This window comes from Anser cygnoides, chromosome 1, assembly GCF_040182565.1.
Source record: "Anser cygnoides isolate HZ-2024a breed goose chromosome 1, Taihu_goose_T2T_genome, whole genome shotgun sequence".
Lineage (NCBI taxonomy): Eukaryota > Metazoa > Chordata > Aves > Anseriformes > Anatidae > Anser > Anser cygnoides.
Genome location: NC_089873.1, coordinates 49,907,647 through 50,028,325, shown reverse-complemented (window position 1 = coordinate 50,028,325; position 120,679 = coordinate 49,907,647). Strand labels below are relative to the sequence as shown.

General features: G+C 35.8%; 2 protein-coding genes and 1 long non-coding RNA gene across 5 annotated transcripts; all 3 read right to left on the bottom strand.

The window, feature by feature from the left end:
• Positions 1-10,905: 10,905 nt before the first annotated feature.
• LOC136790565 (uncharacterized) lies at positions 10,906-11,466 on the bottom strand. Its single transcript, XR_010830712.1, has 2 exons — positions 11,327-11,466; positions 10,906-11,126 (listed from the first exon to the last, which is right to left on the bottom strand). It is a non-coding gene; the product is annotated as an uncharacterized lncRNA (long non-coding RNA).
• Positions 11,467-20,293: 8,827 nt separating this feature from the next.
• Positions 20,294-68,510, bottom strand: EPYC (epiphycan). 3 transcript variants are annotated; one of them, XM_066995179.1, is made up of 7 exons: positions 66,698-68,510; positions 42,358-42,538; positions 29,525-29,678; positions 25,762-25,920; positions 24,379-24,581; positions 22,735-22,830; positions 20,294-21,276 (listed from the first exon to the last, which is right to left on the bottom strand). In XM_066995179.1, the coding sequence occupies exons 1-7, from the start codon at positions 66,730-66,732 to the stop codon at positions 21,106-21,108; spliced, it is 999 nt and encodes a 332-aa protein (XP_066851280.1). In that variant the 5' UTR covers positions 66,733-68,510; the 3' UTR covers positions 20,294-21,105. The 3 variants fall into 3 exon arrangements, with proteins under 3 accessions (XP_066851280.1, XP_013038009.1, XP_066851286.1); XM_013182555.3 differs by lacking the exon at positions 66,698-68,510 and adding an exon at positions 55,162-55,318; XM_066995185.1 differs by lacking the exon at positions 66,698-68,510 and adding an exon at positions 44,582-44,682.
• Positions 68,511-68,663: 153 nt separating this feature from the next.
• Positions 68,664-102,379, bottom strand: LOC106036881 (keratocan). The gene is made up of 5 exons (XM_066979053.1): positions 102,024-102,379; positions 98,028-98,924; positions 91,384-91,534; positions 75,140-76,032; positions 68,664-70,737 (listed from the first exon to the last, which is right to left on the bottom strand). Exons 2-5 carry the CDS (start codon positions 98,902-98,904, stop codon positions 70,565-70,567), a joined length of 2,094 nt encoding a protein of 697 aa, XP_066835154.1. The 5' UTR covers positions 98,905-98,924; positions 102,024-102,379; the 3' UTR covers positions 68,664-70,564.
• Positions 102,380-120,679: the final 18,300 nt, after the last annotated feature.

The following is a 120,679-nucleotide window of genomic DNA, read 5'->3' as shown; positions in this document are numbered from 1 at the left end:
TGAAAACAAGTTTAAGAAGAATCTCCCTGGATTTCAAATAACATGGGTGAGATATACATTTTTTATGAAGTGATAAAGCCCAGTGGATTTAAATGACTCACTTACTAATACAGCCTGAGAATTAGGTTTGACATGTGTGGGGTTAATATAATTTATCTAACAAACAATTTACCTACCTGCTATCTAGAATGAGAAGCTGCAATACAAATAGCTGGGCAGTTTAGTACCCAGGCATTTAGAGGATCTCCCAATGGAGCCACTGAAACAGTCGTAGGAGAATAATTTTGTTGCACCTTCCATTGTGCTGGAAATTGACAGCAGACTGGATAATTTGCTAGTCTTTAAAAAGTCTGTGTGAGCCTGGTTACTCAGAAAAGAAACAAATTTATGAAGAGAAAAACTTCCAAGGAGGACAGGTAGGTTTATTTGGTTCTGCATTCCACCAGTCAGTGCATGAAAACCTCATTCATCTTTTGTAACCTTGTGAGTTTTCTGACTGGACACCACAAAACACCATTTACAATAATATCTCAGAATACCTCTGTCTCCTCAGACAACTGATGAGAAGAAGGTCTTCTCCTTCTACCTTTAAGAGCAGAGACCACCCTAACCTGGATTTTACTGTGGCTAGAGGGGAGAAGATTCAGCCTTAGAGTGGTAACAAGTTATTTATTTATTTATTTTTTGCATGCAGCTTTGGTAAACTCAGTGTCATATTGCGTCAACAGTAGGGGCCCTCCATAAACATATTCCAATGTTTTTTGTTTATTTGTTTTGTTTCAGACTCTGGATGTAAAATAATCACTGTACTTCATATTCAGGATGGTTTTGTGCCTTCAAATTCTATTCTGTACAGGCAGTAACATCCAAAAAAATAAAAAAATCTGTACGGAGATTTTTATGTCTTATTAAAACATTTCTAAATTATTTTTTTATGCACACTTTGTGGTATCTCCGGAAGACATAGCAGTGGGATATAATGTACTTTTTGAGCAGTCTTCTGGTCCATAAGATGCCATTTGATCCAAGTCTTATCATGTATTGACAATTCAGTTTCACCAAATTCACACTAATAGAAATTAAAATATATATATATTTGGAAACAAAAATGTTCCATTTTGTTTTTTAGCAGAATCTCCCTTCTGCCACCATTGTTATTTTTAAAAATGATGACAGTTTGAAATTGTGACCCTGAACTGTTTCAATTTTGACAAACTGTGTTGTCAAGCAGGGAACTGCTCTGTTGGACTTTTTCCCTAGCTCTACATATTAGGGCTGAGCAGATGGAAAACTACTTCTAGTACTCCCACCAGCAGTGAGATTCAGGGGGTTGATGCTTTTTACTTACCAGGAATTTTTACTGTCTCTTTCCTTGTTTTTTTTATTTGTTTGTTTGTTTGTTTTTGTTTGTTTGTTTTGTTTTGTTTTTTGTTGTTGTTTGTTTGTTTGTTTGTTTGTTTTATTCTTTCTCCTCTTCCTTTCAACCCTTAAGACTCTTTGGGACTACAACCAGATTTTTTTTTTATTTTTTTTTTCCTGTTCTTGCTTCTTAGTAACAGTTAAAAATACATCCTATCCCAAATAAGAGCTGGGATGACCCCAAGATACAGAAACGCGTATTTCTTGTGCAGAGTGCAACCAGATCTTTCTAAGCAATTTATGAATGGATTAAGTGCACATCTAGTAATATCAAGTAAAAGATCAGTGTCAGTATCAGCTGCCTATCAGGCAGCTAAATAATCATTCAGAATGCCAGGACTTGAGTGGAGATGAAAGCTCAGGTTTTTACATGGCTGTTAGCACATTATTCATGCTTTCCTGAACTATTTAGTCTCTTAAGTAGCAAACTATTGAGGCTCTTCAACTACATAGGACTCATCCTAAGAGGACTATCCCTTAAGTGCCAAAACAAGTAGCGCTTTAGTGCTCAGATGTCATTCGTTAGTGAAACTGGAAAGATATCTTGAAGTTGTAACCTGATTGTTTCAGACTACTCTCACTTCGTCCAAAAAGCTCTGCTAGATGGAGAAGGGGTTCAGTGCGAGTAACGAAAGCGTGGGTCTGGTGCAAAGGTGCAATCCAAAATAAATCCTATTTCTGCAAAAGGCCCGCCACTGCGGGCAAAACACCAGTTAAGCCCTCTGACTGGAAACATTTTAACTCTTGGGTTTCTGTTGTTTGTTCTCTGGGCTTGTTCTTACCTACATGACCAAAATTTTCCATGAGCATCTTAAGGAGTGGATATGTGAGGACTGTATACTGCTCAGATCTCCAAATACATGTCTGCAAAAATGTTGCACCAAACTGAACTGCGTAATGTCTCAGAAATCATCTTTTGCTCTCAGGGCCATATCTGGCCAGGTTGTGACTGAGGTAAGGAGTTGAGCTCAGTGTAAGCATCTTGTACTTGGCTGGGCTGAGGTTCATTTTTCTTTCCTTTTATGTTGGAGCCCCGTCATAGAGTCTCTGTAGGGGACAACTGACTGTGCAGGTGTCTGAAGGATGATTCCTGTCTAATCTATAGGTATGAAAGCTTTGTCACAGACCAAAGTTTCTCAATTCGTCTGATACACTGTTTTGTTCCTCCGAATGTGCCTTTATTCAGGTATAAGTTAACGGGGGAACAGTTGCTTTTTGTGCCTTTGGGGGGAAAAGAGGGGGTCTGGAAGGAGAGTTCACCATTTTTTTGGTGTATTTCAAAGCACACCTAGTAACACTGCCTGTTAGTAATGGTAATTCTCATTATAATACCTGGTCTTCAGGTGTTTGTAACTTCCAGATTTTAAGCATGGAACTGAAATTTTCTGTTGGATGTATTCTTCAGGTTTAACCTGAAAGATTAACCAAATTTGTTTTAGCTGTTTCTAAGAAGAAAAATATGAAAAAGAGTCATTTTCCTGTTAAAAATCATTATGATCCTTTTTCAACCGCCCCTGCTTTAAAGCAGGAACTGTTTAGTTGTTTAACTAAAATGTGACTTGGTTTTAGGGCATACTTCTTCTGTTGTGAATGAAAAAAAAAAAAGAAGTCTTCTGAATGAAAAAAAAAAGAAAAAAAAACAACTTCTAAAAGTTTGCAGTTTGATTATCTCAGGATTCCAGCTGCTCTGAGCTTATGTGCCCTCCAAGCTATTCACCTGTGCACACACATAAGAGCAGATATTCCAATGTGAGGTTAGATCCTCCTAAGGGTTCAAAAGGATTTGGGTACCTCTGAACCATTTCAGGCTTGTTGGGGCTGAGGTCTAAGGAGATCTTATTCTTTCCTCTGAAGGAGAAAATATTTCATTTGAATCTAGAGGAGAGAAAAGATGTTATCAAAGAAGAAGGAAGGATCTACAGATTGAAACAGACTCAGAAACTTCATTTATGTTAATAGATAAAAAGGGGCTTGGATTGTTCTCTGGCCTTGCGACCAACTGACATGGCATGGTTTATATTTATCTAGTTCAAATTCCTTTCCACCCAAAATAGGTTGGCCACATCCAGACTGTTTTCTGTTTGTTTTGAGTGGTCTCCAGACCATGCTAACTCTGGTTATTGCTTGGAAGAGCATTAGTTGCTTCAGCCCTAAATGGTGCCAGGCTCAGTGTTAATGGTATGGACAGTTGTACAATAGTCCCCTGAGCACTTTAGTTTTCTCTTTTAGATGAAGTTTTATGGAGGGATTGAGGTGGGAACAGGGAAAATGTTCAGTTTCAGTCTGGGAACATTGGAGGGAATACAGAGAGAGATGGCTTTAGACAAAGTGCTTACCATGAATGAAGAGCTTCTGGATGGGGAAAGCTGGAATCACAAAGTAATTCAATTGCAGTATTTGTAAACAGCTATATCATTTTCAAACACTGTATTCTCATCTCCCAAACATCTGTCAGAGCAAGGTGCCCAAATCTCTCTTCAAGTGCAGCAATAACAGCAGACAGCAAGCACAGAATTATAATCAGCCTAGTGCTTGCAGTCCCAGATTAGATTTCACAGACTTTGAAGGATGTTGCATTTTTGTATTTTTGTAATGATATCAATATATATGGGAACATAAATCATTTGGTTGTCTCATTTGACAACTAATTTTATTACTTTTTTATTATTATTTCTTTTAAGCAAATTCCCAACCCTAAAATTTCTTAGATTTATGTGTCTTAATTTGAAACAATTACAAGAATTGTCCAATGTTTACATTTCAGATGTATATATTTTTAGCCCAACCTCCCATTTAAACTGTAACTAATGTAGGAACTTTCTTGATTTTCAGAAAGTTTATTTATCATCACTAGGCTGGTAAATGCAAAGCAGCATTGTTATGCAAATCATTAAAGGTATGGAACTGTGTTTTCAGTAGAATCACTTTTTCATCAAAGTAGTGGTTCACAACAACATTGTGTTGCCTGAGAAGAATAAAACAGCCAAGGTAAACTGCTTACAGAATAACACAATGTCTGAGTTTGGAAAGCACCTTTGGAGGTTGTTAAGTCAAACCCTCCTGCTCAGAAGAGGGTCAGCTAGAGCAGGTTGCTCAGTACCATGTCCAGTCAGATTTTGAAGATCCAAAGATGGAGACTTCACACAGCCTCCCTGGGCAACATAGCCTTATTTAAGAACTAGCTAACTATCTCTCTGAACCTGTCAATAGCTTATATGGTCATAGCAATTGAAGAAAACAGCTATCAGTCTAGATTTATTATGAATCAATTTGAGTATATAGCACAAAAAATATTCCAGTATCTTTTCTAGGTATATGGAGTATTTTATGAACCTTTTTCCATTACTGAGATTGTTCAGAGAAAATCTGACAGGTTTCCTTCATTTCAAAATCCTTCATTTTCAAAATCCTTCATTTCCTTCATTTCAAATCCTTCATTTGTTAGGATAACCCAGTTTAAAAGGTATTTTAACTAGCATGTGCTCTTTGAAGAAGAAAAGGACTTTTGCTCAAAGTGGAAGATCTGCATCTTTGGAGACCATATATTTTTGAAAGAAAAAGCAAAGATGATGAATCTTGGTGGTCAGTATAAATAAAATTTAATGTTAGCTTTGGTAATTTGGCATGCACTGTCAGAGGCTGCAACTGGTTTCCAGTACATATGTGCAAGTAAGTTAGGCCTATTAACTGGTGACAAACTTTTAATGTAGATTTTTGTCCTTTCAGAATTGACTAACTGTCTAGACAATTATGTTCATCTCACAACAAAATCATGTTTCTCCATAAATCTCAAAACCATGCCTTTTTAGTTCAGGAAACCTTGGGATGCCAACAATGAGCAGAAAATTTTATTGTCTAATTCTTCCTCTATTTTGTAGGTATGAAATTTCATAGAAATTCAGAAATTTGCTGTAGTCATAAATTTCAACAATGCAACATTTTTTAAGAATAATGAAAATACCAAGTATATGGTGACTGAATTTTTGTATGATCAACAATAAAATCAAAGGTATTTTACATTAATACATCTGTTGCCAACCCTGTCCTATATATGGTATACACTCTGTTTCTAATATGGTTATGCTACAAAAATTCAAAGAGGAGATTCTCAAAGTTTCTAAAGGTGAGGATGATGCTGTTTCTTCACCATTTAACAGCTCAGTGATTTAAATACTTAGGATTCATGACACCTGAGTGTTCATTCTTCCTTTACTTAAATAAGTCTGAATTTCTATTTTCAACCATCTAGAAAATCAGCTCAAAAGGATTTGGAGACCAGACAGTGTGGCCTTAATCTGTTCTCTTGAGTCTATACGAATTTGTAGTAACATAAATTGCACGCTGGAGTGGGGACAGGAATCCAAATATCTTATCTCCCAGGGTAATACTCTAAACTAGCAGCTGCGAGGTTGTTCTCAGATTATTTTGGTCTCTGTTTGCATAAAATACCTAAAATGAAACATAGATCTCTTGTCCCTGGCACATGAGAACATGCGACAGAGGCTGAATGGCTGTGCTGCTTTAATGATACATTCCCAGGGAGAAGAAACAGAAGGTCATAATTAGTTCTGTGAATCTCATAGTTCTGTGAATCTCATATTCAGGAAATGAAGAATGGGATTTTTTCTTCTAGCTCTGCTATCAGAAAATAAGAAATAGTAAAAATTGCTTTGCTGCTTCATTAAACTACAATAAAGATATTGGCAGGTCTGTGTTGTGCTATTAATGGCGTTCATAACAATACCCTGTTGTCCTCATTTACCAAGCTGAGTATGTACTTAATTATACCCTGTAAAAATATTAGTGATTTAGAATTTTACATAATGAGTTTTTTTATGTAAATGATACATACAAAAGCAGCCCCTAGAGAGCACTGAGCAGCCAGGAGCAGGGCAGCCAGGGCATGGCTCTGCAGTTTGCACAGCAGTTTGTGCAGGAGGGCAGCAGGAAGGCTGTTTTTTTTCTATTCTTGGAGCAACAAGAAGCAGCTTTCTGCTGAAAGAAAAACGGTGTCCATCGCAACTGCTGGGCTGAGGCTGAAACCTAGGCAGAGGGGCCACAACCTCCCCAGGCAGATGCCTACACTCAAACAGACCTCCTGAGGAAAAAAAAAAATAAATAAAAAAAAAAATGCCCAGACCCTCAGTTGCAGGAAACGCCAGAATCTGGAAGTCCCTCTACGACCTGAAGGCAGAGGTGGGTGTTGTGGGTACAAGTGTGCCCAGCTAGGCAAATGTTCGACCAAGTTGCCATGTTGTGAGAGAAGCTCACTAGGCAGTGTAGTGTCCAGGAATCTGAGCGAGAGATTGATGTATGGTATTGATTGTGGACTGACTGGGCTGAGCGACAGCCCTGCCTTATGTCCTTGGAAGGGGAAGGTCAGATGGCTTCACAAGACAAGGAAGACTGGACCCTTGTCTCTGCTGGAGCAAAGTGCTGCACCTGGGTCAGGGCAAACCCAGACGTGTACAGACTGGGAGAAGATATGGTTGAGAGCAGCCCTGCAGAGAAGGACTTGGGGGTTCTGGTGGATGAAAAGATCAACAAGAGCCAGCAGTGTGCGTTTGCAGCCAAGAAGGCCAACTGTGTCCCGGGCTGCAACAACAGAGGAATGGCCAGCAGGTCAAGGGAGGTGATTGTCCCCCGCTGCTCTGCTCTCGTGACCTTTAACAAGGGGAAATACCGATAGGACAAGGGGGAACAGTTCTAAAGTAAAAGAGGGGAGATTTAGATGAGATGTTAAGGAGAAATTCTTCACTCAGAGGGTGGTGAGGCACCGAACAGCCCAGAGAAGCTGTGGATGTCCCTGGAGGTGTTTATGACCAGTCTGGATAAGGCCTTGGGCAACCTGATCTGGTGGGTGGCATCCCTGCCTATGGGAGGGGGGTTGGAACTAGATGGTCTTTAAGGTCACTTCCAACCCAAGCCTTTCTGTGATTCCAAGATGACATCTGGAGGTACATGAAAATCAGCTTGGCATTGACATCAGAAATGCTTATTACGGTATCTCATATTTTAGAAAATGTGTATTTCAGAAGGCTTTCTTTAATCACTTAAAAATACTAGTAGATGTTTCATATCCTCATTCTGTTGATATACTTCACATATTTGAAAGCATGTACATCAGCTTCAAATTATTAGATACTGCTTGTCTAGAGAACTTGTAGTTCGACAAGCAAGATCAAATCCAAATGTTGCCATAAAGTTAGTGTTGCTTCCTTTTTACCTGTGAGAGCACTTGAGAGAAAAATATCTTGCTACATTACCCCTCTTTAAACAAACAAACAAACAAAAAACCTACCGCTAACTGTGAGTTCCCTATGTCTGGCTCTTAAATTCTTGAGACAACGTGCAGTTAAAGCCCTTTAGCAAAAACTTACCAAGGCTCTTTACTGTTGTAAGAACAGCTTCCATATTCTATTTTTTTTTCTTTCTCCCATGCAATAAATTCAAAATGAAATTTTTCCTTCTGCTCTTGAATTAAATGATATTCATTTCATGGACAGCACTCTTCTACGTGTTGGCAGTGTGTGCAACTAAGTTGTAGTATCTTTTGTCAAAAGATGAAACTGCTAAAAAAATGCTTTTTTTCCCCCCCAGAAGCACTTAAAACAGAAATTCAATATTTAAACTATGTTTTTGCATCTTATTGGAGTACCACAGAGTTCTTTTTCTCAATTATATCACAAAAACAGATGAAGTAGACAAAACTATCAGATATTCAAGACTTATGTGTTAAAATTGTTATTGCCAGATTACACTTACTATAGATTACAAAAATGTTATTGACAGATTACAGTTCTGAAATATTATTTTTTCATATATATAATGGCAGAAGTAATTCTGAAGAAAGACATTTCAACTTGATAAATGAGCTCATATTCAGGATTTTTTAAAGCACTGTGTTCCCTACATGACAACACCTGAGCAACAAACACTATGTTGATGGTCCATCATTGACCTCATGAAGACACAACTTGTAGGTAGACTGCCAATAGCATATGGGAAAAATATGTTGTAATGAATTCAAAGTAGTTTGAATATGTAGCAAAATTATAAATATTTTTACTAACTGTGGAGTATTGTATTCTGATCTTTTCTAGTTCTATAACAAAACAGAGAAGAAAAAACACAGGTAATTCCAGCATCAGAGGCACTGATATTTTAATGACAAATATTAAGTAAAGAATTATTAAAATATTTTTTGTGAATTTTGAATTACAATTCATGTTGCAGACAATATATATTCCACCATTCTATGAAAGCATCATGAGATGTTTGCAATTCTGTGATCATGTAATACTACTAGTCTGTGTAAGTAGAAATAAATGCATACATACAGAGTGTAAAAGAAGGAAATCTGAACTTCTTGCTAATTTTCAAAATGAAGTCAGTGAAGACATAAGTAATAAAATCATGACTGTGCTACATCACTAGTCATCATTTTAGCAGTACCCTGCTGCTAATATGCTTATTCCAAAATTCATATTGGCTTCTGTATCTTCTAACATACTAAAAGCCTTAATATTCTCTTTTCTGCTGTCAAAATAAACACTTTCTTCTGCCATTTTCTACAAACCAAATATTTTTCAGCACATTAGAACTGATTGGTTCATCAAGATAAATACTCCAAGAGTGCAGCACAGATTAGGTTACTATAATGTTAATTCAGTTTGACCAAAATGTCATTTTTTGAGTGATTGCTAGCATCATGTTAATTGTAATTTGTCAAAGTATTTCTCCAGACATATTCTTACACCCAACTAAAAATTAGGAGTAGGGAAGAAGAAAACCATTTTTCTCTTCAAATTTCAGACAGTTTTAGAAATCATCTTCATAGGGAAAATGTGCTTTTCTTTTTCTTTTTTTTTTTTTTTAATAATCAGAGAAAATTAATCCACAAGAAAAAAAAAAAAAGATTTATATAGAAACTTTCTCAATGAGAACTGAAAATACTTAAGAACTAAATCTGATTTTTTTTTGTTTGTTTTTGTGTCAAGCTCTTATTGTCTTTCAAAGTCAGAAATACACCAGAAAGGTATACTAACAGTGAGGCTACAAACCTTACACTTATTCAAACAGTTTTCTTCATGGTTAGCACTGCTTCAACTCATTTTTATAGACAGTAAAAAAATGAAAATTACATTTACTTGGGAAGAATTTTATAGTTTTCAAATAAGTCAAGGTTTGAGAAGTCTACTATGAAGTAGCAATTTCTGTCAGTTCATTTATGACATACCAAATTTTTCCTTCTAGCTTTATTCCCTCTACATCATCCTTGCCCATTAGAGTCCATAATAGCATATTAGCCATCTCAAGTTATGGAGCTAAAAATGAAGATTTTTTTTTGCCATATGAGTGATTTGCATACAGTTAGCCATCCAAGTTCTAACATTATTGAGAGTATATAGCTACTTTGCCACTTAATTCTACATTAAAAATAAAAAAAAAAAGCATATTTATATATACAGCTCTATACATATACATAGTTGTTTTACACAGAAAAAAATATTGTCATATATAGGAAAATTCTGATTAATATTGATTTTATTTCTCTCGTTGGTTGTTAGGGGGCTGGTTTGCTAGAAATACAAAAAAATGAGTACTTCAACAACCAGCTGCATTTTAGACCTTGTCTCAGTTCAGACCAAAGTTAGAAAAGGCTTATGTCACTTTATTCTATCTTTGTCTGTCCACAAATATCACAAGATATTTGTTCTCACCTTGTTAAATACCCAACCCACATAAGCATCATTCTCTCTTAAGCAGCAGCAGTGAACCAAAAGAAGTTTTTGAATACTGCTTTTCTCTTTTGAATATATTTTTTTTTTCTCCTAATAGCAAGTGGACATATGACTATTGTCTCTTTCACCTTGATACAAAAATACTAGTATGTTTGTGATGGTTCCCATGACTACACTTTCAGGCAGCTTAAAAAATGAAGTGAATATATATAACCAAACCTCATTCTCTTCCTGACCTTTGGCAACATTAAAATTATATGAGCACTCATGACAGGTCAAGGTGTGTGCACTGACTGGACTGTTGTACCCCCAATTTTTTTAATTTTTATCTTTATTTTGTTCTTTTTGTCCTAATTTTGAGCTGCATTTATTTTGCATTATTATACAATGTATTTATGTATATATGCAAATACACATTTTAGCCATGGTTAAGCAGGCTTTAGTGTCTGTTTTCTGCTTTTTAATGTCCAAATTAAGCCTCCATTCTAATCTGTGTTTACATATATGCATTTTTTTAATCATATGTGTAAGGCCCTCTTATTTCAGTAGAACATAATAATGTACTTAAAAGCCTGAATGGGATATATGCACCTGAGGGGAACAGAGTCTCTAAAAGATAAATCTACATGACAGCTGTTTTGACCGCTTTGTCATATACAATACTGGCCTTTTTGTTTTTGTGGCTCTTATTTTGCCAGCCCTATCTTGGTGTATGTGAATCACTGGGCAGTAGGCAGCAAGATTAGAAGTGAATATATACGTTTATTTAGGGAGCTGAATGTCAAAAGCTTATTGGCTCTTAATAGCTCATGATGTTATAAGTTAGATGCTTTCCTTGCAATGTCACTCCAGTTTAGGTTTCATGGTGGATATCAGCTTTGCACTTCTAGTCTTCATGGGTGAGCTGCATGCTCTCCTCCTCCTCGTTCTCTTCCTCAGTAGAAATATCTCCTTCATTCTGGGCTATGGAAGGGAGAGGGGCTGTGAGAGAGATGTTCTCATCCATGATGCTGTCAATACTGTTCTCTCTGGACATTGCCACTGCTTCTTCCTGCTCATTTTTCCATGTGTCCAGATGCTGATCCATAATGTACTGGCTGGTGTTGTGGGGTGCGCACATCCCCGGCAGGCAGTACCCCGCCATGTTCATGGGGCAGAAGTACCTGGTAATCTCTTGCAGCAGCTCAGGAGGCACATGGGACCTGTCTGCCCAGCAGTGCTTCTTCACATTCCAGAGTGGCGGACTGCACGAGACTCTACCATTGCTGCCCGTCGCTGGCTCACAGGGCTGCTGCAGTCCCAAGGAGAAACTGTGGTAGCACTTGTGGGCAATATGGATGGTCTGAGGCTGCTGATTTCTTGGGGGAGGCCTGTGCTTCAGGGCCTCTCTGGGGCTGCTCTGCCCACCTGCCCTGGCTTGGTGGAGAGGCTTCATGCAGCGGTGGCGTCTCCTCCTCCTCCTGCTGTCGTGCCACCAGCGTGCCCCCTCAGACCTCTTGTGCCACAGTCCCTGTGTGGGAGACCTGTGTGGACCCTCCTGTACCCAGCTACCATTTGAAGAAGGTGCAGAGTGGTCCTGCTCCCTGTGGCACTTTCCTCTCCCTGGATTCCTTCTCTTTGTCTCTCGGTTAAAAAAACGTTTCCTTCTGTGCCTCTGCCGCCATCTTCTGCCTCTACCAGCCTTCCTGCACAGCCAGAACAAGCCCCACGTGTCCTTCTGCTCCCACACCTGCCCTCGCCTGTTACCACCACCCTTGCCTTGCTTGGCCTCATGGTGCTGCTGCCAGTTGGCTGTGGCCAGCAGCATGGTGCAGCTGGGCAAGAGGTGTGAGGGGCAGCCTCCTCTCCCACCAGGGCCCTGCCCTGTAATGAGGATGGTGTCCCAGGCCCTAGGGGTGGTCTTTGGCTGGCAGGCCCACGAGGGAGCCCTGTGCCTCTTCTGCCCCACCCTGGCACCCCGCACTCCCACTGCACTGTGCCCAGAGGTTCTCATCTGGGGTGGCCTGGGGTAAAAATGACAGACCACCATGCCATCCCTCCTGGTGCACTGCTGAGGTGTGGCTGTGTCGCTAGGGTGACACCAATGACAGGAGTGTCTCCCTCTGTGACTTCACATCTGGTCAGTTTGGGGAGGGCAGGGCGCATCTCCACATCCCTCCCATGCATGCCAAGACAGAAAACCAGGTCTAGTTTTAATGTTACTCCTAATTTTTCCTTCCTTCAAAGCACCTCATAAAGTGAATGAACTTGCCAAGTGGCAGAGGAAGACGCAGAGGGACTAAATAACTTTCACAAGCTCTAACAGAAGTCTGCCAAAACATCATTCTTGCTCTCTTGGCTGCAAATCCTTCATGCAGTCCTTCACAACACCTGCTGAAATTATTTCCTCTCCTTTCATAGTGAAAGGAAGCAAGATGCATAGCAGGCCTATCTCAAGATTCATTCCCTGTACATATTATATTTACAACACACCAGGCACTCCTTGTAATATTCCTTTTGTTGGCTTCACTGAGTGCAGAGGACATAAACAAATAAAGGTCTCTGTTATGGTGAGAGACAAAGCCTTATAAAAGCTAGGTTGAAGACAGGTGTTAGACAATACATTTATTTCTGGGAAAACAAGTATTGTGTCCTTATTCTCACCACACAAAGATAAGGCTTTTTGTTTGCTTGGCTGTTTCTTTTTATTTTTTTTCCTGTGTTTGTCTCTGTGAAAGTTTTCAAGGCTCATGCAGCTGGGAAGAAATGGGTATTTATTGCTTTAGCCCCCTTCTCTACCCACTAATAGTGACAGGTCAGACTCATGGTTTTGTATTATGAGACGCAAAGGCACATTTACATAAGGTTCTGTGTCCATCTTTTGCTGGAAGATGTTGTCAAAGACTCGAGATGATTTTAATTTTAATATTTAATGATTGCAATATCTGTACAATATATCCTGAGACAAATTTTTCTGATGACATTTATATTCTATTTATTTAAATACAAAATAAGAAAAATAATAGCATATTTTTAATATGTAAAATATTTTTATGTAATATTCCAGAGGAAAAGATTTTTTTCTTCCTTTTTTCCTAGTCTGATTTAAAAAAAAAAAAAAGCACTTCCCCCCTCCCCCCCCCCCCCCCCCTTGGAAGAGATTCCCCTTCCTTCAACACTTATTAAAGATGTAAGGGAAAAAAGTGCATAGCATCAACCTTATGAAACATAAACAAAGATGAGGTACACCTATCCTTAAGGTTAGGCATTGGTATGACATCCAGTGTTATCATTTATCAACGCATGATGGCAGTAGTAGTCCATGAGATGATTAACTGATAATGTATTTTACTAAACAATCCCTCATGCATTTTTTCTACAGATAGCTACAACTTTAGTTTATGAGTCTTGACTGTTACTGAGCTCAGCTCCATGGAAGACTGAAAAAGAAAATGAAGGTTCATAGGTTTTGTTTAATCAAGGTGTCTCTGTTACTCCAGATATAGTTTGTGATCTCAGTCTCACTGTATATAGTTGCAGTCTGATGATGTCATTAACCACAGTGACCTTTTTGAAATCTTTCTCTGTCTTACTGTGTTAACTATAGAAGGTTCTGAATATTCTGTTATTCTCTATCTCTGGGTCTGATTTCAGCAGTTAGGGGGCCTTCTCAAATCAAAAGGAAGATTTACTTGGCAGCTAAGCCAGTTAATAATGTTCTCTTATCTGTAATCAGTTTTGAGAAAGGGATCAAAGGTGCTAGCAGTGCAGAGGTAGAGATGTCCTATATTGACTGAGCAAATACAACTTTTCCAAGCTCTGTTGTCACTTCACCTCCAATATGCCAAGGAAAAGTCTTTTAGACATGCAAAAGTAATTTAATACTCACAGTGATTGATTTAATTTGATTTGATGTCATTAGTTATCTCTTTTATGAACACTGACAGCTTCAGCCTTTCTGAAGAATGTGTCTACATGGATTCCCTTTGGATGAGCTCTTCAGTAGAAACCAGACTTTTAACGCGAGCTCCCTGTAACTTGAAGTAGTTGCACGGTGTTGAACAGTTGAGATTCCCATGGGTCTGCCAAACTGAGTAAGATTGGTCCTGTGGCTTAAAGCACATATATTCTCATCAGTGGGTTGTTACTGAGACAAGTGTGTGTCATTCCACTTCCAGAATTTAGCATCAGAAATAGCTACATCACTGCAAAAAACTCAAGTTAACAGGATTTACTGAGAAGGGCACAAGAGTAGTGTAGCTACACTGTTTCAGACACCTGAACTTCCCCCAGCACAGTTCCTTCCCCCAGGCAAAGACAAGATTCACAAGTTATGCATTCCTCTCGCGGCAGTGCCGGCAGATGTTCTGAGAAGATGTCAAACACACAACTACTGCACTGAACAGTCTATAAAATGTCTCTCATTATATATATATATATATATTTTTTTTTTTTTTCTGAGAACATGGACCTCCTAGCACTGAGGGACTTGTGGCAATTAGCCTTGAAGAGAAATGGTTCTATCCACTTGCAGGAGTGGTGGAAAACAGCAACAGATCAGACTGTGCACACAACTCAAACTCATAGCCTTGGCACTATTAGTGCAAATCTCTGAACTGTTTTCTCAAGTGGGAATAATATCAGCTCCTTTACCTCTGAGAGTAAGGGTCGTATAACGCCTAGTCAGTTCAGGAATTCTGAGTGGAATATCGGTTTTCAGACTGTGAATGCAGAATGAGTGGAAATACCATCCTACAACCTGGAAAACAGGATGAGGCAGGTCTGAAGGCTGGCTGCCATGCTCCTGGTCTTGTTAACTGTCTGTCGGGAGCTGCAGCTGTTTTACGTTCCCTGGCAATAAGGTCCTGCAGTGTAGAAGGAATGATACCTCGTTTGGTGTCCTGCCCTGCAGCCAGCAGCTCAGACACTGCAGGTGTTATCTGCAGGCGCCCAAATTTTGTGTTTTTTAGAGAAAAATTGTGCACAGAAGGCCAATGGAAATAGGTAAGAAACTGAATTCAGTGAAGCACAGCCAATTTCTTTAACTACAGGATGGCTGCAGAAAAGCTGGGAATCACTGTTTTTTGGATTCACTTCTTCATTCTTAATAGACTTTCCAGGCTCTTGTCACAAGATTGAGTATTTGGCAAAGAGAACCTAACATCTTCCATTCAATTCTCAAGTACTTAGGCTCTGCATACAAATAACGTATACGCTTTTCAGTCTGAGGTGGCAGAGAATTTAAATGTTATTGTTGTTTTGCTCTGAAAGCAGTACACCTTTCTTCCTGTGTTGAAAATATACCCCTTTGTATTCCATGAATTCATTTTGAAGCAATTATTTGATGCTAGGGTGGTCTAGGTCTGTGTCTGTGCCTTAAAATTTTGTCTGATTCAGATGCTGACAGAAGTGTCTGAATTTTCAACTTCAGAGAAATAAGATTCTCTCCTGTTATTCTGTCCCTCCTGATTCCTTACTTTTTCAAATCCACCCACCTGGGAACACAGCCTGATGTCTCTATTCCCCTACATTGACTTGCTGTGATCTTTTATTTTAAAGATTGCATAAATTTACTGTTAAAACAATCTTTTGTATAGTGCAGGTGTAAGGATTATACTGCAGATTATACTGTGGATTAAAGAAAGAAATCTATTTCTGTAATACCTGCATGATTCTCGGGCCGTACATTTAGTTCCCCATCCTGGTAATTACTTTCAAAGGATGATTTGTTCTTTTGTTTAAAACTGGGAAAAGCAATGAAAAAAGACATTTTGGAGAAATATGTTTTCTGACCTTTTCTGTGGTGACTCTGAAGTAAGGCTCAGATCTTGTTGGTTTGGACAATTCAACAAGTCTTAAAATCATACTTGAACTCAGTTTTCTCTTTTTCTTCTTATTAACCAAACAGTTTTTCAGGACCTGGAAACTTGGGTTACTGAATGTTGGTGTCTCAACCCTTCCTCCACTTAGGAGAGGACATCTCTTTGGAGAGAGAATTCAATGTGACAGTGTTGTATTGCCACCATTTTGGGGATCATTGCAGGAGATTTTGCCATCTTGTAGAGCAAGACAAAAGGAAAGCTGTTTTCTACTATAACATTTTGTTTGGCAGACTTGAGCATCAGTATACCTGCTGAGTATCAATTTTAATCTATTGGTTTATTCTATTTGTTACATTCATAGTTGAAAAAGAATCCTAAATTAAAGTCTGAGACTTTTCTTTTTACCTGCTACTTTTTCCATTTTATTGCTTGAAATTCAGATTCGCCTTCCTTTCTTTTTAATAAATGAGAACCCCAGATCTCATATATGTTGTTCTTGAAATAATTACAGAAATTCATGCAAACATGGTTTTTAAATGCCACCAAATCAGAATGCAGATAATTTTTTTGCAGGTGTCAGTAACATAAAAGGTGAAAGGTAGTAGATTCAGTGGCAGAAAGCAGAAAACATTACTATTTTTGTGTTAATGTATCCATTCACAACAATAAAGGAGATCACAAGAGGCATTCTGTATATGTAATGAATAAAGTGTAGCTTGTGATAGGTATGCTTGTCCTGGTGGAATTGCACCAGACTATTGTTGTTGTAAATATTTGTAGTTTTTTGTTTGTTTGTTTTTGTTGTTGTTGTTGTTTCCACACCCTAGAAAGCATAACTTGATAGTATGAGCACAGCACCGAAGGCAGAAAATTTCTAAGGCGGAATCCTTACCTTTCTTGGATTCAGCAGGCATTTTGCCATTAATATTTTTACAACTGGGATTTTATCCTGTGTCTAACGCTGAGTTTTACATTACACAGTTTTTTGAAGACTCTTAGTTTTTCTGTTTTTATCTATCTTTTGCTGAAATCAGTTAGGTTCATGCACATTCACTTTGTGAAGGCAGGGTGAAGATATCTCGAGTAGAAATTTTCTAAAAACTTTTCTCTTACAAAAGTCAGTGGAAAATAGTAGCTGTGGTGCTACTCATGACTTTGATCATATTCCCTGTGAGTCTTCACAGTCATTGGAAAAATCAGTTGACATGAATAGAGTTGTCTACTTTCTGCACCTTCAGCACTATCTTTTTATTACTGGTGGATGCCAAGCATCACATTTCTGACCAAAGGACACATTATAGAGTTTTGTCTGCTTTTCTTTTGGTGCAGTTCTGATACAACTTCTTCTTTTGGTGAAAAATCACATTGATTTTTTGCCTGCATCACATGTTCACGATTGCAGAAATCAGAACATTTCCCTGATGCAGGCATATGTATGGCATATACTTGAATGGAGAAGTTGCAAGACTATTTGAAAGACAAGCACAGACTTTATGTTTGGCAGTGCTGTTGTGGGATACTGAACTTCAGAGGAAGAGAAGCCAAGGTGGCACATGCACTCAGCATGCTGAGCACTTCTCCCGGACCTCTGAAGAGTGAAACTTGGTAGTGAGCTTCAGAAGATCTGTTCATATGAAGTGGGTCTTGGTCTGAGTGTCACAGTTGAGCTCCATTAGGCTCAGTCTGATTTATAAAGTGAGAAAAAGACTGAAGTTCAGAGAAACCCCACAAAAAGAGAAATATATACACAGAAATTGTGAACTCCCTGGCTAGATTTCTGCAACTGGTTAAGGTCTGCATTCAATTAGTAGTATACCTGACCACTATACAAGGGCTAGAGCTCTGCTCTGTGGTTTTTGAGGTTTCTTCCAAGACAGAGTATAAAGAGATTATGTTCTACGTAGTATTTCTTGACTTCTGGAAGTACAATAGTTGATTTTTATCTACCACAGCAATTTCTGCTCTTTTTTTTTCTTTTTTTTTCTTTTTTTTTCCCCAACATACCTTTCCCTCTCTGTACTTGATTTGAGAACAGCTTGCAAAAACATCATCACACTGCAGGTACAAGCTATAAAATATTTTTTGGGGAAGGTAACTGAACACCCACATCCTCCATTCTTTTGTATAAATGGGGTACATCACGCTCATTATGATTAGCAAGGGTTTTCCTCACCAACTGATACGTATCTTCCCCAAGAGAGACTTGCTGTGATCAATGGGTGTGGGCAGCAAAGTGGGTGCTTAACCTCTGCACTAGAGCTCAGGGGGCAGATACAACCTATTGCAGCAACTGTGAAAGGGACTTTAGTACTTTCCTTCACTTCACCACCAGCCTTTGAATTTTCATCTTTTACTGGAGCACTTGCTCCGCTGGGAATGTGAAGAGCCACTGATGGCATGAGGATGGATGGCCTACATTTTGAATGACATGAATGGCTAGAGTATCTTTAGCATAAAAATAGATGGAGCTAAGACTTCTGGGGGTTAGCTGTTCACTCTCCACCTTTCAGCAAGACAAGAAAGAACCAGAATAAGCTCTCTCTGTTCTCAACTCTGCTTTCTCCCCCTCTGGCTTCATCATGTCACTCCGTATCCTGTCCTTGGCTTACCTCACCACCTTCCTCCCAGCTCCATCCCCTGCTCCATCCCTTATTTGTGTAGCTGATTTGTATTTGTGTCTAAGTCATCTCAGTTGATATAAATTTAATATTTTATTTTATTAGAAAAATAAAACAGGAAGAAAATAAATCACAAGATATGGTGGTGTGTTCAATGAGGAAAAAAAGGCAATGTCTCATGTTCTTAGGACCTGGTACTGACTTCAGACCTCATGTTCTATTACTCAAAACTTTTGCTTTTTTCCACTTTTCCACTGTTCTGCTGGACTCTGCTTTTTGGGCAGCAAAACACACGTTTTCTTTCAGAACTACAGTTAACAAGAATAACAGCATGCTACAGAGATTTTAAACAAGAGTGTTACAAAACTTATTATACCATTCCAGTGTAGCTTAATCTCTAACATTAATGTATCACTCCCTGTAGTCAGTGTCCAATAGAACAAACAACGTTTTTCCTCCCCAATTTTAGTTTTCATTTGATTCACAAAACTATCTTAAAGTGGTCTTTATTTACATACAGATTGACAAGACAGGGAAGCTGAGTCCCAAAGACAAGAAGAAATACCTACAGAACAAACCAATATAGTTTCTGAATATTTAAATAATGTATTCTATGTTGTACTTTTGAACAATAAACATAGGTCAGATTTTAGGCCTGAAGCAAAGTCTGTAGCTGAGATTTCAATTAATTAATGAATTAACTAATTAATTAATTTATTTATAATCATTCATTTTTCAGCTACTTTTAAAGAAGAGGACTGAGAGGTGGAAAAAGAAATATTGCTTCAACTCTAAGAGCAAGTATCTAATAACAACTCATGTCTTTGGAAGGAATACTAACATGAAGAGAGCTGTTCTACAATTTGTTCTGTGTCAGAAAACAAAGAAAAAATGTTTTAAACTGAAGTGAAGCATCCAGCTGTTACCTTTTTTGGTTGATTTGTTTGTTTGTTTGGTAGTTTTGCTGCTTATTGGATTTCAAATAAGACTGCCAAATTGTTAGAGTCATAGTCATAAAGTCACAGTCATTGTAGCCTGCTGTATTTCTTCAACTCTGATTTTAGCTTGTCTGAATTTGTTGTCTACATTCCCAAAATGTAAGGGTGAGGGTGAAGAATGTGGTCCCTGTGCACAGACTTTCCATTGCCTGGCCCAACAGAAATATAACATGTCAGTTGCACTTGTGTTTTAAATGAGTGTATATGTTCACTTAGATGAAAGGAAAGTTTGATATTAAACAAATGTCAGCTTGTGTAAGTGGAAAGGTTTGTTTTGTTTTATTGAGATTTTTTTGTCTGAAATCTTTTATCAAACATTTATCATCAAAGATGTGCAGGTAATATTTGTAGCTCTTCAAAGTAGAATGGAATAATCAAGCACTTATGCTGTACCCTGTGAATCATTTCTGGGGACTTTTTATCTAGAAAAATGTGTTAAAGTTTTGTGTTGTTCCCCCCTACCCTACCAACAGGAGAATAGTTGTTCAGACTATCCAAAGGAAGAGAATTTCCTAATCTTTAACTAGTAGTGCTCTCAAACAGCAAAGCAGAGAAGCTCAGTAATAATTGGAAACCAATCCATGGCTCTTCAAGTGTATTTGTTTCCATTATGACTTGTGTTTCTGAATTCTGGTCCTTAATACATTAAGCTGCAATATTTTGTGTGACTGTAGAATACATCAAGGGCCATTTTTTTTTTTTTTTTCATGCAGAATAAAGCTCAGTATTTCTCAAATAAGCCATTTAGTGTGAGATTTTTATTTGCTAGATAAACTGATAGGTCAGTTTATCAAAGATAAAGAAGACAGCGTCAGACCTTGTCAGCGTTATAAAGACAAATTATTTCTGCAGACAATAACTATTTAATATACTTTTTTTTCTGTAATCTGACACAAACTTAATATCTACATTTCATTACTAATTGAAAGAAAGGTTGTGTTTTCTAAAGAAAACATGCCTTTTGGAATACTGTTTGTACTCTTCCAAAATGAAGGGATGTTTCAGGTAAGAAAGCAGAAAAATGTGGGTGTCTCTATTGCAGGACATTTATTCAAAGCTTTCTAGAATGTATGGTGTAATAAAGAAAGGAGAAAAATATGGGCGTCTCTATGGGAGAAAATATTACATGAAATGAAAAGGGGATAAATATTCAATTGTGTACATATATTTTCTTTTTAATTCTTTGTTTTCTATGTTACAGCTTTAACATGTAAAATTATTTAACTTTAAAATTCAGCATAAAATTTTGCATTTATATTGATCATTTATTGCTTTCAGCACACTTTTTTACTAAAATACTTTTCTTGATATTACTATACAAATTGCAGTTAAGTAGATAATGGATTTGTCTTTTAGCATTCCATATTATCCTTTGTACCTTATTAATCAGTTTCATTATTATTAGAAATATTTCCAAAATTAATGAGGTTTGGAAAAAAAAAAAAAGTATCTTAGTGTAGCAGTGAGTTAATCACTTGTCTTAAAAAGTCTTGTAACATATGACAGTATTTGCTTCTGTCACAGTTTAGATGAGGTTACCAACTGGCAAACGGGGTAGACACATATATGCATAAGGTGTTTTGCTCAGGTTGATGGGATTACCATCTAGTCTGATGTCTTCAAGAGCCCTACGTACATAAGTAGAATCTTTCATTTTGCAGAAAGTATCTTCATGCATCTCTTGAATGTTGTTGTTCTAAAAAAGAAAACCCAAATATCTATCAGAATAGTTGCTTGAAAATATACTTTTAATCTTTGAAGAAAAAGTTATAGATGTATTTGCAGTGCCCAGAGAGAGATTTGAGTCCAGAATTGTGGCTACAACTCCTCAGCTGAGAAATCTCACAAGAGATGGTAAAATTCCTTGGCCAGTGCAAAGCTTCAAAACTCATAACTCAAACCATGCAGCAGAGACAGTTTTTGCATGGTAGAATAGAACATTTTCATTTGAAGAATCATAATAAACCACCTTATTAATGCAACTTGGAACCAGCACAGGACAGTCCAAAAATCACAGAACCATAATTACCATCTTGACATCTTGATGTGCCTCTGATTGTAAAGGCACAAATATGGAGTTTGATCTGTGACAATTTACTTTCCCCCAGGCCCTCTCACATTAGCTTAACCTACATACAGGGAAAAAATGAATCCTTTAGGTTTTATTCCTTTGATGTGAATTCCTCTTATATACCTTATCTTCACTGAACATTTTCTCTTCAAGTGAACCGTTTTCAACAACAAATTGCTAGAATCCAAGATTTTCTGGAAATAGGGACTAAAAAAGTCACCTCTTAGAATGAGGACAAGCTGAAAATTCTTCCTTTCTATATTACTTTTCTAGTCAGAAACTGGTGTGAAAAGAATGCAGCTCACTATCTTTGAACTGTAGCACATAGCTACAGAATATTTAATTTACTCAGAATATTTAATTTACTGGCATGTGCAGGTGAAAACAATAGTCAGCTAGCAGGCAGAATATTTCTTCAGATCTACTTATTGAAATATAGAAGTCAAATTACTTATGGTAAAGCAGGACATTTATTCAAAGCTTTCTAGAATGTATGGTGTAATAAAGAAATATATCTGATAATCAAAATTGGTCATTGGTACAAGAGGAAATAAAGAGAAAGAAGTAGAGATGAAAGTGTTAAAAGGAAGAAGTCAGAAACAAAGGTACAGATAATATCAAATACAAAAATTAAAAATACAGAAGGATGGTGAATGGGATATTCCAATATAGTCAAATGAAAGAGTTTGGAAAATGAAGGATTGAAAAAATGATATCATCTGTGAATGACCTTTATTAAGAGAATGAAATATACCGTGTATACATATAACCAGTATGTAAAGTAACTTCCTTTAGGAATAAAAAGCATTCCATTCTTACAAAAAGATATCTAAGAGCAGTCTGAGGGATTTCTGTCTCTTTTACTAGTATAGACCAATTTTTCTCTTGACTGCTGTAAACCTAACTTTTATCAAGTTATTAATTTTATGTTTCCAAAAGTTTGTTTAGTTCAAGTACATAGACATTTGGGTAAACAAAATAAAAACCACACAAACCATAAAATAAATAAATAAAAATTGCACTCTCCAATTTTACTTACTAACATGATGCATGGAACCACTACATTTGACTTTTGTAGCCTACCTGAAGATGAAGTGCTTGGAGACTTTCAGGAAGTGGCAATGGAATATGATCCAAACTATTGTCAGTGATGTAAAGATGCTGCAGTTCATGCAGATCCTGGAAGATGAAGAATAAAGGCAGAGGAAAATGTTAGACACTTCTGAAAATCATCAGCCTGTAAATTTTAAGTCTATCACCACAATTAGCACCATTAGATATGAACTCCTTTCGTTTCAGCGTGATATGGATGAAAAGAGAGAAATTCAAAGACAGTCAAGGACTTCCTTTTGCACAGGCTGAGAGCTATTACTGTTAAAGATAAGTTGTTTGGATAAAAATAAAGGAAAAATGTCTTTGAAATGTCTTTAATTAGAGACTTCATTTCAGTGATGTTCTTCTAGAGTCAAAATACCACTTCTCCCAGTCATTATGCAGAAAGGCTTCCTATTCTTTTTTCTTTTGTGATAAGCTTATTCAATTTTGCAGAAGCTTATTGGTGTTGAAGCAAATTATAACTGCATAAGAAATGCTTAAGCTAAAAATAAAATTCTTATTCCACTTGATTTTTTTTCTTTTTTTTCTTTTTTTTTCTTTTTTCCTTTTTTTATTTTTTTCCCCACAGCTTAGTGGAAGAAGCAGCTTTATCTGGTAACTATCATAGTAAGATATAAACTTGTCTTAGTAGCCAATAAAGCTCAATAGAATGCTCTCATTTTGCCCCATTTTGCACACAAGTTACAGTACCTAACTACTTCTTTGAGTTCAGTATTGTAGTTTAATTCCTTTTGACAGAGTTCTTTAAGATATCGGGGTAAAGGTACTTGGTAAATGTGAAAGATAAATGCTCAGAACCCCTCATGCAGAGTGAGAAGAAAATGTGCTAGGCCAGTGTCTCAATTCCAGGGGCTAATTTTTGCTCATCATTCCCATTCCCAATACCTTCCTTATGTTGGGCTAGGAGAAAACATTTGATTCAGTAACTGCTCTTGGTTGCTACATTAAGAAGCTATCCTCCAAAGGAGGCACTGAGATGTCTGGTTACAACTAGATTCTTAGAGACAAATGAATATTCCACAAGTAGGTTTCTGGCATATGAAGCTAGTCTGTATTATATTTGGTATTTCCAACACAGACTAACAACTTCAGATTTCACATGCAAGTAGGGGCACTACATCAGCCCACCAAAATTCTTGTCAAAGGATGATCATTCCAAGGTTCCAATTTCCCTGGTTTTCAAGGTGCGAAGAAAGTATGTACATTTACTAAATACTCTAACAAGTTACTGTGTAGATACAAGATAGAGTAAGTTTGGAGCAGTGGCATCCATAGCTTTGCCCTTCCCTCTTGCCTGCTTGTAAGAGGAGATAAAACAGCATTCCAGAGTCTGTTCTCCCTGAGTATTAGTAATGTGGGTAGATAACAAACATAGCATGCCATCACGTCTTGTGTGGATCTTTGTAAAAAAAGAAGAAATAAGGTTTTCATGTCCAGCTGATAAGGCTCATTCACCTTGTTCCATCTTTATTGCTTTCCTGACAACCAGCAGGGTCATGAGGCCTATAATCTTAACAGATTTACCACTGTAAAAGGAACACTTGGGCTGCTTTTTGGACTACATCCTATTTTAGTTTGGAGAGAGGAAGAAAAGATTTTCCCTAGACTTACTTTAAATGCCTCATTACGTATTCCATTGTGGCCAAGCCTGTTGTTACTAACATCAATGAATGTCAGGGTAGCTGGTAACTCAGGAAGTTGCCTTATCTTGTTGTCACGGAGCACCAGTTCCTCAAGTTGGGGAAGTCTCCGGAAAGCATCTTCATGGATCTCTGATATAAAGTTTGCAGTCAAATCAATCCTCTTTAAATTGTCTGGTAGAGAAATAAGATGCATCAAGAATGTCAAAATGTATTTCTTGAAAGTTTCGAAAAAAGAAAAGGCAAACAGGTTACTTAAATTACAGGTGAAGAGTCTTGAATCGGACTAATTCCTGACTGACTATGTGGTAGCTTTTTCTCTTTATATAATGCAATGATCCACATTCAAATGGTTCTCTGAAGGAAGGGGATCAGCATCTCCCTCTCAACTTGTTTAAAATTTTCTGTCATTTTTTGTACATCTTTCAGTGAAAGATTTTGAAATTATTAATTTTAAAATTTATGTGTGTTCTGGACAACTTTTAAATGGTTATCCTTTGGAAAAAAATAACTTTTAAAGGGAAATGAACATATTCTCTACCATCTAGTTCCGCATGCTTTCTAATTTCAACATTTTCCTACTGGAATGTAAAGTAAGAAATTGTACACATTGACTGTTTTCTGAAATACACTCACACTTAAATTTTTTTTCCAATGGAAAAAATACTAGAAAATGAAACTTACTTTCGGTAAAACAGAAAAACATATATAAATAAATATATATATATCAATGCATTAATATAAATTATTTTTAAGGCCATTAATCTGTGGCTTAACTGTGATTTCCATCCAGAACATTTTTAATCATTTTTAATTATTTTTAATTACAAATATAAAATATCCCTTAATCACTAATTTTGGACAGTTTAGGCCACAAAGAATTTTCTATTAGCAAGTTTCTTCATTTACTGAAGAATTTTCTAGATAGTGATGGAGGGAACCTATGAATATATATTTATTTAAAGATAAAATCCCTTTCACACAGATACTTTGCTAATATTTGAATGTACATCTATGTGGGAGTACATATATCTATTTTATTTAGAAAAAAATATACTTTCTAATATAGTGCAAATATCCCATAAGGGTTGTTTTTTCTGCCCATCCAAAGTTAACAACTAATAGCAAAAACATTGATGAACTTTATTATTTCTAGTAATTCAAAATTTTGACAGAGAATCTGTATTTGAAATATTGATCTCTAGGCAAAGCAAAGCACTTTTCCAAATGTTCATTTATGTGTGTAGTCTTACTAGCACCAAACATAATGTAAAATGAATCATTATGTTTTAGATCTGTATGAGCAAAAAATAATAGAAATTAAGGCTAATTGGAACATTATTGTTATCCATACTTAAGTTAGCAAAGTCATTTTTGTTGATCTTCTTGATTCGATTGTAGCGTGAGTAGAAATACATGGTTTTCTTAGGCAACGGTGGAACAGCATGAAGCTCGTGATCATCACAATAGACTGTTGTCCCTAAACATGTACACAAAAGGCATGTGGGAAGGCCTATGAAAGAATTTAGAAAAAAACAGTTTGTTACAAGAAAATGTACAAAAATGATATGTAAATTAATGCAATGAAATGTTCGCCTAAGCACTTAAAGGATTTTATCGACGATAAATTCCTATTCTGTTCTGATCACCACAACATATAATTGCAACAAAGTGTTTAAATTCTGTCTTAAAAGTAATCACTTTATTATTATTATTATTATAATTTATTGCCTATTAGAAGGTCTTTTAGGTCTTTTAGCTTTCTTATTCTGATGCTGTGTTTCTCAGACTATAATAATAGAATATTAGGTCACAGCAGCCAGCCAAACTTCAATTTCTCCCGAATACGGCAAGAGTTTACTTCCATCTAGATGGAGAAATAACAGCTATTGACTGAAACCTGAACTGATCTGCTAGGTTTGGTTCTGTAAATAGTACTTATAAGTAATTTGTATGGAAATTAATATTTTCCTACAGAACTATGGAGAAGAACTTCAGTTTCTTTTGCATGCTTTTTATTTATGTTTTCTGATTCAGAAATTTAACATTAGGAAGAAATATCTTTCTATCAGTCTGAGTTAAGGTAGCTTGAAGACTGTGTTAACAAAACATTTTGTTACCACCAGACATTCATGAAAATGAAAAAAGCAGATCATTTCATCTTAATTATAGACCTGTATGAAGGCACTGAAGTCAGAACTTTCTCCTGATAATACTGTTCAGATGTAGTGAGAATTGTAACATTGACTGGATTGTCTGAAAGCCATTATGAGTAGAAAAAGTTGCTAGTTGAAATGAGCGTTGCATTTTTAATACAATTTTCTTTGATTATGGTATAAATCAGTGTATCTGTTTCTCATCTTTTACTGCCATGGAAATACTCCTCTGTTTAAAGTTTGTCCCCTCCTTGTAGCAGATGGATGTTTGTTCTGATTAGTTATAAAATAGTAGCATAATTAATGAGTATGAAAATGTTTTTCTTTCAGAAGAGTTTTTTTCTCCAGCTCAGTTGTGGCTACATAGAAGATTTGACTTAATAATCTGTGCCATTTGCTAACAATAAGCAGTAACTAGCTGAAAAGCAGGCTATATATGTGGTGTCTTTTAAGGCAAGATTAAAGAATTTATGACCAGAATACTCTTTTGTTTGAGAATCTTTACTTGGGCATCCAGGAAAAACATTTCTGGAAAGATGAGACTCTGTACTTTCCCTAACTGCCTCCACAGGACAATTTAAATTGGCTACAGGAATAAACCTCACACAGGGAGAAAATAAATTCTCACACCTTGAACCATTCCAACAACAATAAATATAAAGTTTAGTATGGCTGATTTTTTTTTTTTTTCTTTTAAACATAACAGAGTACAGGAAGAGAATTCCTTCTTGTGTCCCCTTTTTTATCCTGAAGGGTTGATACTTGTCACTGGATGATGTAAGCTGAAAAAGGACAGGGATATGGGGAAGATTCAAAATTATGTCAAAAAGAAAAATTAAATTGTCTTGATGTTCCTGAGCACTGTAGTCTTCTATCCAGAATGAAGCCAAGAACAGCAGCAACATCTGGTAGGAAAATAGGTTGCTAAAAAAAGTAAAGACAAAAAATAATCTGATTTGATATGTTACAGCCTCTAGCCTCCCATGCATAGCTTCAGTTGACGCACTAGTTGGTTTGCATTCACTGCTCAAAAAGGTTGACTCATAATATGCAATATTTACTTGAAATGTTTTGTAACATCCTACAGTTTTGAAATTTGAAGGAAATTGTGGGGGTTTTTCAGTACCCTCCTGGGAAATTCTCATTTCCATTTTTATTTGTTTTGACATCAGTATAATTTTGTTTGTCTGGTCAGTGCTCACTAGTAAAACATATAAAAAACAGACTAGGAATGATTCATATTTCCTCACTGAACACACAATTATTTTGGAAGCATGAATTCCATTTTTTTTTTCTTTTTTTTTCTCATTTATCTTCTATGGTACGCAGTTATACTTTAAACATAGTAAAAGTGTATAGGATTTATGTGTTGTCTGTATTGTTTTTGTGTTGATTACCGTGCAATACAGACTTATCACAGGAGTGAATAACTCTAGTGCTCATCAACTGAGTTTAGAGTAGCTCCTAACAAATCCCAATTATTAGCATCACAATGCATGTGTGGGAGAGGGACAGATTGTTTTACAATTTAAATTCCTCAGTGAGATGTGGAAAGCTCTTCTTTGTCTAGATCTAATCAGAAGATCAGAAAATTAGCTTCACTGGAAATTTCTAAACTGTTCTCTTAAGTTTCTAGTTTTCATGGTCAAAAATTCTTTAACTTTTAAATTATATTTTGTATGAAAACATATGCCACTAAATTGTGAGTAGCTGTTGACTCCCTGGAGAGTGGAGAGGCCTTGCAGGGAGATGTTGAGAAATTAGAGAGCTGGGCAATCACCAACAATATGAAGTTTTACAACAGCAAGTGCCAGATTCTGCACCTGGGACAGAGCAACCCTGGCTGTATGTACAGACTGGGGGATGAGAGGCTGGAGAGCAGCCCTGTGGAAAGGGATCTGGGGGTTTTGGTTGACAGCAAGTTGAATATGAGTCAACAGTGTGTCCTGGCAGCCAAAAGGGACAACCATATCCTGGGGTATATCAATCGCGACATTGCTAGCCGGTTGAGGGAAATGATTATCCTGCTCTGCTTTGTGCAGAGCACCTCAAGTGCTGTGTGCAGTTTTGGGTGCCACAATGTAAGAAATGTATAAAACTATTGTAATGTAAGAAATGTATAAAACTATTAGGGAGTGTCCAAAGGAGGGCTTCAAAAATGGTGAAGGGTCTAGAGGGCAAGACATATGAGGAGTGGCTGAAGTCACTTGGTTCGTTAGCCTAGAGAGGAGGACACTGAGGGTAGGCCTCATGGCGGCCTGCAGCTTCCTCACAAAGGGAGTGGAGGGGCAGGTGCTGAGCTCTGCTCTCTGGGGACAGCAACAGGACCCGAGGGAACGTCATGGAGCTGGGACAGAGGAAGCTCAGTCTGGGTGTCAGGAAAAGGTTATTCACCCAGAAGGTGGTTGGGCACTGTAACAGGATCCCCAGGGAAGTGGTCACGGCACCAAGCCTGCCGGAGTTCAAGAAGTGTTTGGACTATGCTCTCGGAGATGTGGTCTGATTTTTGTGTGGTTCTGCGTGGAGCCAAGAGTTGGACTCAATGATCCTTGTGGGTCCCTTCCAACAGAAGATATTCTATGATTCCTTGATTTATCAAAAGTGTGTAACAAGTCATTATAAAATGAGCATAGTTGGTAATTATGTTGAAATCCAAGTCAATAAATAAGTACTGGTAACATCTGCCAATTCACTTTTTTTTTTTTTTTTAAATGAAAAATGTATTTGAAAAAAATCTTAATTGATGCACAGTCATTTTCATAGTGAAATAGTGTGGTAACATTTTGACTAGGCACATATCTGACTTCAAGATAGGCCATGATATACCTCTCTTTAGTAACAGAGGTACAGAAATGATTTATCTCCCTTTCAATAAGAGAGGTAGACATCCATAAGCAGGTAAAGTGCGCACACTCAAAAGCAAAGCTGTGCATGCAATGTTTGTTTCTCTTTCTGACTAACCATCTTGAGTTTGGGGCCCAAGAACCCCAGACCCTTGTGCTGAAGACACATCAATTAATTTTGGCATTGATGCTTCTTCCTCAGGTTCTTCTGTCAATGGTGCAGAAGAATAACTCTCCTGATTTATAGAAGGTAATGCTGTCCCAATCTCTGCCTAGGAAAAAATTAAGAGAGAAATGTTACTGTTTACCTTCACTGACAGCTGTCTTCCAGTTATTCATAAACTGCCACTAGAGGTCATATAAGTTCTGAAGTTTAGTACTCAAACTGCATTTTATCCGTCAGCCACAGTGAATTCTGGCGTTGTGTAAACAGTACATGAAACTCTAACACGCTTATGATTTTTGTCATTATTTTTATCTCAATTGTTAAATGTTTTGTTGTATACACACATGAATGCAAACTGCATATAGTTCATTAATAAGAACATATACTAACATTTTTTCCCACTTTTACTTAAATCATTTTTAAATAAAACTGGATATGTCCTGTGTGATGACAAGTGAAAATTTGCAGTGCAGCATAAAAAAAAAAAAAAAAAAAAAAAAAAAGCCAGTCATTTGGCCATAAAATTGTAAATTGTACCAGCATAAATCCAAATGCAATGTAGTTGTACAGGATCTGCACAACAAACAAACAAACAAACAACAACAACAACAAAAAAACCCAACACTAACGTACTTTTAAAATGTTATCCAAGAATTCACAAAGTGCACACAGTAGTTGCTAGTACGTTGTCAGTATTTTGTCTTTTCTCAATCTGAATAACTGAAGTCCGTGGTTATCTTCATTCATTTGTTGATGCATTAGGTAGGAGGAAGAATTAAGAATATATATAAAAATGTTGGATAAAATCTTGATTTGGAAAAATTCTATAAAATTTGGCAGATCCCTTCATGGGACAAGAAACTTTATTTTTTCCTCTTTAAATCATTCATTCTATTAGTGTAATTAGTTAGGTTTATTGTGTTAATTCTAATTCTGAAGCCACGTTCTGTTGATTTTGCTTTATGATGACTTCAGGATAAAAATGTAGCAATTTTCTTGTGTTATATCAACTCTAATAAAAAGAGCATTGCAGACTTGGCAGGCTTGTTGCAGAGGGGCCTACATTTGCAAAGAAAAAGAGCCGTTTCCTGTTAGGACCCAGCCACTTGAAATGCACCACTGTTGTGCAACCTTTGCACATTACTGTACTGCTATATCTTGATTTCTCTAGGCTTTCCATTGAGAATTTTAAAATCTAGGACAATTAATTAATGTTCTTATAGTGCTTTGTACATCTGAGGTGTTGTTTAAAAGTTAATTAATGCATCCACTCCTGTGAGTGTTGCACCCCTCTGCTGCAGTTTTAGGATTTTTATCGCAACACCTTTGTCTGATGTGCAAAAGCATTGAGGCATAAAATTAATTTTTATAAAAGATTTTTCTTCAATGCAGCTTTCTAGCACAACAGTGCCATAAAGCTATTGAAACCTAAGTTTTTCACCTGACCAAACCTCTCAGTTTTCTAGACCAGCTCCTGCTTACTGCTGGCTTTGCTGTCCAGTGGGGAACTGGTTGTTAAGTCGCTCACACTAGTGCTCGTAAATTCTAGTTGTAAAGACAGATAAAAGATGTAGATTGCTTCCAAACTTGGCAGCTCCTTAAGATTTTTTTAATTAGGCTTTCTATGTAGACTGTACAAGTTAAAGGAACTAACACACGAGATACTAGGTCTGGGCCACAAGCATGAACAAAGCTTTTGCTATGTTATACCTATATCAGTTAGATTTGGACTGAACAAACTTCAGTGTCTCTGTAAATTCTTTAGTTATATTCCAATAAGTGATATTTACAGATAAGTATGCCCTAATATAGATATTTGGATCATAATTTTGTAAAATACATGGTCATCAAGTGAGCAAGATGAACTTCAGCTGAACTATGGCTGAGTAACCTGTCAGTGTAAATAAGAGTATGGTTGTACCTTGTTGCTTTGCACAGACAAAATGTTCCCATCTGTATCACTGACAGTAAGACAGCTTAACCAGGAATGGACTTGGGGACAAATCAAAAGAAGACTTTGGGAACAAAGGAAATGGGGCAGATGGTCTCTGAATGGAGAAAGCCTAGAGGGAGAGATACATTCCAGACTTTTATTGACCCAGGCTCGTACTGCACTAAAGTGCTTGCATATGCTGTCTACTTCTTCACCGGTTCTGGGGAAATCAGTTAAGACTCTCTGCCCTGAATACAATCCATACATTTTGAGAAGTACTAAACAGCTTTGTATACATCTTTTGTGGCAGTTCTACTAAAAACACCGTTCTGGACAACAAGCATTTCAAAAAAGAATTTGCAAATAGCCTATAGATGTAAAAAATGTTCCTTTCACTTGTCATGGGATTTGGATCATCTACACTGACTGACACTTCTCTAAATATGCAAGGGTTTACTTTATGGAACATACTAGCTTAGAATTTGTAATTTACTTTATGCTTTCTCTGACTTTTGCTGCTCAGGTATTCTTAGTAGGTTAGTCACTGTAGCTGTTGGGTAGACAGAGATATTAACTTCTAGTAATTCTATTTCTGGATTGTTCTCTCTCACTCTTTCCTTATAGGACATTATCTCATTTTGGGGATGCACAGATGAAAGTCTCACCATACTTCTAGATAAACTATTCTGAGCAGTTAACATTAATATCTATTCAGTCTCCTGCATCTGTTGTGACTGTCATAAAAATACCAACTATTACAGGGAATTTAATGATGTTGCCATTTTTACACTGGTAATAGAACAGGAGCTTGCTAGTATATATATGTTAACCAGTCCCAGCACATGAGCAGTGTTTGCTTGGTGTATATAGGTTGAACTTGAACCAGTAACCTAGAGCTAAAAGTCTGTTTCCCATTATTGGTCATCTGATTCATGCATTTTTCTCTTTTACATATTTGATAAATCACGCAAGATTGTAACAGGACAAAGATGTTTCGTCAACTATATATTGTACAGAATGGTCCTTTGTCTTCCAGATGTTTGTTTGTTTTTGGCAACATGCACTTTATGAAAAAAATTAGAAAGAGAAATGTTTATAGAGCATTTAATGGAATTATTCTCCTTTTGTTTTGTTTTGTATTTCCTTTGCTACTCTAAATAATATATCTTTTGAAGAATCACAAAGCAGGAAGAATATTCTAGAGAAATAAAGGATGTTTCTCTTTGTCAGTACGTGAAAGCCTTCAAATCATAATTGTCCTTCTAAGATAGATATAACACATGCCATGAGAAAACTGAAAACAATCACATCACCTACTTTTAGCCATCTAACTATGTGGTATATTTTTATCCTGCACTGCCTTTGGAATCAATCAAGAGATTTAGTGGATTTAGTGAATACCAGTACAGAATATTAGTTATAATGTATGCTGTAAGCAGAGTTATATCTTTACTAAGATATCATAGAATACTTTTTCCTCCTATATATATTGAATGTGACTACATTTGCAAATGAAACTGCTTAAAGTGGATGGCCAATTTATAGGCACTTTCAGATCAGGAAGTTATGACAAAGCAAAAGCAAAAAAGGATCTGAACATACCAATCAGTAATAAAATACGATTGGTAAAACTTAACTCATGTAACCAGTCATCCATGAGCTAGGTATCTTGTCTAAGCTAGCTTCCTTTCACAGTCTGCAGAGAAAAAAACGCTTGAAGAGCAGCTACAGCCACCAACCACAGACACTTATTTTGGGACAGGTTCTGTAGGTATCTGTCTCTCATCTTTGTCTAAGGAGGAGGTGAGAAAAAATGTAAAGCTTTAAAGATTAGAAAAGGCTCAGAAGGATGAATTATATGATGGGGGCGGGGGGGGGGGAGGGGGTAGTAGTCTGTGTGGTAGTAGCCAGAAGGGGTGGAACAGAGTGGAAATGTAGATGAGTAACCTATATGAGGACCGTGGATCCACATAATCCATACAAAGTACCAAGATAAAGATTATAGAGATTTAATGAGGCAGACAGCAAGGCTGTAAGCCATCAGTTACCACATTTTACTTCTGAAGTTTTGTTTATTGTTTTATGCCTATGAAAGGTTTTGATAGTTTTAAGATCAAAGTTGATGTATTGCATGTAATAAGCTTAAATCCACTGGAGAATCTGAAGTTTGTCCTGTTTCAGTGCTTTATTTTTAACTGCAGAAAATATGCTTAAAAGCACAAATTGAAGTTCATAGCTCAAAAAGACATTATAAACTTGAAGGGAATGTTGTACCACACATTGGTCCACCAAAAGGAACTAGTTCCCCCCACAGCTGTTCTGAAACTACCAAAAACTTACAAGAAAATGCCTTAATTATGGAAGAGGTTATTGGTTTGTTTTTCTTTCCAAAAGTAGCTCATAATTGTTTCTTTTTGAATTTTGCATTTAAGGCCTTCTTTTCTATTGTTGTTCTATCTTAAAGATAAATCTGTGAGATTTTTCATAGTAATGTGATAACTATTTAGATTGCAAATTCTGCAGCTCAGATAAATTGTCATTTTCTTTTACAGAACTGCAGAAATAACAGTTAGGTTGGGGAAATTATTGTAACTAAACTCTGTGTGAGATCCAGGGAAGGGGAAGGTGACATTTGTTTGCAAAATTTCTAAGTAAACGAATTTTACTTGCTCACATTCATTCTCTCAGATTTTAATCACTTGCATGATTACACTGAGTTGTCTGGCCATGGTCACTTTGTTCCACACAGAAGACAAGGGACACACAATCGTCATCATGCCTATGTTCTTCTTGACCAGCACTGAAAACTAACCTTTGTGACTCCTTTAAGGGTCATCAACTGTTATGGGGCAGTCTTTTACCTGATCATTTTGGATGTGAGACCACCAATGAATCTTATGCCAGGTTGCTGCAGACTGCCTGTTTTCCTCATTTGGAATGTGTTTTCATGGTGGCTAACATGGAAAGGAATAGTATGTTATATTCTAAAATGTTATTTCCTGCCTGCTGCTGGTATGATGCAGGGTCTTCACTGGGAGCTCATCTGTACTGCAGTGTTATCAGAGTGCAGGACCTTCAGTCTTGCTATAAACAACACATTCCCAGTTTTGCTGCTCGTAACAGGGTTCTGGAACTGGTATAGTCTGGTACAACATCTTTCATTGTCAATGCAGGCCATTCTTTTAAACCCTTAAGCCTCTTTTTATTTTATTTTATTTTATTTTTTTATTTTATTTTATTTTATTTTATTTTATTTTATTTTATTTTATTTTATTTTATTTTATTTTATTTTATTTTATTTTATTTTATTTTATTTATTATTGTATTTTATTTATTTTATTTTATTAAAGTAATTTTGTTGTCTGGTGGGGTTTACACCCACATACACACGTGCATTTCTATTCATACTTTGGTCAGACAAGTCAATACCTAAGTTATAGAGCTCTGCACTTGTAACCCAGTTATAAAGAAATTAATACCTATGGCTTCTGCCTTGGACAATGTAGGTAGTCTCTGAGGCTCTTTTAATTAATCTTAGAAAGAAAAGTAGCCTTATTATCATTTTAACTACAGAGTATCCTAAAACTTCTTGTATCAATAGCAAGCGTAGCTATGCTATGTCTGATTTTAGGTGAGTAAAATATTCATGCTGCACAGCATTAGTACAGGGATTTTACTTACCAATTCTGTTGTCTAAGAAGACAGAAATTTATAAATGGTATTTTAGTATGAATTGTCTTTAGTCATTAGTATGAATTGTCAAACTTTCTTTCCAACACTGTTTGAAATTAGATTTTATTTTTACCTTTCTGGTTTGAAAGCTATGAAATTCCTAAGCTAACCAGCTAAGCAGACAATATTCTTTGGAACCGTGCTGAAATTTTGCAAGACAAATAAAAATAGAGGGAAATATTATGCCAGTTTTAGAAATCAGAACAGGGCTCATTGCACTATTAAAAGGCACAAAAGATCTGAAAACTAGTCCCAGCTGCTTAATGAAGACTTCCATAGGAGTTTCTGCTGACCCAAACCACATACAAACAAAGTTGGAGGTCACTCAGACAGTCAAAGTTTCTACTAGAAATGTTGTCAACTCTTGGACCTGTGGTGAGAAGCTACCTCAGCCTGACTTCCAGAGCTGCCTGTAGTGGAGAGGGTTCAGCATCTCAAGCATATTTCCTCATGCATTTCAGGCAGATCAGGCACTGCTGGAGCTGAGCATGCTTTTGTTCAACTCACCAACCTGGCTTTTCCTAAATGTGCTGTAATTGCTTTTATTAACAAGGATTGTATTCTCTCCACTTAACTTCAGACATAGAATTAAAACATCTAATTTAGCTGATTAGTCTCCTTAAACTCCCTGTGTAGACAGTGAAGGAAGAATCACAACCCAAGTGTGGTTCAGCCCACATGTGTCATGGACCAACTTCCTAAAGTGCCTGTCCATCTTCCTTTAGCTGCACAGGAGACCATATAGAGGCAGCCATACTGTTTAGCAGATATCAGAGCCAAAGTCTGGTGTCAGATCAGTTCTTCTTCTCATTCCTACAGCTTACAATGCTAAGACATTTAATCTGATTATCTCCAAACTGGTACTTGCATGTAGCCCACCCACAGTGATACAGATACAATGCTCACAAGCTGCTGCATCTTCAGATCTATAAAAGTTTCTATTGTTCAGGTGCATCTATATAGAAATGTCCTGTTATATGTAAAATCAGCTGACAATCAATTAGTGAGATGTCTAGAACAAGAATATGCTGTAAAGAAGAAAGTGCTGAGGAGAAAGACACAGCTGTGATGCATTCCCTGCCATTCAGAGGGACATTCCGCATGACAGCAAGTCATTGCTACACAACTCTGAAAATAAGGGACACCAATGTCAAAAAGGGAATAGTAGTGAAAGAAGTTTTTTTCTTTCTTTCTTTCTTTCTTTCTTTCTTTCTTTCTTTCTTTCTTTCTTTCTTTCTTTCTTTCTTTCTTTCTTTCTTTCTTTCTTTCTTTTTCTGCACATTTTAAAAAATATATATTTCCTACTTCTGCTTGAACATGTGGTCTGAGCATTATGTCCAGCATCAATTGCTGCCACTGTTTTTACCCACAGCTACTATTTCCCCTTTTATTAATAAAAATTAGTTTGGGACCAGAAGTTGAAAAGCAGCAACTAGAAGTTGGTTCAAGCTGTATGGAAAGCCAGAGCCAAAATCACTCTTCAGAAATAACATTCAAAGTAAGTTGTCAGTCACCAGATTTCTGTGACATCACAATGGGGATTGTGCTTTTTTGAAATATATATGAATATTGCAATACCATTTCTGTACTATTTTTTTTCTTTAAACAAAACAAAACAAAAAATATGTCCAAGTCATTACTACAGCTATGCTGATACTGGAGGACAGTCCACTGAGCTTTTATGCTTCTAACGAGCTATTAGGTTTCATTGAGGCATCTAAGGACAAAAATTCAGTGAAGCTTTATTTGGCTATCTCAACTAGCTGAAAAGTATTGTGCAACTAAGGATTCAGGCAGAAACTTCATTAGAGCCTTCAAGTTCATGTTCAGAAGAATTTACAGAGCTACCTGTCACACACCCCAAGCCTATTAGTGATTAGGAATGAGGCATTCTTTACACCTAAATAGTTGAGAGAACCCATCTGCTAAATATGCACACCTGTTTTACTCCTTTTGCATTCAGATGCGAAGAAAGGTGCTGGATCTCCATTCAACCGAGAAACAAGAAATCTAATATATGTTGTTACCTGCAGGTGCTGGCACCCCAAAAACCTCTGTTCTAGGAGACTTCCTAGCCACCATATGAGGACTCGAGGAGAGTTTGGATGAGATATTGAAAAAATGCCAGAGGCCATCAAAAGAGAAAATTCACAACAGAAGCCAAAGGAAACATGAGTATGTAGCCTAGTATGAAAGGAACTGAGATCCAAGACCTTTTCAAAGGATTTTTTTTTTTTTGTGTCCCATGCATTAGACAATCACTAAAATGAACCAAGATAGAAATGACTCAGAGCAGACTCAGAGCAAAACCACAGCACTCTCCCCTCTGAACTGTATACCAAACCATGCTTTGGACTTTAAGCACAAGGAGTTTTAACTTTTCGTTGAAGTCTGAATCCTGTTTTGACTGACTCTACGATGGTTCTTATCATTATTATTATTATTATTATTTTAAATGGGTTAGTGCACATGTTAAAATCTCGCCAGTATTCAGAATAAAATGTACAGCCATGTATATAATTTAGACATATGTGGTAATTTTATAAAATATCTGTATCCTTATGTCATAAACCATGTCAGTAGGGATGTTGCACATTAATTATTTCTGGCAGAAGCCATGAGGCTGGATGTCTGGGGGAAAATGTTTAAGTGATCAAAGATATCAAGGTAGCAAACATCTATTGTAAAAGGTATAATCTCACTGTAAACTTTCAGCTGACACCTCTCACACAGAAATTTCAAATGTGGTGATAGTTATGTTTAAGTAATGACTCCAAGTTGGCTAAGTTAGGCGTCTTCAGACCAGGACAACTACTTTGAGAATCTCACCCAGTCTAAGGCAAGAGAAGGGATGCAGTTTTTCAGTTTAGCTATGGTAGTGGTAACTAATAGCATGCCCATTATTAAAATTTTAGGTACTTAATATTTTAGCTAGTATACCAGATCTTTATAACTTTTCATGTAGCTAACTGGATGAGACTAGGTCTTTGTGGGCTGTTGTGGTAGAACTTAGGAACTAATACAATATTTCAAATCCTTCCTTCTTGTCTTGTGATATTTTTGCTCTTTGCTTTTGCTATATGGCAAAATACTTGGAACATCACTCAGGTATTTCATTATTTTTAATCCACAGAAAATTTTATCTGTTGTGGAGATATCTCCACAGAAGTGTATGTAATCTGTTATAAACAGCTGAGTAAAAGTAAGAGCTGTATTCAAAACTTTTCAGAAAGCAGACAATTTTCTACATTTGGATAAAGCTTCAAATGGTAAATTTAATTCCCTTACAAGCTTTGCTACTATCTTATTGTACCTTAATTTTACAAATTTGTAATTCTTTAAAAAGACTATATGGTGTGTTCCCCAAAGGTATTGCATGTACTTTATAAAAGTGGATACTTTTAAGTCTCTTATTTAATCAAATACCTGGATCCAATCATAATATAAATATTCATTGATAATAATAAAAATATGAAGGAAAAGGGCAAAACAGAAACTGATATTTATGCAGTTGTAACTGTCAGTTTCAGAAGATAAATCCAACATAAAACTTGTACATAAACTTACAGTGACTTGCCTTTGCAGTCCCTTTATCCTTCAGGACCTTGGTAACAGATCTATTTATTTATTTATTGTACTTTTTTTTTTTTTTTAGTCATTATCTGTCGCTGATACTGTTCTTCTTAGTCTTTATACAAATTTTCTTTCCAAGTGATGTGTTTCTAAGGTTTTCTCGGTAACAAATGCTCTTTGGCTGCAAAGTGTTGGCTAGGACTTCCATATCTCACTAACCTAGAAACTTGGAAACCGTAGATTTTATAGCCTAAATCTGATATATCTAATACATATCAATACATAACTTTGATTCAGGATTCAATACAATTCTTCTAATTCCCATCTGCAAGCACTTTCCCCTTGCAAACTCTGTGCACTAAAAATGTGTTCCATGTATATATATTGTATATAATGAGAAGACTGAAAGAAATTAAATAGACATGCTGATGTTGACAGACAGTGCTAGAGAACCTCTGATTTCCATTGTTAAGTATAACTTTTCCAAACCCTAAAGCTGATCTAAAATTTATGAGAAAAAGAGTCACGGGCAGGTTTCATGTGGAAAAAATGCAAACAATCATTATCTCAATAAAATACGCTCAGATACCTGTTCACAAGCCAATGAAGTCTGTGTGTATATACATACACATAGACTTTATTTTTGTCATATATATTCCATAAGAAAAAACTTTCAGAGTGTCAGAAATATAAAAAGTCATGAATCCAAAATCACTCTCACCTAACTTTATTAACTTAAATCTTCAGAGCTCAACCTGAGACAGGTACCTAGTATTCATCTAAAGTTAGATGACCACGATAGATATCCTGAAAATATTATTCATCCGTGTCTTGAGGGGTGGTGTTGGGTTGCAACACCTAATTTTAACCAGACAGAATGAGTGAGAGGAATCCTTCCCTAGGTCTTTCATTTTGCTGGTTGAACATCTTGTATGGATTACAGGACCCACTGGGTAATATTCTGGGAAGGACATGACTGACATCACTTTAGTTCAATTCTTTGAGATACATAGGGGCCTCACTCCTCTGAAATAAACAGGAGCAACTCACAGAACTCATTTGAAGTCCTAACACTGGTATGTCTCCTAGACACTCTGAAAATCAGTTGGACATATGAGCTTGGTTAGTTTGCAATTCTGTTATGAGTTTAAAAATGTGTTAGGAAAAGTTTGCACTTCTGTGAGTCTAAAAATCTGTTATACAGAATGATTTATGTTTGCATGTCTTCAATTTAAAATCTTAAAATTTAGTTAGCAATGACAGAAAATGTTATTTCAGTCTTTCTCCATTATTTTGGAAAGCTAAAGACATGATTCAGAGATCTCTAAAACAAAATGCAAATCAGATGCTAAAGAGTTACTACATAGCAGTTAGAGCAAATGAAGGCTTGCTATTTTTCTGGGTCTCCATGGTATTGCTCATCATTTAAACTATGCATAATAAAAAACTAAACTTTGACCTTGCATAAATACTGATTTTTTTACATAGAGCTACACACAGGGACAAGACTTTTGCATCTTTATAGTAACAGGATCGTAGGGAGAAAAGTTGTAACAGTGATCGAGAAATCAAATGTATTGTGTTTAAAATATGAGTGACAGCAATAATGTTTAGTGTCTGAAAGATCACTTTAAACACTGGCATGCAAGTTTATAAAAGCTGCCTGATCTGTACAACACTGACCACTCTGAATTCTCCTTTGGGTTTTGGGAAATTATGAATGCTTGGGCTTCTTTTGGGTGGTACATGGTAAAAGGAATGTAAGCAAAGAAAGATTTTGGCTAAAGATCTGGGAAAAAAAGGGCTCTCACAGGGAGGTCCATTCATCTGGAAAGTAACATTCCTTCCAACTGCTATGATGGATGACCTCCACTTGAAGAATTTTAAGAAGGCTGGCTAAAAATCTCAGCAATGGGAGAAAATCCTCCTCTGGAAAAGAAATTTACAAGACAAAATAAATACTTTTGTTCTCTTGTTCCGACTGTGTATTTCCCTAAATAAAGCAACCTGAGATAGGACCTGATGTATCTTGTTGGGTGTAATATTGATCATCTTGAATTTCCTTTCAGCTAGAAGAGAACCACAGAAAACTTGCCTTGTCTCTATCCTTCTCTAAGAAACTTAGGCCATACCATCCCTCAAGAAACTTGGGCCATACCATCCCTCAGTGTCAGAATGTCACAGTGAGAGCACAGGATAGTAACACCTAGCATTCAATATATTACTGAGAAATCCATAGGATAGGGTTAATTTTCAAGAGGAAAGAAAAGCATAGGAACTCTTAGTTAATCACTGTCTCTAAAACAAAGAAAGCAGAAGCATTGACTAAAGGTGAAATTTTCAATGAGGAAAGCCCAGATGCATTAATATGTTTGATTCTGCATGTCACTGGGAAGCAGACCAAAGGCGAAATCATTCCTCTAGGCTGGAGTTCTTCATAGTCTTTCGAAGATTAGAAAATATATTTCCCCTGAACTGTGAGGTTCTGATCTTAATGCAGATTTTGAGGTGATTTTTATCTTTCCAGTTCTTTTGGGACATATTCATTCTCAAGTGTTCTCTTTGTACTTTGATTTCAAGGCTACTACATAATGTTGATCTCACCTTGATGAAACGCTCACCTTGATGAATCACTCAGAGGAACACATTTTCACGAATTATGTACTGTGAGTGACTATTAAAATACCGTTTGTAAAAACAAAACAAACAACCCCCCCCCCAATTTATTTTTATTATTAAAATGAAATATTTTTCACTCTATTATGAATGTCCTTTTCCCACTCAGCCCTGAATCACACAGCGCATAAATCACTTTCTCGGACGTTTTGCGCATGTTTAAGAAGCAGAGTGAGATTGGCATTTATTAAGCTTTTTAATAATGTAGAGAAATACAAGAATCTGGGAGGGGAAAAGAGCATTAAACTCAACAACTTGAGTCATTTCCTTGTAGAGGCTCCACCGTCTCATAGTGCAACAGAATTTCAATAGTTTTTCTTCAGTAATCTCTCTTCTATTCTTGTTTTTCAATTCAAGTTCTTTCCCTTTTCCTTTCCTACTTTCTTTTGCCCACTTTCCTAATAGAAATAGAAATCACTGGTATTTATAGACTGAAATAAACATGTGTTTAATATATTTATTATTATGAGAAATAACCTCAGGAAACAGCATTTCACACCTCATTTCATGGGGATTCCTGGATGTCCTATGTCAGCTGCCTCAGTCCTTCAGCCAGACAAATAAATCACAGGGACAGTCTCAAACACAATTTGTGGCAAAACAAGGAGATCAGGGGGAAGCTTTTCCTGCTCTCTTAAAGGTTACCACACACACAAATAAACCAGCAAATAATTTGTTCACATTTGTAGGCTGGAGAAACTATGAATGGACTACAGTGTGTTATTTGTACGGAGAACTGTTGATTAACAAATGGCAATAGCAACCTGATGAGTAGATTTGTCTGGTAAATGTTTTCAAGGACAACAAAAGTCATCAGAAGCCACTGCATTTATGCACTTTGGAAGAATAAAAAAAAAAAAATTATGATTACCTCTAATTGATCAGACTGCTCATTTTCAACATAGACAAATGGGTGAGGCAGCTCTCCAAGTGACACGTCATAGAACTCAGAATCATAAATTATAGTGTCAGTGATAGGTGCAGCTCCAACAGCCTCAAAGATAAAAAATCCCAGAAAAATATTTACAAAGGTTTTCATTCTGCTTTCTTTTCTGAAAGAGAAGAAAATGGACAAAATGTGGGTAAAGTGGTAATTGCAAGGAATCTATGAAAATTTATTCTTACACTTGCAGTGCTTCTATGCATGCAACAATGATTTTGATGTTCGTATTTATTCATGATAACTCAAATGTTTATTCTAGTTTGTTTCATGAAGAGTCCCTGGATAAGAGAATTTCTGCATTTTGATAACTGAGGAAGGACCTGTAGAATTTTGCTATATCAGAACAGTATAAAAATAAACTGGTCTTCGTGAGAAAGGATCTGAAAAGGTAAAAGGGTTATATATTGATCTTTTTCCCCTTTTATCTATCTTCAACTATTTCATATGCATGACTAGAAAAGACCTTTTGATAACCTAGCCAAAGTTTAGCTAGACATATTTTTTTTTTCTCCCTGTCACAATAAACCATCCTTTGAAATGTCCAATGTAATTTTGTCTTTCTCCTCTACCAAAATGTTAGAAGACATTAGGACGTCTTTCCTTGCTGCCTCTGGATGAGCATAATCAAAGTACGTTTTCACCCAATAGCTGTTCTGCCAGAATATCATTTTATGTGTTGAAAAGATGTGGCATATTTGGAACATGACCTCTGCAAAGGTTTGGGAAACAAAATCAAAACTAGTCTCTGTTCTTCCCAGCCCTATAATTGACAGTAGCCTTCCTTCTTTCATTGAATCAACATAGTACAGTCACCTGTTCTCCTTGGAGGATAGAACTACAGAAATGAATTGTCACCCATTAAGATGTTCTGTATTTTAGTAAAATAGCAAAAATAAATAAATAAATAAATAAATCACACTAGGCTTGAATATTAGTGTTCATGCATTCCCTCTTCCATATAAGTGATGTATATCATATAAGCTGCCTGACACAAGGGTCTATTCAACATTCTTTACTTACACCTTGATTTATCCATTGCTTCCACTAATTTCACCAAAAGTGCAGACAATGATAATAAGCAGTGCATGTCTCATAAACTGTAGTCCTGTTGTGATGCCATTATACACATACTTAAATATTTCATTTTAAAACTCTAGCAACTTAAAAGAGATTAAGAAATGCATGAGACATTTTTTTTGGAATGCGTGCTGAGCAAGAACCTGAATTTTAGCTTTGTGAAAAGAGGTCTTTATGAATCTGGTTTAGGCATGAGGATATGAAATTCCTCTGGGGATGGTCAGCAACACAAGACGTTCATTTTTCCCTCATTTGCTTTATTCAAAAAGACTTTTCAGTTGCTGCTGGGAGTAGCTAGAATCACATTGGCTTGTCTTTGAGCAGACTTAGTTGAATTGCACCTTTCAGTATTAACTTCCAAGATTATTAAAGGTTTTCTGTTTCCTTACAATAAAATAAAATAAAATACATCCAATCTCTGAAACATACTGAAGTATATATATATATATATATACTTCTCTAACTTTATATTTTCTTCTGCCTATTTTTGACAGGAACGTCTTGTTTCTTTTTTACGTGTCATTTAACCCAAACGATCCAACTATAAATTATATTAATTCCAAAATATAACAATAATGTATTCAGTGTGATTTTTCTCTGAACAAACCCCAAATATAAAATTATTCATTATTCGAAATTGTTTACATTTTACATTTCCTTGGAATAAAAGATTTTAAAGGGCACAGGGCTTTATAAGTATATAATTTTATAAATATAGACAAAATCAGCAAACATAATATTAATCTCTGTGAAAAATATTGTTATGTATGTACACCTGTAGTATCAGCATTAACTTGAACAGTTTTAGTATCTCTCTACTTCCTTTATGTGTAATATATTGGAACATACTGTAATGATATTGGCATCTGCAGTAGCTGTAAGATCAAATATTTTGAAGAAGATTGTGTTCCTTCCTCACAGGAAGGAACTAAGACATATCCAGGGAAAAACAAATAGTCTCCTCAGTCTGCAGCATTTGAATCTTTTACATGATAAAATCAAACAAATACTATAAAATTATTTCCAAACTTAAAAATCCAATTAACTGTTCTAAGAAAGAAGTACCAAAACTTACCTTTTGCTTCCAATCTCTCAAATGACATGGAGTTACTCAGAATGCAGAGCCAGAGGTATTAGACCCTGACCAATAACAGTGGCATTCTGGGGTTGTGGGAGGTGGTACAGCTTCTACCCTCAACTGGGGACCTCAGCCCAGATAGTTTCTCAGGCTTTAAACACCTTTCTATTTAATTCTGCAGAATTGAATTTTAGCGAGGTCAAACAAAGATTTATTGTATGCAAATAACATTTATTTCACATCATAGATTTTTACCTTTTCCACTAAAATTTCTCACTGCTCCTACCAGTATCTTCATAAACCTGACTAAAAAGAATAAATATTTTTTGTTTGTTTGTTTGTTTTTATTTCGTCCATTTTCATCCATTATAGGTTCTGTAATAACAGGAAGGATGAAGAACATATGTGCAATGTATGATCAGCGCTCAGAATAGATGGATGTTTTAATACATTAACAAGTTTGCAATAAAATGCTTAGACAAAGAAGAACTGTAGATATTTACAGTTAGTTTCTTTATTGCAGTCTCAGTATGCAGAGGTAAACAATAAGCACAGGATAAAACTGGCAGTAAAAAGGAATGTAACCAAGTGGTAAGAAAATCAATACAGAACTTTGAGACTTTGAGACAATTCCCAAATTAATTTTCATGAATATATGGTAGTTTCATCAAGGCTGACATTTAGCCTTTTGTTAACTAGCAGAAAAACACACTGTTACTTAAAATAGTAAAAATAACACTCTTAATTGCATTCCAGAAACAATCTTTTGGGTGTCCTGATCATCTAAAAATATACATTTTCCAACTTCCAAAATTAAGACTTGAACAAACTGAATCAAGCATGAAATATATATATATATTTATGACAGTTTTTTAAATATGATAGTTTAATGTATTTCCATATGCTGCTGGTAATATGTATTTAGAGGTACTTTTTTCTTTCTTTCTTTCTTTTTTTTTCTTTCTTTCTTTTCTAAGTACTTCTGAGGCAATACTTACATGATCTACTCTTTCCAGTACGTTTTTTATTCTGAAGGGAAAATAACACTTCCTTAATTGGTATGAACAGCTATAATATACTGCAAATAATAAGTATGTGTTGTAGTAGCATGCACTTTATTACACCAGGGTAGGCCTTACAATGTTAGCAGAAGTCAAGCTATCTATCTTTTCTATATTGCTTGTATTTTATATATTATCTCTTACTGCTTGATTCTGTGCTTTCTTTTGTATCACTGTTAATTTGTACAACATACAACCATTCATCTGAAGTTTTTCATCATACCTCCATTTCTTCTTTTAAATGTACCCCCTAATGCTATCAATATCCTATACTAGCAGTTCAGAAAAGCCAGAAGACATTGCTTATCTATGGAGGAATGTAATGGTAATGTAGAAGATTCCAATGTACTAAGGAAACCTGATCGCCTTTGCTTTATATAATTTTCCCCATATATACATATATATTTTTCAAATAAGAAGACCAACCTGAAAGCCCAAATTTGTGTGAGGCACAGAAAACATGATTAAAATTTTAAGCCATTTCTCAATAATTTGAATGTCCAACATCAAACTTCTAATGCTAGTCTAGGCAATCTGAGACATGTGAATGGTTTAGCAGATAGGTCAAAGAATCTGTAGAAGAGTAACACTTCTGTAAGCAGATAATTACAGAGGTTGTGATATTTTAGGCCATGTGAAATGGCACTAGGTATTCATTTGTTGTTTTGTCAATTGAGCCAAGTCTGCAGTACCTTATAATACTATGATTACTCCTGGATGACAGAAAGATTCATCATTACATGATTCTATAAAAAGTTGGGCTTCAAGTCATTAAATCAGATATTTTTCATTTCCTTCTTCACAATCTTTCCTGTAATAAGTATTGCAGGAGCATCACACTACTGTGTCCTGTTGTTATTTTTCTTCATGTCAATAGCCTTGAACTAAAGGTACTGTAGTTTACTCCTGAAGTTAATGACCAAGTTGCTTTCAAAGCTGATGTATATTCCTTCCTGGCAACAAAGTAAATAGTTATACCTTCTGCAGTAAAATGCATCATTTCATCTTCTTATGACTGGCAATTTTTATGCTTCTGCACATAGACAGGATGTATTTTGTAAATGAAAAAGACATATTGAGATCCAGCATTTAGAAAGTAAATCTTTTAAATGATGAAGTACAGCAACAAATAAAACGCTAAAAGTATAAAAAAGATTTACTTTTTAAATGCTCACTTTCAATTTGTCTTTTTCATTTGCAAAATATATTAACTGTATAGGCTGAGTGTTCATTGATTGCTCTTGTACAAAAGACTCCAATCTTACATTTTTTGCTGAAGAAAAATTACCTTACCTAAAGCAAATTCAGGTCTATATTAATGTTTTTTTCTCCAACCCTTACACAGCAAAGTAGATTTTGACATAGGTTTCCCGGGCCCGAAACTTTTACATCTTTTGGTCTATAGCTTTATTATTATTATTATTATTATTAATTATTATTATTATTATTAATAATAATAATTATTATTATTATTATTATTAATAGTAGTAGTAGTAGTAGTAGTAATAATAATAATAATAAAAACAATAAAGTTCAAACCACTTTGGCTCTGGATCTTAATCTTGATTTTCATGTCTTACTGTATTCCTATCACACTTCAATATGTTTTGCTGGTCTTGTTTTTTCTAGAAACGAGGATTCAAATAAGGAAATAAAATGAATTAAAGGTAAATGTTAACTTATAAATACTGTTATTACTATTACTTTTTGTTATAGTAATAGAAACACTTTAAAAGGGTGACATTTTATACAAACCATATGCAAAGTTCTGAGCATGATGTCTTATGTGGCTAATAAATGTTGTAAATTGATATTTTGCAAATTTTTGTTTTTTTTTTTTTTCAAATTTGGCAAATTAAAATAAAAGGATCAAAGAAAAAAAAGTTTTATTCTGTTTTTCAGGAGGAACACATTTTAAGATTTAAAGAACCAATATTTGGAGACTGAGTGGCATATCTATTGATTCAGATCACTGCCTGGTGATTTCTGATTCCTGTTGTCACAGAAGATAATGAAATTCCTGAGTCTAACTAAAGGACATTTGGGATTGATCTTCACATGTCCTTTAATTAGTTGCTTCAGAGACATTTGTTTTTTCTCCAGATCCTCTGACCTCATTGTGCAGTTTAAGTTACTGTCTTGCAAACTTACCCAATTGTCTCTAAATCTTTCTGTCTGACTTAGTAACTTGGGCTTAATTAAAAGCTCACTAAAGTTAATGGAGAGTTCCATTCCATTCAGTGGTTTTTGAAGCATGACTTGAGCTAGAAGCATATCCAGCTGTGGTCATTGCCTAACACATTCCTAGCTAAAATGCATTCCCATTGTATAATTGCTGGCAATGCTAAATGAATTAATTTATTCCATTGTTTTTTTGAGACCTACTTTGTTTCCATTTCATTTCTCCCAGCTCTTGGAGGTGCAATGACTTCTAACTGTGTTCTTGAACTCAGTGCCAAAGCCTCAGGGTTGTCCTACTCTTGTTTTTCCAAAACCTTGATTATAAAGCACTGAGCCTTTGATTCAGACTGTCAGCATCCATTTAATAGATATGCATTTTTTTTTCTTTGTTTTGCTTTAGGCCTCACAGATTCATCCCCAGAAACTTGTGATAATGAAGAATGTGTGGGAAAAAATAATAGCTTTTCCATGGAATGAAAAATCCTATCTGTCCCTCTGAAATAGATTTTATCTATGGTACTAAGATTCCCTATCATCATGTTTTCAGTCTGCCAGCCTAGACAAAAGTACAGATCTTTAGTCTGTTACTTCAATTCTGACAAAATCTTTTGCTGATTTTAAACAAGGAGGGAAAGATATTGTCCAGCTTTGGAAAGAGAGACACAAGAGTCCCAGAATGAGTCATTCGATTGCTTCTACTTAGTACCTGACTAAAAGATACTTCTGGTATGAAACAATAGAGTAAGAGCAGTCAACGAAGATGTTTATGTACCTTCATATAAAACAATTGTATTAAATTGAAAGGCCACCTTATTTTGGGCCAGGGACTAGTCTACATACAGGAGGGGAATTACATGAGTGCTCACAATGACAGTAACTTCAACTGCATAGGATACACAGTCTCTCAAAAAGACATATTGGTTTTCCCTCGCCTCTTCCATGATCATCTTCTGTGATCAGAAGTGCATCAGCCACATGAACAAATCTGGGTCACTTGCATTATGTGGTAAGTACATGCTTGGTTATGTCAAGGGAGACATTTGTGTTTTACTCATGTGTGGAAGGTCCATAGACATTAATTTCACAGAATACGCTATGTCAAGTGACCAAAAGGCAGGTAACATTAGCATGTTAACATTAGCACTAGATTGCTAACATTAACATTAGTATAAGGAAGGGACCGTATGGCCCTTACAAAAGAAAGCAGAAAAAAAAAAAAGAAAAAAGAAAAAAAAAATCAGGTTGAATTGATGTTAAGCACTGGGTCTATGACAAAGTCTATAGGGTAGCCAAGCAAAGGCAAGAGCCATCTTTTCTGAATAAAGTTACAAGTATGTCACCTCAGTGGATATGGAAAACATTAGTCTTAAACTTTAAAATTGATCTCTTTGGCAGATTCTTTGTATATTTAAACCTATACAGTTTCTTCTTAAAAACAAAAACAAAAACAAAAACACCACAAATTTGCATTATTTCCCTAAAAGTTCTGTCTAATATGTAGCTTATTTTTCATATACTAGAAGAGAAGTAATGATTGAAGTAATAAAATATTACACAGTGTATCACTTTAGTTACTGATTTATATATTAAATTTTATTTTTGAACTTCTCATTCTTTTTAAAAAGGCTGTAAACTGTTACATATTTATGTCAGGTTTCAGATTATTTGGTAGCACATAAAGGGTACCCTTTATTAATAAAATGCCCCCAGTGATTGCTTGTTCTCTTTAATTTCTTTATAGAGAAGAGACCATAAAGTTGGTGTAATTCCTTCTACATACACTCCAGATTATTTGGAAAGACAGCTATTATTGTGAACTTAAAAAAATATATTTTAAAATTTATAATATGATTTCTCAACCAACGCCCTCTAACCTGCTTATATATACCTCAACAAAATCCAATTGGACAGGTTTTAATTTTCTAAATGAAAGTAGTATTTGGCACTACATTTTGTTTCCACTGAGTGTTCATGAAGAATTTTACTAAGGTGCATACTGTACTAGACAGTCTGCTTCATGTCCAAACAAATGTTTTCCTCAGCTTGTTCTTGGTATATGACATTTTTATTTGCTGAATATTTGTTTGTTGTTTATATCCCAATTCTAAATATGTGGTCAGAATTATATATATCAAAGGGAGACCACAGCATGAAATCCTGGAATCATTGAAGCTAGCTGCAATCAAAGGCAGAGCTAAAATTCAGCCCAGTTTCTTTTTGAGTGTTCACTTCTGACATTTTGAACACCCTGTCTGTCCTTTTTGTTTGTTTGTTCCAAAGGCATAGGGGGAGGATGGAGAGGTAGGAAGCTGTTTTGACACATCCTTTGTCTGTCTCAGTATCACTTGAATTTCATGAATTGCTGGATTGTGGAACCTCATTCACCCTAGGACCCGGGGAAAAGGAGTGCATCATATGAACCTCACTGGGACTAGGGAACAAAGGCTGGAGCACAGAAAAACAAATGTCTCAGAGAGAAGTAGAAAGGAAGGAAATCATGTGTCTGCAGAAGGGATTAGCATTTCCATTTTGCTCATCAAAGTTAAACAGAGTACAAAAGAAGGATTTAGAGTGCTCCAACTGTTTCATCCCTTGTGGAAATCACCATAAACATGAGGGAAAATAGAGTTAAACATAAAATGTAAGATAGCTACAATTGTTTTTGCTAGTAAAGTCCTGTTTAGTTTTAATTATTTCTGCATAAACAGTGAATGCAGGAAAGTAAATAGCTTTTTAATGAGTCATAGATACAACTAAATACCCATTACATATGTATCAACTTAAATGCATTATTTCTCACTTCAGTATTCCTGATCTTTGGTCAAAATTTGATTCAAATTTTCTTTCAACTTACATGCTCTATGGAAGTTGCTATTCTCTTCCTTTGAAGTTACTTTTATTGTCATCTCTTAATTCTGTGGTTGATGTAGGCAGATTAAAGTGTCAGATCATGTAGTATAAGAACCTTCTTCCTGTCATTCAAACATTAATTTTCACTATTTTGTACAGCCTGTCCTGTTGTTTTTTTCTTTTTTTTTTTTTTATTTCCCCCTTTTTACATAACTTCCATAAAAATAAAAATATCTTGTCTATTTAAAAGTTGTCACATGTATACCAGATATGGCTAGCATTGATTGTTATTAGTTATGTCTCTGAATATTTTCATGCAGTCTAGTCTGCCAAACTATGATGCTTTTCTAAATGAGAACCCAGAATATTGTTTTATTGCACATGTAAAGATCATATCTATTCAGACCTAGAATTTCCTAGTTATAAACAGGCTTTAACAGGGACTATGCACATTTACTGTAAAATTAAACACTAAATCCATAGTTACAATGACAGGAATGAATGGTTCACACTTTTCTTTTGGAAAGGATGATTTAGAACTTGCAATATCTAATTCCAAAATCATTAAATGTTCTTGCAAACTATAAGCATGATCTAAAACCTATTAGCTTTCATCATCTTTAATTCATCTTGCTTGCATTACTCTCCTGTACAATTCAAAGATTATCCTTAATTCCATTTCCAATTTTACCCTTTTGACATTTGTTTGTATAATTAGCCCATAAATTAAATCCATCACAATGTGCTATTCCATCTTTCTGTATGCTATAATTTTTCAAGGAGATGAAAAGCTTGTCAGATTATTACTGTATATTATATATGAATAAACCATATGATTAGCTTAGAAAAGCACTTAGAAATCAGAGAACTCTGATTATTCAAACTCAGCCAAAGCAGGTCTGAAATAACCTTTATGATAAATTATGTACCTTGCACTTCTTCCACTTATTTGACTCACAAGTCTCAAGATAATATATGTTTTTTCAGGATATTTAATAATTTGAGCTTGGACACAACTGGCTAGTAATGCTGAAATGCAATCTATATTGAGATTGGTGCTTAAGATAATTTTCTTCTGTGCACCATGGAAACTTTGAGAAGAGAGGTGGAGAGATGCATTTTCTGAAGACTGCTGGAGAAATCATAATGGGTCTTCTTTTTTATTATTTTTTACCTGTTACTAATCTCTTTGTGCTTTTGAAATTATTTAGGTGACGACAAAAGTGCTTGTTGTGCTTAGTTTCTCTATCAGTTACATGTAAGCACACAGACATATGCAGGGTATACCGTAGTTCACTAATGAAAACAGTCTCAGGAATGCCTGCTGAACCCAAAGGCTGGAGTCAGAGCTTCAGACTGACATACTTGGGTTATATTCCATTCACATTAGATAGACTGCCATTCTTCTAAAACCAAACTTACAGTTTGCTCTTTAAGAGGTATAATTTTCATCAGTTTTGAGGAGGGGTTGGGAAAGGAATCTCTGTTCTTTCTTTAATCATAGCTGAACATAAGATAGCACTGCTGAGTATGCAAGCATGTGGTGTAGCAGAATGGTTTTTATTAACATCCAAGCTATTGTCTGCTATTCCAGCCCAGCCTGTGGACTGGTGGTGTTAGACCCTTTCAGGAAAAGTCTGTTCCTGGCCACAGAGATGGAACACTTTAGAATGTTTTTGCTTGGCTAAACAAGTACAGTTCAGAGTTGGGTTATCATATTTATCACTAAAAGATGCATAATGTTTTGCTTGGGATGGAAAAATAAACCAGAAACAAGGCTCAATAAGAGAGAGATTTGGATTTCAGTAGAGAAGAGGCTTTGTATTATGTATTTGTATTATGTATTATATGTTGATTTACCATTTATTAAAAAGAAATGGCAAAAACTACCATACTGTACTTAAGTAATGTATAAAGATTGTAAAAGATTTTATGTAGCAGAATGGGTGTCATATTGTCCTCAATATCCTGAGCAAATTTGAAATTGAGAACATTGAATTAAAGTGTTTTCCCCTGATTAGCATAAATTTAACCCCTTTTCCTATGACATTTGAATATGAAATTGTAAATATGCTTCTAAAATATTCAAAAAATGCTTGAAAGTAGAATAGAATGATTGTTTGCATTTGAATGCAGTTATGTAACTCTATGCTTGTAACATGAAAATAATCTCTGCTTTCACTGAATTTGCTGGAAAATGCATGAGTATTAATTACTTGTAGTATCTCAAATTTTACATCAGAACAATTCACTAGCAAGTAAGTCCTGTGTATAGTCATATAATAAAATATAATTACTCTAACTTGCAGAACGTAACTTAGGGATTAAAAAAGCAATGTATAAACCAGTCATGACTGTACTATGCTCAGGCACCAGTGTGTCAGCCATGCAGATGACGTCCATGTTATCATAATCTCAGCTGCATACTTCAATGGCATTTTTGCATTTTGTTTCCTTTTAATTGCTTCTTCTAGTAGTCACCTAGCTAGAGGCTCTGATGTCATCAATCTCAGGGGAAGCTCTACTGACATTAACATCCATTGCTCCAGTCTGGTATTTGGGAAATACATTCATTCACTTATTCTCTTATGGAAACAAGGGCTGAACAAAAGACTGTCTTCCCTTGGAAGAAGAAAATGGTGGGGAAAAAAAAAAAAGTTTATTATAGAGCTGGCACACAAAAATTAACACAGCTCCCTTTTTCTCCCCCAACTATCAGATATACACAAAAAATAAACAACAACAACAACAAATATTTTAGTTTTAAAAGTTATTTTTTTAAGTTATTCTAAAAGCCAGAAATAATATATGGATAATATTTTAGTATTTTTCATAGGATTTCATAAAATGTTAAAATTATGACCTTACTTGTAGACTTTTTAAAAACATGCAGGCCAGAATGACAGATTTTCTTTCTAATGAATTTGATAATTTAATTGAAGTTTATCTACCTTGTAAACTACAGTTGCAAGTGATAGTTGAAAGTGACTGTAGAAAAACAGACTTGTCACTATTTCCAGAGCTGAGCTGATTTTCATCAGTTTTGATTACTGCCAGTTGACTGTCTACAATTTATTTTCTTCTCATTATTCTAACATTAAGGAAAGGATTTTGTTTGGTTGGTTCATTTTGAAATGACGTGTTTTCACATAGTAGGTTTTTCAACTTTTTAACAAGTGTCTTTTTTTTTTCTTCTTCTTCTTTCTTTTTCCTAACTTTCTTTTTCCTTTTTTTAGGAGTTTTAGGCAGTCTGTAGAGAAAGGGAAGAGTTTCCCCTCCATGGTCCCTGGGATGGCCCACAGCACCAGGAAGAGGGAACAGGGGAAGCAAGGGGATACACCAGCTTTAGTAGCCCTCCTTACAGCTCTCCCTAGCAAATGACAGTATTCACAGGTTGGTTTGTGGACAGAGACAAGACCATCCTGATTGACAGATGTGTGCAGGTGGCTTGAGTGACACAATGGATATATCCACACCTGCATTACATCATTTGATGGGGGACTGACCAGGCTGTAACCAAAGATGTATTTCCTCATAGAGCTTCAGAAAAACCATGGGTCCTGCTTGATGATCCGCTCAGACTATAGCAAAGAGTTGCAGGTTCTCATCTGCTTTTGGGTACCTGGTCCCAGCTGACAGCAGCCAGGCGGCTGGGTTGAGAGGTACAGGAGGAGGCATGGCAGTGGCCAGTGGGGAGCATGGGAGGTGGATGCTGTGGCTGGGAGTGCAGGTCAGAAGCAACTGAGCCGACTGTGCAAAATGAGACAGACATAGCCAGGCTGTGATGCGGTTAGCCACAGCCTGACTCCAGGACCTCTGGCACTGCAAATGAGAGACGCACCACCCTTCAGCCAATATTTCTGTTTATTTGTTTTTTTAATTTCTGTTTTAAACTGTTTGTTTTCTGAGCAGACTTGGGAACATGTCCTGTGAGACACTAATGCACAAAGAATGTGAGAATTTAGTGTATCACACAAGATTTTTCTCATAGACTCTAAGGAAAATATTAATTTTCTTTAGCTGTTAGAATTAGCATGGGGATTTATCAATTATCTGCAAAATAATGTAGCTGTAAACAAGAAGAAATATGTTAGTCAGACCTCTGTTTCTATTAATTAAATATTTGGAAGACATCTTAAAAATATATTTGCAGAAATATCAGCCCAGATAACAGTTCAGCAAAAGTGCAGATTTCTATTAGCATGGCAGTAAAAGAAACTAATATTGGTTGAAGACTGACTTTTGAATTTCTCTATCATTTTAAAGGTCAGATATTAGTCATATGTTTAAAGGCAAATATTCCTTCCACCCCCCCCCAAAAAAAAAATAAAAAAAACCCCACACACTACATTAATATTTTTGGTTATTTTTTGGTTGAACAGATGTATGAAAACATTGCTTTTCACTTTCTATTTGAAACGTATGTGGCATTTTCTAAAAGTCTATTTTGATTTATGCGCCACACAGAGATTCTTACAGACTTACCCATGCACATATGGGATCCCAGTAGCTTGACAGAACTTCAAGTTTGTGCAATCAAAAGTCTTTTAGAAGTTTGATTTACAGGATTGTCTTTTTAGGGGCTTTTGTTTGTTTGTTTTGTTTCATTGCATGCACAACGTGTCATTGACTCTCATTGCTTAAAATTAAACTTCAATCAGTAGTTGCTCAGCCCACCATCTGCAACAAGTTACCATGTGGTCTTAGCTGCATGAGCTCTGTCATCTCTGTGTTACCATTAACAGAAGCAGGATCCAGATTAACTGATGAATGACCTTTTATCTAGCATAACCAACACAGCTAAAATTCAGGAATTTTAGTACTGTCTTTTGTCTAAAAGAGACAAACCTGAACTTAAGCAACACATCTAAGCAAGTGTGCCAAGTGTTGGGAAAATGCACAAGCTCTGGATTAGACATGGAAGGGGAAAGAAATAATTTAGGGTTCAAAGTAACTGCAGAGGTAGTGGCTCTCAGTGCTGTTTCAAGATTAGTAATGTTCTGTTTTCACAAAAAGCTGTGCTGATGAATGCGTAAAGGAATCATTCATGGGGAAGTTTCAGCTTGTGCAAGTTTCCTGAAGTCAGGAAACCCAGATTAATCCAGATTCATCCAGCTTTAGACCGAGGGAATTATTCCAACTCTGGTGCAGAGGAAAATTCTCCATGCAAGCACAAGGGAAACAGTGTTAAATTTCATTGTACAAATTGTGCTTTCTTTCTGTTTCTGTCCTTTGATGAGCAATGTGGTGATTACAGTGCTGTTTGCCCAGATGCCCACAGCTATTTTGCTGATTCTTTTTGGTAGTCAGAGGATTCACTGTAAATAACTAGGGAAAAAAAAAAAAAAAAAAGCTAGCACCACAGCAAATGAGCCTACATAAGCCATGTTTAAATTCAGGTGGAAACGTCAAAGTTTTCTAACTGTAAGAGAAACAGGTTATGAAGGAACTGTCCAGTGAAACACAAGATAATGATCTTTCCTAGTTTTTAGCATAGAATCACAGAAATATACGAATTCAATCATGTGATAGCAAGTAGCTGAGGCTTTTGGTTCAAATAAATTAGCCCTACCTGAAGATCAGAATCTTGAATTTTATCAACTAGGAAAAGGGAGTCAGTAAAAATAATCAAATATAGTGTGATGTATTCAAAATGATAGGCAAGGAAGGTGATTTGAAACTCTAGATTTTTACTGTATGAGGACATGGAAATGACCATGTGTGTCAAGAGACAGAAGGGAGAAAAAAAAAATAAATCTGTCAGGGAGACCAGAAGGAAGATATTCTAATAAGGAGCTTTACAAAGATCCTTACACAATTTATGCATAAGAGTAATAGTTCAAGAAACATAGGAAATAATATGGCATGCCAGAGTTCAAGAAGCATTTGGACAACACTCTCAGACACATGATATGATTTTTTGGGTGGTCCTTTGGGGACCCAGGAGTTGGACTCGATGATCCTTGTGGGTCCATTCCAACTTGGATATTCTATGATTCTATGATTCCATGATATAGTGACAAAATTCAGATCACAGCAGGAGAAAGGAGGGGCCCTAAAAAAGAATGGGGAGAAGTGAACAGCAGGAAGGAGCAAGTTTATATAGCACAGTGGAGAATTACAAAAGGAATATAAAAAGTTCCATATTTTTCCATTTCAAATTGAGATTTCTTTAATGCAGTCTTCAGTAGAAGGTCGGGGAATTCTCACCACAGAGGTTAAAGACCTCTGTGTGAACAAATTGATTTATTTAATGAAAAAAGAGCAATGGGAGATTGGCAGGACATAGAAGAGACTGAGAGAAGCACTAAAACCTGCTGAAGAATGACATGAGATGTAAGAGGAGTCCCAGGAATGGATGGAGTTGCTAAAGACCAGAAATGAGATGATGAGCCACCAGTTGTTCATTTTCTGTGAGCAACTAGAATTTTAAGTTACTATCTGTTATGTAGATATGTACATCTCATCTGTAATCTATAACATTCATAGTTTATGGCTTCTCCTTAGTAAAACCTGAAGGACACAGCCTTAGCTGGTGAAAGTCAACAGATTATCACATCAGAGTGCAGATTAAATGAGATTTGGGACTTGAACATTTTATGGCAGTTCAATTATAATACCTAATAGACAAGAATCTTATACCAAAACTAAATATAAATTAAAACACAACGCCATGAGACTTGTAACACTCCAGCACTAAACCAAAGACAGCTCTGAGGTAAATCATTTAAAGACAGTGGTGAGTTTGGTCTGTTGGAGAAAGTCTTTGTTTTCATTTACACCTCTGAAAGACCATTAACAAAGGCAGATTTTGGCCTGCATGCTACTTTAAACAGACCATGAGAGTAGTAAAAAACCAGACATTTCTGTCATTAAAAAGAGTCCTGCTGAGGGGGCCAGTCTGTTTAGATTGCTACTGTGCAGTGCCAGTGACTGTCACTATACCAGCTGCTTGTGAGAAAAGTTTGCTCCTGTAGGACTTTCTGTGACAGAGTTTGAACTATTTTCATTTAAATAACTTTGGGCACTATGTCTGCAACTTTGAATAAAGATAATAAAAGGGAACAGAGGAGAAATCCATAATATATTATCTGAAAAGAAAAATAACCAAAAGCAACAAAAACCCCTTTCCCTTTGGCACTGTTTTTTTTTTTTTTTTCTCTTTTACTCCATGAAACATGAGAACTTTTATTATATAAAACTGCTTTCTTGTGCTTTTTCCTTTAGGCTTGCCAACAAGGGATGATGATTTAATTCTTTCCAGATATTCAGTTGATTTAATATAATTTCCTTCATGTGGAACAGAACAGGGTAAATGGTCATTGGTCCTAGAATATTTATTCTTTTTCACAAATCCATAAGGGTACATTTAATAGAATCACAACATATTTTTGGCATTCAATTATTGCACTAATTACATGGTGTTTGATTATAAGACTGTCTAGTGAAGATCATATAGAGTTTGTACTGTGTGCATAAACCTGGATTTTTTCTTTGTTTTAATGGAGAGTGATGTATGCTTGAATTGAAAATGCTATTTAAAACAGACATATTTGAATAACAAACCCCTTTGCCCAGGTTCTTGAGACACAGCTGTTACTATTGCAAACCCAGAAGCTTTCATGTACCTCATTTTCATTTCATTTCTCTTGGATTATTCCAGGAATAGCTTGAAGCATTGATTATAGTTTAAAGCTGCTGCTTTTTTTTTTTTTTTTTCTCTCTAAGTAGAACCAGTTTGATGAAAACCTCCATTTCATAATATCTTTTACTCATTTTTGTTCCTTTTCCTCAACAGTTTGTCTTATATGTATGCAGTTTGTGTACTAGACATATAGTTAATTAGATAACGACATACTGAAATGAGCATATGCATATCTCAATTATGTGCTACTGACACAAAGAACAACCCTACCACTGTAGGATTCTGGCAGTAAGATTTGTAGATGGTAAGAGAGAATGCATGATCCAGAACATTTTTTTTTCCCCTTAACTAGATTAAGTATTGAAATAAAAATGCTGTTGCATTAAGGCAGAGCCAAAAAGTAATACCGTGGGTAGAGAGAGGTTTGATATGAGATCTGACGAGTCCATTCCTCTCAATTTTTCACTCCTGTTTGACACTGAAATTCAGTAAAGTTGTAGATATTGCTAAAGGAGAAAGGGACCTAGGGAAATTCACATGATTTTCCTTTTATCCCTTTATTTTCCCTTCATGCTTTAATAAGAGCCCATAAGGTCATGCTCACTGTCTGGGAATGACTCCTTCACTGACTTCATAGTCCAGGGTGACAGAACAGATGACTTTTGTTGCTATTGCTGTTTTGGCCATTTCACAGCAGTGCTGTTCTCACTGTACATCTGTTGACTGAAATCTATTTGATACCAAACTCCATCTATCCATGTAACAAGCAATTCACTTTTAGATTCCTGAAACCCTAAAAGATGTTAGAACATATGTTTATTGACTGTTAAGAAATAAATAAATAAATAAAGCCTGAAAAATGTTTATCAGGAAAGCTAACCAGTCCTCTAGTGAAAATAAATATATAAATAAATAAATAAATCTATGAGAGAGATTTCTGATATTCTGCAATCTAAATTTCATTTTGAATTTGATCCATATTAATCAAGCTTAACTACCCAATTATTTGCTTTTCATGAATAAGATAAATTTACAAAGCTATACCATTTACAAGAGTAGAGATGCCCCAAATTTTATCATTAACTAATGTTGCGACTGTACCTAGAACTTCTTTAGACATTTTTTGTGTAGCCATCCAACGTTGACTTTTCCCCTTCAACATGAAACTTTTTTTTTTGATATTCCTAGAAAAAAAATGAGGAGTTTTCCACTGCATGTTGTTAAGCAGAGACCAGCAAGAAGCAAAATGTTGTTTTAGAGCTTGTAGTACATCTGAGCCTTGATTCAGCACCTGAAAGCATTTAAAGGGCCAAAGCACTCCTATAAAAAACAACATTAGAGGGCCACTGAAAATTAGTAGACCGTGAATCTTGTATCAGCCAGTGTCTGAAACATAAGCTGATAAAATGAAGCACATGGAGAAGCATATGGTTTACAGGATAAGGGTTAAGCCTGAGAGCACTGCAGAGTTGATTTGCCAGCTGACATTGCTTCCTCCTGTGGTTTCCAACAAATCTTTAGCAAAATTCATAGTTGTGGCATATTACCATATTCCTTCTGGAATTCATTCTAAAAGGCAATTCCACATCAGCATGAAACAATACACAGAATATAGTAATGCATGATCTGAAGAAAGCTCAGGGGTGCCATTTGCAAATCGGCACAGTTTCTTTGTGTTTGGACAGGGCTCGAATGTTGGATTACATATTAGTCACAGAACTTTAGACATTATTGCAAGCATGAAACACTGTTACGGAAAGCTATTGCTCTCTTGCCAATTCCTAAAAGAAGTAAAGATAGACTACACTGAGACATTGTGAATCTCAGGTTTTAGGAGAGACCACAGAACCACTACGGAAGTCCTTGTGGAGAAGAAGCTTCCAAGCTTCCAGGCTCTTGGTTGTCATTCCAGAAAGCATCTGAGCTCTTTGTGCCTCCTTCCCCCTTTTTTATTTTTATTTTTATGCAAAGTGGATGCCCAAGTTGGCATCTCTCAAGCTTCTTTCTGTTCCAAATAATCTTATTTTCCTTCTCACTCTGTTGCTCTCCTTCTCTCAAACACCCTCTCTTCTTTTCCTTCCGTAGTCTTCTTTTTCATTTCTCTCATCCACTCTCATCTAGTATTTGACTTTTTTTTTTTTTCCTTTCCTTTCAAGTTGTGGTTATATTCTTACATACATAACAAATACAGTCGGCCATAACAAAAGCCTTTTCATATAACTGGGAGTACTAGTTATACTGCTACCAACTATGGTTGAAGTAACTGCACAGATTTTAGAGATCTCTAAGAATTATCCATAAACAGACAGCTTTTTTTCCACTACAATTTTTTTCTTCTACCAAAAGATTTTCTTTTTGTCATATTCTGCCATAAAGCCATCAAAAATAACTCACTTAAAATACTTGGTTTCAGTTCTTACTTCAGAGGAAGGCTTCCTGTACTTTAATTTATTTCTGTAATATACTAAATTCGGAGTTACCTTTACTTTCTTTTTGGGGAACTTTCCTAAAATCAGTGTAGGAATTCTGTAGAGCAAATGTATGCTATAGAAATTCATTTGAATGAGCTTCATCGTGCAACATCACATACATTTCTACTGTCAGTTTATGAACTTTTTGGGAAAGTGATATGTCACTTTGTATTTCCTCTTTAACTTATTTTCATTTCTGAAAATGGTTTCAGCTTTCAAAACAATTCTGCAGCTCTTTGCTCTGTTCTTACCACTGAAAGGGGACAGACAGAAGTTTTCTTATAAGAGATTTTGTTCAGAGGGCTTACTCTCTTGAAAGGCTAGGAATTTCCATTCCCAGCAAGCAAATAGACTGAGTTCACTAGCTCAGGTGATTCCCAGTTCATCATATATTTTGTTGAATTTCAAACCAATCTTAAAATTAAAATATGTCTCTCTACACATACACAAAGCAGGGACATAAATTTTATGTGTTTTCATTTTAATGGGATGAAAATATTGAATGTGAAATGTTGCTTCTAACATATTCACAGACAAGATTCATCTAAAACATTTCAAATTGTTTGTTAGTGATAAGATACACTTGCTCAAAGTTTATTTTCTTTTAAATAAGGCACATGAATTAACCAAAACTATTTTGGAAATTCTTTCTGAAATGATGAAAAAAGATAATGAAAACTGTAAAACTGTAAGAGCATTTGACATATTTCCCTTGAAAACAGTAACAGCTTTCAAAGAAGAGAGTTTTTTATTTTACTTATTATTTATTTATTTATTTATTTATTAACAAAGGGTGTTTACTTGAGCTTTCAGTGAGACTTATAATTGCTGGTCTGGGTCTGAGCTGTTATGTTTAAACAATTTCTGTAGACTTGGAAGAGTTGATTGATGATTATTTAGACCTGATCATAATGGTCAGTATGAAAAAAAAAATGCCACAAACTCACCTCTGGCCCATGACACTTCAGGCCATCAAGGAAGAGATGCAATATACAGATGGGCATATAGATGCATCATTGAGGGGTGGGCTTGACCATGGACACTATTGAACAGGTTATCCATGATTGTGAAACATGTTGCAATCAAGCAAGACAAGCAGTTAAAACCTTGCTGGTTTGAAGGAGAATGGCTGAAATATCAATATGGTGAGGCCTGGCAGATTGATTATATTACATCCCCACAAACATGCCAAAGCGAGTGCCTTGTGCTTACAATGGCGGAAACAACTGCCAGATGGCTGGAAACATATCCTGTGTCCCAAGCCACCACCCCAAACACTATCTGGCTCTTGAAAAACAAGTCTTATAGTGACATGACACCCCATAAAGAAATAAGTCAGGCAAGGGGACTCATTTCCAAAACAACCTCATAGACATTTGGACCGAAGATCATAGCATAGAGTGGGTATATCACATCCCTCATCATACATCAGCCTCTATGAAAATCAAACGATACAATGAGCTGTTAAAGACTACACTGAGAGCAATGGGTTCTGGGACATTCCAGCATTGGGATACACATTTGGCAAAGACCACCTGGTCAACACTAGGGAATCTGCCATTTGAGCTAGTCCCAACAAATCAAAAACCCTACATACAGTAAAAGGTGGTAAGCCTGCATAGTGCACAAAAAGAACGTGCTAGGAGAGACAGACTGGGTTATTCCTGTCTTGGAATCTGTGGGATTGCTTTTGCTCAAGGATCTGGATACACTTGCTGAGTACTGTGGAAGAATGGGGAATTGTGACGTGTACCTCAAGAGGATTTGATTTACTGGGTTAAACTACAATCTGGTTCAATCTGTGTGGGCAGCTCCTTGAAGGAAATATGAAACAGTGTGAGGCAATTACCTTAGAAGTATATTTGCTCTCCAAAGTGTATACAGCTTCCACCTAAATGTGACTGTTTGCTGATATTCATGTAGATGAGGTAGTGGAGTTGTCTACTAATTTCCTCTTCTTAACACATTAAGATCTACTGTAAAAGATAATGTATTTCCAGGAACAGCTCTGTATAACTGCTAACAGAAAGCACAATACATATACCAGGCTTTTCTTTTCTTTTCTTTTCTTTTCTTTTCTTTTCTTTTCTTTTCTTTTCTTTTCTTTTCTTTTCTTTTCTTTTCTTTTCTTTTCTTTTCTTTTCTTTTCTTTTCTTTTCTTTTCTTTTCTTTTCTTTTCTTTTCTTTTTTTCTTTTCTTTTCTTTTCTTTTCTTTTCTTTTCTTTTCTTTTCTTTTCTTTTCTTTTTTTCTTTTCTTTTCTTTTCTTTTCTTTTCTTTTCTTTTCTTTTCTTTTCTTTTCTTTTCTTTTCTTTTCTTTTCTTTTCTTTTCTTTTCTTTTCTTTTCTTTTCTTTTCTTTTTTTCTTTTCTTTTCTTTTCTTTTCTTTTCTTTTCTTTTCTTTTTTTTCTTTTCTTTTCTTTTCTTTTCTTTTCTTTTCTTTTCTTTTCTTTTCTTTTCTTTTCTTTTCTTTTCTTTTCTTTTTTTCTTTTCTTTTCTTTTTTCTCTTTTCTTTTCTTTTTTCTCTTTTTTTTCTTTTTTCTTTTTTCTTTTTTCTTTTTTCTTTTTTCTTTTTTCTTTTTTCTTTTTTCTTTTTTCTTTTTTCTTTTTTCTTTTTTCTTTTCTTTTCTATTTCTTTTCTATTTATTTTTTATTTGATAGAGTAGTTATAGAGGTGTAATGTGCCAAGCAGAATGTATCAGGTTGGCTTTTTAACTTTAGTATTAGGATCCTCCAAGCTCCTAGAGCTTGAGATAAATTATTATTTTTATTATTATTTTCATCATTGTTGTTTCTCTGCTAGACAGAGCTAATTGTTGTCTGCTTGTTTTTCACCTATACAAGTAATTACATGTACTTGTAAGCCTGACAGTTTGACCCAATTACATCTTTGTCTCTATCTGTCTTCCACTAGATTATTTTCTGCTCTGAGTGTGATAAAAGAGACTTCTTCTGTTAAATAAACTAATTTCTTGCCTTGATTTCTACCACTTGATTCAACTTATTCATAACCCTGAGCTGCTAGTCACCTTGGGCTCTTCAGACACAAGACCAACAGGTTGACATTCCTCCATGAGCCCAGCTTGCCCATGTTAGACACAGCCCAGTAGCAAGGGGACTTACTGTGCTCCATCCTTCATAATACCAGCACTGAGAAAAATCCCAGTATAGAGATAATATTAAACTTGGAATAAGGGGCTACCAAGGCTTCAGGAGGTAGGTGGAGGATCTCTGCTAAAGACAGTTATTATTCTTATCCATCACCTATGACAAGAGCACAAATTGTAAAGGAGATCTGCTTGGAGGAGGTAGCGGGCAACTAACTTGTATGCCTGAAGAACAGAAGCCCTTCTTGTGGGTACAACAACATTGTGACAGCTCGAGTAAGAAAGGTATAAGGTAATGTTAGGAAAACAAGGTCTCTTCACATTATTCTTTGTAATGTTTATAATGGACAGTCCACAGCAAGGAAGAGAGGGTATTTAACAGAAGAGTGAAGCAAAATATAGATACAGAAAAAACAGGCACCACAGGCAACCTTGAATCCTGGAAATACTCAGTTTCCAACACAGACATCTTGCACAAACATTGACATCAATGAAAGTTGAAACAGCACACAAAGGGGGATATGTATGCAGAGCTCACAGAAGTAGGAAAATATGGGCACGATTCTTATTAACACCTTGAGGAGAATAAGAAGCATGCATAATATTGCTGCTAGAAATCATTCTCAATGTTCTTTAACACCTGAAAAGTCTTTTATGGGATCTCAGACAAAAAGAAAATGTTAAAAATAACTATGGAAGAAAAAAAGAAAGCACAGAAATCCTGTCTAGAGAACAGATTTTTTTTTGCTTTCATTTGATTTGTTTGATGGTCAGACCAATAAAAAATGTTTATTTGACTAAGAATTAAACTTTTTCATCTTTTTTTTTTTTTCCTTGTTGAACTAAAAAATAAACCTCGCACCATGTTTTTATGTTGTACTTTAAAATCAGTGTTTAGGAACTTGCATCAAATGAGATCAAATACAAAAATTACTAGCTTTTTAAAGGGTCCAAAACACTTTCATTCTCAGATAAAAGCTTCACCAACAGCTTCTACTTTTGGCCAATAAGTCAGAGACAGGGGCTGTAGGGGTCCTGTGCCTGGCCCCTTTCTCAGACAAGGAATTTTAGGTGTATTCGAGCAGAGTAGCTCCTGCTTTTCATGCTGCTGGGCTGTGTCTAGAAGGGTTGCTATCATTCCTTTTCCATTGGTGTAGTTCCAGCTGTTAAAAAAAGCAAATGTTCAGATTCACAAAATAGTGAACCTCCTGTCTGGTAATCAAAACAGCCTCCTCAGAGAAAAAAATCTATACTCCAGTTCCTGGATTTGAACCTAGATCCTATAATACCATGAAGGCTATCCTCATTGCCAGTGTAGAGTTTCAGTGGATTATTTCAAGTCCTGAAACAAAGCAGAGAATCACAAGGAGATCAACCTTCTTGAGAATAAGCTTCCTAGTAGTAGTAGGAGTAGAATTTCAGACAAAGTCCAGGGTTTCATTACCTGGAGAAGGGCACTAACGTGCTATTTTAGTGTCTCAGTAGAGGATTATTGAGAAGCATGAGCACTGTTATATTTTTTCCTTGTGGTTGAAACTATTTGTGTATTTTTTATGAATTCACTAACAATCCAGAAAAACTGATAGAGCATTTTCATGAATAAATGCTTTATTGGAAAAGCCTGTTTTCACTGAGCTTTGCTGATTCCACATATGACTTTTATTGCCCCAGTCCCTAATTAGGAACAGATTTGTTTGTGGAAGATGTGATTCCAGTTTCTTCACAATTTTTCCTATAAAAGAAAAAGACTGGGGGGGAAAAGAGCCTTGGAAATGACATTTCCAGATATACTCTCTCTGCATGACAGCATCAGCCTGGGTCCGTGCACGTGTGTAGGAGGAGGTGTGAGTACTGTGAGCGGTAGGGCATGCTGCTCTGCAGTGGAACATGAGCAGCAGTCAAGAAAGTGCTTCCCCTAGAGAAAAACAGATGTGACTGAGCTGCCAGGAACCAGGGAAAATCAGAACAGCCACTACTGCAGCATGCATAAACATGTTTAACCTAAAAAACACTGAGGAAACAATACTGTATCTAGCTGATCAAGAGGCAGATGGGCTGGTCAAATATATGTGCTACAGAAAGCAAGACAAAAACAGCAAGAATATCCATGCTATTGGCAACAGTGCAAGGATGTGAGAAACAACTGTACTGATAAACTCTTAAAATTCATTGCAGTATAGATTTGTTTGAACTAGCACTGACAGAGCAAGCATAGAATATGCTTGCTTAGGATAGTAATGCTAACTGTACTAATAAGGAAGAAAGTAAATTAGCTAAGGCAGAATATTATGCAGATGGGGTTATAATGCTTCAGATGCTTGACCTGAAATGGCTACCAATGCTCCTGCGTATCATTACTCACACAGTGTGTTGCCATGTAGACTTACCCTTCCTGTTTAAAAGCATAAGTGATTCTGGGGAACGCAAAAAAAAAAAAAAAAAAAAAAAAAAGCTTATGGAGGAGACTTTCAGAGAAGAGGAAGATATTTACTCACTGACTTCAACAATGCCAAAGATTCTTTGTCACACATTGCAGAAATGGGATATTAGTTCAACACCCAACATAGCAATTTATATGTTAGAGTAATAGAATTCCAGACAGATAATGTAACTAACTACAGTACAATATTAGGAAATATACCTTCTAGGCTGAAAAAACGAGAGCAAGTATATGTGGCAAAAGTTGGAAACCATCTGGGTGCAGCAAGGCACCCTGAATGCAGGGGTAACACTGGATATGTCTTGGAATTTGTAATCACAAACATGCAAATTAGCTTGCTAGTCATCTTCAAAAAATTTACCTCTTATTGCTTGTATTTCTTCCTTCAAGCTTCATACAAGCTTCTGTGGTCACTGGGATCTCTTCAGATGATTGTGGTTGTGGTGTTTTTCATTAAAAATGACGAAGAAGAAAGTAGTAGCAAACTGCTTGGAATAGTGAGAAAGAAACAGAAAATGCTAGAGAAGTTTATGGAGCTGGTCAAATCATAGCTGTTTTATTTATTTATTTATTTATTTATTTTTAACTATGCTGGCAGCATCTATAAAGGATTTTTATTTCCGCAGAGCCAGCTACATTAAAAAAAACATACAGGCTTTTGATAAATTCATCATGCAAACTTCAATCAAGTTGGCAGATATGTCAGAAATGTCTGGGTACTTCTCACTTCTTGAGCCTCTCACTTTTCTTTTATGCTTTTCTTTACAGTGCAACCATGCATACCCTGAGCTGAGGTGTTAGCACATCTGTGTTAACTGTCATCATTTCAAAATTAACTCATACCTAATATGCATTTCTGGCAAAGCACTAGGTATTTGTGGCTTGGTTAGCTATTGACCATAGCTGCAGTGTTATTAAGGTGACTTGACTTATTATACTTTACGCACCTCTTCTAAACATAGATGCTTCTTTACATGATAATCCATTCAAATCAGTTTGTAATGCACTCTGGTAATTAAGTGAAACAAATGTCAACTTTATGACGGCAGTTGTGGATTCATACTGGATAGATGAGTGGTCTGCTCCTCCCTCCTTGCAGTGGAAGAGGCTGCATTTTTTTCTGAACCATAAAATATCAGTGGTAAGAGTTAGAGGATTAGGAAGAATTAACATCAGACTTGCAAGCACAATGATGCTTTTTACATTGTTTTAGAGATCCTCTTCATAGGGAAAAGGACAGTGTGTTTTACAGTTTCATTTATAGTCTTCTGGCATGACAGATGAATTAGATGAGGTGTGGCTGAAAGCCTACATCATTTAGTTCCCCGTTTCCTTTATATTGTTTGATTCATCTGTGATAGCAGAAAGATTTGAGCATGAATACAGTCATGTGATTCAAAAATGATGTGATTTAGGCCTGTTATTGTAATCTGAGAGGGAATTTCACCAACTTTCCCCGAATATTTAGAACATCAATACCATTGCAAATAGAGTTATGAATGCAATAAAACTGCTCAACCCCCAACCAGGGTTGATTTATCTTATGAAGAGCAGCGCAGTAACAAAGCTATTTTTCATTTTACATGGAATTATTTAATTCTATAGATATTTTTCATTCTGCAGTGCAGTCAAGATGGGACAAATTATCCTAAATGAGGATACTTGGGGTTTTCTTTTTGTTACACAGTTCCCAGATGTGAAGTCAGCTGGTTGTATCAAAGATGTAAGACATAAAGCAGTTGGTAACAACAGCTCTTCAACCTAATAAATTTGTCCAAGGAAGTATCATGAACTTTTGTCTTCATTGAGATTAACTGGGATTTGCCAATTACAAGTCCTTAGGATCAATCTGCATATGTACAAAGATTGTTCTAAAGACAAAGACCTTTGAAGAATTCATAAGGCTATCCACCTTACAGTCACATATCATCAATTGGAAAAAAAATCTGTTGATATCAACCGGCTGAGGGAAAGCAACCATTAACAGCAATTTTATTATAGAAAACATAATGTCCCTACCAACAAAACTCAGTACCTTCACATTCCATTGTCCCTGAATGTTTTTAGTTCTAATAGATTAAATTATCTATCTAATAGATAATCTTGACATCTCTTTGGAGAAGGGTTAGTCTTTTTTGTTTGTTGGTTGGTTTTAAAACCAAATAGTGCCTAAAGTGTCATAATCTTTGGCTGGAACTTTGGGATGCTTTTTAATATTGTCCATAAGGACTGCTAATAATGTGCATATATACCTGTAAATATCCACACTGTAATATGTATATTTGTTCTTTGTTGTAAGTAGAAATTAATTTCCAAGTACAAGCAGATGATAGTTGTTATAATTTAATTAGTAACACTGTCACACAAAATTGTTTCTTTTTTCAAAAAATAAATTACTATGTTATTACTAAATTAAAGAACATAGGTAAACATGCATATATACTGTAGAGACTTTTTAAATCTTCTGTATTTTTTCATATAGGTTGAACATAGAGGAACAGAAAATATTTTGCTAAAAGGGCAAAAGTTTCCCAGAAATCACATAAAATGAACTGCAACAATAAGGGTTTTCACAATAGGATTTCTGAAAAAGGGGTTATTTCTATGCTGGGTTTCTATACTGGATTATATACAGAAGTGCACTGGAGGAGAATAAGGCCTGAGGCCTCTGAAAGGCCTTTGGAAAAAAAAATAAAACAGACAAGAAAAAAAAACTCTGAAAGTTGCAATTCTCAACACTTTTAAAGACCTACTTTTCAGAAAATGTTTTATCTTCAAAGAAAAAGTATACCACATGCATAGTTTAAAATGTCTGTTACAGAGGCCAGTCCTGAAATGTTATAAATAGATGCAAGATGTTGAAGAGCAAATAATTGCTTCTATCTACAAATACAAGAAGACTGAAATAATATGACTGATGGATAGTCTATTATGTTGACTATCAGAAATAACAAAAATGTCATACTGTCCCAGTGAATAGTTGAGTCAAATATTTGAGACGTATTGAAATTCCAGTATACTATCTTAGGAAAAAAAAAAAAAAACTAACTGAGAAGAAAAAGAAAATCAAAGATGTTTGCTTATATCTCTCTTGTTAGTGAGTTGTGAATTTCCTGTGATCTAAATACTTGGACTTCTCTAAAATCCAGTGTTGTTATGTGCATATATATGATAATTAAATACTGCTCTGAGTTTGTTGTATTTGCTTAAACTGATACACTTCCTATACAAATATTTGGCTAGTTCAGAAAATAAGTTGTGAGTAGTTGGGGAAGGGAAGGTTTTCTCTTAATATCTTAATTTTATATTTATTACTGTTATATTAATTTGACATTTTAACTTCTGTGAAGCACCTACTCTGTGATAGGTAATAATTACTGTTCTTGGTTTTATCTCTATGGAAACAAAATAAAAACCAAATACTCAATGACAATCCTAAAACTGAAGAAAGAAATGATGTCACCATTAGAAATGGAATACTGAAGAATGAAACAGCAGAAAATTGTCACTTTGATAGAGTAAGATTTCATGTCATATTCCCTTGTCATGGATCTGAGTTGGATAAGTGTATTTCAGTTTTGAAATCACACACTGAATAAGTCATATAGAAATATATATTTGGTATATTGCTTTGGGACCTGAATCTCACACATTTCATGTCTTAAAATACCAATATCAGTCTTCCCATCTTCAAGGGATGACAATAATTTATGAACTATTTACATGGTAAGTGGCTGTTCCTTGTTAGACAGTGACTATCTTAAAGACTGACAGTTTTGATAACTAGTGTTCATGTAAAACATATTTTTTTCTATCATATATTTAGCCAAATGTATCCACATTCTTTATGCTAGTTACTAGGTAACAACTACATGGAAATATAATTTGTCTATACCAATGACGTTAATAGGTTAGATGTTGTAGGTTTTGACAAGACAGATAGAGTAGGTAAGAATTCTCTTTGGAATATTTGGGATATTACAACAGAAGTTTTTCAACATATTTGCATTAGGAATTCTTAGGTAAAGTATTAAGCATGTCTTATGTAGATCCAAAATCTCTTCTAAAAGAAGAACAATCTTTTCAGCTGTAGAAAAGATGCAAGCAAAGGACAAATTAAAGTCAAAATAAAACTGTTACTTCTTGATTTATGAGCTAGAACAAGTTCCATTCCAGTAAAACTTGTATCTTAGAATTCTCACAGCACAAGACTGACACTGCAATATGTTTATATGACAACAGCCTGCAGTAGTCGGAAACATATCATGATGTCCAATGGAATTGGAGGCTGAATTTCATTTCCATCCAAGCGTAGATAGCGGAGGCGAGGTATGTTACCATAAAAACCGTAGTCTTCTGCTACAGTAATTGAGACTGGGCATATCTGAGTACCATTGACACCTGAAAATATAGATTAAACATGTTAGGTAATTTCCACGGGAAGGGTTCATGAAGATAAAATGTGTTTAGAAGACAAATATAACAGCCTTGCACCAGTATTTTTATGGGAGTCACTTGTTGTCAGAGTTGGAAAAACACAGAATTAACAATTAACTACTTCATTGTTAATGTAAGAAAACGTTAAATAATGTAATCTAGAACAGTGAATCGCATATTTAATGTTCTGTAATTATGACTAAAAGGTACTAGATGCATAATTTTTTTCTTGGACAGAGATGAAACTAGCTTAGACAACTGTCTGTATTTATTGAGACATAACTCTTTGACCTCAGAGGGAGCAAAACAAGGCTAATGCTGAGGAATTTTGAAGATCTTACTGCAATGATAGTGCACAATTTTTAGCAGATGTACTTCATTGAAAATCTCATGTTCAAAATGATAACAATATTGAATAAGAGGACCTGTTCATATAATGTCTAAAACTTTTAATATCTGTATTTTCCTGTTCTTTCAAATTCTTCAGTACAGTTCTCTTTAATTGCAGTAATAAAACTTGTGCAATGGAATATACTTTTTCCTAATTTGAAAACCAAAAAGTGCTTAAAATTCTTTATGAATCACACATATGCTAACATTCAGAAAAAAAATAATAATGAAACAATAATTTGAATTTGCTTATTTTCATATGGGTTAAATAGATTGGATTCTTTACATTGTCTCTCCTAAATTATTTCTGCACTGTCACTTGACAAAAATGTTTTTCACATCTTGTCTTCAGTTATTGAATAGCACAACTGACCTATTTCAGCCTTATTCTAGAAAATACTGGTGGTGTTTACTTATCAAAGATGTCAAATTCCTTGGACCAAATTACAGTCTTTAGTGATTAGTCTGACTGCATGAAGATCTTGTTGGCCCCAGACCACCTGCAAAAACTACTTGAATAGAGAATGTAACAGATTTTTTTTTTTCTCTGAGTAGCCTAGAAATAGCAAAAGAAAAGCTTTTTTGCCATTTTTCTCCCTTTATATTTACCAATAATATCCACATATCTTCTGATTACAAACCCCAAAATTCATTTAAAATAAAACATGATTTTAATATTTTTTTTTATCAAAAGAAAAATAATATTTCTGAATAACACTGTCCAGACGTTTGCAACATCTTGGAAACAAACTTTATCTTTGTCATGGAAACTGGATAAATACATCTATTCAGGCAAGGACTGAACATTTTATCAGAAACATTATACCAAATCCTCTTTGCCTATGTTGTGAAATCTTATTAATTCATCTGATATTTTGGGAAGGCATTTGATATTCTTGGAAGAAACAAGGTACAACTTTTTTTCATATGTGAAAATGAAGCAGGAAGCTTGAGACTGAGGTATCATTATGGAAATTATCTAGGAAGTTTTACAAATGAATCAACATTATGTAGCAGAAAATATCTTTTCAGGTCAAAATGCTGTCCTTAGGAGACAAGATGGTTTCAAATGTACTCTAAACCTCTGTGTTCTCTGATCTAGAAAATATCTCAGTATAATAGTCTTCACTGGGTTAATTACTCCAACCTTAATGTGAGGAAGAAATTATGTAATAACAAGCAACCTGTGAAGTGATTTCTTGATGGTGTGTGGTATGAAGAGGTTTGGTCTTTTACTGTTTCCCTCCTGTAAGTAGCAAATCCTGCCAAATTATCAGAAGAGTAAAAGTCTCTCTCTGTTCTCTTTCAGACTTGGGGTTCGTGGGTATATTGATGAATTTTGCCAGCAGAAGCAAGGGGGACAGGGCAATCCAGTTATATGGATTGCATCCACCTAACTGATCTATGCAAACAATAGTGTCAGCCTAAGCAAATCATTTGACTCTGTTTATAAACTTTGGAGAGAGATGGATACGTCCAAAAGGTGATTCAGATCTCCCTAAAATGGATTGAATTTCCCTCTGGAATTGTGTATCTCTTTCCATTTTATAAGTTGGAGGACTGTATGACTAATTCAAAATAGATACCAGAACCTGGGATGATTTATTCAACTAACATGAATCCATATGTGGTCAACAGTATTGATAAGTAGAATAATATTTAAAAATGAGGCTCTGGAGCTGCTATAGGAGAAAACTTCCTCATTACTGACTAATACTGTGTATCTGCTGAAGAACCAGAAAAAATCTTATTTTGTTTTTCAGTAAAACTCATAGCCTCTCAACATTTAGAAAATGAGTTTATAAAGAAGATGAATCTGTTATGACATATATGATCAGGAGGATGTTTCTGGTATAATATTGTAACCTACAGCTGCACCCATTGTGGTCTAACTCAAATAGTTGGACTCCCTTTCTCCTTTTTATGTATTCATTAACTACAGCAGCCAAGGATAAACATCGCAAATTGTATGTTTCTGGGTTCTTTCAGCAAAGAAGCCAGTAGCAGTTATAGCTCAGGGGTCTGACAATAAGTCAGAATCTAGAACTTGAACCATTTTACCATTTTCTTCCAAATATCCTATAATGGATTCTGATAGACCAGTATTGTTTCTTGGCCCAAAGACTTTTTTTTTTTTTTTAAAAAAAAAAAAAAAGGTTTATTTGACTATTTTATACATAGCTACTAAGAATAAATCCTTATTGGAAAAAAAGTAGTAAAAATGAGAGCAACCTTTCAAAGTGATTAAGCAGTTAATGAATGTCCCATTTTGAAAAGTGGTAAAGACATTTAGTAATGTAAATCTTGTGGAAAATTATCGTGACTTAGGCTCATTGGAAAATGAGACTTGAGTTTTTAGATACTAGATGGGTGACTTTTCCTGGTTTTCTCATAGTTTTAATCTTATTAAAGAAAATAAAATAATTTGGTAGCAGTTCAAAGGGTCTGTGTTACCTAGACACAAAATACATCTTAACTTGGCAAGTTACATTCCATTGATTTTAATTTAGTGTTCATTTAAAGAGACGGGAGATAAAGTCTACTCTTGAGGCCCTTCAGTGAAACAAAATAAAACACTTTGTAGCCAAGGGGCAATGAAACATGTTCAGTGACTACATATGTCATGAGCCCTAACTTTAATTAACTGTTAGGCGTTTTGCAGGCCAGTTAAATACGTTTGGGTTGTGCAAAATTGATTTGTCTTTATGAGGTTTCATACATTTGATTTGCTGCATTCAATTAATTAAATTATTAATAGTTATCTTCTTCTGGTATATTTTTCTTTGATAGAGCAGCCAAATTGTTATTTTTAGTATCTTTGTGAACTATTGTAACACAACATAGAAGTAAGGAACCATTTATTCAATTAAATCAGTGTAACAAGATGAAAAATTTGGAGAGGTGAATATATTCTGTGCAGTGATAATTAAAAAGTGATAACTTTGATTTTGGCTTTTGGCATGAAACAGCCTACTGTACTGTCTAGCAAAAGGCAACCAAAGATTAGTAAACTAAATGATTTAAGAACTTGGATCTTAAAGGATCTGCAGAACTTGTGAGCAGATGCTCTCTCTACCCTATATACCTAAATACCATGTTCTTCCTGTACCGGGAAGAACGTCAGAAGCATTGCTAGAAGAAAAGTTATGACATGACAGGCTTCTATTGCTTTGAGAATAAAGTCTTGTGTCATTTATAGAAAGAAGACATTTGAGGAGATAAGCATTCGTAGAATGAAGTTTCTGTAAAGTTAGTTAAAAGAATTTTTTGGAAGAAAGATTAAGTATATATACCAGCATTTTTTACATAAAAAATAAAATATGGGTAGGATATTCAAGCTTGAAATATTCAATAGCCACAATGTAATTAGTTCTATTCAAAAAAGACTGTTTTGACTGCAGATAATATTTTATTCTGAGTCTCTCACATTAGGCTCCTTTTTTTAGATAGCTTAGGTAGAAGAGAGATGTTCAAATCAGCTGAACCAACATTGATTCTGTTAGTTTAGTGAAGTTTCTAAGGTGCTCATGAGCTTCAGAAAACTAGCAGTCATGCAGTTGTGAATATCCTAACATGCTGCTTTTATTGTTGTTCCATGTTGTTGTTTCTTGCTAGTTTATTCCTATCCTATCTGTGGGAAAATTTAATTTCTCCCAGAATGGTTAGCTGTATGTATATATCAAAATGTGAAGGGAAAAATTTTCCTTAAGCCACCTATATTTCTGACCTTCTGATCTGCTTGTATTTTATTTATTTATTTTCAATATCTGACTTAACAAATCAAATGTGGTATTACTTACATAAATATATTTGGTTGTCATATTTTAGAACTGACTTGAAAATTGGCCCATGGAAGGTTTTTTGCTTATCTCCCTATAGCAAGTGGCACATTTTTACTCTTTACTTTCAAAGAGTAATTTTTGAAGTTAAACAGTCGTTTTCAAAGAATTATTGTTAATTGACAATACACACTTACTTTTGATTCTGTTGTGATCAAGGTGAAGGTGCTCAAGACGAGCATTGATAGGTGGAATTTTAGTGAGCTGGTTATGAGACAGCTGTAAGTCTAGAATAGATGAAACATTAAACCCATTTGGCGGAATACCATCATCAGATAATTTATTGTAGTTCAGCCTAAGGAAAGTCACTTTGGGTATTGCACTGAAGTAGTTTTCTGGTATCACTTCAATGGAGTTGTTGTCTAAAAACAGCTGCAGTGTGTTAGCTGGAATGCTTAAAGGCATCTTTTTGAGTGAATTTTTTGCTATGTTGAGTTGCATAAGACTATTGAGTCCTTGGAAGGTGTCACTTTGAAGAGCGCTGTCCAACAAATTGTTCTGGTGCAGATCTAACATAGTAAGGTTTTCCAAGTTGCTGAAGACTCCTTCTGGGATTCTGGAGATTTTGTTCCTAGCCAGCCTTAGCTGTTCCAAGCCCACTGGTAATGGAGCAGGCACCTCTTCCAGTTCATTATCTTCAAGGAACAAGTAAAGCAGCCTTTTCAGCTTGCTCAGCACACCACTCTCAATTCCACTGTTGGTGATTTTATTCTTGTTCAGATTTATCCACCTCAGATGAGTGGCATTCACAAAAGGTTTATCTGAAATTGTTTCAATTAGGTTGTTCTGAAGATAGAGGTACCAGATTCTTGCTGGGATTGCAGGTATTTCTTTAAGACCTTTGTTATCACAGTATAATGCATTGGGGAAACTAGGAGGACAAAAACATTCTTGTGGACACTCAAAAGTGTAGTGAGACCAATGTTCAGGATCCAGGTCATCATAAACTTGTCTCACAGTTCGAGTCCACACAGAATGAGCTAAGAATAATAGCAAAAGGCTTGGACAGGCTTTTAGAGTCATCATTTGCCTTGGAAGGGGAGAAAAAAAATTAGTTGTCTTAACACAATCCTCTAACAATATACCAGATTAACAAAACTGGTTAATTAACATTAATTAACATTGCAAATAATATTTCCTTTATGAACAGCCAAATTCTGTTACCTATAGCATTAATATAGCATGTTCAGGACAAATTTAACAGTAATACAAAGTATAAACACTTTAGTGTTAAATGTTAAACATTTTCCTGATTCAACTTAGTTTTCACATTGACTACCAATTTAACAGATGTTCTTTCAGATATCATTTCAAAGAATCTGAAAACATGGACAATTTCTCTGACAATAAATCATTACTTCTTATAAATTCATTTAAGTTTTCTTATACAGAGCTGTTTTGCATAAGCTAGTTAAGGAACTGTATTATTTTCAATAATGCTATCAATACTATGGTGACCTTTATACCTTTGCAGTCAGTGTTACTCCATTTAAAACTAATTATAAAATCTTTTTCTGTTTTTCCTCTGTCCTAAATTATAATGGCATCTGGATCAGATTTTCCAGGTCTTTTGTCATCACAGAAAAGTGAAAGATCAAAGAGTGTTTTAACAGCTGTTTGTTGGGCATGTTCTTAAAGAGCTTGGACGGAATATGGAGTAATCCATTCCCCTCCCTCCTTCCCTCACTCTTTCAAATCCAAAGTTATTAATTTTTTTCTCTAAAGCAAACAGCCAAAATAAATGCCTGATCTAAATTACATAAAAATTAAGTCCTAAACAAAGTATATCATATACATTCATGCTTCTTGGATCAGTTTTACCTACTTAATTACTTGCTTTGTTTATACTCTTCTATTATTAAACAATGAACAACATTTTCAATGATAATTTGCTCCAACAGGACATATCTGTGCAGCACAAAAGCTACAAAAGCTTCACAAATTCTTTTTTTTTTTTTTTTTTTTTTTCAATGAAGAGGTAAGAAAGAGCTGAGATTTCTGGTCAAAATAAAGAAATTAGTTTTAGCAAAAATAATATTTAAATACAGAGGGAATTCTCTCATATGGTTAATGAACCAGTAAGGTTAGTAGCTCAGTTAATCTCTGCGTACCATATGTAGTCATTTAATAGTTTTCATTTTTGTTATTACTAGTAACAAGTGCAGTATCCTACAGATCTTTCAGTCCCACATTCTGCTATCTGGAAATTTTCCAAGTATTTGAAGAATAGCATATTTAATTTACACGGTGAAATAGTACCTTCTCACTGTTTAAATATTCATAACCTTAATAACATTTTCAAAAAGGAATATAAAGTAATTTACCTTGTTAGTCAAGTTCTTGGAGCTATCTGAAGCCAGTTAGAAATAAGTTTAAATACAGAGCCTTTGGCTGCTAACCACTGTGTTTGCTTCCTGTTCTTCTAAGAATTAATAGCATATAAAACTTGAAATGCATGCTAGCATTCCCAGCTGCATTACCACACATACCTTATTAGCTATTGTTTCTAATTTGACATTGCTTCAGAATTTGGGCTTACCTCAGCTTTCTTGGATCTTCTTTTCTTTCTATTGGTCACTGTTGTTAGACTGTAATAGCCTGAGTCAGGCTACAAGCCGTGTTCTGTGAATACAGCCTAATATATACGCATCAGTGACTACAGCTTTTAACCCCTAAAATAACTAAGGCACCTCAGCACCTAAGCAAGAAAAGACAGGAAATACTGGTTTTAATATCAAACAGCCGCAGAGCTGAAGTAGTTTGATTTTTATAGTTTAGCAGATGAAAGGAACTGGTCTAGATGAAACAGGTAACACAAAATATACCTTTATTCAACATTTTTGTCAATTGATACTTTACATGCAAAGCTTGCTTGCATCATAATTCATTCTCATGATACCTGAACTGGCTGCAATGAATTAAAAACAGTGCCATCTGTTCCTACGGAAATCTTTTATTTGATTTTGATCAAATACAGATGCTGCCATGCCATTTAAAGACATAATTCTTGATTAAGAGAAGAAGATAGCAAAAGCATTCACTAAGAATTTTTTAATAACATCTACTTCCATTTCTCTAAGGACTAAAACATACTTTTTTTTTTTTTCCTGAGATATTTTTGCATATATTTCTTCAAAGACTTCATGCTCTCCAGTGCCTCCTGCAGTGATCTCTGGTTTTAATTATCAAGGCACCAATTAATTATCTTGTTTTATCATTGATCTAAAGTAAACTCTTTCCAGCCAACTTGCTTTCCAAAGCATAGACACATATTTCTGATGTTAAGTACTTTGTTTTCTTTTCCGGTACAAACTTAAAGTAACAGATGAATATCAGGAAAACTAGACATTCAAAGACAGAGTCTAAGTATTTTAAGGGAAAAGCTAACGAAAATACTCTAAACACAAAATATATCCTCATAACTTTTATGTTTATATTAGTTATAAAATTTATATAATATATTACAGTTTAGTCTAATTCATTTTAATAATAAAATCTCTAACAACTTATATCATAATGTTTAATACTTTGATTCCTAAGAATGTCTAAAAAAAAGTTTAAGAGCAGAAAGAAATATCTAGTAATCTAGTCTTCATTTTAATCCTCAGTTTTCTGTTATCTTGCAAAACCAAAACAAAACAAAAAGATGGAAATCAACCCTTAAGTATGTGCTCAGTTTCCAGTGACTTCAGTAAGGTTAATGTTAAACACAAATATTTGTTCATGAGTAAATTTTTTTACTACCTTGTTTTTTTTTTATAGGAATAAAATACATCCTCATTACCTGTTATTTTTACATATTTTAAGTATGTGCTTAAAAATGAAACAAGTGTTTATGTGTTTCACCCTGTTAGAACTCCAGACTCTCCAGCATCTCATACAAATTATTAGGGCTTTCTTATAAGTAAGGGATAAAACTGATTCCTTCATGAGTGCTATGCTGAACATTTCAAAATCTTAAATTATATGAAAAAAATTTACACCTATACCTCAAAATAAAAGTTCTAGCTTTGAGTAGATGTAATACCTATAAGCAAAAAATTATATGTACTACATTCAATTGTTCATTATGAGTGCCATTTTAAACACCTAGGCCTTAAAATGTTACGTTTGACCTCCTGCAGCAGTCATGGTGCTGCATATTAATGACAAGAAAGCTGGTCAGCTAGACTGCACAGAAGAGAGGTGGGGAAAAGCAGAAACTGCTACAGTATAAATGTTACAATAGCCATGAGTTCAGTAACAAATGATTTAAGGAGGCTTCAACATGAAAAGTGTATCTATGATTCTTGTCAAAGCCAGACAGTACAATGCAAATCTGGTTTGTATTTGTGCTAAATCTTCATGGGGTGCATAGAGAAGATATGGACTTTCTGAGATCTGTTCACCATTAAAGAACAAGCCAAGACCCTCACAAATGTTATACTGAAAGGTTTTAAACAATGAGTACTGGTGGCAGATATCTTCTGTGACACACTTAAATACAAGTTCCCAGATGTTGCACATTTAAAAAGAAAGAATTTATCTTATGCTTCAGGAGGGTCTGAATTTAACCTTTAACCTGCTAATCATGTACAGATGTTCATTATGTTATCACAGAAGTCATGGACGTAACGACTTTTAGCTTACCTTGTGACAGGTGGTGGTACTATTTGAGTGAACTACTGTTTAGCAAAGGAGAAGCAGGTCACAATTTGACCTTTGTGGATCTGGAGACCACAAATTTGATCCTTATCAAACAAACATGTTGCCATCCCTTTTAAAGATGAAGTTCTTCACTAGGAGAAGAAAAGAACAAAAGCATTTGCTAAGAGATTCTTTATAAGGTGTATTTTTTTTTTCTGATGCAAACTGTAGGAAAAAAAAAACTACAGAGAAAAGTCCTCAAAATCAAGAATATTTTCAAGAATATATCGAGACTGTGATGGCTACAATATGTATTCTCACATGCACTCCAAAGTTTTGGAAAGAGCTCTTCAGGAACATGTGACTGTTTGGGTGCCCGAGCAGATGTTGCAGAAAAGTCTACTTTCCATGAAACCATTAAAATTACCCACAAATTCTCCTTCATGCATTTGTTTTGTATGGTTCTCCATCATTTTTATTATTTAAAGGGTGAAATATATGGTGATAAAGTTTTACAGACTAATAAAAGACCATGGCCAAGATTTCCAAAAATGACTAATGGTTTGGGAGGCTTTTCAATGTGAGTATCCAACCTGAGACACTTTCCAGAGCCTTATTTTCAGTAAGAGCGGACTGAGAGTTTTGTGTTAACATGGTCACTTTTAAGTTGTAAAGCTGAGCAATCAAAGAAACACAAAATGTTCCTGAGATCATGAACTATCTCTAAAACTGTATTTCAGAATCACAGAATTGTAGGGGTTGGAAGGGACCTCAAGAGATCACCGGGTCCAACCCCCCGTGTTTGCAATGTTATTGCATGACAATAAAAGGAAGTGCAAATATGAATACAAAAAATAATAATAAAAATAAAAATCCTGCAAATACCTATTCTGTGGATCCTAGATGTCTTTTAAGAAGATACTGCTGAGATTATTCTAGTTTAAGAACAATGTCTGAAACTATTACAGAATTTTTGCTCCATATTTCTCTTGGTGGTCCACATTGCTAATCAATGTCATAACAGACACTGCCAGAAAAAAATCAGAGATTGAGGGACACCAATAACCACAGAGGGCAATAAAATCTCATTGAGCAGAGTGGTGTACTTGCTTGGGAATTGAATAGCCCATATGATTAAGAAAGACTGGAATGGCTAAAAAGACAAAGACTATAAAGACCCACAAACAAGAGATATGGACAACTGAGACTGCTGTAAGAGCAGTTGCTCTGTTTCAGTATCAACATTGCTGACAGGGAAGAAATGCATTGCTTGCTTTCAATAATGGCTGCCATATGATTCAGATTTAGTATGAAGCAAGGTCTGTTAAACATCAAGCATGAGTATAGTTCATTACCAGCAAACCCAGGACTACAATGCAAGCAGAGCTAATTCACCAGCCCTGTGGAGTGCTCCATTTAACAAAGGATGCAATCCCGTGTGCCTAATTTGGGTACTACTTTACTAAAATGTTAGGTGTCTTGCCTAAAAGGAAATTCAGTTTGCCAACCCCCCCCCCCCCCCCCCCCCCAATTCTCTTAAACTCCCTTCAGGGTGCCTGGAGAAATGGTGATGATTCAAAATCTGCAGAAAACATGTCTGTACACAGTTTAGGCACCTTTCACCATATACTCTGCAGTTCCAGACAGCCGTGTGATCTATTTAATCCAGGTGTTTATATTTATGCAGAGTTCACTCTGCCTCTTTCACTTCTGCAGATTGGCACCTAGTGGTGATATATTTCTCTTTTTGCATTGTTGCTTGAAATATAGAGTAAGAAGCTCTCATTTTCAGGCCCTACTCAGAGTCACAAGGACAAAAGCCTGATTACCCTGCGTGATATACCCCAATTAATAATAGCTTCTACTTATCTTAAAAGGTATGCAGTCAGGTTGGTAAGACCAAGGAGTCTAAAATAAAGAAGATGAGTGAGGGCATCAGTCTAGCTCAAAGGACAATGCAGTTAGCCCAAGAGGCCAGACCCAGCTCCTATAGACACGTTACTTCATATCATTCCTGGTGAAAACAACAAAAACAACAAAACAACAACAACAACAACAACAAAAAATGAACCAACACCAAACATACATCAAAAACAGATTTAGGAGCAGGAACTCTGCCCCTCTCCTTCTCTTAAAATAATATCGAGATCATGCTTTCCTCTCCGCAACAGTCCTTTGAACAGCCTCCTTGAACAGTACAGAGGTTCAAGAGAAGGCTGGAGCACTGGTGCCTACATTTCCTAGCTACAGAGAAGGTAGGATCAAACTCCAAAGGCTAAATAGAACCTAGAACTACCTGCCTATACCTCTCAGTTAGGAGATGTCTCTCTTGTTTAAACAGGCATTCTGTGCGTGTATGGTCAGATAAAGTATACTGAGTTTACCTGGTGAGCTCTCAGGTTCAAATAGGAGGCACTGGTTGAGGGAATCCTGGAAAACTGTTGAGCTGGCTTATTTTGTGAAACGCAAATGTCACCTGACTCCTGGTTTATATGGGATTTAGGAAGATCTGGTCTTATCCTAAAAGTCTGGAAAAAATATTTTGATGGTTTACTTTCTGCACACCCTCACTTCCTTATGAAATGAGTATTTCAGTTTAAGAAGATCCTTGCAGAGCAGCAAAATTCAGAACACAGTAACTAAAAGCTCAGCTTTTACTGGAAATATTAAACTCTCCTGAATATGCTTCATTAAGGAATGATTTTTCTGTCTGTTGCTTTTTCCTCTGTATTTTGAGATCTTCACCACAGTCACACAACAAAAGTTCCACAACACAATGCCAAGATCTGATATTTACCTTGGCTAGCTAGATTTAGATTACCTACCAAGTAAAAGTAGCTGTTAATCTCTTACCTTAATTTGTTTTCAAGTTTTCTTCAATTTCAATACTGAAATAAATCTATCCTGTATTAATACCAGGGACCTGATTTTTAAAATGTTAGATGTACAACTGTATATGGTAAGTGTATCTTAAATTAAGTACCCAATTTATACATTTATCAATTAAAAACATACACTGAGTTCTTGGCCCTCCATGTGACTATTTAGATGATTAATATTATCTAGGAAACTAATGGTAAAATAAAATATCAATTAGTCACTCAATGACTATTTTGTATATCTCCAATTTTGAAAAGTAAGCTATCATTGATTAAATATTTGAAGGTATCATAAAGATAGTGAAAACAGGCTACTTTGTAGTAGTGTTTCTTTTGTTTTCTTATTTAATTCTATTGTTTAAGAAGTGCAAATTGTTTGAATTCTTCTTCGTTTAGCTTCCCACAAGAGGGTGATGAATTCTGAGAAGCTTAGATCTATAGAAAGATTTGTCTTCTGAAAAGAATAACAAGGGTTTCAAAAAAAGAGCAATCCTACAGCTTAATGAAATATATATATATATATATATAGTAGTCCTCTTGTAATAAAACTATACTATACTGATTTTGCCAGATGAGAAATTCAAGGATCAGGTCATTTTTTAATATTTAAAAAGAAAATCCAAATGGTATAAGCTATATGAAAATCCAGCACGTATTTTATTTTCCATTAATCGTAACATACTTTGGTCTAATTTTTAATGTAGATACTCTTTGGGAAATACTGAAATTAACTGTTATGTTGGTTGTAATTTTCCGGTACTGGCATTTCCAAAGGCATTCATGATATCTTCCACAGTCCTAACTTGAAGTTAGAGTCTCACTCACCATGAACACTCCAGTTGGTAATCATCCTTTCAGACTGAATATGTTGAAACTATCTCTTTATACTGTAGATGAAATTCCTCAACAAGCACTTTGGTGCCAATTGACAATATCTTTTTCTCTGAAGAAAGATGCAGAGTCCAGCTCCATGGCAGAATTCATGCATCCATCACTATCCAAGCATGCTGCAGCATTCCAGAGAACATAAAGGAGCGTGGTCATGTTCCATCATTGCCTACTCTTTATCTTAGCTGATTTCCCACTCATCACATAGCTTCTATGAATCCCAGAGCTAAATGACTAATTTCTTTCTGCACTATACAGGCATATACATCTCATGCCATGGTTTCAGATACCTGTCATCCTGAATCTAGAGTGGGACTGAAAAATCCTTCAGGGGATGAATTTTCTTTCCCACAATTAGGAACCTACGTTTAAAAAAAATCTTATTTTTATACACAAAATCACAATTTCTTTTCAGAATCAATATAGAGTTGCATATAATTTTGGCATTCTTTTGACTTATTAGTTTTGATGTTTATTTCTTTGACAGTAAAATGGTCCTCATGGTGAAAACTAAATGTGAAGTTCACAAAACATTTTTGTATCCAGTTTGGAAACCAGTCTATAAAGTAAGATGTACAGCAGATTCATGTGACGAGGCACTGGAAAGTTCATGAAAAAAAATAAATTTGAAAGACATTGCTTGGCCTTGTTTATCTTCTAGATATCATAATCTTATTAATAAATTGTTTTACAGGGTATGAAATTTACAAAAACTTCCAGTGCTGCTGTTTGTAATCTTACATATGTTTCAATAGAAATATATTTTTACAGATATTATTCAGTACATTCCAAAGTGTCTGTATATTTTTTTTGGAATGTATTCTCTAGTCAGACTGATCAGATAACACTGTTCTCTTGCACAATTTATCCCATGCTAGGAGACACCAAAAATGTTATTTTGCACAACATAACTGTCCATACAGTTAAATCTAACAGCCCATTTTCTTTGCATATCCAAAGGCTACCTGATAACTGTGTCATCTCTGTGGCTGTGCTACTAAGTGATACAAGAACTGTTAGAGCTACAGTGGGAATGATACAAGGAGCTGCAACTTCCATACTAGCAGTTCCTGAAATAGAATCTCTCTAGGTCAGTAATATTGTAGTATAGTAGTGTCTTTCTCTAATGAGTGCTGGTGTAACAACCCCTGCAAGGAGCCCATCCATCTATTAAGAAAATATATTATTAGAGGAAAGTTACGCTACCTTGCAGGCAATGAGACTATGCCCAGAGATGCAGCTAGCAAGCAGCTCCTCAAGGGATATTCTCAAGAGATATGAGATATGTGAGTTTTTGCACATCTAATGATTGATAGAAGCCTAAAGTTAACCAATGTCATATCATTTTAAGGAGGTGGTTATGTTTTCTGTTAAAAAATAAAAAATAAAAATGCTGCCATTCTCATTGTTTTTCTAGACATTACTGCTTTCTCTCATAAAAAATTGTGCCTGTCTTTTGGGAACAAAAAAGACTAACAGAGTCGGAGTATGAAAAAATATTTGCTTTTTCCAACTTCCATTGCTGAGACTCTGTAATAGGTAGTTTTCTGCAACAATAAAAACATGGCCTATATGATAACCTGAATAATCTATGTTTGCTTAAGCTCTTATGACTAAATCTGACAGGAGGCACAGGCAGCATTCATAAACCATTTTAAGTCATTTGGGATTATTTTTTTTTCATTAACAGTTAAAAGTATTATTAGTCTTCTCTTAGTGATGAATTTAGACACTTGTTCAAAACATTGTTGATGTTTGTTTTCTTGGAGAGAATAAAAAACTCTGTGATCCTGTATAATCTTCCTTGTGAAATGAGTATTATTTGCCTTCTTTTGCCAGAAGAACAGTATCACTTTTCTTAAAATAAAGTTTTTTTCTTTTTTTTAGAATTCAAGTTCACTTGAACTAACTCCTGTACTTCCATTCTGTCATCTGGACTCAAATTTTTACTTTAAAATATTTTCCTTATTTTTTCACTGCCTTCTTATTATGCTGTTTTTATCCTTTTCTTTCACAATTTCAAGATACAAAGGTATGCTGTTCCACAGAGGAACTGTGTAAGGAGGATAATACCTAAATACATAGTGATTGCTTTAGTAATCAAGACTTGTTATAAATGTGTTTTCTGATCTGCAGATAATGATTTCAAATTCTGAAAAGAGAGATTAAAAAAAAAAAAGATAGAATTTCACCCGTAAATAATCATACTTTTTAACACGAAACAGTAGCAGCATATAATTTTTCAGATACACTGCTTCCTCCTGAAATCCTCCTCTCTTGTTTATATATCTACACCTTTCTATACATTGGACAAAGGCATGTAAATACCAGCCAAAAAATAAAAAAATAAAAATTAAAAAAAAAAAACAGTTTGAACCTTAGGGTTCCACAAAAGCTATCAAAGTAAGATTAAATTAAAGAATGTAAAGAATGCAAACTGAAATATTCAGGGCAAAGTGTTTATGTGATTCCCGGAGAAAAACCTTGAACTTGCTCAAGTTGGGCACTTTTGGAAGGTCCTTTTCCCTCAGAGAGAAATCTTTCTTTTGGTTACAGTATGTGGACATACGGGCAAAATTTTTTCCTGTCATAGCCCATAACATAAAACTGTTTTCCTTTGCATAATAAAATGCCCTGGGCATCCAATCTGACATTCCTTCATTCAAGGTGAATGCCCTGAAGCACAGATTTAGCTCATCTTGTCTTCCTCTGTGTCAGCTAGTATTCAACTATTCACATTAAGTAGAAAAGCTTTAAGAAAGATTTATCCATGAAATTTATATAGCTTCTTGATTAAGTTCTTTTCTTACAAATACAGAGTCTTTTTATCCAAAATCTAAATCTGCAAAAAAAAAGTGAGAACCAAAATGTCACAGAATCATGGAATGATTGAGGTTGGAAGGGACCTCTGGAGATCATCTAGTCCAACCTCCCTTCTCAAAAGGGGTTCCCTAGAGCACATTGCCCAGGATTTTGTCTAGATGACTTTTGAGTATCTCCAGAGAAGGAGACTCCACAACCTCTCTGGGCAACTTGTGCCAGTGCTCTGTCACACTCACAGTAAAAAGGTTTTTCCTTTTGTTCAGATGGAATGTCCCCCAAGAGCATTTTGCCCATTGGGGTGATAGCTCTTAAGACTGACTGCATTATTTTGTGTAGACATCTAAGCATCTTTGACAGTGGTGTCCCACATGTAAGAGTTAGATAGTCCAGATCTCTGACTTCACTGCTAGTACTCAGTAGTTCACAAGTGTCGGAATGGGAACAGATTAGCACAAGCCAGATGTAGACATCTGGGTATCAAATAAAAGTTTCCACAGTTCTTACCTATGGAATCTATATCCAAATGTTAGCTGAGTTATGATTTTGCAAGTATCAGGGGAGTCTGAATTATAGACTGGAATGTGAAATGATAAATTTTCCATGTGAATTTAAAGAAAACTCTTCAACTGTAGTGATGGTTCTTAAAATTGATATTTTTTCTCTATTACTTACCATCATTCTTGGAATCACATATTCATATAAATTATGAATATGTTTGAAGGAAACTCTGGAGGGCATTTAGTTCAACCTCATCTTCAAAGCTCAGGGCAATGCCAACACAGGTTGTAAAAACCTCCAAGGACAGAGAGTCCACAGCCTCCCTGTGTAACCCATGTCAGTGTTTACACTCTCATTTTGAAGCATTTGTTCATCTGTCCAGCCTGAATTTCTCTTTTTTCAATCTTTCCTTTGCATTCTTGTCCTTTCATTGTGCACCCCTGAATCTGGTCCATTGTTCTACAGTGCTCTTTTGCCAGTGGAAGACTGAAATAAATTCTTGGTCTGAGGTATATAATATATTCATAGATACAAACGGAAGTGACCTCACATAGCTTAGAAAAAAAGTAGACTGAGGAACATTCTTACAGGGACTTTCTGTCTTAGTGGCTCTCTACTGGAATTCATTCTTTTTTTTTTACAACCTTACAGCTCCTACCCTCTTCACTGTATGTTTGTTGCAGCTGTACATACAAAAATTCAAGCTGCCTTTCTTAAAGATGTCTTTCTTTCTTGTCCCCAGTTTTCAAAATAATTTAGTTTATGCTGAACAGACACTTATTTATTCCCCTTTTGGTAAAACTGAGGGTTTTCTGGTAGATCATATACCTGTAGAAATGTACACAAAGTTATAACACCTTGAGAAAATGTAAAGAAGTCACAATAACCACAAGTAGTCAGATAGATTTGATTCCTTCTATCAAGTGTATTGGGATATTTCCAACTAAAATTACATTTATTGTCAAACTACTGTACTACCTAGAATAAATGTTTCCAATTGACTTCTGCAACCATTTTGTTCCCTAGCCTAAATTTGTCCCTTCACTCTATCTCTTTGTGACAGACAACTCTCACCTCTCCTGGATTCAACATGGGAACCAAATTCACAGCCTAGGTCTAAAGACAACTTTTGCACTTGGACACCTGTTTTTTCTGAACTATGATTCTTCTTTTTAGATTGCTTTTTTTTTTTTTTTTAATAAAGGCAAAAATATGAAAGAAAATGTTAGTATCATTTTTATGATTTTCTCAGTCTCTAAATTCATATTTGAATTGAGTTGAGGCCAGCAATAGTAAAATTCAATTACAAAGATGTTATTATATCATAACTATAAAACTGTAAAAGTAACAACTTATAATGGAAATATTACCACCATCTCAGTTATTGTCATTATTGGTATTATAAATAATGTTGTTTCTTTTTCTTTTCTTTTTATTTATTTATTTATTTATTTATTTATTTTCTGTAAAACAGCTTTTATCTGCTCTTTCTAATTTAGAAATACCTGGATAGCTACAGGAATTCATGTGCACTGTGGTCATTAAGGCAGTTATTTTCAGTAAGCATGATAGGCCCTTTAGGGTAATTTTCATATAGAAGGTCTGTACAATTATGAAGTTTCTGATTATCTTATATTGAAGATAACAGGGAGGCTCCACTGGTTTTCATGATTTCATAGAATCATAGAATATCCCAAATTGGAAGAGATCCACAAGGATCATTGAGTCCAACTCCTGGCTCCACAAAGGACCACCTAAAAATCAAACCATATATCTGAGAACATTGTCCAATGTGTATTTGTAGTCCTAAAAAGAGTTTAGTTGAGGCTAATTTACAGACTCCATTATCTCCATACTACTGCAGCTGTGTTATTATCCATTAAAGCCTGCTTACTTTTAAGTTATATTTGCTCCTGTACACACATGTATTTCATAATATGACCAAGGTTAGGAGGGAACAAGGGTGTATGCAACACGTTTTTCTGTGTCCAGGGTGCTGAAGCCTTTATAACCAAGCTCCATCAACTTACCTTCCAGGAAGAGCAGAAATTGCAAGTTATAGTGACTCAGTTTCCAAGGCTCTAGCTCTATTAAGGATTACTGAACACCTATGTTTCTGTCCAGTGCCTGCAAAACTATTTATGTAATTTTCATAAGCTGATAACTAAGGTATATTGATGTACCTTAGTATAAGGTGTATAATATATATCATTGTACCTCTGCTTCTGTTAGATAAAGGGAATTTAAACAATCAAGTGATTAAAACAAGTGATTAAAATGACCAATTAATGTGAAACTGTGCTATTGTGGCTTACAATATAAGAGCAAAGAGATACAGGATACAGTGTCCCCTTTCTCCTTTAGCAGAGGGACATCATGTTCTGTATTTTTGTTAGTTTTTTAGGGAATTTCTGAATCGTAGGAAAGAGCTATTCAACACAAAACAGTGCTGCTAAATACTATTTTCTCTTAATTGTCCAAGTGCTTATTGCAAGATAAAGGTTCCCCAGCTCACTGGTATCATTTGATAACTTGATATTTTGTCAGTGAGTTTCATTCTCCTGTGTCCCTTGAATAAAAGACCTTGTGAAGATCTGTGGATGCTTTATATGTAACAACTGGCTATGCAGAAAGTACCCTCAGCAACAGGTTTTAATCTATCTTGAGGTGAACTGTTTTCAGTCTCACAGTTCACATTGTTTCATTTTGCACAAAGAAAAATTACTCACTGAAACAAACTGAAAAGAATTTTTTCTGTCCTGTTTGCTAGATCACAGCTGAGTGGCAATGTATTTCAGTATTGGTTTGTGCTGCAGAAGTCCTAGTGTTCAGTGTTTTCTGTGAACAGGGCGGCTGGGTTAAAAAGTCTGTGGAAGTGGTTGAATAATTTTCCCATAACTTTCTCTACTTGTTAATTCTTTAATATCTTTTGGCACTCCTTTCATCTTCTCATTTTACAATGCCTAGGTTCTATTCCATAATGATCCCCATTCTGATATATTCCAAAACTCCCAGCTTTAGACTTCATTTTTCATTCAGCTTTAGACTGCTATGAAAATTCTAGCTTACTTGCAGCAAAGGTTATTTTCAATCCTTCCTGTATGTGGACAAAAAAGTAACAACACTTATGAATTCCAAATGACAAAAATAAGTAGGGAAATATCTCCTGCATCTCACTTTTTTTTTATTAATCTTAGGGTTCCTTGGGATTACATATTGATTCTGAACACTTGCAACTGACAAGGTGCCGACTAAGGTGTCTTGTGGTTTGGGATTTTTTGTGTTGTTTTCTTTATTTTATTTTATTTCATTTTTCCAGAGATGATACTTTCTCTTTTTGCTATGGAAACTATTAGAGTTTCTGTCTGAGTGTTTCACAGCCTAGTAGTTGGAGGGGAAAGAGTACCCATGGGATTATCTGTGTTTGCAAGCAAGCTATTTATAATTCTCAGCTACATTTATTTTAGTGTGTGTTCCAGAATGGTGACAATATTTGGACTATGCATTCCCAGGTACAATATAGTACTATTTCTCTATCGTGAATAGCTATGGTTACCTTTTACTTATTGTCTGTGGTTTCTGAGAGATTCTATTGTTCTTTTGACAACGCTGATGAATTAATTCACACTGTTTCATAGTTCTGTGACTCCTATACTGCAAACTCCATAAGACATTGACTTAATGACCAACACAAGTACAACGTTAAAGTGTATCTTTACAAACATATTGAAACTTGGAAGTAGAGAAAACAGTTTATTTAATCTTACAATAAATTTTGCAAAACAGAATAGCTTAGATTATCATACTTTAACTTTTTTTTTTTTTTTTTCCAATTTATAAAAGACTGAAACATAGTTGACAATGATATGGACACAGAAATACTATTTGCTATGTTTTCTTTTCTACAATTTGGATAAAAGTAACATGCAAGTAATTGAATAAAAATACTTGTATATATGACTTATTTTGAAATAAGAATTATACCAGCAATAGAAAAAAAAATCTTGCCATGAGAACTTAGATGGAAGCATGACAAAAAAAAAAAAAAAGTAAACAATTTTTAACCTGAAAAAATGTTCATTTCCCTGTTATCTTTCACATATTCCATTAATTGTATATTCCATTGTATATTCCATTAATTGTTGTATATTGTAATGGTCTCTGAAAGATATTTTCATATATTTTCAACTGTTTTTATATTGTTAAATCATTTGTTTTCCTTTGAGATTGATAATATGAGCAAGGCATGAATAATTAAGAATGCTGGATTGCTTGCAGGAGAATCTTCTATTTACACAGGCTAGCCCATACTGCTCAACACTCTGATGAAACCCATCTGACTTATGTAGATAAGTCTGATACCAGATGGCACATGCTGCATGCATGGACGTAGATTTCTATGAGGCCAAATGTTTTCCTTCAATTTAACCAACCAGATGAAGGCATATTTTCCACCACATCTGGTCAGTCTTGTGCTTCCTAAATACAACCATTTGTAAAAATATGCACACATTTCCTTAGTGTTGCATGCTAAGTATTAACAAAGAGAATGGTTAATATGCAGACTGACATTTTTAAAAACATATTTTAATTTTAAAGAGCTATCTTGATGTAATTCATGTAATAATGACCCCTAGAAGGGAATCTGAGATTCTGAGGTATCTCACTCCAGTGAGATCTCGGCAGCCACCCGAAGGCAGTTGTACATCTCCTGCGGCAGGTCAGCCCGAGTGAGATTGTTTCCATCCAGGCGCAAATGTGTGATCTTGGAATAGGTCAATGGTCCAACAACCTTACAGAAACTGCTCAATGGGAACTCTGAAACAAAGGGGACACAAGTAAGAGAAAGCACAAATACTTAAGACAAATAGGACAAAAACATTATTTTTCTGCCTTTTTTTTTTTAACTTGGAAACAGTAACTTTCTATTTATTTAATTTTATTAATTTAATTTATTTTAATTTAATTAATTATTTTATTTATTTATTTTATTTTATTTTAATTTAATTTTTTCAATATTTTGTGTGAGCTTACTGGGACTTCAGGGGGTTTTGTTAGAGAGCTTCACATTAATTGTGAGAAGTTCAGAATTTCCAGATTGGGCTTTTCAGGTGTTGTGTGATTCCAGCATCTATTTAATTTTTAAGTCTTCAGATTTTATTTAGAGGCTTAACTTGGTATTTAGGAGAAAAAAAAAAAAAGAAACGTTAAGGCAAGGAGGAAGGAAGGAAGGAAGGAAGGAAGGAAGGAAGGAAGGAAGGAAGGAAGGAAGGAAGGAAGGAAGGAAGGAAGGAAGGAAGGGAAAGAAAGGAAGGAAAGAAGAAAGGAAAGGAAGAAAGGAAGAAAGGAAGAAAGGAAGAAAGGAAGAAAGGAAGAAAGGAAGAGAAAGAAACAGAGAAAGGAAGGAAGGAAGGAAGGAAGGAAGGAAGGAAGGAAGGAAGGAAGAAAAAAGAAAGAAAGAAAGAAAGAAAGAAAGAAAGAAAGAAAGAAAGAAAGAAAGAAAGAAAGAAAGAAAGAAAGAAAGAGAGAAAGAAAGAAAGGAAGGAAGGAAGGAAGGAAGGAAGGAAGGAAGGAAGGAAGAAAGGAAGAAAGGAAGAAAGAAAAGAAGTAATAAGTTTCTGGAAAAGTTGTACGTCTTATCCATAAGAAGAGGCAGTCCCCTCTGTATGTTCGTAAAATATTATTTTTGGAATGTTTCATTTTGACTTACTAGTTTTAAAATGAAATTTGGGCTGGGGACAGGGATTAAATTGTACATTTAAATTGTATAACTGAACCTTTCCAGAAAAGCAGGACTGCAAGTTAAGTTTAAAAGTAAAAAAAAATTGTAAAAATATTTGTATTTATTGCAGTTCACATATCACGCTATATAAAGCCTCCATCCAATTGAAATATGGCAGGTTTTGAATGGAAATTGTATCTTATGAGCAGTATTAACTGTAAGCAGAAAAAAAATACATGAAACAGAGAAATTCTGTGCTCAGTATACATAAGCACACATACTTATGTATTGTATACCTCTGTCATTCAGAAAAGATTTATCCTCAGGAGAGAATCTATGTAAATAAACCTAATGTCCACTGTATACCACATTGTGTAACTCTGCAAAGATAGTTCTTCATTCTCTCTGTTCCCTTTGATTCAGACACTGTCACCACTCAAGAACCAATCTGAGAGACTTGATCCTCTTAAAGTTTTTGTCATTGATCAAATGTTATAAAATACTTTTGTGGTACAGAGGACCAGCTCTCATAATTTCTGAGAAATCAAGGTAGGGTTCTCAAAACCAAAAGCACTTTTGACTACAGGTCATAGGTCATTAATGGGTTTTTGAAAACACCACATTATATATCCTTTCTGCATGACTATTTATCTCATTTAAGAAAACAAGATGACCTACATTCAGTTGTAGTACTAAAGGAAGTAGAAGAAGTATCTTTCATATCTCTACTTTAACCTCAATTGGATTCTTCCAGAACTGACATTACAATAATCTTCTATCATTGATGAAATATTTCTTGTGTAAACTAAGTATAAGTGTACACCCATCTCTAAAGGCAGATCTTTAAAGAATGACAGTGTAGTTAATTTGTTAGAGACAGAGAGATGATGTTGAAGAAAGGGTAAATGTTTGAATATATTTCACAAAATAAGGAATCTTATGTGGAGACTAGGAAATGTATTTCAAATGTTAGATCTTGATCACCAAGACTTTTTAGACTAAACAACAACAACAACAAAAATCCTAGATTTTAAATATTTTACAACCTTGTTCTGGAAGGGCATCCTTAAAAAAGAGGCATCCTTAATGGAACAAGTATCGGGCAGTCCAGATTGGAATATTGTACAATATTAAACTTGTAGACCAATTCTACTACTTTACCAGTTCAAAATGTACCCACTGAAGTGCACTGATGATTTTCATGAGATAGGATCACGCAATCTAAGAAAAAGTTATAAGATTGGATCTGTGTGGATTTTGTTGTATGAAAACAAGTTTGCTTGGCCTACAGACTCTACCATTTATTATTTAGGCCAAGGTCTCTGGAGATTGTTTGGGTATAATTTGTAAAGAGGTAAATAAATATGAATTTTAATATATATGTTTTTCATTTTCTAGTCTTTCATGGAAAATAAAATGATACAGTAAGTATAATTTTATTGAAGACCATTTGTTTAAAAGTTTTCAAAATTTACTTGTTTGTTTACCATACCGTTACTTCTGAGCACAAGTTCAAATGTAAATTTAATGTGCGTAAGCAACAAAGTTTATTACTGTTACCAAAATACCCAGCTGTGCAGATTGTTTATGAGATTGAGACAACTTTGCAAGCAGATTCAGATTTAGTCTTCACAGAAGTCAAAGGAACTCTGTCATGGGCTTCAGTGATATTTGGTTCAATTTCTTGGTGCAAAGTGTATGTATTTGGGTATTAATTTATTATACAGTTCATATAATTGTCATTTGTAAGAAGCATATTAAAAATATTTGTTTTCTAATTGCATCTATATTAGTAGAAAATTAGATAAGTGTTTCTTGAAAGTGCACTCAATGTGCAATTTCCTATATGTTCTGTATGGAAACTGCAATCAGTGAAACTGAAGCACGGTTGCACATAAAACATTACTAGTTTACTTCCTCCTTTATTGAAATGATTCATGTTCCAGATGTTCCTGCTAAAATATCTTTCTGAATAAACAGTATTAATGTTTAGAGGTAAAAAACATTGAATTTTGCTATTAGTATGACATTCATATTTTCCCTACTCAGAATTTCTGCATGAGTCAGACAAAGAAATAGTTACAAGGATTGGATGAAAGTTGGATTTTCACCTGAACAGTTATTTTCTCACTAAATGTGTCTGTTCCCATAAGAAATTCTGTCATTTTAACAATATTTATATAAGAAATATCTAAAAAAAAAAAAAAAGAGAAAAAAAAGTAAAAAAGTCAGGAGAAGGTTTGCCCTCTGCTCTCATATACCCATAGAGAAAAGAGCATAGAAACATTTATTTTTTTTAGAATTTATTTTTGACTATATGCTAGGCAACAGTATATCCCTTGCACATCAGGACTACAAGCAGCCTTAAGCTGAGGAAGGTTAATTGTGTTAAGATTTCTTGTTCAGGTGTGCAATACAGCAGAAAAACTTAATGGGATCAGCAGTTCTAGTCATCTTTGCTGGTCTGTGGTCCCATAGTAATAGTATCTGAGTCATTGCTGTACAGGCCACTGTAAAAAATCACTTTGGGATTGCTGGAGTACTTCACATAAAAGACCACAAAGCATCTCTACAACTAACTGTGTTTAGAGTAATTAAAATTATGGTACAGCTACCGATCTAGCCAATGGACTGCAGCAGAATATGTTGTCCTTTGACTGTCCCCTTGAACATTTTCAAGTTTCCTCTTGTAATACTCCATTCACATGATATCTTCTAGCTAGGAATTCATGTGAAAGCAACTGTTTCCTTAATCCTTCACAAATGAAATATGGAGAAGTCCATCTGTGGACCCTCTTCACTGATCCTCATTGATATCTGTAACTGCAGAGTGTATTTTTGCCTTGAGCAATCTATAATAATAAATATTACAAATATGTATTTAATCCCAATGCAATCCTAAATCATGGGAGTAAACCAATGTTATTAATTGGGAAACTCCACCCTGAAATTATTAAAAAAGACATACTAAAAGAAAAGAAGATTCAATCTTATCCATTCTGGATTTGAGGTATGAAGAGAGCAAAGACATTTATAAACCCACTGTGGTCCTATGCTAGCTCGGAGGTCCAACTAGCATCAAGTACAGTTGACGGAGTATGCTGTTGATACCTAACTTGCACGCAATACTGTGCATGTGCTTCTATTTCTTAGTTAGAGATCAGAGGATTTATTCTGAATTTGTCTTTATTTCTCTTTGTCTACCGCTCCTCACATTGCAGTGGGATTAAGACAGAACACTGAAGTGAACTTGATTCTGTTACAAATCTTTCAATATATATTTACATCAACTTTTGTTCAACAATCTTGAAGTCACTCAAATTCTCAAAATTTTTTTTTTTTTTTAGAGTAATTTAATGGCAATGCAGAATGACTGTATCAGACCTGAGAGACAAAACTCTTGGACAATAACTTAGAGAAATACGTCCTTTCTTTTTGGTAATGTCAAAACAGGTGGGACTCTTCCTCAAATACTAAGGTTAATCAATAACCCTAAAGATACGTGAGAAAACAGGAGACAACAGCAAATGAAAAACTCTGCAGAAATACGTTTATGTTAGCATTCAGTATAAGTGAAAACTTTAAGCTATGTAAGCACTTATACCTTTTAGGACAGATTATCATGAGACCTAAAACAGCAGTCTCCCTCTCAGAGTATATGAGTACCATGAGCCATAGTATGGAAGGAAAGCTGACTTTGTTTACAGCCATCCTTACACAAACCTCTGGAAAATGAGAATATTTTATTAATAAGCAACATATTATTTGTTTGGGGTTCAAAGGGCAATCAAGTGAATTTTTAGAAAGACTAAACACTCAAAACTGTCATTTAAGTATAATGAATAAAGAACTGCAAAGGTTTTGCTCAGCACATAAATAGTATCTCCTTAAAAGGAAATGCTTATTGCTTGTCCCACATTGATTATTAGTATATTAGGGAACACAATATTGTGCCTGTCAAATTAGATAGCCAAGGAAATCTATTAAGAAAATCTGCTACATTTCTTTTTCAGGCAAAAGAGTAAATCAGAGCTCTCTTGCATCAGTCCATATGGTAGCAATGAAAGTGCAGCAGTAGCCAGTCCTACTCCTTACACTGTCACCCTCTCCTGCTGACCAGTATTTTGGAAATACAGCTTTCATTGAAAAGTGTATTGCTGTCATGGTTGCTCAGAAGTCCTTGGAAACATGAACAGAAGGCAAAGTTGGTACCTGGGTGTCTTGCAGAAGGCTCAGAACAACCATTCTAATCAGTTAAAATTGCCTCATTTAACTCAGGAGAAATTAAATATCAACAGCTCTTTTAGGAAAGAGAGAGTATCTGAAAGAGTTCTACAGGTTGCTGTATGTAGTACCTCACGTGGAAAGCATTAATTCATTTTTTTTTCCCTCTTCAAAATAAGGAAATGATATATAGGGAAAAAAATCATAATATTGAGGAACATGCGAAACAGTAAATAACAAACAAAAGGTCTTGCCTTCTCCCAGGTAAGATAACAATTAAAATATTTGCTGTAAAGGCCAAGTCTGTATTGAGTAAGGAAAAAAATGTTTCTTAGCTAACACTGATATCCTAGACCCCCGATGGATACAGATAAGCAGATGAGGATTTTATGGTTTATAGTTTATGCTAGCTAGCAGGATGATGTAAGTCTTCTATCAGAAATGCTGTATTTGACCATACTACCTCTCCATGAGAGGCCACTGCTGACAGAGATCCAGCTGGAGAGCTTCTGACATGAAGGTGGGGTCTGCCCAGCTCTATAGTATCTCCCTCCCATCCCAGGATTAGGACAGCCTTCTAAAAGCTCTGTCTCAGCAGAAATCTCCATTATCTCATACAAGGTGTGGCTGTTATTGATTTTAGAAGGAACTGTTTTAAAATCATGCTTGAATGGAGACAAACTTGACAACTAATCATATGATGTGGAAAATGGGAATGAAAATAGAAAGCAACAGGATGAGGATTTCAAGATGGGTTTGGAAAAATACTGTCTGTAAGGTGGAAGGGGAGGAAAGGGGAGAAAAAATTATATATGTATATATAAATATATGTATATATATATATAAGCTGCTTCATTGTCTCTTTTTCATTGTGCCTTGTGCCTACTACCTTATGAATTTATTGACCTCTCCTTCTCTCCGCCCCTCCAGAACTTTCACTGACACTCTTCTGAAAGGTTGCACATACTGTAGTTTTACTCTCAGCTATCTTTTTGTTGACTTACAAATTATGACTATCCTCCGCACTGATTAAACTTTTCCCAGAGTGGTGTTTGTTTGTTTGTTTGTTTGTTTTCTAAATTGTATATGTGCACTCCATTGACTTTGATGGAGGTACTTCAGTGTACCTGAGACAAGTATTTGGCAAATAATTACCATATATGTATGAAAACATAATATTGTGTCTTTAAGATTAATTTGTGTAGCTAAATGTCTGTCTTTTAATATCAATGTGAGCAACAGTAAGAGAAATGTTAGCCGGTTACATTTATTTAAACTGGTTGAACTACTCTTCCAGATACTTGCATCAACCATTAGTGTCTAGATAGTGGTAAATGGTAAAGAAAATATGCAAATTTAACTCACTGTTAATTTTGTTGACTTGGAGGTAGAAGTTTTCAAGATTCTCACTGACAGTTGGAATGCTCTTCAGTTGATTGAAGGAGAGATCCAACTCAACCAGTGATGTGATATTGAAGACGTTGCCTGGTATTCCAGAATCTGTTAATTTATTGTGGGATAAACGTAAATATTGCAGGGTTTTAAAACCTTGGAAATACTCATCAGGAATGTTGGAGATCTGGTTATTGTCAAAATACAGCATAAGCAAGGAGTGAGGCAGTCCTGTTGGTAGCTTTGTGAGTCGATTGAAGCTTAAGTCAAGATACAAAAGTGAATTCAGGCCTTTAAAAGCCCCAGAAATAGAATCTGCTTTCAGCTGGTTGTTCTGGAGGTGAATGACAGTCAGATTTGCCAGCCCCTCAAGTGCACCGGGATTAACTTTTGTGATCTTGTTGTGACTTAACTGCAGGTCATCCAGAGTTTTGGGGAGTGGTCCAACAGCTTCAGTCAAATTGTTGTAATTAATGTGAAGTTTCTTCAAATGCTTTAGTTTAGAGAAGACTCTTCCCTTAATTTTTGAATTTTCCAAATGGTTGTGATCTAGGATCAGCCACTGTAGGTCTGTTACATTATCAAATGTGTTTTCTTCAATGCCCTCAATCATATTGTTTCGAAGATAAAGGTATTTTATTCCACTTGGTACAATTGGAATGGTTTTCAGTTTAAGATTGTCACAATACATTGCAGTAGGGTAGCTTAAAGGACAATTACATTCTGGAGCACACACTGCTGAGGATGGCCCAAAAGGATCATAACCATAATCATCTGCAGGACCATAGTCATATTGGCAAAAAATGCCACTAATCAACACCAGAAAAATGGGCAGTGAGTTTAAAGTCATCTTTGAAATGTATCTTGTCCCTGTATAGTGGAGGGGGATAAAAAAGTTACAATTCTGATTTTTTTTCCAACAATATTTGAAATTTTAGAACACAAAGAATATGATTCAGAACTAATCAATTCAGGCTTCCCATATAAAGCTATTAAATAATAAAAGTATATTACTTTGTTAGTAATGCGCAGTTGCTATTACGAATTTACAGTCCCTGTTTTGTTATAAACTGCCTTTATAGTGTGAAACTGAAGGTTATTCTGCTGTTGCAAATAACACATTTTTAAAGTCATACTGCAGCCATTCATCAAGTTACAATAAGGATGATAATGTCCAACTTTTCTAAACTTGGCACAGAAGAGTTTCCAATTTTGCTGAAGGCCATGTTCAGAGATAGTTTTGCCATTTAAATTCTATCAAGCTTTCATTGCTATTACTAATATGTTAGAATTCCTCATTTTTAAATAACGTGGTATTTTCTATTAAGTTCAAAAAGGTCAGGAAAGTTACAAACTGAGAGGGATGGTCTGCTATATAGTTTGTTGTTAAATTCCAGTAGCTTGAAATATTTTATTCTCCCATTTCCTCTAAAGAAAGGTGGGAATGTTTCATATTCAGAATAACAAACTCATAGAAACATAGTGCATGTTCTCTTGGATCTGTCAACCAGTACTACATATAGTACTACATATGGTGCATGAGTATAATCTCTATCTAATAGTGGTCTACAGTGGATCTGATATGACTGCACTTCAGATAGTGTAAGTATTCTTGAAAAGTCGATGTATAACAATGATTGTGATAATTACATTGTGTCACCATTCTAAATAAATAGATCAATAACATACTTGCTTTGCATAGGTGGCCTTCTAGATCACATATAGCTAAAGGATGTTTTAGTGTCTTTGGGTATGTTTTGTTGTGATACAATATGAGTGATCTCACCTTACTTTTTAAAGGCGTACTTCATAAGATATTAATCTATTAGTATATCACAATCTTCATAGATTAATATCTTGACAATGTTTCTTACTACCTACATGGAGTCTGTGTTATAAAGTCAGTGAACTAACTTTGCTTTTCACTGGTGAAAGTGTACTCAACTACTGTTTAAAGAGTGAGACAATTAAGAATATCCTTAGAACAATCATGTTCTCAAGTAATTTCAGACAGCATGTGGAGCCTTTAAACAGACCACCAGGCATTGATCTCAGATCTAGGCAGTCTTCCAGCAAAGTCAGCCTTGTTATTGGCACTGTTTCATGGAACACAGAATTATACCTAACGTTGAAATGCAGGATCATTGCTAGAAAGTCTTCTTTAACTAAATTGCCTTGCTTTTATTGACTTGATAAAAGCCACATAACAGCTCAACTAAAGTAACTCTAAGCAGGGCCTATTGATCTAGTGCAGAAAAAGGACTTTTTTTTTTTTTTAAATTTGGTCAATCACCCCAAAAGCCCCTCTGATGGATATTAAACTTTTGTCTTCTGCATGAATAGGAGGATTGCATATCTTTTTCCATGGTGTTGGTTTCATCACATTTACCTAATTACAAACTATTGGATAGAGAATCAATCAAATGTGAGTTGTCAGTGTAATTTTCTTTGTTCTTTATTACTGTATGGGAACATGAAAACTCTATCTTCAGTCCCCTGCTGGTATAAGTAAGTACATCTTCTCTGAAAGAAAAGTTACATTGACAAAATTTACCTCAAAATCTGGTCATATTTAGGTATTAAACATTAAGAACAGAAGACTAACTGCTTCTGTATTCAAAATATAAAACACCGTAGAGAACTTATTGGACTACATTCTTTGGCCTTACAATGACATTTTTACACATCCTCCTTAATTTATAGTCTTTCTGATAAAGTAGGATAAATTTCCTATTTTAAATTCAAATTCTATTGCTCTTGTATTTTCAAATTATATTCATAATTCTTGATTTATTACTGAGGCTGACATAGTATTATATATAGTCATTATATAGGCTGACATAGTTATTTTAAAGAGTATAAAATGTTTAACTACTCTGCAAAATCCTGGAAGTAATTTGGAGTTAGACAGCAATTTTTTTGAATGATTTTATCAAAAATTTAAAAATTTAGATGCCATTTCCTTAGTGCAAAGCCATAAGTGTATGTGTCTGACATAAAATAGCACAGTAAAGTAAATAGTGTAGTTAATTTATTTATTTATGTATTTATTTTCATTCACGCTTCTAAATGTTTCTGTCAGAAATGTAAGATGTCTGTACATGACTGATCATATACACATGCTTGGTTGTTACACTGAACTATATGAATTCAAAAGATAACATCAGAATATGTTCTTAGATGTTTATCTTATAAGCATTCTTGAATGGATTGCTTGTGTCTGTTCTACTCAGTTATGTTGTAAAATACCTGTGAAAACATTTATGAAGTTGCTCAGGCAACATGCCAAAACATACTAAATGACAAATCCACAAATCCACAAATTTGGAAAAATGCTTACTATAGTAGAGTAGACAAACTATTCAAATTATTTTGGAACCTATACTGCCTTAGTTCTAAAATTGTTGTGAAATAAAATAAATATAAATTTATGGTACCACTATAATTAATATAAATATACCTTAATTCTGCAGCTTAATGTTTTACACAATTTGCATAAGTTATCATTAAGAAGTTTCAATAGGATATTTCAAATGTGCCTTAAAAACTAAATTATTCAAAGTATGTATAATTTTCCTCTTGTTGTTTACTTCATTAAATATTTAAGTGTCTGGATGCCTTGTCTTTTTGTGAAATGAAACAAAATGATTTAACAAACAGAGTGCTATGGAGCTATTACTAATAGACTATGAATGAGTAAGTAAGGAATGAATAGTCTTAAAAAATATATTTGTACTGTACATCAATTCTTCTTTTGAAGTAGAACAAAACAGACTTGAAATGAGTGCAAGATTTATGCACAAAACTTGAGGTCATTTTAGGGAAACTAGAAAAGCAAATGTACTAAACAACTGTTGATTTGTGTTCAATTTACAAATTGGCAAACTTATCCTGACATGTTTTCACATTCATATTACAGCTACGTTTAAATAGCTTAACATTACAGTTAAAACATGCAGAAACACTTACCTTACTGCCTTGAAGCTGCTTTCGTTAATTCCCAGAGCAGATGCAATAAGGGACTGTATCGACCAATATATGCTGTAAACAGTGTCAGGAGGTAAAAGTCTGCCAGATCCTCTGTGTTACAAGAGAAGAAAAAAAAAAAAAAAAAAAAAAGCCCTAGTCACGCTGTTCTCTGAAGCTGCTATGTCATCATGGTGATCTTGTGGTGTGGCATGTACAAAAATGCAGCTCTCTAATGAAGTGCAGGTGGATACCATATTTTGTACAAGGACAACCCATCTGCTCTTCCTGTGGGATGAGAGAATGATAAGTGTTCAGAAACCTGAAAAAGTTTAGACCACTAGCCACAGCCTTATACAAAGATTTTTTGTATTTTAGAGGGAAAATATTTTCCTTTATAAAACAAATTGTAAACAGACTTTTGTTTCCCAACTTATTTTATACTGCTAGACATGAGTTAACAAATAGCACTAAGACCTCAGTGCTGCTGTATTTCTTTAGCCAAGTGACTCATTCATTATTTTTTTTTATTATTATTTTTTTTAATATCTTATGTGCACATTAAAACATCCTTAATAAAACTTTTAGCTTAAGGACCAGATTAACAGATGTAAAATTATCTTTGAATTACAACCTTTTTCTCAGCATTAAATAAGGAGTTCAAAGTTTGTTCTACAAAGCTTAGGAATTTACATGGTCTGTAACATTTCTTTGGTGATTAAATGCAAGTCTGTTTAGTACAAACACATCCGAGGAACTTTTTTTTTTCAGCAGTTACTGTAAACTCACTTTATACGTTTGTTCATTTTTGCACTTACGACTTTCTCCTGCTTTTCAGAATCTGGAACTACTCAGCTTTACATTGTCTGTTTCTCATTCCGTGGATATAGTTCAAGAATGCATCTTACAGCTTGGAGGAGAATGTTATTTTCACTGGGAAATGCCAAAAAAATAATGCACTAAGACAGTAACTGTTTAAAGTGGATCCTAATGTTTCTGTGAGAACCTTCCCTTATCTCTAATTGGATATCTTCCCTTTTTATGGGATGCAAGCTCTCTGTTCTAAAGTTGGATGGAGACAAATGTGCATACAGAAAGCATATACATTTTAAAGAACCTTGGGTGTTTAATTACATATAACTGTAATTATCAAGTTTCTTGTTGTTGGTGGTGGTTTGTTTGTTTGTTTGCTGTCTGTTATCACCTGTATGGGGTAAATTGCTTTTTCCATAACTTTTTGTAATCCATTCCTTTGCTAAATTTAGTTTTGTCTTAACTCACATGATAATGCAGGGAATGAGACCAGCTACTTCTGTGGAAAGTCATGGTACAGGATTTAGTTAGGCTGGAGAACCCTAGCAGTGTCTTGCAGCAGAGAAGCCTGGATGGGGGCTTCCACTGAGATCTGATGATGATGCATCTGGGCCACCATGCCTGTGGGGGTCACTGGGAGCAGGGAAAGGTTGGACATAATTCAGTGCCCTTCACAGAGAATGCGAAAGACACAACATCGTTACAGCCCCCTGGGCTACAATTCCTGTTTCTGCCATAACAAAATTAGCATACAAATTTACGCAAGACAGAGTACCAAGTATCAGTTCAGTTCTGAGGGAGTAAATTTTACTCTTTTGATGTTCTGACATCATGCTGGTCACTGTGGCATGGGAGAGCCATTTACATATTAAGAAACAGAGGCTGAAGACAGACCATAGCTACACTGTTTGAATGATGTAAATCAGCTAAATGGTTAAGAGAATGTGAAAACTCCTCCCATTTAAAGCCATGGGATTGCCATAGTAAACTAAACTAAGTAGGTGAAATGTGCATGGGATCAGGACTGGAAATGTAAAAGTGGACAAAGCTGTTGTTGTCCTGTGCATGGACAAATGGAGACCAGATGGAGTTTCTCATACACAGTACGATACTTATCTGAAAATAACTTCTTTAGTTTCAGTTGACCATGGAAAACCTAAACTGTAGCCTTGACTGCAAATGGAACAATAAACAGGAGTATTGAGCAAATGATCTATCTGGAATAAAGAAAACATTCTGAGTACAGAAAGGGATGCCTTGGAGTGTCTGGGGAATTGCTCTGGGGAAGAAGGTACAGCAAACTGAGCAATGGTGAATAACATTTGTAAAGACAATTTAAAAATCCACAGGAAAGATACTGGATGTATAGATTCAGGGCTTCGTGTCCAGACATGTACAGGGCTGGAGAGGGCCAAGAAGTCTGGTAGATCTTAATAAAAGGATCTGAAAGCAAACCTCACTGCAAGCATATCACTTTGCTGTAAGTCAGATCTAGCTTTCAGGAATTGTGAGTTACAATACCACTATTTTCTGTCTTCAGTCATTAGTGATAACCCTTCTGCCTTTTCTCTCTTGTAAAAAGTACCTTCTTAATAACCCCTCCTAATCTGTGGTTTGTTTTTTTTTTGTTGTTGTTTGTTTGTTTCTGTCCTAATTTTCTAAAAATATTCTAGTTGCTGAAACTTAATAGATATTACCTATGACAACTGCTTCTTTCTAGTCTTAAAACTGTACATATCTGGTACTGAGTAGAGTACATCAGTGCTTAATTGTGACTAAACTTCAACTCTGTGAGTACTTATTCAGAAGCAAGTACCGTTTCCCTAAGAGCCAAGAGATTTGAGTGATTTAAGAATATGATATCTGGGTTCTAGAACCATATAGCCCCAGACAGTGGTTGTGGAACTTTTCAAATTGCCACATAAATGGAGTTTTAATTTTTTTCACTGTTCTCTTTTAATTTAAATATCTCTCTCAAAATGAAATGAAGGCCAGTTCATTTTAAATGTCTATTTTTACTGCAGCAGAAGGTAAAGAAATATCGATTAAGGAAAAAGTTCATTCCATGGGCACCATAACATAACCCACAAATTATAAATAAATGGTACGGTGTTTGTTGTGAGTTATTGCAAATGTGTGATGTTTTCCACATCTCTACATAGTAATTGTATAGCCGGTGAGCCTATATACAGATAATAAACAAAAATATGATATTGGCTCAAACCGCCAGTAATAATTAGTTAAATGTTTTTGTGAAATTCTGCAGCACTTTGAAAATATTGCTTAAGGCTGACTCATATCAAATGAGTTCCACTAAAAACAATTCAGTTCCAGATTCTGAAGGCTGTAGGTGCTTATTATTTCTTCATCTGAAAACTTCCTTTCCTCCAAATTGAAATTTTATTTATTCAGCCTCTACAGTGCACTTACACGTTAAATGGAAATTTTTAGAGCACATATTATAAGCATTACAAAATTTGTGGTGATCCAAATCCTTTTTTCCCTTTCTCCTAAAAAGGAAATAACAGCTTTGGAAATTTACAAAAATGGTAGTAGTGGTACAACCTATTAGCAGACCACAACAGATATTTTAGTTGAATATGGATTTTTGTTTTTGTGGTTCTGAGGAATTCCTTACTGTTTTACTTCAGACTTGACTGTGTCTATATTTGAGTACTCTCCATTGCTTTTCAGACTGTTTTTTGTACTAATCTGCACTTAATTCGACACAAATCGTCAATGACAAAATTCCTTTTAGTTGATTCAAAACTTGACCACATCTCTTGTATGTTAAGAGACTAAGGTTATATTAGCCTCTATGTTAGTAGAGACTAAGGTTAGTAACTGTTTTATAAACATATATAAAGTCATGTAGCCTTGGAACATGAACCAACTCAGATAATTCTAAAATAAAGAGTATGAGAAGATATCAAGGAATTTTGGTGAATTTCTGGGAAAGTTGTGGTTACAGTTAAAAGTTACAAAGTATTAAACAGCACAGATAACTTATTACAGAATCACAGAATCACAGAATTGTAGGGGTTGGAAGGGACCTCAAGAGATCATCGAGTCCAACCCCTCTGCCAAAGCAGGTTCCTTAGAGCAGGCTGCCCAGGTTGGCATCCAGACGTGCCTTGAATATCTCCAGAGAAGAAGACTCCACAACCTCCCTGGGCAGCCTGTTCCAGTGCTCCATCACCCTCACTGTGAAGAAGTTCTTTTGCATGTTGGCACAGAACTTCCTGTGCTCTATCTTGTGGCCATCACCTCTTGTTCTATCCCCACAAACCACTGAAAAGAGGTTACCAAATCCCTCTGTCTCCCACACCTCAGGTATTTATAAACATTGATGAGATCCCCTCTCACTCCAGGCTGAACAGACCCAAGTCTCTCAGCTTTTCTTCATAGGGAAGATGCTCCAGGCCCCGTATCATATTTGTGGCCCTCCACTGGACTCTTTCCAGGAGATTCCTGTCTTTTTTGTACCGGGGAGCCCAGAACTAGACACAGTACTCCAGGTGAGATCTGACCAGGGCAGAGTAGAGGGGGAGGATCACCTCCCTTGACCTGCTGGCCACGTTCCTTTTAATGCACGCCAGGATCCCATTGGTCCCCTTGGCCACGAGGGCACACTGCTGGCTCATGGTCAACCTGTCATCCACCAAGACCCCCGCTTATAGGGAAAGAAAGATCTAGGCATGGCAAACTTGGTTAGCTTACTGACTAACATTCATATATAACAATGCTCTACCTTCATAGACCTCCTTTGAAAATCATTAGCTTCTTGCATCTTCTTTTAATTTAGACATTACCAATGTCTTTCTTCATTCAAATCACTAAAGTTTAAGGCCAGGAAGGTTGTTGCATCCCAATTTGTCATACATCGCAAAACATTAAACTTTATTCTGTTTCTGCTGTATTAAATCCAATAAAATGTCTTTGCCTACATATGATCCAGATAGCATATAGCCATGATCTAAGACCAAAAAAATTTTAGAGTTTTTTAGTTTGATGCAAAAACCTTTCACTTGTTAAATAAATAAATAAATAAATAAATCTTTGGCTCTGGTAACTCTTTTTCCTAACAGATGAAAGAAGCTGTAAGGCTTGCTACCATTAAAGAATACCTTCTAGCACATGGTCATTTCTTAATCTTCCGTTAGATCATCAAGAAAATAAACTAAAACAAACAAACAAAAAACAGACTAAACACTTGATCTTCTGCCTTCCATTTTAGCTATCCTTTCCGTGAAGTTTTTTTTTTTTCCTTTTGCTACAGCTATATGTGTCACTATTTTACACAAAGATGAAGATGCCTTTAATTCCTCCTTGTTCTTTGTTATACAGCCAACATTTGCATAAGTGGTTTTTGTGACTTAATGGTCTTATTAGTTCATTTCTGTGTCTTTTTTTTCCATTACGGTTTCCCTACTGGAAACTGAAAATTTCCTTACTGAAAAATAAGAGTTCCTTACTGGAATTGGTTTCACAAGCTGGCAGGTTATGATGGGATACTCAGCACTGTCCCATTTGTGGGCAGAGAGTTGCTTTCTGAGGCAAAGTTGGACATTGAGACTGCCAGTTATGTAAGTTTTATTTATCAGAGATTTCGCAGTTTTCATCCTTGTGTCTGCTAGTATGTACTTCCAGGTATCACTCAGTAATGGGGGCCTGATAGAAAAGAGGACCTGCTCAAGTTGTGCAGACCTAAGGCATCCCCAGTCTAAATATTAGTTTTACTGTTTCTCCTTCAAGCATAAACATCAAGCAACTTTAGGTTTATGAACTTAACAGAGTTGCCATGTTATCCAGGAACAGTAGCTCCCAGTTCATAGAGCATACAGGGTGGTCCTGGGGATTTGGCTCCTTATGTTTTGTGCATGCACCTGCAGCACACAGCACGTGCTGGCACATCCTGCTCTACAAGACCTCAGTGGGAGTGGGAACTGCTTCCTCCTGCAAAGCTGGCTAGCTGTATCATGCTTCTCCATGACACGCTGTCTACAACTAAGTTCCAACAGGGATTTGAAATAGACAGGTGAATCTGGTGAATAAAAAATAAATAAATAAAAAATGCAGGGCTGGTGCTGCAGTCAGGGATTTGGCTACTTAGACCATTGGACTTGCTTTGAGAAACCTGGTCTACTGGAATTAGATGGGGTCCATCTGTATGAGGAGGGAAAGAACATCTTTAGTTACAGACTTGCCAAGCTGGTGAAGAAAGCTTTAAACTAAAGCTACCAGAGTAGGAGAATGTTGATGCTGACATTAACTATTGCTGCCCATAGATGCAGCACAAAAGTATGCCAACCAGTAAGTCAGTTTCATTAGAGGTCCAACTCAAATGCCTCTATGCAAACTCACACAGCATAGGAAATAAGCAGGGTAAACTGTAATTTTTATCCCAGTCTCAGGGCTGTGATATTACAGTCCTCAGTGAGATGTGGTGGGATGGCTCACATGACTGGAGTGCTTGAATGGATGGCTACAGGCTATTCGGGAGAGATAGGGAGGGAAGAAGAGGAGATGGGGGTAGCCCTCTACTTTAGGGAAGGTCTGGAGTGTATGGAGCTTAGTTATGGCGATGAAAGGGTTTAATGTCTCTGCGTAATGATCAGAAGAAAGGCCAACAAGGAAGATATTAAGGTAGGAGTATGTTATAGACCAATGAACCAAGCTGAAGAAGCAGGCAAAATATTCTGTAAGCATCTAGAAGTGTAAATCACTAGCACTCATTCTCATGGGAGACTTCAACTTCCCAGGTGTCTACTGGAAATAGGGGAGAAGGAGAAAACTAGGAGATTCGTGGAATTTGTGGAGGATTACTTCCTGTCTCAGGTGATGAGGGAACTTACTAGGGAAGGTGCTCCACTGGACCTCGTGCTTGTTAACAGAGAAGGTCTCAAGGCTGATGTGATGTTTGGAGACTGTTTCAAGCACAGTGACAATGAGATGATAGAGTTCTCAGTCCTTGGGGAAGCAAGACTAGCAGTCAGCAGAACTGCTACTTTGAATTTTCATAGGGCTGATTTTATCCTATTTAAGGACCTGGTTGACAGGTCCCTTGGGAGAGAGCTTTAAAGAATGAAAGAGTCCAGGAAGGCTTAATATTCCTCAAGAAAGAAATCCTGAAGGCACAAGAGCAGGCTGGCAGGCTGTCCCTATGTGCTTAAAGGTGAGCTTGTGGGATAGAATACTAGCCTAGCTAAATAGACAGCTTCTTCTGGAACTTGGGAAAAAAAAAATACCTTTGGAAGAATGGAAGAAGGGGCCAGTAACTGAAGAGGACTACAAAGGTGTTGTGAGGTTATGCAGGGAAGAAGTTAGAAGTGCCAGAGCCCAGCTAGAGCTTAACTTTGCAAAAATGTTTTTATAATTGCACAAACAAGAAATGGAAGATTAAGGAGAATCCCCATTCTTAACAGGCGGAAGGGGGGAAACATAATGACGAGATGAGGAAAAGGCTGAGGTACTTACTGCCTTATTTGCCTCTGTCTTTATTAGTAAAACTAATTCTACTCAAGGTACCCATCCCATTGAGCTAGAAGACAGAGACAAGGAGCAGAATGAAGCACTTTCAATCCAAGATGAAATGGTTAGCAACCTACTATACCACTCAAATACCCACAAATCTATGGGATCAGATAGTATCCACCATAGGGTACTGAAGGAGTGACTTACCAAGGTCCCAGCTGACTGGGCGTTGGTGAATGTGACACCCACCTGCAAGAAGGGCAAGAAGGAGGATCCAGGGAATTATAGGCCTGTCTGTCTGACCTCAGTAAAAGGGAAGGTCACAGATGACATCTTGAGTGCCATCACACACCATGCACAAGAGAACCCAGCCAGCACGGGTTTACGAAAAGATGGTCCTGCCTGACTAGCTTGATCTCTTTCTATGAAAAGATGACCCCCTAGCGGACAAGGGAAGGGCTGTGGAGATTTCTTACTTGGACAGTAGCAAGGCATTTGATACTATTTCCAACAGCCTTCTGCTAGAACAACTGGCTGCTCATGGCTTAGATGAATGTAGTGTTTGCTTGGTGAAGAACTATCTGGCTGACCGTGCTCAGAGAGTCATAGTGAATGGAATTAAATCCATTTGGCAGCCAGTTACAAGTCGCATTCCTCATGGTTCAGTTCTGGAGTCAGTTTTGTTTTACATTTTTATCATTGATCTGGATAAGGGGATTGAGTGCACCCTCAGTAAGTTTTCAGATCACACTAAGTTTGGTGAAAGTGTGGATCTGTTTGAGGGCAGGATGGCTTTTCAGAGGTATCTGGATAGACTGGATTTATGCTCTGAGTCCAATCCCATGACTTTCAACAAGGCTAAGTGCTGGGTGCTGCACTTGGGTCATAACAACCCCATGCCGCAATATAGGCTTGGGGAAGAGTATCTGGAAGGTTGCCTGGCAGGAAAGAACCTGGGGCTGCTAGTTAACAGCCAGCTGAGCATAAGCCAGCAGTGTGCCCAGGTGGCCAAGAAGGCCAATGGCATCCTGGCTTTTATCAGAAATAGTGTGGCCAGCAGGACGAGGGAAGTGATCCTCCCTCTGTGCTTCTGTACTGGTGAAACAACACCTTGAATACTGTGTTCAGTTTTGGGCCCCTCACTACAAGAAGTATTCTGAGTTGCTTGAGAGTGTGCAGAAAAGAGCAGCAAGGCTGATTAAGGGACTAGAAAGCAAGACTTATGAGGAGCAGCTGACAGAACCGGGGATGTTTAGTCTAGAGAAGAGGAGACTGAGGAGAGATCTCACTTATCACTCTCTAAAACTACCTGAAGGAAGGTTGCAGTGAGGTGGGTGTTGGTCTCTTCTCAGATAACAATTGATAGGATGCAATGGAATGACCTCAAGCTGCACCAGGGGAGGTTTAGATCAGATATTAGGAAGAATTTCTGCATGGGAAGGGTGGTTAGGCATTGCAATGGGCTGCCCAGGGAGGTGTTGGAGTCACCACCCCTGGAGGTATTTAAGAGATGTGTGTCTCTGGCTTTTAGGGACATGGTTTAGTGATAGACTTGTAGTGTTAGGTGGGTTTTTAGGCTTGATCTTAAAGGTTTTCTCCAACCTAAATGATTCTGTGATCCTATGATTACTTATCTATTATTATCTACTATAACATTAGTTGTTACTTTATTCATTAATTCATTCATTATAAAATTATTTTTCCTGGGACTAATGGCAGATTAGCAAGCTTGTAGCTTTAGTATTTACCTATCTGTAGTCCTCAAATACTGCACTAATGGTCTGGTAGTCCCAGGCTCATGAAAATAGACTTAGAATGAACCAAAGATCTCTTACACAGCTTTGTAAAACATTTAGGTACAAATTACTGTCATATCCCAATTTAAAAATGTTTATTACTAATAAATATTATTTATTTATTTCCCCTTAAGAGTTAACATCATCATTCTCACATGATGAAAGTACTTCGGCCTGATGAAAGTATGTCAGTCTACTCCTCTCCAAATGCAGAGGAACAATTTTTACTGACTTTATTTACATATTTAATTACTATGAATATTTTTGTGTCTGTTTAGCTGTGGCTTTATAAAATTAATAGAATTTACTTGTCATAAACTTCAGCTTCTCCTAACTATCTTCAGCCTTGCTGTCTATGGATCTTGCATTGACATCTTCAGCGCAACTCAGATTTATTTCTGTCTTATTGCCGGTATGAGCAAAGACACTATTGTATGTGTACAATGTGTGTTTCCAGCTCACAAAGCCAAATATATCCTGGGCTTCATCAAAAGGTGTAGCTGACAGGTCGAGGGAGGTGATTCTCCCCCTCTGTTCCATTCTCATGAGACCCCACCTGGAGTGCTGCATTCACCTCTGTGGCCCCCAGCAAAAGAAGGATGTGGACCTGTTAGAGCAGGGCCAGAGGAGGGCCATGAGGGTGATAAATTGGCTGGAGAACCCCTCCTGTGAAGAAAGACTGAGGGAGTTGTGCCTGCTTAGCCTAGAGAAGTCTATGGGGAGATCCTTTCAGTAGCCTTTCAGTACCTAAAGGGGGCCTACAGGAAAGATGGGGAGGGACTCTATTGTAGTGACAGGTCAAGGGGCAATGGCTTTAAACTATGAGTGTAGACTTAGATTAGATATAAGCAAGACATTCTTCACTATGACAGTGGTGAGGCATTGGAACAAGTTGCCCAGAGAAGTTGTGGATGGCCTCTCCCTGGGAGTGTTGAAGACTAGGCTGGACTGGGCTTTGGGACACCTGATCTAGTGGAAGGTGTCCCTGCGCATATCAGTGCCATTGAAACTAGGTGATCCGTAAGGGTCCCTTCCAACCCAAAATATTCTATGATTTTATGATTCTCAATATACTTTATATTTCCTCATTTTTCATGTCTCATACTTTTTTATATTCTTTCACTTCCAATTGCATTTCACTTTTCTACTGAAACAAACATGCTTATGGCTAAAATTGGCCTTTTCTGGTTGTAAAATCATGGCAGTATTTAAGGACAATCTCTTAAATTCTTTTTAAGTATAGGTATTCTTATTTTTCTTCTAATTTTTTCCTTCCATACAAATTTGTTAATCCTTTTCCTCTTTGGGGATGTTTAGCTCTTCTGAAGTACTGGCTAGAAACATGCTTTTGACCATATTAAATGGTCAACTTTGGCAACCACCAGATTCCAATCCAGTGATTAACTTGTCCTTACTCATCATAAGGAAGTTCAAAGTGGATTTACCTCATGTTGTACGCAATACTTTGTGTCTTAGAAATTGTACAGTGTTGAGAAGCTCACTAATGTTTTATTATGGGTTGCATGACATTGCTGACAACATTTCAGAAAATAAAATTTCCTATTAGAAAATATATTTGTTTTAAAAATTTCTTCATCTTGTACCTCATCAAGATTACCTCCATCTCTCTGTAAGATGTGGACCATCTCTTTTATAAATTGTCTCACATGCTGTATCTCACACTTTTGCTTCTGAGAGACAGCTAATGTAGGTGTCTACATGTATGCTAAGATTCCAAGCATTCTTTATCGTCAATGAGAATCTAGAAAATAGAGTTATGAAGCCTAGACTTAGCTCTCCTTAACACAAACACCATGACAGGATTTAATTACATAAATTCTAGTATTATTTGAGATACTATAAGATATCCAGGTCATCTGTATAGGTTATGAGAAATGGCTTAAAGATCTGTTCTATTTTCAAATGGCAACTGATGACAAAGCATAGTAATTCATATTACATAATAACAAAATATCTGTGCTCAGGCGATTGCCATTTATCAAGGTGCTTCATTCAGCTGGTGATATGAAGACATCTACTGCTGTCAGATATGTCCTGGACTGTCCAGCACATCCACATCTCCACATCACTGGCAGTTATGACTTAAGATCATGAGATCTTTTGTTGTTTGGAAAGAGTGACAGGAAATCAGGTATGTCGAAGTAATCTAAAATTACTTTAGATATGTCTGGGGACCTGATACTTCACTTGGAGCTCCAGTCCAGGAGACAGCCAATCTCTTAAAATAAGGTAATATGCCCACTTTGTGGAAATTGTTTGAATGGTATTCTCTCCAACAGTTTTCATTGCCAATTTATATTAGCTGAGTATTCAGAACAATATCTGCATTCATATATGATAGAAACAGTGTCAGGCAAAATGAGATGTACAAGGTACAAACCTGGAGACAGTCAGGATCTGTTGTCCCAAAGGTATCTTCCTTTTTTAGTTTATTTTTATTTATTTTTTATTTTTTTTACTACTTAAAAGTATAATTTTAAAAAGGGCGGAAGGGGTCAAAGGTCAAACAAAAATTTAGAAGGCAGTCTAATATTTCCATTAAGTCATTACTTGATTCCTCAGTGAGCTGTTTTCTTTTATTTTAATTAAAGTATTTTAAATCGCTTTCTTATATAATTGTATAAGTTAGAAAGGACAGAAACAGCTTATAGCTTTGAGATTTGCAACATAGGCTTTCACAGGCTTATTTTGAATTTAAACTAGACTGCTTAAGGTCTAATTTGCTCTTCATCCAACCCAGGAAGAGACAAGATAGACCAATATTTCCTTCATCCCATGTTGATGGAGGAGAATATATCCGTTTCTAGGTATAGGTTTCTTCCTCACCTCCCATAGATCTTAGAACTTTCTCTACTCAGTCTGACATATTTTTCCTTACCTCTTCATACATTTCTAATTTCAGGAAACACTTCACAATCATTTTGGTATAATTTAGCATCTGTATATTTCTATACATGTATGTCTGTTTGCTAAATGGTAAACAGATTTGGCCTCACAAATGGACATAACAGATATCTCTTTGACTTCCTAGTAGACTCTTTCATGATTTCTTAATATTTATAGTTACTTTTTCATATATAAATATATATTATGAAACAAAATGGAATTACATTTTCAGACACTTCACATTTTTGGAATAGTGGTATGTATTTAACCTAGAGGTTAAATAACCTAGAGGGAGTCTCTTCTTTCTCTCTTCAAAAGCTGGGTTGTAATTTCTCTTGGATCATAAGTATGGAAAGTAAAATATTGCATTCAAATATTGTAACTCCTCCAAGCTTTCAGTCAGATCAGAACTCCATGTTATTAGCTGCTGGTCAAAGACAAAAAAAGACAGATGTAAATTTTGCCATGAAAGGCTGAAGAAGGCATTACAACTGACTGAGAAGAAAAAATAATAATAAAGGAAAACCTTCATAGAGCACATAGGTAACAAATTTGTCAATATCTGGATAGGCCAATGCAAAATATGAATAGAACCATATTACTGAATATGAGCATGACACATTTCCCATTTAGTCTCTACTTACAATAGTAAATCAGATAGTTCCTCTGGCATTGACAAATAATTTATTACAGTATTAATTTATTTAATTTTAGAATTTATCTAGCCTGAACTAAACAATTCATAGCCATGGTCTGTGACTTACTATTCTCAGCATGTTTAAAGGAAGCCACATAGTTTTGTGGAGTGAGATAGCCTTAGAATAGAGATCGGGTTAAGCTATACTAGCTAGTAGTTTCCAGAGCTGGAAAATGGCATGATTTCACTTAATAGCAAAGACACATCTTTAAACTCTGAGCTATAATCTGGGTTTTCAATACAAAAATTAACATTAGGGTCCTAAAGTGTGTTGACTTTAGCTGATCCACAATTTGACTTTTATCAAATTATTATTTCATTATTATCATCATTTTCTCAAAATTTCTATGTGTTTTCACATGTGTGTGTGTGCATATGTCACTCTTGCTTTACACTGAAATTCTGAAGAAGATAAATGGATTATTTGCAAAAAAGGGAATAAATTCTACAGAAATAAGATCTGACTCCAAGTCTTAACAGAGTAATAATTTTTAAATGGAAAAGCTGGTTTCATAGAGGACTGTAGACACAGACTTAGAGACAGCAGTACCAATAAGACACACTATAATTTAGGTTATGTTCATATCTCATATATAACTTCAATAATGGCTAGCCAGTTGCTGTACAGCAAAATCCATTGCTTCTATTCCAATATCCTGAAAGCAGAATGAGATCTTGTTACCATAATCATACATATTCATAATAGTTTTGCTGGTAAACAGAAGGGTTTTACATGTGTTAAAGTGGTTAAATCTTTGCAACTACTACAGATTTTTGATCACAACAGTAATGAAATAACCCTGAGAGTAGCCAATAGCAGAAAACAGTATAAACACGGCAATACATTAGAAAGTCCCACACCATATTTAAAAGAACACTTGATGAGGCCTTCCTCCATTTTTTTTGTTTTGTTTTGTTTTTTATCCTACTGAGGTTTAGTCTCCCCTCTTTCTATGTCTTAGTAAAGAGGTTTCTTGAAGCATGCAAGTGATGAAGAATGACTAAGACTAGTACTAAGCACAAGTGAGAGACTGCATCATGTCCTGTATATCCAGGCCCATCAGAGAAGACTTGTGTTGTCTCAAATTGTTAACTTACCTAGGGAAATCAGAGGAGGAGCATTCTTTACAGCCAGTGGGGAATAGATGGTAGGTAATGGCCTGTGACATTCTGACTCAGGGCATGGTGATGTAAAAAATGTGTTTGATTTACCAATAAGAGTAAAAGCTCCTTGAAAGCCCCCGCTAATGTCTTGTCCCACATTCACATCCCAAAACATTTTCAGAAAAGGTATGTGCTTTTCCAAGTCTTGGAAAACAGGGTTTGGGCTACTAATTCTCTCAGGTGATGTTGAAAACTTGAATCTGTGCCTATGTGCCTCTAAGCCAAATAAAGATCATCTTGTCTATGTCTGAACTTCCTGCTAAACTTGGAACTAAGAATGTGCTTGGAGAAGACCTCATTGATTTTCCATATTTCAAGGCTGCAAAACAGGCTGTTGGGAGTGAATGGGGGCTTTTCCAGGGTCGTATATGCCAACATATATGGTTGGTCATAGATGCCATGGATCTAGCACACCAGCGGGCTCTGATAACACTGACAATCCCAATTCACATTCTCTGGCCATGTTGCCTCTATCCATTGACCCAGCAGCTGTATTTAAACTCAGTCTCAAAACCCAGCTGTGGACATGCTTTAGATGGTTTTCTACCTTGCCAGTCTTGATATTGACTTGACATTTGAGTGTGATCATGGATGTGCCTCCTATTTACAGATCTGTCTCTGGACTGTTGGCCAGCCCTCTTTACAGTCACTGAACCACTCTGCTTTTCTTGATCAGGTGCTATGGGACTGCGCACCTTGTTGAGGAGGATGTTGTCCTGCCTTGTGTGACCACTGGTGGAAACAAAGACCTGCTGCTCCACCTGGACTGTCACTAGTCCATGGGGCCAGATGGGATCGGCCCGAGGGTGTGAGGGACTTGGTGGATGTGATTGCTGGGCTGCTTTCCATCGTCTATCATCAGTCATGATCATCCAGAGAAGTCCCGGATGACTGGAGACTTGCTAATGTAACACCCATCTATAAGAAGGATTGTAAGGAGAATCCAGGGAACTCCAGACCTGTCAGCCTGACCTTGGTGCCAGGAAAGGTAATGGAGCAGGTCATCTTGAATGCAATCACACAGCATGTGTGGGACAGTCAGGGGATCAAGCCCAGTCAGCATGGGTTCATGAAAGGCAAGTTCTGCCTGACCAACCTCATCTCCTTCTATGACCGGGTAACCCATCTGGTGGATGAGTGAAAGGCTGTTGATGTAGTCTACCTAGACTTCAGCAAGGCCTTTTACATGGTATCCCACAGTATTCTCCTGGGGAAGCTGGCAGCCCATGGCTTAGACAAGTATACCCTTTGCTGGGTTAAAAACAGGCTGGACAGCAGGGCCCAGAGAGTGGTGGTGAATGGAGTGAAATCCAGCTGGTGACTGGTCACCAGTGGTCTCCAGGGGTCAGGTTGGAGCCTATCCTCTTCAATATCTTTATTGATGATTTGGATGAGGGAATTGAGTGCACCTTCAGTAAGTCTGTAGACGACACCAACTCGGGGGGGCAGTGTTGATCTGCCGAGAGGGTAGGAATGCCCTGCAGAGGGACCTGTACAGTTTGGATTGATGGGCAGAGGCCAATGGGATGAGGTTCAACATGGCTAAGTGCTGGGTCTTGTACTTTGGCCACAACAACCCCATGCAATGTTACAGGCTTAGAGCAGAGTGGCTGGAAAGCTGTGAAGAGGAAAAGGATCTGGGGGTGTTGGTTGACACTCGCCTGAACATGAGCTGGCAGTGTGCCCAGTTGGTGAAGAAGGCCAACGGCATCCTGGCTTGTATCAGGAATAGTGCAGCCAGCAGGACCAGGTTAGTGATTGTCCCCCTGTACTCAGCTCTGGTGAGGCCACACCTCGAGTACTGTGTTCAGTTTTGGGCCCCTCACTACAAGAAGGTCATCAAGGCCCTAGAGTGTGTCCAGAGAAGGGCTACAAAGCTGGTGAAGAGTCTGGAACAAGAGTCTTATGAGAAGCCACTGAGGGAATGGGGGTTGTTTAGTCTGCAAAAGAGGAGGCTCAGGGGAGACCTTATTGCTCTCTACAGCTACCTGAAAGGAAGTTGTGGGGAGCTGGGGGTCAGCCTCTTCTTGCAGATAACTAGTGATAGGAGAAGAGGGAATGGTCTCAAGTTGCACCAGGGGAGGTTCAGGTTGGAAATTAGGAGAAATTTCCTCTCAAAAGGAGTAGTTAGGCATTGGAACGGGTTGCCCAGGGAGGTGGTGGAGTCACTGTCCCTGGGAGTGTTTAAGGAAAGGCTGGATGTGGTGCTTAGAGACATGGTTTAGTGGGTGACATTGGTGGTAGGGGAGTGGTTGGACTAGATGATCTTGGAGGTTATTTCCAATCTTAATGATTCTATGATTATATTCAGTTGAGTATTGTAGCCTGAAAATGAATAATAAGTTCAAGTATGGTATACCTTATATGATACACTTTAATACTATTGAATCCATAACAAAAAGAGCTGGGAAAAGTACTGGACATTTTCTCGTTTTAATGTTGAATATGAAAATATAAAGTTTTCTGAATTGTAGCCATTTACGCAGAGAAAGCCATATATCTTCTATTGTCCATTTTGCCAATTGCTAGAAGCAACAAAACACACTAATTCCAAAATATATTTGTGAGTATAAGCACAATATCATATCATGTATCAGAAATGATAATTTGCAATTCCCTTCATCCAGGCTTGGGCCAAATACACTACTTGGGACAAATCTTTGTGTCAGATTGTTCTGACATGTTCTGGAGGTGGTTAAGGTAGTTTTTTGTTTGTTTGTTTGTTTGTTTTGTTTGTTTGATAGTTTAAAAGCAGCTCAGGCCATGGGTGGCATCTTTCCTTCCTTCCTTCCTTCCTTCCTTCCTTCCTTCCTTCCTTCCTTCCTTCCTTCCTTCCTTCCTTCCTTCCTTCCTTCCTTCCTTCCTTCCTTCCTTCCTTCCTTCCTTCCTTCCTTCCTTCTCTCTCTCTCTCACTTTCCCTCTCTCTTTCTCTCTTCCTCTCTTTCTCTCTACCTCTCTTTCTCTATTTCTCTTTCTCTCTCTCTCTCTCTCTTTTTTTTTTTTTTTCTTTTTTTGTCTGCAAAAGTGAATTCCCATCTGTAGCTTTCTGGTCCTCTAACTGAAAACATTGGAAATACTCATGTCAGTAAATGTTGGTAGACTCAAGGCCCACATTGCTTGTTATTTCCCAAAACTTCTTCACTGTGTTGCTTGCTGCTCTCCTACATGTGGATTCAGAAATTTGGCATCATTGCTTTTCTTTACACTGTAGATACTCTGATTTTGCAATTAGTTCCCTTTATTTCTTAATTTTATTTTTCAATATTATGGTATAATCCAAAACAGTATGTCCATATATATATATATGTATAAAATATGATTAAAAAAATAGCAGCTTTCATAGTTTTGTCCAATTCCATTCTTTGGTCCAGAGATTTAAATAAGTTCCAGTTTAAGAAGGAAGTAACAGAGCATTAACATTCTTTTTGTATGCTGGTTTAAGACACCCACATAGAGGTAATCTCCAAAATTTTTAAGTGCCACAATGTATACACCAAGTAAGGGAACTTCCTGACAAAACAGTTTTGAAGGAAATCATACCACATCTTCCAAGTATCTGAGAAAGGAAAGTGTGGTGTTTAACAGGCAGGGTCATCAGCCTTCTGTAGTGCCTGTGTCCAGACTGATCCTCAGGCTCTTAGGGTACGTTAACAGTGCTTAACAACCAGAGCAGGAAGCAGGGCAGGAGACTAAAGGCTGGTTTATGTCACCTTATATGTATCCATTGGTGAGTATGGCTGTTAAGAGTGTTTGTGTTGAGTTTAATTCAAACACAAAAGCAGTTTCCGTGCCTTTTCAGGGAGTGCACAGAAACTTTATTCTAATACAGCTGGAACAGCTGGAGCATTAGGATCTGCTGCCTCTGCACAACAAGTGTGATATTTTATTTTAAAATTTATCAACTACTTTTAGTTTTACTATTACATTTTGATGATGATATACTTAGTATTTGATATCTCACAGTCCATGTTTTTCCTTTCACAGTGTTTTCTGAAGTTGTCACAAGTGCATTCCCAAATTATTTTTCTCATTATTGAATAAATTACTTCCAAGTAAAACAATACCAACTACAACACTTTGGTGGTTTAAAATTTGCGAAGGAAAAAAAAAAAAAAACAACCAACAAGCAAACAACAGCAACAACAACAACAAAACGCCAACACCTTGAAGTAGTTCGATGGTGATGGTGGAAAATAAGACCCCTTCTTTAAAAAGACACAGAGATGTAAGCCAAGCCCTGCAGCAAAACTGACTTCATAGTAATGTGTATTTTCAGAGAGGATGAGAAAAAATAAATTCACAAGCAAAACAAAAAGAATATTTGACTGTGGACATGCAAAAGGTTATTGATTCCACAGCTAAACACTCTGATTTGCATGCTCTCCCCCTGCCCCCCACCAACAAAAGTACCAAAGAAAACAACATCAGCAAAACAAAACAGGCAAACAAACAAAACCACTACCAAGAACAGCAAAACACAGCAGTATAAGCATGTGAATTCATGTAACCTCTTTTCATAAATCCTCAAGAATCTCTTTCCCCCTGGTTTCCACAATTCATGAACAGCAACTTTGTTACTGTGCCTCAGCGACACTAGGTGGCACTTCAGAGTAGTGCTAGGATCAGAAAGACTTCTTTAATCTTTTCTGGGTATTATGTGTATGAAGTTGAAGATGCATAAAAGTAATAATAGCCTCAAACAGAAACTTAATAAATCAGATTTGGGGGTATTTTTCATATAAGACTAAGAAATAACCAATACTATCTGTCTGAGAAAAAAAAATAAAAAATAATAAAAAAAATAAACA

Coding starts and splice junctions, on each gene's coding strand:
- EPYC (XM_066995179.1), bottom strand. CDS start 66,732: ATGAAGCTTGAAGGAAGAAATACAAGCAATAAGAG. Junction 42,539..66,697: donor AGAAATACAAGCAATAAGAG/GTAAATTTTTTG, acceptor CTTCTCTTTCAG/AAAAGAAAGCAGAATGAAAA. Junction 29,679..42,357: donor AGCAGTCTGATCAATTAGAG/GTAATCATAATT, acceptor ATTTTTTCCTAG/GCAGAGATTGGGACAGCATT.
- LOC106036881 (XM_066979053.1), bottom strand. CDS start 98,904: ATGACTTTAAACTCACTGCCCATTTTTCTGGTGTTGATTAGTGGCATT. Junction 91,535..98,027: donor CCAAGTCAACAAAATTAACA/GTGAGTTAAATT, acceptor CCTTTGTTTCAG/AGTTCCCATTGAGCAGTTTC. Junction 76,033..91,383: donor GCTGCCGAGATCTCACTGGA/GTGAGATACCTC, acceptor TCCCCTTCCAAG/GCAAATGATGACTCTAAAAG.